At 50.4% G+C, this 141,106-nt stretch overlaps 5 protein-coding genes across 8 annotated transcripts; 3 read left to right on the top strand and 2 right to left on the bottom strand.

The window, feature by feature from the left end:
• The first annotated feature begins 17,977 nt into the window (after positions 1-17,977).
• Positions 17,978-23,032, top strand: PNMA8A (PNMA family member 8A). Of its 4 annotated transcripts, none has more exons than XM_071087213.1 (3): positions 17,978-18,206; positions 18,429-19,806; positions 20,898-23,032. In XM_071087213.1, the coding sequence occupies exons 2-3, from the start codon at positions 18,510-18,512 to the stop codon at positions 20,912-20,914; spliced, it is 1,314 nt and encodes a 437-aa protein (XP_070943314.1). In that variant the 5' UTR covers positions 17,978-18,206; positions 18,429-18,509; the 3' UTR covers positions 20,915-23,032. The 4 variants fall into 4 exon arrangements, with proteins under 4 accessions (XP_070943314.1, XP_011734338.2, XP_011734337.2 ...); XM_011736036.3 differs by having other exon boundaries at positions 18,429-19,879; XM_011736035.3 differs by having other exon boundaries at positions 17,996-18,285; positions 18,429-19,879.
• Positions 23,033-59,409: 36,377 nt separating this feature from the next.
• LOC139360365 (PNMA family member 8C) lies at positions 59,410-64,932 on the top strand. Its single transcript, XM_071087212.1, has one exon. The coding sequence runs from the start codon at positions 60,054-60,056 to the stop codon at positions 60,666-60,668; it is 615 nt and encodes a 204-aa protein (XP_070943313.1). The 5' UTR covers positions 59,410-60,053; the 3' UTR covers positions 60,669-64,932.
• Positions 64,933-81,701: 16,769 nt separating this feature from the next.
• LOC105478579 (coiled-coil domain containing 8) lies at positions 81,702-84,841 on the top strand. Its single transcript, XM_011736034.3, has one exon. The coding sequence runs from the start codon at positions 82,625-82,627 to the stop codon at positions 84,230-84,232; it is 1,608 nt and encodes a 535-aa protein (XP_011734336.2). The 5' UTR covers positions 81,702-82,624; the 3' UTR covers positions 84,233-84,841.
• A 7,473-nt stretch (positions 84,842-92,314) lies between these two features.
• LOC105478577 (large ribosomal subunit protein eL20-like) lies at positions 92,315-93,188 on the bottom strand. The gene is made up of 2 exons (XM_071087210.1): positions 93,007-93,188; positions 92,315-92,710 (listed from the first exon to the last, which is right to left on the bottom strand). Exons 1-2 carry the CDS (start codon positions 93,172-93,174, stop codon positions 92,348-92,350), a joined length of 531 nt encoding a protein of 176 aa, XP_070943311.1. The 5' UTR covers positions 93,175-93,188; the 3' UTR covers positions 92,315-92,347.
• Positions 93,189-97,806: 4,618 nt separating this feature from the next.
• LOC105478578 (protein phosphatase 5 catalytic subunit) lies at positions 97,807-136,913 on the bottom strand. The gene is made up of 13 exons (XM_011736033.2): positions 136,733-136,913; positions 130,049-130,290; positions 110,673-110,820; positions 109,848-109,969; positions 105,366-105,431; positions 104,949-105,047; positions 103,964-104,069; positions 101,642-101,784; positions 101,422-101,509; positions 100,455-100,495; positions 100,173-100,351; positions 98,536-98,617; positions 97,807-98,375 (listed from the first exon to the last, which is right to left on the bottom strand). Exons 1-13 carry the CDS (start codon positions 136,851-136,853, stop codon positions 98,313-98,315), a joined length of 1,500 nt encoding a protein of 499 aa, XP_011734335.1. The 5' UTR covers positions 136,854-136,913; the 3' UTR covers positions 97,807-98,312.
• Between the last annotated feature and the right edge of the window lie 4,193 nt (positions 136,914-141,106).

The following is a 141,106-nucleotide window of genomic DNA, read 5'->3' as shown; positions in this document are numbered from 1 at the left end:
CGCGAAGCATCCTGGGGTCAAGATCATTTCCTCTAGAGGCAGAAAGTGTCTTGGCCCCTCCGCCTGCTTAAGCGGGAGATGAGCGATCCCCAGACTCCTGGGAATGTGGCCACGTCCTAGAACTGCCAGGAGGGAAGAGGGGCCGCAGACGATGACCCTTCCCGTTGCCCCCACAACCTAGACTCCAGAGCGGGAGAAGAATCCGCGCGAGTTGCGGTGCCCGCTGATTCCACCAGGGGGCACCCCAGTTCCGCCGTTTGAAATCGTGCGGGCCATGGCGCTTCCCCAGTGCTCTGGGCACTGGCACAGCGCCTTAAAGGGACAGGCCTCCCTGGTCTTTGAACGCCAGGCTGGGGAAAGCGGACTTTCCTGCAGGACGGCGGATCTCAAAGTCAGGTCCTGGTCCAGCTGCGTCAACGTCTCCTGAGAACTAGATACACATTCTCGGGCCCACCCTAGACCTACAGAACCCCTTTGGGGGTGGGGCCCAGCAAGCTGCATTTTCAAAGGACCCCTAGGTGCCTGCGATGCGGGACCAGTTTGAGAACCACGGCTGTGGGGTTTGATGGTCTCTAGGACCCCTAGGGTCGCGGTTGTCAGCCCCGGCTGCCCATTGCTTGGAATCACCCGGGAAGCTTTAGGGACTGTTGCTGCCCCAGCCGTGCCCTGCACCATTCAGAGATTCCGAGACCGGCTCCCGTGTGCAGGCTGGACATGGGCTCTGGGTCTTTCCAGGGGCAGCCGGGGTGGGGACCGCTGCCCTGGGGTCCCTGTCAGGGCTGAGGTGTGCCGTGAAGAGCTGGCCGCGGCTGATAGGTAGCAGAAATAAGACGAGATGACCTCACAAACACATCACACCCTCTTCAGTCCCCTGGGCAGTGCTGGGAGGAAAGTTCTGCTATGATCCCCATTTCCCATGAGGATGTGGAGGCACTGAGAGGTCAAGTAATCAGCCCAAAGTCACACAGCTTGCAAGGGGAAGTGCTGGGGGAGTCAGGCAGCGGGGCTCCAAACCCGTCCTCCCATCTCTAACACATTTCCTCTTCTCTTGTCACACCCTGTGAGCCTGGGAGGAAGAGCCAGAAAGCACCCCCATCCCTATCTCAGGGTAGCATCTCTCCCCTTCATGTCTGTGTTCTGGAATCACCTGTGGCCTCTCATTTTTCTCTTTAGTGACAGTGAGGGGTGGCTGGACTGGTCCAGATGAAGGCTGACCTGGAGTCAAGTCTCTGGTTTTCCGGGGCATTTGAAACCATACCCCAGAGGCATCAACTGGCTACGTCGGGGGAACTGGCCCTGCAGACTCCATTTGAAACCCCCTTGATTTGAAAATATTGGCGCCTCTGTTACCATCTCACCTCAAGTTACCCAAGAGCTCCTTGCACCCCTGGGGCCTTGCTGGATGTCACACTGAAGATGCTGGGAATGGAGTGCAGAAAATGTTATGTCCACTCAAGGGGGAAACAGAGGCTCTAGTGGGAGACAGATTTGGCCAAAGTGTCGGGGATGCTCAGAGGGGGTGAGAGGATCAAAACCTTGTGTGTGATTGACACACGTGTCTCTGAGAGTATGTGTGTGTGTACACTTAGGGGTGTGTGTGGGAATCCATGTCTGAGAGTCCCAGTGTGCACACAGTTGTGTGCTTGCCCCTCGGCCATTAGGGTGTGTATGGGTGTCTGTGTCTGTGTGAGTGAATGTGTGTGTGCATGAGTGGGTGTATATGTCTGCACACAGCGTGGGTGTCTGTATTGATCTGTGTTTGTACATAGGCTTGCACGCATGTGTGCATCTAGACTGATGAGTCTTGGAGCACGGTGTTTAAAATTGTGGGTTTAGGAGTTTGTGGACACTTTTTTTGAGACAGAATTTTGCTCTTGTCGCCCAGGTTGGAGTGCAATGGTGCAATCTCAGCTCACTGCAACCTCTGCCTCCCAGGTTCAAGCAATTCTCCTACCTCAGCCTCCTGAGTGGCTGGGATTACAAGCGCCCACCACCACTCCTGGCTAAGTTTTGTATTTGTAGTAGAGACAGAGTTTTGCCATGTTGGCTAGACTGGTCTCGAACTCCCGACCTCAGGTGATCCACCTGCCTCGGCCTCCCAAAGTGCTGGTATTGCAGGCATGAGCCTTGGTGCCTGGCCTGTGAAAACTTTTCTGCGTGCTGCTGTGTGTCTGTGTATCTGCGACTCTGTGAATGTGCGTGTCTGCGGCATGCCAGCATGTGTATGTTTGCAATTGATGGGGAGGGGTCTCTGGCCATAATGTGTGTGCATGTCTGTGTCTGTATGTGCATCTGTGAGCCCTTGTACGGGCCATGGCTTGTGCGTGTGTGTGTGTGTCACTGAGGGAGAGAGAACAGTCCTCTCACGGGGTGGGCAGATATGAATTAAATCCACATCCCTCACTTTGAATCTGATTTGGTTCCGTCATTCAGGGCCCAGCCCTACCCCCACTGTCTTCCTGCCTACCCAAGTCACCCTGGTTCCAGGACCAAGAGACAGAGAGATACATTCAGCTGGTTTCGGGCAGGATTTATTGGAAAAGGCCATAGCATGCCTCCTAACTGAGCCCTTGAGACAGGGCTCCCCTGTCCCAGCTGTCTGAACCTCTCCTAATGTCTCTCACCATCTCCGCTTCTCCCATATCCTCCCACCTTGCAGATATCTCCCCAGCAAGATGAGGCCTCCTTGGTCTATGGGAAGCAGTCCTCCCACACTCAGCCTGGCACCCAGAGCCTCCCCCCCAAGACGGCTCCAGAGATGTTCCCTGCTGTATTAGTCCATTCTCGCACTGCTGTAAAGAACTACCTGAGATTGGGTCATTTATAAAGAAGAGAGGTTTAATTGGCTCATGGTTCTGCAAGGCTGCATGGGAAGCATGCTGGGGAGGCCTCAGGAAACTTACAATCGCGGAGGAAGGCAAGGGGAAGCAGGCACGTCCTATATGGGCTTAACAGGGGGAGGGGAGGGAGGTGCTACACACTTTTTAATAACCAGATTCATGAGAACTCACTCGTTATCAGGAGAACAGCAAGGGGGAAATCCTCCCCCATGATCTCATCACCTCCCACCAGGCTCCTCTTCTAACACTGGAGATTACAATTTGACATGAGATCTGGGTGGGAACACAAATGCAAGCCGTATCACCTGTGCAGTCAAGGCTTCACTCAGAAGATCTGGGACCAGGCGCGGCGGCTCACGCCTGTAATCCCAGCACTTTGGGAGGCCGAAGCGGGCAGATCATGAGGTCAGGAGATAGAGACCACCCTGGCTAACACGGTGAAACCCCATCTCTGCTTAAAAAAAAAAAATACAAAAAATTAGCCGGGCGTGGTGGCACAAGTCTGTAGTCCCAGCTACTTGGGAGGCTGAGGGTGGAGAATTGCTTGAATCTGGGAGGCAGAGGTTGCAGTGAGCCAAGATTGCACCACTGCACTCTCCAACCGGAGCAACAGAGCTAGACTCCATCTCAAAAAAAAAAAAAAAAAAAAAAAAAAAGGGCTTGGACTGATCAAATCCTGCACAGTCCAAAAAAAAAAAAGTGGGGGTGGAGGGATACTAACCCTTTGCCCAGATCCAGGATATTCTAACCTCTAGAATATCCTGCCTGATAAGAATATCTTTACCTGGGACCTTGGGCCACACCAGGTAGTTTGGGCTAATGTTACTTATTTATTTATTTATTTAGAGACGGAGTCTCGCTTTGTTGCCCAGGATGGAGTGCAATGGCGTGATCTCAGTTCACTGCAAACTTCACCTGCCGGGTTCAAGCGATTCTCCTGCCTCAGCCTCCCAAGTAGCTGGGATTACAGGCACCCACCACCATGCCCGGCTAGGTTTTGTATTTTTAGTAGAGACAGGGTTTTGCCATGTTAGTCAGGCTGGTCCCGAACTCTTGACCTCAGATGATCCTGCCTTGTCCTCCCCAATTGCTGGGATTACAGATGTGAACCACCACACCTGTCCGAATGATTTTATTTATGCTGAATGCCTGTTTTTGTTTGCCTGGGTGCCTTGGGCCATGTGATGTCAGTGTGACCTCCAGAGGGGCTGGAGACTGCATACCTAAGGTCAGCCCCCAGGTATTCCATGCCTATGTGATCTACCCCCAATAAAAGCCAAGGCTTGGGTGAGCCTCCCTGACTGGCAATAGCCCAAGTGTGTTGTTACACGTCATTGCTGGGAGACGTAAGCACTGTCCACACAACTCCACTGAAAAAAGACAACTGGAAGCTCGCGCCGGATCTCTCCTGGATCCTGCCCTATGCGTCTCTTCCCTTCTCTACTCTTCCCTGTAATAGACTGTAACCGTGAGCACAGCTGCTTTTCTGAGTTCTGTGAATCTTGGGTGGTCTTGGGGGAGCTCCCAACACCATCTGCCCAAACTCATGCCTGGTAGTGGGCACAGCTGGAATTCAAGCCTGTGTCTCTTTAATGCCTTGTTGGTTCTAAGAGGAAAACACAGGTAGGATTTCAGATCTGGGCAGAGGAAGGGGGTGAAGAAGGGGAAGAAACCCTTATTCAGTCTTTGTTCCCTCGGTTCCATGACCACAAAGAGGTGCTGCCTGAAACCCTTCCATCTTACAGTTTTCACAGAGAACATTTTCCCTTGTGGGCTCGTAGCCTTCTCTCCGTACAAAGGATCCCTGTTCCCTGAGATAATTCACAATCACGTCTGCTTTTTTTTTTTTTTTTTGAGACAGAATCTCGCTCTGTCACCCAGGCTGGAGGGCACTGGAGCGATCTCAGCTCACTGCAAGCTCCATCTCCCAGGTTCACGCCATTTTCCTGCCTCCCAAGTAGCTGGGACTACAGGCACCCGCCACCTCGCCCGGCTAATTTTTTGTATTTTTTTTTCAGTAGAGATGGGGGTTTCACCGTGTGAGCCAGGATGGTCTTGATCTCCTGACCTTGTGATCCGCCCGCCTCGGCCTCCCAAAGTGCTGGGATTACAGGCGTGAGCTCCCGCGCCTGGCCCAGTCTGCTTTTTAGAAAAGTCTCCTGGTTCATTAAAAAATGAAGATGTGTCAAAGCATTTCAGTGACACCACTGAACGGTGGTATAATTTAATCAGTGCCATTTAGCAAATGATGGCTTTAATACACACAAAATGTAAAGCGACATAACCACCGTGGTGCACGAGATGATTGGGTTGTTAAAGAGCGAGGATTTCGGCTGGGTGTGGTGACCCTTTCCCCCTTTATTTGATAAAAAATAAAATACTCCCAACAACCTATGTAAGTGTCTGCATAGGTGTCTGTATTAGGACTTATTATTATCTTTTGAGACAGAGCCTCACTCTGTTACCCAGGCTGCAGTGCAGTAGCACAATCTCAGCTCACTGCAACCTCCGCCTCCCAGGTTCAAGCAATTCTCCGACCTCAGCCTCCTGAGTAGCTGGGACTACAGACTTGTGCCACCATGCCCGGCTAATTTATTGTATTTTTAGTAGAGACGGAGTTTCACCATGTTGGCCAGACTGGCCTCAAACTCCTGACCTCAGGTGATTCGCCCGTCTCAGCCTCCCAAAGTGCTGGGATTACAGGTGTGACCCACCGCACCTGGTTGTACCTTTTCTCAGTCATTGGATCTACAGCCCAACCCAATGCAGCATGATCTCATCTTCACCGAGGTTCTGAGTGGACATAAACTTTGAGAGACACAATTCAACGCAATTCAACACAGCACAGCCCTGTTCTAGAAGCTGGGGGCACACCAGGGAGCAGAACAGATCGAAAGTCCCCACCCACAGAGCTGATGGTCTATTGAGAAGACACGGACAATAAACGGGGTAAAGAAATAAGCTATCTATTGTGTCAACCTGAGAAAAAGACATCAGAGAAAAATATCTTCTGATAGCAGGAATGTATTCGGGAGCAAGCACAAAGGATTGTAATCCAGGATGCAGGACTATGGCAAGCCACAGATGCGTCTGAGGAGGGGGGACAAAGGGACGTTTTTTTTGGGCAAAAAGAGAAGCTCACATAAGCTGCTTGAAAGCAGAGTTTATTGATTTCAGAGGCTCAAAACCAGAGTTGGTGTGATTGGTGGAGATGCTGTTACCGGGTAGGTGTTGTTTCTTTTCTTTTTTTTTTTTGAGATGGAGTCTCGCTCTGACATCCAGGCTGGAGTGCAGTGGTGCGATCTTGGCTCACTGCAACCTCCACCTCCCAGGTCCAAGCGATTTTCCTGCCTCAGCCTCCTGAAGAACTAGGATTACCGGCATCCACCACCACGTCCGGCTGATTTTTTTGTGTGTATTTTTGTTTTTGTTTTTGTTTTGTTTTGTTGAGACGGAGTCTCGCCCTGTCCCCCAGGCAGGAATGCAATGGTGTAATCTTGGCTCACTGCAACCTCCACCTCCTGGGTTCTATCGATTCTCCTGCCTCAGCCTCCCACGTAGTTGGGATTACAGGCACATGCCACCATGCCTGGCTAATTTTTGTATTTTTAGTAGAGATGGTGTTTCACCATGTTGGTCAGGCTGGTCTTGAACTCCTTACCTCAAGTGATCCACCCACCTCGGCCTCCCAAAGTGCTGGGATTATAGGCGTGAGCCACCGCGCCTGGTCCTTTTGTGTGTATTTTTAGTAGAGATCGGGTTTCGCCATGTTGGCCAGGCTGGTCTTGAACTCCTGACCTCAAGTGATCTGCCTGCCTCGGCCTCCTTTGCAAAGTGCTGGGAATACAGGTGTGAGCCACTGCACCCCGCTACTTCCAGGTATTTTTGATGCATGTAAAGTATATATGAATATATGCATTTTTTCCTTTCTACACAAATAGTAGCATCCTATACGTAATGATCCTTACGTTGCTTTTTTCACTTAACATTGTAGTTTGGACATCTTTATCAGCACATTGAGACCTTCCTCATGCCTTTTTTTTTTTTTTTTAATTACAATTGTGTAGTATTACACTGTATGAATCAACCATATTTGAAATCAGTCCCGTTATTGGACATTCAGGTTCTTCTCTATCTTTTCTCTTGTTTTTTGTTTTGTTTTGTTTTGTTTTGAGATGGAGTCTTGCTCTGTCACCAGGCTAGGGTGCAGTGGTGTGACCTTGGCTCACTGCAACCTCTGCCTCCCAGGTTCTAGCCATTATCCTGCCTCAGCGTCCTGAGTAGCTGGAATTAATAGGCGCGTGCCACCATGCCCAGCTAAGTTTTGTATTTTTAGTAGAGATGGTGTTTCATCATGTTGGCCAGGCTGGTCTCGAACTCCTGACCTCAAGTGATCCTCCTGCCTCAGCCTCCCAAAGTGCTGGGATTACAGGCATGAGCCACCATGTCCGGCCTGAGTTGCTGTGTTTAAAAGAAAGCAAGGAGGCCAATGGGGCTGGCAGCTCATCATGGTTTTAATCATATCTCTGGTGATGAATGATGTTGAGCATCTTTTTATGTGCTTTGAATGAACAGACATATTTTTAGTATCTAGCCTTAGTTTAAGTTTGTAACGATATGAAATGCTTGCATCCCCCAATTAAAACATTTTCCTTAATTTTATTTTATTTATTTATTTATTTATTTTTTTTGAGACAGAGTCTCGCTCTGCCGCCCGTGCTGGAGTGCAGTGGCCGGATCTCAGCTCACTGCAAGCTCCGCCTCCCGGGTTCCCGCCATTCTCCTGCCTCAGCCTCCCGAGTAGCTGGGACTACAGGCGCTGCCACCTCGCCCGGCTAGTTTTTTTTTTTTTTTTTTTTTTGTATTTTTTTTAATAGAGACGGGGTTTCACCGTGTTAGCCAGGATAGTCTCGATCTCCTGACCTCGTGATCCGCCCGTCTCGGCCTCCCAAAGTGCTGGGATTACAGGCTTGAGCCACCGCGCCCGGCTCCTTAATTTTAATAGTGAATCTTTACAGAGAGCCAACGAGGTGTCCCATTTTATAGGAGGCTGTTCCAAACACTTTATATGAATGAACTCATTTCATCCTTACAGCATCCTCACATGGATGATAATTATATCATTTATTGGGTACTTGTGATGCGCTGTTCTAAGACCTTTACTCTAATTAACTCCTTTAATCCTCACCGCCTTATGAGTTTGGTGCTAGTCTAACAATGACCATTTTATAGACGAGGAAACTGAGGCACAGAGAAGTTAATTACTTGTCCAAAGCCACACCACCAGGAAGTGTTGACACCCAGGGAGTCTGACTGCTGGTGTGACATTCTTTTTTGTGTGTGTGCGAGTCAGTGTCTTACTCTGTCATGCAGGCTGGAGTGCAGTGTGCAATCATGGCTCACTGTACCCTCGAACTCCAATATTCTAACTTTAATAAGCAAAACGTTCTACAGTGAAATGGTAATGATGTATGTGCAGCAAAATGATGGGTGATTTCCCCCCGTATTTATCAAGTTCTTCTACAGTAATCATACATCATTTTTGTGGTCAGATAAAGAATGCCTATGGCTGGGCTCAGTGGCTCACACCTGTAATCCCACCACTCTGGGAGGCTGAGGCAGGCGGATCACCTGACGTCAGGAGTTCAAGACCAGCCTGGCTGACATGGTGAAACCAAGTCTCTACTGAAAATACAAAAATTAGCCAGGTGTAGTGGCACGTGCCTGTAACCCCAGCTACTCAGGAGGCTGAGGCAGGAGAATTATTTGAACCTGGGAGGCGGAGGTTGCAGTGAGCCGAGATCATGCCATTGCACTCCAGCCTAGGTGACAAAGTGAGAGTGAGGCTCTGTCTCAAAAAAAAAAAAAAAAAAAAAAAGAATATCTATATAAATGGTGCTAGGGGAAAAAAAACAAAAAAGCAAGTAGACGAAGTAGGGTGGGATGGACGTCGAGCATTTTAATGGAAATATCAGCTCTAGCCAAGGGGAGGGAAAAAGAGAAACAATGTCCAAATGATTCATTTTTCTCTTCAAACTCTAAGCTAAAAACCTTTCCCCAGGGTGAGTGGGTGGGCCTGAAAGATGGCCTCATTCCTGCAGAAATCTTGTTTCAGTTGGAAAGAAATCTCTCTATTCTTGGATCATACGTTTCTGTTCCTAATTAGGGTGACCCCTCGGTCCTAATGTCCTACCTGACCTATTTCCTTGCATTTAGGGTTTAAATTTATGTGATTCTTTTCTTGTTTTGTTTTGTTTTGTTTTTGTTTCTTTGAGACAGAGTCTCACTGTGTCTCTCAGGCTGGAGTGCAGTGGTGCAATCTCGGCTAGCTGCAACCTCCGCCTTCTGGGTTCAAGCGTTTCTCCTGCCTCAGCCTCCCAAGTAGCTGGGATTACAAGGGCCTGCCACCATGCCCGGCTAATTTTGTATTTTCAGTAGAGACGGGGTTTCATCATGTTGGTCAGGCCTGTCGGTAAATGTATGTGATTCTTATTTCCTTTGTGTGACATCCTTCAAGCCCACAAGACAATATGATTCCCCCATAACAAGAGAATATGATCTCCTCCCATATAACGCAATGTAAACTCTTCATTACGTTTATTAAATTTGGTTTGCCAGCTGTTTTTCTCCTGTGTTATCTCTTTAAGTAGATATTTATCACTTTTGTCAAACACAAATGTACATTTAGAATTCGAGAAATATGATACAAACCTTCTTTTTTAAAAAAATAAAGAGACTCATTCGTTTTCTTTCTTTTCTTTGGTCAAGGATTTCAGACAAAAATCAGGAATCGTCACCAGCCAAGACTGTGTTCTGACCATGTGACGTCTTCCAGGCACCAGGAAGAAATACGACCAACCTCCGTAACAAATGAGAGAAGCTTCACCTGACTGTGTTCTGTGCATTTGGTTTATTAGTCTTTTTAAAAACGTGTACTTGTACTGCTGGGTTCAGCTTTTCAGCCATAGAATATTCTAGAAAAAACAGTGATAACATTTATTTCACCCTGAATGTGCTCTAACCCTGAATGTGCAGCTGTGTTTTTTCAAAAAACATTTTTTACAATTTTAGAATACGTAACATGCATCCAGAAATGTGCCCTAAACACAAACATATGATTTGGCAAATAATTACATAGCAAATCCCACGTTACTGTCATCTCATCTAGAAATCATTGTCCTCCCAGAAGCCCCTCACGTGCTCTGGCCATCCCAAATCCCTCCCTGCCCCAGGGATAAATAATATTCCGTTTTGTTTATTAACCAACTATGAATTTCTCAACACAGTAGATTTGATTATGTTTGAATATGAATGCAATCCTATTGGTGGATTGCTCTAGGTGTGTGTGTGTGTGTGTGTGTGTGTGTGTGTGTGTGTGTGTGTGTTTTAGAAAAAATACATTAAAAAAAGAAAAAGGACATGGGGCCTCTCGGTTTCCTGGCCACAATTCCTCACTTGGAATGCTGTTCCCTCACTGCGGAGAGTGGAGACAGCTGCCAGTGTTTTTTCTGTCAGAAAGAAATTCAGGGCCTGCAGCTGTGGCTGTAACCCGACACCCCCTCCGCCCCCCCCCCCCAGCTCAGATGAGAACACATCTCCCCTCCTGTGGCATAATCCTAAGGTTTTACTGGTTATTTCCAGAGAGAGAGAGAACAAACTCAGAATGGCCCAGGATAGAGTTGCCAGGATTGTGGTATAAAAGCACTGGCCTTTATTTGTTTGTTTGTTTTTGGAGACAGAATCTCACTCTGTTGCCCAGGCTGGAGTGCAGTGGCGCGATCTCGGCTCATTGCAACCTCTACCTCCTGGGTTCAAGCGGTTCTCCTTCCTCAGCCTCCTGAGTAGCTGGGACTACAGGCGCCCGCCACCACGCCCAGCTAATTTTTGTATTTTTAGTAGAGACTGGGTTTCACAATGTTGGCCAGGATGGTCTTGATCTCTTGACCTCGTGATCCACCTACCTCAGCCCCCCAAAGTGCTGGGATCACAGGCATAAGCCACTGCACCCGGCCGTTCTTAATTTTTTATCTTACAAATAGACACAGGGTTGGTGGGAGGGCGGGTGTCTCCCTATGTTGCCCAGCCTTGAACTCCTGGGCTCAAGCAATCCTCCCGTCTCGGGCTTATTTTATTTTATTTCATTTCATTTCATTTCATTTCATTTTTTATTTTATTTTATTTTTATTTTTTGAGACAGAGTCTTGCTCTGTCGCCCAGGCTGGACTACCGTGGTGTGATCTCGGCTCACTGCAAACTCCACCTCCTGGGTTCCAGCGATTCTCCTGCCTGAGTCTCCCGAGTAGCTGGGACTACAGGCGTGGCTAATTTTTGTATTTTTAGTAGAGTAGGGGTTTCACCGTGTTAGCCAGGATGGTCTCGATCTCCTGACCTTGTGATCCGCCCACCTCGGCCTCCCAAAGTGCTGGGATTCCAGGGGTGAGCCCCCGCGCCTGGCTGTATTTTCAAACAAATTAACAAGTCACACCTGAATCCAAGCAACATAGCTGCCTTATAGGGCATCAGCCACCAGCCCTTTTCAGCTTTTCATTTGAAATACCAGAAAATAGAAAACAACCAGCATAGCCATCCATAGGGGACTAGGTAATTAACCTATGGCAGTGGCTGTCATGCATGTCTGATCATGATCCATGACAAGAAATACATTTTGCTGTGACCTAGGAGACACACACACACGTATATATAATAGAAAATAAAGCCAGGTGTGGTAGTTCACACCTGGAATCCCAGCACTTTGGGAGGCCGAGGCGGGTGGATCACCTGAGGTCAGGAGTTCGAGACCAGCCTGGTCAACATAGTGAAACCCCCGTCTCTGCTAAAAATACAAAAATTAGCTGGGCGTGGTGGCATGCACCTGTAATCCCAGCCGAGATCGCACCACTGCACTCCAGCCTGAGTGACAGAGCAAGATTCTGCCTCAATTAAAAAGAAAAGAAAAGAAAAAAATAATTTAAAAAAGGAAACTCTGGAGCAAGAAGGGGCTCTCACAGAACCAATGGGACAGAGCCAGCCAGGGTAGGTCACAGAACCACCATGGTGGGTTGTTACAACTGACTCAGGAGGAAACATCTAGAGCCCCCTGGACTTTCTTTGGATTCAGTGTTTATGGAAACTCTGTGGGCTCTCATTGAAAATACACAGCAGGGCAAAACAAAAACCCAAAGGTGAAACACAGCGGAAGAGGATGGAAGGAGAACCCTAAACTGGAAGTGAAGAGATGGAGCGGAGGGTTGGGGCTGCAGGGATGCTCTGTCATGGAAACCACAGTGCCACCTGTTGCCTTGGAAACCACAGCACCTCATGTTGTCATGGAAACCACTGTAATGATTCCTCTTAAGAGTGCTTCAACTATTTTTAAATCAGCTAGCAATCATGGTGGCTCTTTAACGGGAAAGCAGGCAGGCAGCTGACTCCACTTCTCTCACACACACTCATATACACACATAATTGTACCTTTATAATATTTAGGCTAATGCAAAATTAATTGCAGTTTTTGCCATTGAAAGTAATGACAAAAACATGGCCAGGTGCAATGGCTCATGCCTGTCATCCCAGCACTTTGGGAGGCCGAGGCAGGAGGATCACTTGAGCTCAGAAGTTTGAGACCAGCCTGGCCAACATGGAGAAACCCCGTCTCTACTAAAAATACAAAAATTAGTCAAGTGTGGTGGTGCACGCCTGCAGTCCCAGCTACTTGAGAGGCTGAGGCAAGAGAATTGCTTGAACCTGGGAGGCAGTGTGCCACTGCACTCCAGCCTGGGAGACAGAGCAAGACTCTGTCTCAAAAAAAAAAAAAAAAAAAAAAGAAGCCAGGTGTAATGGCTCATACCTGAAATCCCAGCACTTTGGGAGGCCAAGGTGGGCGGATCACCTGAGGTCGGGAGTTCGAGACCAGCCTGACCAACATGGAGAAACCCCGTCTCTACTAAAAATACAAAATTAGCTGGGCGTGGTGGCACATGCTTGTAGTCCCAGCTACTTGGAAGACTGAGTTCAGAGGATCGCTTGAGCCCAAGAGATGAAGGCTGCAGTGAGCTATGATTGAGCCACTGCACTCCAGCCTCATAAAATAAAAAACCGCATCTCATAAAATAAAATAAAATAAAATAAAATAAAAATTGTGGAATATTCCAAACTCAAAGTCAAGAATAGAGAATTGACTGGCCACAGTGGCTCATGCCTGTAATTCCAGAACTTTGGGAGGCTGAGACAGGAGGATCACTTGAGCCAGGAGTTGGAGACCATCTTACTGAACATAGTGAGACCCTGTCCCTATGAAAAAATTTTTAAAATTAGCTGGGCATGATGGTACATGCCTGTGGTCCCAACTACTCAGGAGGCTGAGGCAGGAGGCTCGCTTGTGCCCAGGAGGTTGAGGCTGCAGTGAGCCGTGATCCTGCCACTGCACTGTAGCCTGGGAGGCAGAGCAAGATCCTGTCTCAAGAAGAAAAAAAGCCGGGCGCGGTGGCTCATGCCTGTAATTCCAACACTTTGGGAGGCTGAGGCGGGCGGATCACGAGGTCAGGAGATCAAGACCATCCTGGCTAACACAGTGAAACCCCGTCTCTACTAAAAATACAAAAAATTAGCCGGGCGTGGTGGCGGGCGCCTGTAGTCCCAGTTACTTGGGAGGCTGAGGCAGAAGAATGGCGTGGACCCCGGAGGTAGAACCTACAGTGAGCCGAGATCGTGCCCCTGCACGCCAGCCTGAGCGACAGAGCGAGACTCTGTCTCAAAAAAAAAAAAAAAAAAAAGTACAAAAATTAACCAGGCATGGTGACAGGTCCCTGTAATCCCAGCTACTCGAGAAGTTGAGGCAGGAGAATTGCTTAAACCTGGGAGGCAGAGGCTACCCACGCCACTGTACTCTAGCCTGGGTGACAGAGTGAGACTCACAGTCTCAAAAAAAAAAAAAAAAAGATATTTATATAACTAACCCTCATGCATCCCCTGCCATTCTTTATCAAATCTTAATACTATAATACTATGCTAAATTTATTTACACTTTTTTTTTTTTTAGCATTTTTTTTTTTTTTTTGAGATGGAGTCTCGCTCTGTCGGCCAGGCTGGAGTGCAGTGGCCGGATCTCAGCTCACTGCAAGCTCCGCCTCCCGGGTTTGCGCCATTCTCCTGCCTCAGCCTCCCGAGTAGCTGGGACTACAGGCGCCCGCCACCTCGCCCGGCTAGTTTTTTGTATTTTTTTAGTAGAGACGGGGTTTCACCGTGTTAGCCAGGATGGTCTCGATCTCCTGACCTCGTGATCTGCCCGTCTCGGCCTCCCAAAGTGCTGGGATTACAGGCTTGAGCCACCGCGCCCGGCCTTTTTAGCATTATTGGCTGGGCTCAGTGGCTCATGTCTGCAATCCCAGCACTTTGGGAGGCTGAGGCAGGTGGATCACTTGAGGTCAAGAGTTTGAGACCAACCTGGGCAACATGGGGAAACCCCGTCTCTACTAAAAATACAAAAATTAGCTTGGTGTGGTGGTGTGTGCCTATAATCCCAGCTACTCAGGAGGCTAAGGGAGGAGAATCTCTTGAACCCGGAAGGTGGAGGCTGAGTGCACCACTGCACTCCAGCCTGGGGGACAGAGTGAGACTCTGTCTCAGAAAAAAAAAAAAAAAAGAGATTTATGTAATTAACCCTATGTATCCCTTGCCATTCTTTATCAAATCTTAATACTATGCTAAATTTATTTACACATCTTTAAACCAAATTATTGTTTAAAGAGGCTGTGTCCCACCTCCCATATGATTTGCCCTCTTCGTCTCCCCAGAGGTAGTCACTTTGAGTATCACTGCATTTAAAAATCCAATATTTATCAAACCTCAGTGTCTATCATTCCCCTGCATGCCAAAATAAATAACTGAAAAAGAGATAAGAAAAAACGGAGAGTGTCTAATTTCCCTGTACCTGAGGGTCACATTCCTCCTCCAACACCCCACTGTGTGACTCAGTTTCCACTGCAGCAACTTTGTCTGCAGCCTGCATCACAAACAAGCACCCGCATTTGTAAAACTACTTGGCAAACATAGCAAAAGCCTCTGAGATTCAGCAAACATCCATTCCATCTCATTTTAGTTATGATGTTTTACAATCCACTGCTAGTACAAATTTACTTTTTATCCCATCCAGATTGATGATTTTCTTCTTCTTTTATTGGTTCGTTTATTTATTTATTTATTTATTTATTTATTTATTTATTTATTTATTTATTTTTTGGTCTGACAACTTAGCAGAATTTTCAAACACACTGAGATATCTTCTTTTCTCCTCGAAGAGAAAGTTCCAGAACTTTGATTCTGTGTGCACACACTGGGGTTGAGTGGCATTCCTCAAGGGGCAGCCAGGACTGTTAGGCGTATTGGTTCTGCAGGAAGCTGACACCTGGCTTTTGAGGCAAAGCTGAAGGCGTTTCTCTCCCTACCTTGCCCCCATCTCTCCATTCTGTAACGCATTATTTGTTCACTTTTGTAGTAAATTATATGTAACATAAAATTCACTATTTTAACCTATATTTATTTATTTTTTTTAAATAATGTACTTATTTTTTGTTTGTTTGTGAGACGGAGTTTCACTCTTGTCGCCTAGGCTGGAGTGCAATGGCACAGTCTCGGCTCACCGCAACCTCCACCTCCTGGGTTCCAGTGATTCTCCTGCCTCAGCCTCACAAGTAGCTGGGATTACAAGCATGCGCCACCATGCCCGGCTAATTTTTGTATTTGTAGTAGAGACGGGGTTTCTCCATGTTGGCCAGGCTGGTCTTGAACCCCTGATCTCAGGTGAGCTGCCTGCCTCCCACAGTGCTGGGATTACAGGTGTGAGCCACCATGCCTGGCCTGTCTTCGTTTTCCTACCTTCACTCCTACTAGCATTCCTGGACCCAGATGTCCTGGATGCAGAGGTTCCTCTTCCCATTCCCATGGGGATCCCAACTACTTCTCTAGAATAATTCTTTTTTTTTTTTTTTTTTTTGAGACTGAGTCTCACTCTGTCGCCCAGACTGGAGTGCAGTGGCGCCATCTCAGCTCACCGCAAGCTCCGCCTCCCGGTTCACGCCATTCTCCTACCTCAGCCTCCCGAGTGGCTGCGGCTACAGGCGCCCGCCACCACACCCGGCTAATTGTTTTTGTATTTTTAGTAGAGATGGGGGTTTCACCGTGTTAGCCAGGATGGTCTCGATCTCCTGACCTCGTGACCGCCCGCCTCGGCCTCCCAAAGTGCTGAGATTACAGGCGTGAGCACCGCGCCCAGCCCTCTATGGTAACTCTTATTCAAGTCACCGATGGTCTACATCTTTCCAAAGTGAATAGTACATCTTTGACTTCATTTTGCTCTTTCTCTTGGTAGCATTTAACATGGCTGACCCCTCTATCCCTCTGGACAAACTTTCTCCAGCCACACTGTCCTGGGTCACCTCCCAACTCCTTGTTCACTCCTTCCTATTCTCCTTCGCTGCCTCCTTCTCTTCTTCAGCACAGAGTTCCCAGGGCACTGTCTGTGACCTCCTTCTCTAAGCCTTTCCCTAGGTAGCTACATGGAGTCCCACCGCTTTGAATACTCACTGCTCATACGCTGAAGCTCTCAAATAAATATCTGCACTAATTTTTTGCGTTTTTGGTAGAGACGGGCTTTTGCCATGCTGCCCAGGCTGGTCTCAAACTCCCAAGCTCAAGTGATCCGCCCTCCTCAGCCTCCCAAAGTGTTGGGATTACATGTGTGAGCCACAGCGCCCGGCTTTAATATACTATTAACCAAGTTCTTGCTCATGGGCAGCAAGGTTGAGGTAGGAGGCCCAGGGGACACCACTGAGGACCACACTGAAGACTGACCAAAACCTTGAAAAGGCACCGAAAGCCCTTCTCCATAATACATGCCCGCCAGCACCATGACAGTTTACCATTGCCATGGCAACACCCATAAGTTACTGCCAATTTGCTAGCTAATTCTGAAAACCCACCCCTTAATTAGCACGTCATTAAAAGTGGGTATACATGTGACTGCAGCCTTGCCCCTGAGCTGCTATTCTCAGCACACTGCCTAGAGGGTAGCCTTCCTCGTTAGATTTTGGAGGGAAGGTGAGGGTTAAAGAAAGACACAGACAGAAGGCGGCTCAACAGCAACCCAGGTATACTGCAGACACCTGTGGGAGTTGGGAACGAGCCTAGTGCCAGAGCCCACCCCTGCTTATAGGCTGGGGGTACTTATAGTTATGGGTTGGAGGGGTCTGGGCAGTATGGCTTGCTGCCCAGCAGGATATTGATAAGGTGGTTCCATGTTGAGGAGATTCTGGCCCTTGTTCTGGTGGAATGTGGTGTTCTTTGCACTTTCTCCCGGCAGAATATGATCGGGATGTTTATTTAGTTGGGCCTTTGTCCACCTTGTGGTCAGGTGGTTAGGCAGGATGTTTCTCACAGCCGGCACCCTCGTGGAATATTTCACTTTGACAAAGACCTGCAAAATAGTGGGGGGCTTACAAAATGGTTGCAGTTTGGACTAACACTTATCTGTAGGCGCAGTCACTAAGTTGTAACATTGTCCCCTGCCTGGAGGACGCCAAGAACCTGCCCTGCATCACGCTGAGGAAACAAGAAAAAGAGAGGCATTATCCTCATGCTAGAAGGGGTCGGGGACGAGAGTGAAATTTCTAGAAGTTTCTGGAAATTCCTAGAAGAACTCAGGAGCTTGTATCAGAGAAGGCTACAAGCCCAACAGGAGCTGTGGCTTTTTTTTTAGAGGAACCCAAGAAGATTAAAGCCTCGTTTTCCTCCTTCCTTGATTTCTAGTGTCTTCCAAGAGTTGCGTTGGGTGAATCCAACAGTGGAGCAGAGGATAATACAGTCAGTGGGTGCACCCATAGATGTTAGCGCTTCTCAGCGACCTAATCCCCGTTCTCGAGGGCCAGTTGGGTGGAAAGAGTGGGCCTCCGTGGAGGCGCCACCGGGATGTATCCAGACCCCCTTGCTCTGCAACCTGAAAAGGCCACTCTTGCACCCGGCTCCCCAGGCCCAGTTGCAGCGGCGGCACACAGGCCTGGCTGAGGGCTAGCAACCCACGCCCGGTTGCCATGGAGACGTCGGCACCTGCGCAGCCCAAGACCCCCGAGCGGCGGTGCGGGAGCCAGTGCGCAGGCGCGCGCTGCGACGCCAGCCTTGGCTCAGCGCAGCTAACAGGATCGAGGCTGGACGCCGCGTGACCCGCCCGGGCCGGAGTCGGGGCGGACGGCGCCTTCTTGGTCCTTTCTGCCTCTAACAGCGGTGCTGGGGTAGCCGGAGCCAGCGACTGGGAAACAGCTGCATTCCGGCTGCCCCTCCTTGGCCTGGCTGGGCGGTCAGAGGCTGGGCTGCCAAGTAAGTCCCGGCCGGGCAGGCGGAGCGTCAGGCCCGGGGGAGGAACCGAGAGCCTTTTGCTGCAGATTCTGGGACACGTGTGAGCACCGGGGTCTGGGTTGGGGAGGAGGGTGTTGGGAAAGCGCGAGGCCTCCTGCAGGCCAGCCGCGGAGGGGGCAGCTAGGATCTGTGAGCTTGGCCATCTTTCTGGAAACCTGACCTTGCTCCCTTTTCACCTTGCAGGATTACTGTTTTTGGGGACCGCTGCAGCCCACGCCCACCTAATAGACTCTTTACTACACGTAGTAGGGTCAAAGCCGCTAAATGTCCAAGACCATGGCGATGAACCTTCTGGAGGATTGGTGCAGGGGAATGGAAGTGGACATCCACAGGTCCTTGTTGGTCACAGGCATCCCAGAGGACTGTGGCCAAGCAGAAATTGAGGAGACCTTGAATGGGGTCCTCTCCCCACTGGGCCCGTACCGCGTGCTCAACAAGATTTTTGTGAGGGAAGAGAATGTTAAAGCTGCCCTCATTGAGGTTGGTGAAGGTGTGAATCTGAGCACCATCCCCCGTGAATTCCCAGGAAGGGGTGGTGTCTGGAGAGTGGTCTGTAGAGACCCTACCCAGGATGCTGAGTTTTTAAAAAATCTGAATGAATTCCTGGATGCCGAGGGACGCACCTGGGAGGATGTGGTCCGCCTGCTCCAGCTCAACCACCCCACACTGTCCCAGAACCAGCATCAGCCGCCAGAGAATTGGGCAGAAGCTTTGGGGGTGCTTCTGGGAGCGGTGGTACAGATCATCTTCTGCATGGATGCTGAGATCCGCAGCCGGGAGGAAGCCAGGGCCCACGAGGCTGCTGAGTTTGAGGAGATGACAGCCTGGGCTTTAGCAGCAGGGAAGAAGGTCAAGAAAGAACCGGGGCTTGCAGCAGAGGTGGGTTCTGCCTTAAAGACGGAGAACCCCAACAACTGGAATGCCACGGAAGACCAGCATGACCCTCCCAAACCTTTGGTTCGCAAGGCTGGAGCTAAGACTCGCTCCAGGAGAAAGAAGCAGAAGAAGAACCCCAAGCAGGAAGCAGTGCCCTGGAAAAAACCCAAAGGCATCAATTCCAACAGCACAGCCAACTTGGAGGATCCTGAGGTGGGTGATGCTGAAAGCATGGCAATCTCAGAGCCGATCAAGGGCAGCAGAAAGCCCTGTGTGAAGCAGGAGGAGTTGGCTTTGAAGAAGCCCATGGCGAAATGTGCCTGGAAGGGTCCCAGAGAGCCATCTCAGGATGCTCGGGCAGAAGCCGAGAGCCCAGGAGGCGCCTCTGAGTCAGACCAAGATGGTGGCCATGAAAGCCCACCAAAGAAGAAGGCCATGGCCTGGGTCTCCGCCAAGAACCCCATGAGGAAGAAGAAGAAGGTGAGCTTGGGCCCTGTCTCTTACGTCTTGGTCGACTCAGAAGACGGCAGGAAGAAGCCGGTGATGCCAAAGAAAGGGCCGGGCTCAAGAAGGGAGGCATCAGTTCAGAAGGCCCCTCGAGGCCAGCAGTCTGCCGAGGCAACAGCCTCAACTTCTAGGGATCTGAAGGCCAAGCCAGAAGGCTCTCCTCGGCGTGCCACCAATGGTGAGAATGACAGCAGAAGTGACTGGGCTGTCATCCAGCAAGTGGATGAGGCAGGACTAGCTAGGAGTGACAGGTGGGGGCAGAGGAACCTGAGGAGGTGGTGGGTCAAGCGGGTGATGAGGAGGACCCTGGTGCATGGCGGGAGGTGGATGACACACCAGTTGAGGAGGGTAAGAGCCCAGACTGCCCTCCCAGGAGCCCCTGAAGGCTGATGCTGGGAACATCTGGTGGGCAGGAGATGACAGAGCAAACCCACCAACCGGTTGTTTATCAATGAGTGTCACTGTGGTCATTTGCCACTACCTCTGACCCATCTTCCTTGATGAGAATTTAATGGTTTGGGCCCAGGCTTGGTGGCTCACACCTGTAATCCCAGCACTTTGGGAAGCCAAGGTGGGCAGATCGCCTGAGGTCAGGAGTTCAAGAGCAGCCTGGCCAACATGGTGAAACCCCATCTCTACTAAAAATACAAAAAATTAGTTGGGCGTGGTGGCATACGCCTGTAATCCCAGCTACTGGGGAGGCTGAGGCAGGAGCATCTCTAGAACCCGGGAGGCGGAGGTTGCAGTGAGCGTAGATTGTGCCACTGCCCTCTAGTCTGGGTGACAGAGTGAGACTCTGTCTCCAAAAAAGAAAAAAAAAGAATTTAATGATTTGGGAGGCTAACGTGGGCAGATCATCTGTTGTCAGGAGTTCGAGACTAGCCTGGCCAACATGGTGAAACCCCATCTCTACTAAAAATACAAACATTAGCTGGGCATGGTGGTGGGCACCTGTAATTCCAGCTGCTGGGGAGGCCGAGGCATGAGAATTGCTCGAACCTAGGAAGTGGAGGTTGCAGGGAGCCAAGATCACACCACTGCACCCCAGCCTGGGTGATAGAGTGAGACCCTGTCCCAAAAAAAAAAAAAAAAAAAAAATCCTTTGGAGTTATGGTGTTTGCAGGGTATGTGGCTTTAAGGGTGGAATTTTCTAGAGGCCTGGATGGGGAATAGAAATGTTCAGGGACCCAGAAGTTTCTTGGAAGTAATGTATTTCCTAATGACACCTCTCTGCTTCCCTTCTTGAGCTGTTCTCTCATTTATTTGCAGAATCCAGAAAGGTTTGATCTGGGGGACCACCCGTACTGAGGAGTTGAAAGAACAAGGAAGAAGTTCCAAGTCAACCAAGTTTTCTCTTGTCACTGAATAAAATAAGACTTTGGACTCTCTTAGGGACCCTGTTGATAGAGATCTGGCTCTGAGGTAAACGATAGGTGAGGTCTTGGGTGGGAGGGAGTTGGGGAAGGGTGGTAGACCTCTATGCCCTTTTCTCTACCAGGCCTGCCATTTCACCACCTCCTCTACTCACCTTCCCTTCGGAGTCAGGAGAGTTGGTAAGAAGATTGGGAAAATTCTAGAACATTCATTCCCCTTTATGCATGAGCAGGGTCACTGTTACACTCATCCATGTTCAGCCTTTCTCCTCCATGCCTTGCTCCCTACTCGGAATGGTCAGCAACCTCTGCAGGCCCTGGCGTTTGGAGGAGCTGGGTGGCCCCGCTGTATTCTTCCTCCCGCCTTTCTCTCGTGTAACCAGCGGGGTAAGTTAAGCCAGGACCTTCACTGCAAACCTGGCTTCATTGCCCCTTCAGTCTCCAGCTTCCATCCTCCAGTTATCTAGCCAGGAGGTCCCAAGAGTTAGTTTTAGAGAAAAAGAATGTCTGCCTAGACCTTGAAGTCTTTGAGTTTTAGAGTCTGTTAGTAAAAATGGCACTTTGATTCCCATTTGGGATGAGCCCTCTCAGGAATCCTGTGGGGAAGCGGGGTGATTGTAGGAAAGGATGCAGGTATTCCTAGGTCCCCAGCTGTAATTCCATCCATCTACCAAACTGTCACCATCTTTGCACCAAACTGTCACCATCTTTGTAGCAGAAGGTCACTACTCACGTTATATATAAGTAAGAGGGGAAAGAATATTTTAAAACTTGGCTGTTGGCTGGGCGTGGTGGCTCACGCCTGTAATCCCAGCACTTCGGGAGGCCGAGGTGGGTGGATCACAAGGTCAGGAGTTTGAGACCAGCCTGACCAACATGGTGAAACCCCACGTCTACTAAAAATACAAAAAGTAGCCAGGCGTGGTGGCGCGCGCCTGTAATCTCAGCTACTCAGGAGGCTGAGGCAGAAGAATTTTTTGAATCCGGGAGGCGGAGGTTGCAGTGAGCCGAGATTGCGCCACAGCACTCCAGCCTGGCGACAGAGTGAGACTCTGTCTCAAACAAACAAACAAAACCAGGTCAAGAGATCAGAGATCGAGGCTGTTAATGTCTGCCCTCTGAATTTAGACACACTATATTAGACCAGACCACCACGTGTCATTATTTGTGTGTGTGTGTGTGTGTGTGTGTGTGGTTGCGTGCCCATGTGTAGGGGAGAGGGCAGGGTTCCTGAGGTAATGGTTTCCAGACTGTATCCTAGATGTCCACAAAGATGTAATCTGAATTTATTTTTTTCACGTGTTTAAAAAACTCAAAAGTGACTACTCAGATATGTTGGAAAGCAAACCAGTCACATTGAAGACTATCAGAATATTACCTTGTGTTTATAGGTTAACTTGTTTTTGTACACATCTTGAGTTAGTTATTTCTGGCATCTCTTTGCTTAAAATTGAGTTTCTTGTAAATGCGACTGATAAGCGAGGTTAGAAGTGGAAGAAATTCAGTCCTGTGCATGTCCTATAATCTGACGCCCTGAAAGCAAGTTTCCTTTCGTCATTCACATGCTCTTGTCCTGCCGTGATGCTTCAGTTGTATGGTAGCAAGTAAACGTGTTAACATGGTGAACAGTAGTAATATTCTATCATAGAGTATTAGCCCTTGCAAGTTTTCAGGGCATCTTTTCCGACTTCAGTTTTTGTGCTAAAGAATGTGAACAGTTGTTAGATGTTCTCAGTGATTCAGCTTTAAAACACATTTCTCGTGGTGATTCATTTCAAAATCCTGAATGAGTCTGACTGAAAAATACAAGAGAAAAGAGAGCAGCTACGCAGCTGTGTGCATCGAGGTGCTCCTGGGGTGTGTGCCAAACGAAACCCAGGGGTGAACTGCACTCTTGAAGAGACCAAAGCCTGCAACTGTCCAACTTCTAATTTCAAAACGGGTCCATTACGGCTTCATTGTGTTAACAGGCTGACACCATGACTAGTAAATGTAAACGTGTATGTATAAAATAAAGTTTAGCAAATTGTGTCCTGTTAAGTTTTCTCTTTTGTAGGTGGGGATTGCATGGACTATTAAATTTGAGGAAAGGGTTCCCCCTTCAAACAGTGCCCTCAGCCAGACATGACTGGTTATCAGATACGGGTTCAAGCTTTGAGAACTGTTAATGATCCACGAGAGGAGAAACTGTTTGTCCTCTTTGCGAATGGCTTTCCACCGATGTGGAAGGACGTCCCACAGATCTTGGGGTTTCTAGAAGAGGTATTGGGTGATGCAAATTACCTCAAAGTGCCAGTTTATATTTTTATAAACAGCTGGAAGATGAAAACCTTTCGCTCCCCTCCTATTCCCTCACACAGAAGCCAAGAGGTCAGTGGCACGATCTCAGCTCACTGCAGCCTCTACCTCCTGGGCTCAAGTGATCTGCCCGCCTCGGCCTCCCAAACTGTTGGAATTACAGGCATGAGCCACCGCGCCAGGCCAGAAGCTGAGGTCTTTTCGCTAAAAATTTAGTTTTCTTCTGGCTCTCCCTGCCCCTCTCCAAGAACTCCTGAACCAGGGTGGCCACTACGTCAGTTGCTTGGAATCTGTTCAAGGTACCATTTCGTGTTCCCACCTGCTGACTCAGGATCTCTTGGGGGTTGTACCTGGGAATCTCCATCTTAAACAGTTTCTCCTGAGAATTTGGTTTTTTTTAATTGAGATGGAGTCTAGCTCTCGCCAGGCTGGAGTATAATGGCATGATCTCGGCTCGCTGCAACCTCTGCCTCCCAGGTTCAAGCGATTCTCCTGCCTCAGCCTCCCGAGTAGCTGGGACTACAGGTGTGTGCCACCACACCCAGCTAATATTTTTGTATTTTTTTTAGTAGAGATGGGGTTTCACCATGTTGGCCAGGATGGTCTCGGTCTCTTAACCTTGTGATCCGCCTGCCTCAGCCTCCCAAAGTGCTGGGATTACAGGCATGAGCCACCGCGCCCAGCCAAGAATTCTATGAATAGTACCGGTTGGAGAGCTTCAGGTGGAATAATTCAGGCTTAGGGAAAGGGAAGTGTCCTTCGGGGTCCAGGTTGAGGTTTTGTGAAAGTGAATGGAGATTATGAGGAAAGATGCGAAAGAGATCAAAAGGGAAGCTGGGATTTGAGGACAGGTTGCTCGTTAGGAACTGCCGTGTACTCAGAAGCATCTGGATGAAGGTTTTTTTATTGGGTGCCCCACACCCCACAATGGGAAAAGCCCTGTTTGGCCAAGATATGTAAGTACCTCCCACAATAATAGTCACTCTGGTTACACCCAGGCTGTCAGTAAAGTATGACAGGCCTACGTGCCCTAAAAATGGGGGGAATCCAAGGTTGGGGCACGTGAAAGCTGTCTTCAAGGAAACCTCATCGCCCCGGATGGAGGTGTTCTGTTCAGGGGTGTGTCTGGGGAGAGGCTGGCCCGGAGTGTTTGCAGGGAGATGGAGAGCTGTGGATGCAACCAGCAGGGCTGGAGAGCAAAGTGTCCTGGTCGCCCATGCTGTCATTCAAGCCAGGTTCATTGAGAATCTGCTGTACGACAGCCAGGAGCAAGACCAAGTCCTGGTCTGGAACCTAACGTTCAAGTGAGGACAGACCTTATGTAGATACAGGCGGAGGGGCCGGAGAGCTCTGCCATGAAAAATAAAGCAGGAAGAGAGGCAGGCAAGGTGAGTGTGCAGGAGCAGCTGGCTGCCGCCTACAGCGGTTGGGGGAGCCTCTCTGGGATCTCCATGTCTGAATAGACCTGAAGTGGGTGAGGGGTGAAACAAGCAGTTGGCCAAGGACAGCCTCCTGGGCAGAGGGAGCAGTCATCATGGAGGGAGGCTCTGATCTGTTTGAGAAAATGAGTAAGGCCAGGCATGGTGGCTCATGCCTGTAATCCCAGCACTTTGGGAGGCCGAGGCGTGCAGATCACCTGAGGTCAGGAGTTCACGACCAGCCTGGCCAACATGGTAAAACCCCATCTCTACTAAAAATACAAAATAATTATCCAGGTGTGATGGTGCGTGCCTGTGGTCCCAGCTACTTGGGAGGCTGAGGCCGGAGAATCGCTTGAACCCGAGAGGTTGAGACTGCAGTGAGCTGAGATTGTGCCACTGCACTCCAGCCTGGGCAACAGAGCAAGACTCCATCTCCAAAAAAAATAAATAAAAGAAGAAAGCAAGGAGGAGGTGAGGAGCAGAGGCCGGGGGCTTTGCAGGCTGGTGTGCAAGGCCCCACAGGTGCAGCCAGGACGTATTCTGGCTTTAATTTGAGAGATGGCAGCTGTGGGGGGGTGTTGAGCACAGCGTCACGATCCTACGTAGGTTGGTTCCAGTCTCCCTCTGAAAGCCTGGTCGGGAACAGACTGCAGAGGGTGAGGTGGCAGCTGGGAACCTAGTGGGGAGGTGACTGTGGCTGGACCCAGGAAGCCCTGGAGGCCCAAGAAAAAGCCGCCCATTTGGGGTGAGCAGAGATGCCAAGGAGAAAGACCTGGATTGTTTTGATTTACTTATTCATTTATTCCTTTTTTTTACATTTTCATTTTTTAGGTAAAATAAAACATTTACATACAGTGAAATGGACAGATCTTAAGTGAACAGTCTGATGAGTTTGGACATAGACAGGTACCTGTGTAACCCACGCCTGCAACAAGATACAGAACAATATCATCATCGTAGAAAGCCTCCCTGTGCCCCTTCCCAGTCGGTCCCCGCCCCAGCTGTCAGAGGTAAGCCCTGTAATGATTTTTCCAGCCAAAGCTCAGTGTGTCTGTCCCAGGACTGCATATAAGTAGAGTCATATAGCATATGGTTTTTTTGGTGTCTGACTTCTTTTCCTCAGCATAGTGGTTTTTGTTTGTTTGTTTGCTTTGTTTTTGTTTTTTAGGGAGTTTTGTTGTTTTTGCCCAGGCTGTAGTGCAATGGCCCGATCTCAGCTCACTGCAACCTCTGCCTCCCGGGTTCAGGTGATTCTCCTGCCTCAGCCTCCCAAGTAGCTGGGACTACAGGCACCTGCCACCATGCCTGGCTAATTTTTTTTTTTTTTTTTTTTGTATTTTTGGTAGAGACGGGGTTTCACTGTGTTAGCCAGGATGGTCTCGATCTCCTGACCTCGTGATCTGCCTTGCCTAGGCCTCCCAAAGTGCTGGGATTATAGGCCTGAGCCACTGTACCCGGCCAATGTACTTTTTAATATTTTCTCACATTAAAAAATAAAACATCGCAGACTTTTTTTTTTTTTTTTTTTTTTTTTTTTATGAGACAGGATCTCTTCGCTCTGTCACCCAGGCTGAAGTGCAGTGGCGCAATCTTGGTTCACGGCAGCCTTGACTTTCCAGGCTCAAGCCATCCTCTCATATCAGCCACTCTGCATGTAGCTGGGACTACAGTTGCAAACCGCCATGCCCAGCTCTTTTTTTTTTTTTTTTTTTTTTTTGAGACAGAGTCTTGCTCTGTTGCCCAGGCTGGACTGCAGTGGCCAGATCTCAGCTCACTGCAAGCTCCGCCTCCCGGGTTTACGCCATTCTCCTGCCTCAGCCTCCCGAGCAGCTGGGACTACAGGCGCCCGCCACCTCGCCCGGCTAGATTTTTGTATTTTTTTTAGTAGAGACGGGGTTTCACCGTGTTAGCCAGGATGGTCTCGATCTCCTGACCTCGTGATCCGCCCGTCTCGGCCTCCCAAAGTGCTGGGATTACAGGCTTGAGCCATCGCGCCCGGCCGCCCAGCTCATTTTTGTATTTTTTGGTAGGAACAGGGTTTTGCCATGTTGCCCAGGCTGACTGCAGACTTTTAAAAGCACCCAAATGCATTATTCAAGCAACATTAGCCACTGTGGTCAGATTAACGATAATGCAATAATTTTTTCAGTTCATCTCTGTTTTTAGATTTGCACTTTTTGTGATGGTATGAACAATTAAGAGGATTAGGGGACTGTGCTGAAGTTCATCACAGGCAGGGCATGTCTGCACCTTTAAAATTGCTCCCAGGTGTCCTGGTTCTAAAGAGCACATCTGTTCCACTTAATTAAACTCAGGCGTGACTCTTGCAAACCCCTTGGGTCCTGGCTCTTGTTCAGGCCTGATGGCCACATAATAGCAAGAGAATGCGTGGCAGGTCTCAGCTTGGCAACATGACATGAGGCATCATCTGAGTGCTCAGGGTAAGATTTAGTGTTTCTCTCCCAGCACTTTGGGAGGCCAAGGCGGGCGGATCACGAGGTCAGGAGATCGAGACCATCCTGGCCAACACAGTGAAACCCCGTCTCTACTAAAAAAAAAATACAAAAAATTAGCTGGTCGTTGTGGTGGGCTCCTGTAATCCCAGCTACTTCAGAGGCTGAGGCTGGAGAATCACTGGAACCTCGGAGATGGAGGTTGTGGTGAGCCGCGATCACGCCACTGCACTTGAGCCTGGGTGACAAAGTGAGACTCTGTCTCAAAAAAACAAAAAAGTTAGATATATACCCTTATCATATGACCCAGCCATTCCACTCCTAAGTATTTGCCTAATATAAATGAAAATATATATCCACCAAAGATGTGTACACAAATGTTCATAATAGCATACTTATTCATAATAGCCTAAATATGGAAGCAGTCCAAATGTTGTACCACATTTTATATATCCATTCATTGGTTGACGCACGTTTGGGTTGCCTCCACTTTTTGACTATTTTGAATAATACCACCATGAACATGGGTGTACCAGTTTTTGTGTGGGCATAGATTTCTCTTGTATATAACTAGGAGTGGTACTGTGGTAGGAGGTGGGGCTTGTCTCTAGAGGCAGGGCTTAGACACGGGACCAAATTGTCTAAGCTAAAACAGGTCTGGGGTGGAAGCAGCTTTCTAGAAGACACGGCCACCACTGTACCATGCCAGTTTACCGTTGCCATGGTAACACCTGTACGTTATGCCCCTTTCCATGGCAATGCTCTTGACAACCCTGAAGTTGCCACCTTTTTCCTGGAAATTTCTGCAGAAATCACCCCTTAATTTGCATATAATTAAAAGTATGTATAAATATGACAGCAGCACTGCCTCTGAGCTGCTCCTCTGGGCACACTGTCTATGGGGTAGCCCAGCTTTGCAAGGGGCAGTCCCTCTGCTGTGGGTGTGCACCGCGGCCTCAAGAAAAGTTGCTACCACCACCAGCTTGCCCTTGAATTATTTCAAGGGTGAAGCCAAGAACCCTCCTGGACTAAGCCTCAATTTGGGGGCTTGCCCATCCTGCATCAGTGCAATCCTTCAGTGGACCCTTACCCAACAATAAACAGGAATGCAGTACTGATACAATATTGATGTGGCTGGGCGCCGTGGCTCACGCCTGTAATCCCAACACTCCGGGAGGTCGAGGTGGGTGGATCATCTGAGGTCAGGAGTTTGAGACCAGCCTGACCAACATGGTGAAACCCCCTCTCTACAAAAAATACAAAAATGATCCGGGCATGATGGCGGGTGCCTGTAATCCCAGCTACTGGGGAGGCTGAGGGAGGAGAATCGTTTGAACCCAGGAGGCGGAGGTTGCAGTGAGCCAGGATCACACCATTGCACTCTAGCCTGGGTGATAGAGTGAGACTCCATCTCAAAAAAAAAAAGTAGGCAGTAAAAGAAAGAGTTCCAGACTAACAGAGTCCAGTCCAAATATACAACTCTAGATTCCTTACATAATCTCCAGGCAGAAGCTAATTATCTGGTTTTAGCAGTGCTCACCACCACATCATTCTAGATGTACTAACCATACAACAAGGAGGCCTCTGTGTGCAATTAACACCTCTTGTTTTCTATGTAAGTTTACCGAGCCAAATAGGACAGAACCTACACTATATAAAGGCACAATTCAGAGACCACACGAAACAGCCACCACTGAATCTGTGTACTAATATAAATGATATACAGACATTATTGATCATTGGGATTGGGAATATATGCCACAAATTAAGCTCCAAAACCAAAACAAACAAACAAAAAAACCCACCAATATTGATGGATCTCAAAGGCTTTATGCTAAGGGGAAGAAGCCAGGAGCAAAAGATGCCCACATACTGTATGATTTCATTTCTAAGAAGTTCTAGAATAGGAAAAACTAATTCATGATGGCAAAAATTAGAACAGCGGTTGTCTCAGTAAGGAGAAGGACTTTGAGAAGGAACTTTTTGGAGTGGTGGAAGGTTCTGTGTCTGGGTTGGTGGTTGCACAGGTGTCAAAATGAATTTCTGTCAAAAATCATCAAATTGTACATACACTTTAAATACGTGCATTTCGCCACATGCAAATTATACTTGAATGGAAACTTTTTTTTTTTTTTTTTTTTTTTGAGACGGAGTCTCGCTCTGTCCCCCAGGCTGGAGTGCAGTGGCGCGATCTCGGCTCACTGCAAGCTCCGCCTCCCGGGTTCACGCCATTCTCCTGCCTCAGCCTCCCGAGTAGCTGGGACTACAGGCGCCCACAACCGCGCCCGGCTAATTTTTTTTTTGTATTTTTAGTAGAGACGGGGTTTCACCGTGGTCTCGATCTCCTGACCTTGTGATCCGCCCGCCTCGGCCTCCCAAAGTGCTGGGATTACAGGCGTGAGCCACCGCGCCCGGCCGAATGGAAACTATTTTTAAAAAGTAACTGGGGGCCAGGCACGGTGGCTAAAGCCCATAATCCCAGCACTTTGGGAGGCCAAGACGGGCGGATCACGAGGTCAGGAGATCGAGACCATCCTGGCTAACATGGTGAAAACCCGTCTCTATTAAAAAATACAAAAAACTAGCCGGGCGAGGTGGTGGGCGCCTGTAGTCCCAGCTACTCGGGAGGCTGAGGCAGGAGAATGGCGTAAACTCGGGAGGCGGAGCTTACAGTGAGCTAAGATCCAGCCACTGCACTCCAGCCTGGGCGACACAGCGAGACTCCATCTCAAAAAAAAAAAAAAAAAGTAACTGGGCCGGGTATAGTGGTTCATGCCTGTAATCCCAGCACTTATGGAGGCCGAGGTGGGAGGATCGCTTGAGCCCAGGAGTTCAGGATCAGCCTGGTCAACATAGCGAGACCCCCATCTCTCTTAAAAAAAATAAAAATAAAAAAATGGCCGGGCATGGTGGCTCACGTCTGTAATCCCAGCACTTTGGGAGGCCAAGGCGGGCAGATCACCTGAGGTCAGGAGTTCAAGACCAGCCTGGCCAACACGGTGAAACCCCGTCTCTACTAAAAATAGAAAAATTAGCTAGGCATGGTGGCACGCACCTGTAATGCTAGCTAGTCGGGAGGCTGAGGCAGGAAAATGGTTTAAACCCGGGAGGCAGAGGTTGCAGTGAGCTGAGATGGCACCATTGCACTCTATCCTGGGGGACAAGAATAAAACTCTGTCTCGAATTAATTAATTAAAAAAATAATAAAATAAAAAGCAATGGGGTGGCTATTTTATTTTCATCTTTACAATCCTGTGCACTGAGCCAAAGCTATAGCAATGCTGCACACCAAAGCCAGTCACCGATGGGCCCAGTTTAACACTTCTTGTGTGTGATTATGGATCTTGTAATAAATGTGCTCCTGCCCTCCCTGTGTGTCTCATTTACACTTCTGATCAGCACGCTGTGGCGTAAGACGGTTTGCAGCCTAGCCTGGCTCTGTGTTTAAAATTCAAGCCCCACACATTCGTTCTCATAAAATTGAGCCTTTAATTCACGGCTCTAGCATGAATCTAAACATTACACTGAGCTCAAGGTCTGGGACTGACTTTTAGGGGCCGCGTGGTCCAGAGGGAGGGTGCAACAAGCCAGCCCAGAAGAGTCATTGGAGCAGGTTTTCCTGTTGCATCCCGTGACCCTGACATTTATGAGGGAAAGTGTTCAGCTCTTAGGGAATATTGGTGACGCCAGGTGACCCAAGTTTTTCATCCTTGACTTACAAGCATCTGGGTTGGTTTCACCAAACCACATCCTGACATTATAAAGCAAATTACTGCATTCAAAATCATGGTGGCACACGCCTGTAATCCCAGCTACTAGGGAGTCTAAGGCGGGAGGCTCGCTTGAGCCCAGGAGTTCAAGGTTACAGTCAGCTATGATCCTGCCACTGCACTCTAGCCTAGGCGGCAGAATGAGACCCTGTCTCAAACAAACAAACAAAATAAAAAATACAAATCGACTACCCTCTGTTAATGGCCAGAATATTCCAGAAAATGAAAATTCATGTCGGCAGATTAGCCCCACTGATAGATCAAGGAATGGATTGTGAGGATGCGATGTCACTGTAGTTTACTTGTGTTAAGGAACTAGGCCAACAAAACGGTGGGACAGAATCATGAATCCAGAAATAGAGCTTCATACATCTGAGAACTTAGACTATGACCAGCCATGGTGCTATTTATTCTAAATCAGCAGGAGAGAAAAGAGATTTTCTAAACTTAGCTAATGCTCTGAAAACTGGCTAGCCATTTGGACAGAACAAAAAGAATAAAGTTGGTTTCCCTAGATCCTTCTTTGAGTCCTCAGATACCTTCCAGATGAATCAAAGATGTAAATGTGAAAAATGAAATCAATAATCATTTAAAGAAAAATAGGAACGAGTTTACTTATAATTTTGGAAGCAGAAGAATTTTTGTATTTTGGAGACAGGGTCTTGCTGTATTGCCCAGGCTGGAGTGCAGTGGCATGATCATGGCTCACTGCAGCCTCGACCTCCTGGACTCAAGTGATCTTCCTACCTCAGCCTCCCTAGTAGCTGGGAGTACAGGCACACACAACCATCCTGAGTTAACTTCTTTTTCTTGAGATGGAGTTTCACTCTTGTTGCCCAGGCTGCAGGGCAATGACCCAATCTCAGTTCATCACAACCTCTGTCTCCCGGGTTCAAGCTATTCTCCTACCTCAGCCTCCCAAGTAGCTGGGATTACAGGCATATACCACCATGCCCGGCTAAGTTTTGTATTTTTAATAGAGACAGGGTTTCTCCATGTTGGTCAGGCTGGTCTCAAACTCCCAACCTCAGTGATCCGCCCGCCTCGGCCTCCCAAAGTGCTGGGATGACAGGCGTGAGCCACCGCGCCCGGCCTCCAACCAAATCTCTTTTTATCGTCTCTAGAGAGTTTCATCTTCCTATGGTTGTAGCACAGTCTGTTTAACCAGCTCCATACTGATGGAGGCTCCAAACCCTTAGATGGTTTTCATTTTTCACTCTTACAAACACTCACTGTCAATGTTTCTCAAACATGCACCACGGCATACATCTGAGAGCATATCGTTAGAGAAAACTGCTAGTAGCAGGATGCCAGGGATCAAAATCAAAAGTCGTTTAAAATATTTCACAGCTGGCCGGGCGCGGTGGCCCACACCTGTAATCCCAGCACTTTGGGAGGCCGAGGTGGGTGGATCACGAGGTCAGGAGATCGAGACCATCCTGACCAACATGGCGAAACCCTGTCTGTGCTAAAAATATAAAAAATTAGCCAGACGTGATGGTGGGTGCCTGTAGTCCCAGCTACTTGGGAGGCTGAGGCAGGAGAATGGCATGAACCTGGGAGGTGGAGCTTGCAGTGAGCCAAGATCATGCCAGTGCATTCCAACCGGGTGACAGAGCAAGACTCTGTCTCAAAAAAAAAAAAAAAAAAAAAAAAAAAAAAAAAAAATTCACCGCTACTGCCAAATTGCCCATAAACCAGTTCACATTCCCAGTAATAGTGTGTGAGATTGTTTCACCACACCCTCATCAGAACAGTTTTTTTTGTTGTTTTTGTTGTTTCTGAGACGGAGTCTTGCTCTGTCGCCCAGGCTGGAGTGCAGTGGCGCGATCTTGGCTCACTGCAAGCTCCGCCTCCTGGGTTCATGCCATTGTCCTGCCTCAGCCTCCAGAGTAGCTGGGATTACAGGCATGTGCCACCAAGCCCGGCTAATTTTTGTATTTTTTAGTAGAGATGGGGTTTCACTATGTCGGCCAGGCTGGTGTCAAACTCTTGACCTCATGATCCGCCCACCTCCGGCTCCCAAAGCGCTGGGATTACAGGCCTAAGCCACTGCACCCGGCCTGGAACAGGGTTTTATACAAAGCTTAGAACTTTTGCCAGCAATGTGGAAAATGGTATCACATGATTGTTTTCTAGACTATCAACTCCATTGCACTCATCTATATGCCCATCCTTATTTCATGCTTGGTGGGGTGTTTGGTTAGGTTTTTTTTTTTTGTTTTAGAGACAGGGTCTCGCTCTGTCACCCACACCTGTAATCCCAGCTCTTTGGGATGCTGAGGCAGGTGGATCACTTGAGCCCAGGAGCTCAAAACCAGCCTGAGCAACATAGTGAGATCCTGTCTCTACAAAAAATAAAAATTAGCTGGGTGTGGTGGTGCACACCTGTAGTCCTAGCTACTCAGGAGGCAGAGGTGGGAGGATTGCTTGAGCCCAGGGAGGTTGAGGCTGTAGTGAGCCATGTTCATGCCACTGCCTGGGCGACAGGGTAAGACTCTGTCAGAAAGAAAGAAAGAGAGAAAGAAAGAGAGAGAGAGAGAGAGAGAGAGTGAAAGGAAGGAAGGAAAGGAAAGGAAAGGAAGGAAGGAAGGAAGGAAGGAAGGAAGGAAGGAAGGAAGGAAGGAAGGAAGGAGGGAGGGAGGGAGGGAGGGAGGGAGGGAGGGAGGCGGGGAGGAAGGGAAGGGAGGATAAAGAGAGGGAAGAATAAAAGAAGAGAGAAAGAAAGAAAGAGAGGGAAGGGAGGGCAGGAGAGGGGAGGGGAAGGGGAAGGGAGATTTAGGCCGAGCACATGCTTGTATTTCCAGCTACTTAGGGGGCTAAAATGGGAGAATTGCTTTAGCCCAGGAGTTTGAAGCTGCAGTAAGATATGATCACACCACTGCACTCCAGACAGAGCAACAGACGGAGACCCTGTCGAGGGAGAGAGGGAGGGAGGGAGAGAGGGAGGGGGAGATAGAGAGAGAGAGAGAGAGACAGAGAGCGCGTGAGAGAGAGAGAGAGAGAGAGAAGGAAATATTTTATTATTTTATGAAGTGAAAAGTACCAAGGTGCATTGGGGCACATATGATCATCCTTTTATCAATGAAAAATATTGTATTATTATATATGGTAGTATATGTATCAATCTTTTTCCTTTTTATAGAAGGAAAAACAACAAATGGAAAACAGGTTGCTTCTGAGGTGGGGAACTGAGGGGAATGCAGGGAAGGACTGTATTATGTCCCCATCTGTAACCCTCACACTTGGTAACACATTCTATTTTAGAATGCTGATGTGGACAGGAGACATAGTAGGTCATTCTTTAGTTTCTTTATACTTCTTTACATTAAAGCAACAACATTATACTTAAACACAAAATTTAAAAAGTTACGTTACCCCAAACTACATTCACCTATATTGCTAAATTAACCAGATTTTTCTGCAGTTCTTGGAAGCGTTTCTTGCCATTTCTGGACAAATATTTGTGCGTTATACAAAGCGTCCTTGTTTTGGAAGGTAGATTGCTGCCTGTGCTGGTTTGTTTGAAATTTTTTCTGGCATGGGCACGTCTGCGACTGAAAAACTCTACCATTGATTTTTGCAAAGTGCATGCCTTGTCACGCTCAGGTCCAATGACAAGTAAACTTCAGGCATGGCTGCTTTGGAAAAGCTCCAATCCCTGCATAATAGTTCTAGAAAAACAAGTGAATGTGGCAGGCACAGTGGCTCACGCCTATAATCCCAGCACTTTCGGAGACTGAGGTGGGTGGATCACCTTAGGTCAGGAGTTGGAGACCAGCCTGGCCAACATGGTGAAACCCCCGTCTCTACAAAAAATACAAAAATTAGCTGGGCATGATGGCATGTGCCTGTAATGCCAGCTACTTGGGAGGCTGAGGCAGGAGAATCACGTGAACCCGGGAGGCGGAGGTTGCAGTGACCAGAGACACGCCACTGCACTCCAGCCTGGGCGACAGAACGAGACTCAGTCTCAAAACAAAACAAAAAACCGCACACAACAAAAAATAAGCAAATGTGTAAAAAGTAAGGCTGTGGTCTTGTGCTATGGCGGATGAGTGCTGGGTGAATGTGAACAATTATTGATTATTTTATTTTATTTATTATTTTTTGAGATGGAGTCTTGCTCTGTCGCCCAGGCTGGCGTGCAGAGGCATGATCTCGGCTCACTGCAGCCTCCACCCCTGGGTTCAAGTGATTCTCGTGCCTCAGCCTCCCAAGTAGCTGGGATTACAGGCATGTGCCACCGCGCCCAGCCAATTTTTTTGTATTTTTAGTGGAGACAGGGTTTCTGTGTTGCCCAGGTTGGTCTCGAACTCCTGACCTCAGGTGATCTACTCTCCTCGGCCTCCCAAAGTGCTGGGATTACAGGTGTGAACCATCGTGCCTAGCCCAGTCATTTAACTGTAAAAGTAAAACATCCCACCTCCTCTTTGTCCAGCTTCTGGAGTTTGACATATAAACGCAAGATGAGGGGCTAAAAAAGTGTTACCATATGAAAGTAACCCAGAAACTTTGAAATGCACAGTGGGGCAGGAATATGCCCTATCAGGCACTAAAATGCATTAAGAATCTATAATATTTCTGACAGTTTGGCGTCCCTAAATATGAGATTTTCAGTGTTGATGAAGGCAGCATTACAGGCCAGCAGATGAGACAAGGATCAAGTGGCCAAACATTTCTTTGGAGTGTGTTGGACTATTCCAATGTTCCTTTCATTGAGATAAATTCCAGATGGATGAAAGATGTAAGTGCAAAGCATGAAGACATCAAGGGCCTCCCCTGTATATGGTGACTGAATCTATGTTCTTAGAAGCAGGGAGAGTATTTTTCTTTTTTTTTTTCTAGACAGAGTCTCGCTCTCTCTCCCAGTCTGGAGTGCAGTGGTGCGATCTTGGCTCACTGCAAGCTCCGCCTCCCGGGTTCATGCCATTCTCCTGCCTCAGCCTCCTGAGTAGCTGGGACTACAGGTGCCTGCCAATACACCTGGCTAATTTTTTATATTTTTTAGTGGAGACGGGGTTTCACCGTGTTAGCCAGGATGGTCTCTATCTCCTGACCTCATGATCCACCCGCCTCAGCCTGCCAAAGTGCTGGGATTACAGGCGTGAGCCACCACACCCGGCCAGAGAGTATTTCTCTACGCAGAAAAATATATCTCAGAAGCTATGAAGGACAAGTGTCATTCATTTGAAGTTTGTTTGTTTGTTTAATTGAGACAGTCTGGCTCTGTTGCCCAGGCTGGAGTGCAGGGGCGTGATCTCAGCTCACTGCAACCTTCACCTCCTGGATTCAAGCGATTCTCCTGCCTCAGCCTCCTGAGTAGCTGGGAGTACAGACACTGGCCATCATGTCCAGCTAATTTTTGTATTTTTAGTAGAGACGGGCTTTGTCATGTTGCTCAGGCTGGTCTTGAACTTCTGACCTCAGGTGATCCACCTACTTCGGCCTCCCCAAGTGCTGGGATTACAGGTGCAAGCCACTGTGCCCAGCCATGCATTTAAAGTTTAAAGTTTGTATGTGACCAAAAATAAATGTTAAAAAAGAAAACACAAAAAACCATGAATGTGTGTATTTGAACTAATTCCATTCATATGGTTTTATCCATTTTCAAAAATTTTAAATTATTGTTTTTTTGTTTGTTTTGTTTTTGAGACAAGGTCTCACATTGTAACCCAGGTTGGAGTGCTGTGGCATGATCTCAGCTCACTGCAACCTCCGCCTCCCAGGCTCAAGCAATCCTCCCACCTCAGCCTCCCAAGTAGCTGGGACCACAAGTGCGCCACCACGCCCAGCCAATTTTTTTTTTTTTTTCAGTAGAGACGGTGGTCTCACCATTTTACCCATCCTGGTCTCAAACTCCTGAGCTCAGGCAATCCACCCAACTCAGCCTCCCAAAATGTTAGGATTACAGGCGTGAGCTACTTCGCCCAGCCTTACTTACTATATTTCTTTTTTGGATTTGGTAGGTTGTTCAATGAGTTAGTCTCCCTTTCTTTCCAGTGGTGTCATAGCTCAAGAGACCTAGTAATGGCATTTAGACAGCTGCCTGTTCTAATCCTGGTCACACAGATCTAGAAGGATTCAAAGTGGCCTGGTGGAGGATTTTTTAAATATTTCTGAGTGGAATTGCACAACTCTTATTTCTTATCACAAATAAGAAAACCACACGGGAAATACCCTGAACGCAGCACTGTGAAGCCACCTAGAACAGCAAACCCTTGTGTTCAAACTCATTAGACAATCACTTGTTGTTATAAAGCTCTCAGGTCACCACTGCTGGATGAACCCTTGGCAGATGCTCCTGTCATTTCTTGAAGCCTGAGGAATGGGAACCGTGGCAGCTGCCGGCTTGGACAATCTGACATGCTAGGACGTGCCCAGGCCTGGATCGGCAGATAGGGCTATGAATGGCTTATTCAGCGAGAGACTGGCAAGAGTAAATCAGGTTAAATGCAAGCTTTATACCAGACCCAGAGAAAAAAAAAAAGAATGACTGTGGCTGTAACCTATAACATAGTCTTGGCTTCTAACAAATTTTATTTTTAGGTGGCAGTGGTTTTGTTTTTATTGAATAAAGAGCCATATAAAGATGAAAACAAGGCAGGGCGCGGTGGCTCACGCCTATAATGCCAGTACTTTGGGAGGCCGAGGCGGATGGATCACGAGGTCAGGAGATCAAGACCATCCTGGCCAACACTGTGACACCCCATCTCTACTAAAAAAATACAAAAAGTTAGCCGGGTATGGTGGCGGGCGACTGTAGTCCCAGTTACTCAGGAGGCTGAGGCAGGAGAATGGCATGAACCTGGGAAGCAGAGCTTGCAGTGAGCCGAGATCGTGTCACCACTGCACTCCTGGGCGACAGAGCGAGACTCTGTCTAAAAAAAAAAAAAAGATGAAAACAAGAAATGACGTACTGTCCCGCTGCCAAAATAGCCCACATAGACATTTTAAAATAAGATATGCAGAGTGTTAGACATTCCAGCTGTACTAAATTAGAAACGGAAAGTGCCCCGTCGGCTTCTCCCCAACCTCCCACAAAAGCCAAAGAAGGTTCTCATTTTCCTTCAAAAGAGAAACAATGTTATTGTATATTCCAGCATAGATCTCTCCATACGGACATATACATGCATGTATATATGCATATCTGTGTCTATGGGTATGTGCATGAATTTGCATGTATGTCTATAATTCTGTGTCTAAGTGTATAATGTGTTTGTGTATATATGTGTGTAAATTTATGTATATGTTTGCTTTTATGTCTATGTAAATATATGTATGTACATATGTATATGTGTATATATCTGTGCATTTATGTATATATGCATGGATATATACATATGTACATAAGTATGTGTGTTGTATTTGTGTATGTGTGTATATATAAATGTATATATGTTTGTGTATATATGTATGAGTGTGTGTATACACATATATATAAGTTTAAACAAAAGCAATTACAACTATTAAGACTTTGGGCCAGGCACGGTTGCTCACGCCTGTAATCCCAGCACTCTGGGAGACCAAGGCAGGTGGATCACTTGAGGTCAGGAGTTTGAGACCAGCCTGGTCAACATGGTGAAACCTCGTCTCTACTAAAAATACAAAAAATTAGCCAGGTGTGGTGGCAGGTACCTGTAATCTCAGTTACTTGGGAGGCTGAAGCAGGAGAATCGCTTGAACTGGGAGGCGGAGGTTGCAGTGAGCCAAGATCGTGCCACTGTACATTGGCCTGGGCAACAGAGTGAGACTCCGTTTAAAAAAAAAAAAAATGGCCGGGCGCGGTGGCTCACCCCTGTAATCCCAGCACTTTGGGAAGCTGAGGTAGGGCGGATCACGAGGTCAGGAGATCAAGACCACGGTGAAACCCCGTCTCTACTAAAAATACAAAAAATTAGCCAGGTGCGGTGGTGGGCGCCTGTAGTCCCAGCTACTCAGGAGGCTGAGGCAGGAGAAGGGCGTGAACCCGGGAGGCGGAGCTTGCAGTGAGCCGAGATCGCGCCACTGCACTCCAGCCTGGCCGACAGAGCGAGACTCTGTCTCTAAATAAATAAATTAAATTAAAAGAAAAGACTTTGATGTGCTTCACATTTGCTTTTCTTGGGGAGAAGAAAGTCTTTTAAGACGAGTACCAAAACTAGAACAGAAAAGGAAATATAGCTACATATGACTTCATAAGAATACCTTTTGTATGGCAAAAAATAACCACAAAAAACTAAAGGATGGCCGGGCGCGGTGGCTCACGCCTGTAATCCCAGCACTTTGGGAGGCCGAGACGGGCGGATCACGAGGTCAGGAGATCGAGACCATCCTGGCTAACACGGTGAAACCCCGTCTCTACTAAAAAATACAAAAAAAAAACTAGCCGGGCGAGGTGGCGGGCGCCTATAGTCCCAGCTACTCGGGAGGCTGAGGCAGGAGAATGGCGTGAACCCGGGAGGCGGAGCTTGCAGTGAGCTGAGATCCGGCCACCGCACTCCAGCCTGGGTGACAGAGCGAGACTCCGTCTCAAAAAAAAAAACAAAAAAACAAAAAAAAAAAACTAAAGGACACATTTCAATTGGGGAAAATATTTTTTTTAACACTTATATCAAAGGGCCATGTTATCTCATTAATAAAATGAATATGCAAATGACTAAGAAAAAGTAATAATTCAATGGAAAAATGGGCTGAGGACTGGAAAGTCAGTTCCTTGAAAAAGATATACTAGCATTCAATAAACCTATGAAGAGATTCTCTGTTTTACTAATGTTCGGTAATACAAATTGAAATTTTTTTTTTCTTTTTTTTTTGAGACAAGATTTCACTCTGTTGCCCAGGTTGGACTGCAGTGGTGTGATCTCGGCTCATTGCAGTCCTGACTTCCAGGGTTCAAGTGGTCCTCCCACCTCAGCCTCCCAAATAGCTGGGACCACAGGTGTGCACCACCATGTCCAGCTATTTTTTTTAAATACATTTTTTGTAGAGACAGGGTATCACTTTGTTCCCCAGGCTGATCTTGAACTCCTAGGCTCAAGTAATGTCTCCCACCTTGGCCTCCCAAAGTGTTGGGATTACAGGTGTGAACCACTGCACCTGACCAAAAGCCAAGTCTTAGCTGTGACCCACAATACTCCATACAATTTGTGCCTCCTACATCTGTCACCTCTCCGACCTCACTTCCTCCCACTTCTCATCCCTCCAGCCACATTGACCGCTTTACTTTTTTCTTGAAAATTCCAGGTTCACTCCTGCCTCAGGACCTTTGCACTTGGTGAACCTTCTGCCTGAAAGGCGCTCCCTCGACATTCATAGGACTGGTTCCCCTGCCTCCTTCAGGCCTCTGCTGAAATATCATCCTTTCTCCGCAAGGCCTCCCTGACTCAGTCAACCAGTCCTATGATTCCCTGTTCTTTTTTTTTTTTTTTTTTTTGAGACGGAGTCTCATTCCGTCGCCCAGGCTGGAGTGCAGAGGTGCAATCTCAGCTCACTGCAACCTCCACCTCCCAGGTTCAAGCAATTCTCCTGCCTAAGCCTCCTAAGTAGCTGGGATTACAGGCATGTGCCACCACGCCCGGCTAATATTTGTATCTTTAGCAGAGACAGGATTTCACCATGTTGGCCAGGCTGGTCTGGAATTCCTGACCTCAAGTGACCCGTCTGCCTTGGCCTCCCAAAGTGCTGGCATTACAGGCATGGGCCACCGAGCCTGGCCCAGTTCCCCTTTCTTGATATGTTTGCTTTTTAGCACTTACCAACATCTGACTTCCTGCCTTTTTTTTTTTTTTTTTTTTTCTTCTGAGACGGAGTCTTACTCTGTCACCCAGGCTGGAGTGCAGTGGCACAATCTCGGCTCACTGCAACCTCTGCCTCCCAGGTTCAAGCAATTCTCCTGCCTCAGCCTCCTGAGTAGCTAGGATTACAGGTGCATGCTGCCATGACCAGCTAATTCTTTGTATTTTCGTAGAGATGGGGTTTCACCATGTTGCCCAGGCTGGTTTGGAACTCCTGCGCTCAGGCGATCCGCCCACCTCAGCCTCCCAAAGTGCTGGGATTACAGGTGTGAGTCACTGTGCCCAGTGATTTCTTTTGTTTATTGTCTTTCTCCCTCTCTAGATTGAAAGTTCCCTGAGGACCGAGGACCCCAGTGTTTACCTGTCTTTTTCATGCTGAATCTCCAGCAGTAACAGTGCCTGGAACATAATAGATGCTCAATAAATATTTGTTGGACAAACGAATACTTTGCCTACACTTTTGAAACTGACCCAATAGTCCCATAGATAGTTTTTTGGATAAACAGAGAAATAGACCCTTCTGGTCTTTAAGCTTGAGACTTAATTTGTTTTATCTGAGTTCCTTTCACTTTCAGGCCTCTCAAAAACAAAAAGTATCAAAGTCACCAGATCCTCACATCCGGACAAGGAGATAATGGACCTCTCATTCATGATGATTGCTTCCCTGCCGCTCCCTAGTTCCTGTTTTCTTACACATTGTTACATTTCTTCTCTGCTATATAAACTCCTGATTTTAGCTGGTCAAAGAGATGGATTTGAGATTGAACCATCTCCTCGCTGGCAGCACCCAATTAAAGCCTTCTGCCTTTTTTTTTTTTTTTTTTTTTTTGAGACGGAGTCTCACTCTGTCGCTCGGGCTGGAGTACAGTGGCCGGATCTCAGCTCACTGCAAGCTCCGCCTCCCGGGTTTACGTCATTCTCCTGCCTCAGCCTCCCGAGTAGCTGGGACTATAGGCGCCCGCCACCTCGCCCGGCTAGTTTTTTGTATTTTTTTAGTAGAGACGGGGTTTCACTGTGTTAGCCAGGATGGTCTCGATCTCCTGGCCTCGTGATCCGCCCGTCTTGGCCTCCCAAAGTGCTGGGATTACAGGCTTGAGCCACCGCGCCCGGCCAGCCTTCTGCCTTTATTGGCTTTCTCTGCTGTAAGCAACATGACCTAGACCAAACCCCTGGTGTTTGGGTAACACTTTGAAGATAATGATAGCTAATACTGGTCAAGCACTTGCTGGGTGCCAGCCACCATCCTAAACACTTGGTGTATCCATGTGGAATATCCTCAGTAAAACGCTGCAGGAATTCAGTTATCACTGATTCACAGATTTAGAAACAGAGGTCCCAGGAGATAAAGAAACTTATGGTATGGGGCCAGGCACAGTGGCTCACGCCTGTAATTCCAGCACTTTGGGAGGCTGAGGCGGGCAGATCACCTGAGGTCGGGAGTTTGAGACCAGCCTGATCAACATGGTGAAACCCCGTCTCTACTAAAATACAAAAAATTAGCCAGGCATGGTGGTGGGTGCCTGTAGTCGCAGCTACTTGGGAGGCTGAGGCAGGAGAATCGCTTGAACCCGGGAGGCAGAGGTTACAGTCAACCAACATCGCCCCATTGCTCTCCAGCCTGGCAACAGAGTGACACTCTGTCTCAAAAAAAAAAGAAAAAGAAAAAAAAAAAAAGAAATTTGCTGTCTCAAGCTTCTGTCACTGTAACAAATTACCATAAATGGATTGACTTAAGGCAACACAAAGTTTATTGTTTGCCAGTTCTGGAGGTTACAAGTCTGAATGGATCAGCAGGACCATGTTCCTTTGGAGGCTCCAGGGAAGAGTCCGTGTCCTCACGTTTTCCAGCGTACAGGGGCCGCGTGCGTTCTTGGCTTGAGGCCGTTTCTTGCATCACTCCAAACCCAAACGTGCTTCCATTGGCACGTTTCCTTCTCCGATTCTGACCCTCTCGTCTCCCTCTTTTCTTTTAATATTTTATTTATTTATTTGTGTATTTATTTATTTAGACAGAGTCTTGCTGTGTTGCCCAGGGCAATCTTGGCTCACTGCAATCTCCACCTCCCAAGTTCAGGCGATTCTCCTGCCTCAGCCTCCTGAGTAGCTGGTACTGTAGGCACCTGCCACCACGCCTCGCTAATTTTTGTATTTTTAGTAGAGATGGGGTTCCGCCATGTTGCCCAGGCTGGTCTTGAACTCCTGAGCTCAGGCAATCCACCCACCTCAGCCTCCCCAAAGTGCTGAGATTATAGGCGTGAGCCACGGCAACCGGCCCTTTTTTATTTTTTGAGGCAGGGTCTTGCTCTGTTGCCCAGGCTGGAGTGCAGTGGCATGATCTTGGCTCACTGCAACCTCGACCTCCCGGGTTCACCCAGTCTTCTCACCTCAGCTCCGGAGTAGCTGGGACTGACTATAGGCATGCACCATCACGCCTGGTTAATTTCTTAAAAAAATTTTTTTGGCCGGGCGAGGTGGCTCAAGCCTGTAATCCCAGCACTTTGGGAGGCCGAGACGGGCGGATCACGAGGTCAGGAGATCGAGACCATCCTGGCTAACACGGTGAAACCCCGTCTCTACTAAAAAATACAAAAAACTAGCCGGGCGAGGTGGCGGGCGCCTGTAGTCCCAGCTACTCGGGAGGCTGAGGCAGGAGAATGGCGTAAACCCGGGAGGCGGAGCTTGCAGTGAGCCGAGATCGCGCCACTGCACTCCAGCCTGGGTGACAGAGCCAGACTCCGTCTCAAAAAAAAAAAAAAAAAAAAAAAAAAAAAATTTTTTTTAGGCCAGGTGCGGTGGCTCGCGCCTGTAATCCCAGCACTTTTAGAGGCCGAGGTGGGCGGATCACGAGGTCAGGAGATTGAGACCATCTTGGCTAACACGGTGAAACCCTGTGTCTACTAAAAATACAAGAATTAGCTGGGCATGGTGGCGGGCACCTGTAGTCCCAGCTACTCGGGAGGCTGAGGCAGGAGAATGGCATAAACTGGGAAATGGAGCTTGCAGTGAGCCGAGATTACGCCACTGCACGCCAGCCTGGGCGACAGAGCAAGACTCTGTCTCAAAAAAAAAAAAAAAAAAAGAAAAATTTGTAAAGATGGGGGTTTCACTATGTTGACCAGGATGGTCTTGAACTCCTGAGCTCAAGCAATCCTCCTGCCTTGGCCTCCTAAAATGTCATTATAGGTGTGAGCCACGGAGCTTGGCCTTCTTTATAAAGACCTTTGTAATGAATTGGGCCCACCCAGATAATTCAGGATCATCTTCCAAGTCCCTTTTGCCACATGAGGTCACCTATTTACAGGTTCCAGGGCTTAGGAGGTGGTCGTCTTTGAGGACCATTATTCAGCCCCCAAATCATGGGGTGGAGACGGTGCCCATGACAGGCCCTGTGGGCTCTGGTGCCCAAAGCCAAATTCCAGCCCAGCTTCAGAGGCCCTGCGAGTTCTGGACATTGCTTTCCCTCCAGGCCGCCAGCTCCCCACCCTTGCCTCTGGGCTCCAGTTCCTGGAAGGTAACTCGTTTCCTTTGGCCATGGCCTGGGAACAGGCTTCCAGGCCCTTCCCTCCCCCGCAGCCTGGCCTGGCCATGCTGGGTTCCCGGAGTTCAGCTTACAGGGACCAGGTGGCCAGTTGGAAGGGCAGACAGGCCACCTAGCACCAGATTCCAGGACCCCGAGAGAACCGGGGAACCAGAGTGCCTGGGGATTTGCAGACGGACTGTGAACTGGGCTGCACTTACCTTTCCCCCTCCCAGGCAAAAGCCATTTCCTCCCACGAAGCAGGAAGAATCTCAGCCAGCCTCTGGGATTTCACTGAAAACCCAGCACCACAAACCTCAAATATGGAGCCCTCCTGTTTTTCTAATAAATTTTTTTATCCAAGACGGCAGCTTCTGACTCTCCTCTCTCTTCAAGACTCCCAGTGCCCCCAACCAGCCTGAAGCCTCAACCGCTGATCTTCCATCTAAAAATAAAACACATCTGCACAATAAAATGTCATTTATCAAGAAAAGAGCACAAAGGACTGGGTGCTGTGGCTCGCGCCTGTAATCCCAGCACTTTGGGAGGCTGAGGCTGGAGGATCTCTTGAGGCCAAGAGTTTGAGACCAGCCTGGGCAACATGGTAAAAGCCCATCTCTACTAAAACTACAAAAAAATTAGCCAGGCATGGTAGTGCAAGCCTGTGATCCCGGCTACTTAGGACGCTGGGGCAGGAGGATCGCTTGAGCCCAGGAGGATCACTTGAGCCCAGGAGGTCAAGCACAGAGAAGTGTTATGGAGTAGTGTTCAAGAGTGTGAGTTCTGCTGCCCGATTGCCCACCTTTAAGCAGCCCTGCCTCTTACCAGCTGTGTGACTTTGCAGAAGGTGATTGCCCATTGCCCTCTGTGTCTGCTTCCTTATTTGTAAGATGGGGATGAGAATATAACAGCAGCTACCTCAAAGGCTTTTCATGCAAATGAAGTATTTGCAAAGTGCTTGGAACAGGGTCAGGCACATAGTAAGCATCAGATACATTTTTGTTAAATAATAAAATAAAATTTGTTTCCTTAGCTTCTTACCAGGAAATCTGCATTTGCTGTGTGTGCACTTGTCCTTCTCTCCTGCCCCTTGGAGGAAGTTTCTGTGCTTCCTATTGAAAGCCAGTGCTGTGGCCGGGCACGGTGGCTGACGCCTGTGATCCCAGTACTTTGGGAGGCCGAGGTGGGTGGATCACTTGAGGCTGGGAGTTCGAGACCAGCCTGGCCAACGTGGTGAAAACCTGTCTCTACTAAAAATACAAAAAACTAACGGGGCGTGGTGGCGGGCGCTTGTAATTCCAGCTACTTGGGAGGCTGAGGCAAGAGAATCGCTTGAACCAGGGAGGCCGAGGTTGTGGTGAGCCAAGATCGGGACATTGCACTCCACCCTGGGCAACAAGAGTGAAACTCCGTCTCAAAAACAAAAAAGAAAATAAAACAAAAAAAAAAAATTACAAGTTTTTTTTTTTTTTAAAGCTCATCAGCTATTGTTAGTGTTAGTGTATTTTATGTGTGTCCCAAGACGATTCTTCTTCCAATGTGACCCAGGGAAGCCAAAAGATTGGACACCTCTGGCCTAAAGGATCTTACCCAGCTCTATGGCTTAAGATATTTCCCATGTGCCAATGGCTTCTAAATTTCTCTCTCCACTCCATCTCTGAACTCCAGGCTCACATATCTAACTCGGCTTGGAAGCCTACAAGGCATATCAAATTTACCACATTCAAAATGGAAATCCCCACTCCCAAGTTCATTTGCCCCAGAGCTTCCTCATCTCAGTGAATGGACCCGCCATCATTCTAATAGTTCAAGCCCAAAGCTGAGTCAATTAAAAAACAAAACAAAACAACAACAAACAAACAAAAAACAAGAAGAAACAACCGAGTGCGATTAGCTCATGTCTGTAATCCCAGTCCTTTGGGAGGCCGAGACAGGCGGATCACCTGGGGTTGGGAGTTCAAGACCAGCCTGGCCAACATGGCGAAACCCCGTCGTGGTGGCTCACGCCTATAATCCCAGCTACCCAGGAGTCTGAGGCAGGAGAATCGCTTGAACCTGGGGTGGCGGAGGTTGCGGTGAGCTGAGATTGCGCCATTGCACCCTAGCCTGGGCAACAAGAGGGAAACTCCATCTGAAAAAAAAATTTTTTTATTGAGGCGAAGTTCACATAATATAAAATGAACCATTTAGAAGTGTACACAACTGGGCAAGGTGGTTCACACCACCAGCACTTTGTAATTCCAGCACTTTGGAAAACCAAGGCAGGAGGATCACTTGAGCCCAGGAGTTCAAGACCAGCCGGAGCAACATGGTGGGACCCTGTCTCTACAAAAACTTTAAAACTTAGCCAGCTGTGGTGACGTGAGCCTGTAGTCCCAGCTACTCAGGAGGCTGAAGTGGGAGGATCGCTTGAGCCTGGGAAGTGGAGGCTGCAGTGAGCCATGAGTGCGCCACTGTACTCCAGCCTGGGTAACAGTGAGACCTTCCTTCAAAAAAAAAAAAAAAAAGTGGTTTTCAGTACATTCACAGTGTTGTATAAGCATTGCTTCTACTTAGTTCCAAGACATTTTCACCCTCCATCTCTCTCTCAGTCCCTGGCACCACTAATTTACTACACGTTTTTTGTTGTTGTTGTTGTTATTGTTGTTGTTGTTTTCTTTTTGAGATGAAGTCTCACTCTATCGCCCAGGCTGGAGTGCAGTGGTGCAATCTCAGCTCACTGCAAGCTCCTCCTCCCAGGTTCACGCCATTCTCCTGCCTCAGCCTCCCGAGTAGCTGGGACTACAGGCGCATGCCACCACGCCCAGCTAATTTTTTGTATTTTTAGTAGAGACAGGGTTTTAATGTGTTGGCCAGGCTGGTCTCGAACTCCTGGCCTCAAGTGATCTGCCTGCCTCGGCCTCCCAAAGTGCTGGGATTACAGGTGTGAGTCACCACGCCTGGCCTAGTGCTGCCTTAGGACCCACGAGTCCAACCCCCAGTCAGAGGCCACATGCTCTGATCCCCTGTGTGGGTGAAGAGTCCATGGGGTTGGGAACACGTGCTTCCTTGGAGCCCCCACCTCCCCTTCTGGGCCATGCTCTGGTACCAGGGCCCAGAATTCCCTGCTGAAGTGACCTGAACCACTTCCGGGGCATGTGCAGGCATCTTCCTTGGCTGGACAGCACCATTGCTGTGCATATCTCCAGGCTCAGCGGATGGCCCGGGACCCGGCATTGGAGTTGAGCGGGAATGGAGCATGGAGGTGCCTGCCGGGACATCTATCACATGCACACCAAGACCCTCACTGGGTGCAACAGGGCCAGGTGGTGTAGACATTTCTTGTGGCTGCTATAACAAATTTCTACAATCTTAGTGGCTTCAAAGAACATATTTTTTAAAAATTATTTTTATAGTTATGGAGGTCAGAAATCCAAAAATAAGTTTTATGGGACTGTATTAGGGTTCTCCAGAGGGACAGAACTAATAGGATATTAGTCGATATAAAGGGAGTTTACTTTATTTTTGTTTAAATTTATTTATATTTGTTTATTTATTTTTTATTTTTTAATTTTTTCTGAGACAGAATCTCACTCTGTCACCCTGGCTGGAGTGCAGTGGCACAATCTCAGCTCACTGCAACCTCCACCTCCCAGGTTCAAGCAATTCTCCTGCCTCAGCCTCCCGAGTAGCTGGGACTACAGGCACATGCCACCACACCCGGTTAATTTTTGTATTTTTAGTAGAGACGTGGTTTCACCATGTTGGCCAGGATGGTCTCGATCTCTTGACCTCATGATCCACCCACTTCGGCCTCCCATATAGCTTTCCATAGCTATCTAACAAACCACTACAAAACTTAGCGGCTTAACAATGGCATTATTTTGCTCAAAAATATGCAATCTGAGCAGGGCTTACTGGGGATAGCTCATCCCAGCTCCACTCAGCATGAGGTGGGGGGACTTGGCTGCGGGCTGAAACCATTGGAAGGCTCACTCACTCATCACATGTCTGGTGATTGATGCTGGCTGGCAGCTGGGACCTCAGCTGGGACGGGGCATAGAACCTCTGCACATGGCCTCTCCATGTGGCTTGGGCTTCCTGAGAGCATGGTGGCTGGGTAGCATGGGTACTTATCCCTAGCGTGACCTAACTGTGGAAATCACACAGTGTCACTTCTGCCACATTCTGTTTGTTACAAGTGGGTTGGTAAGGTTGGCCTATTCTGAAGGTGTGGGAAATTAATTAGTCTCTGCCTTTTGATGAGAGAAATGTCAAAGAATTTTCAGACATTTAAAAAACCACCAAAGGGCTGAGTGTGCTGGTTCATGCCTGTAATCCCAACACTTTGGGAAGCCGAGGCAGGAAGATCGCTTGAGCCCAGGAGTTTGAGATCAGCCTGGGCAACATGGCAAAACCCTGTCTCTACTAAAAATACACACACAAAAAAATTAGCTGGGCGAGGTGGTGCTTCTCTGCAGTCCCAGCCACTCACAAGGCTGAGGTGGCCACGAGAATCACCCAGGCCAGGAGGTCGAGGCTGCAGTGAGCCATGATCATGCCAGGCCTGGGCGACAGGAGTGAGACCCTGTCTCTAAATAAATACATAAACCACCAAAGGTTTGAACATGGCTGCATAGTCTGGGTAACCTACCCTTACCTGAATTTTCCCAAAAGGCTGATTTAATTGTAACATGCTATTGACCTGTAAGGCACGGTGGCTCACACTTGTAATCCCAGCATTTTGGGAGGCCAAAGTGGGCAGATTACTTGAGGTCAGGAGTTCGAGATCAGCCTGACCAACATGGTGAAACCCCGTGTCTACTACAAATATAAAAATTAGCCAGGCATGGTGGCGCACACCTGCAATCCCACCTACCAGGGAGGCTGAGGCGGGAGAATTGCTTGAACTTGAGAGGCAGAGGTTGCAGTGAGCCGAGATCACGCCACTGCACTCCAGCCTGTGCAACAGAGCGAGACTCTGTCTCAAAAACAAAACCCAGGCGGGGGCACAGTGGTTCACGCCTGTAATCCCAGCACTTTAAGAGGCTGAGGCGGGTGGATCACAAGGTCAGGAGATCGAGACCATCCTGGCTAACACAGTGAAACTCCGTCTCTACTAAAAATACAAAAAATTAGCCAGGTGTGGTGGTGGGCGCCTATAGTCCCGGCTACTTGGGAGGTTGAGGCAGGAGAATGGCGTGAACCCGGAAGGCAGAGCTTGCAGTGAGCCAAGATCGCGCCACTGCACTCCATCTTGGGCAACGGAGCGAGACTCTGTCTCAAACAATAACAACAACAACAACAAACAAAAAACAAATATGCTATTGAGCAGAAGATAAGGCTCTTCAGAATGCATGTCAATGCCTATAATATGATTGTTGTTTTTACGTTTATTGGAATGAGGACTAGAACAGTCGGAGAAGCTTCCTGTCGAAAGCTTAGCTCCCAAGATGCCTCCAAGCCTGAGAAAAAGTCATGGTATAGCACCTTTGGGTATAATTGTTTTGGAGCGGAGAATGATAGGCAAAGAATTTCAAGGATGGACAGAGGCCCCAGGCCCTATGCCAGGAAGCAAAAACCTTGAGTGATGGGCTCAGATTCAAGGAACATGACTCATGTAATTATACAGGAAAAAGGAAGAAGAGTATGAACCTTAGAAAGAAGGAATTGTGTCTATTCTGCAGAGCTGATGTTGTTACTGATAGAGAGTCTTGACTGCAAGTTGTCTAGGTTATTGGTGTTTTGAACAAAGAATTGGACAAAACGCACAGCAAAGCAAGGAAAGCAGAGATTTATCAAAAGTGAAAGTACACACCACAGTGTGGGAGCAGGCCCCAGCAGCTGCTCAGGGGCCCCAGATACAGAATCTTCTGAGGTCCAAATACCTCCTAGAGGTTTCCCATTGGCCACTTATTTTTATTTATTTATTTATTTTCAGATGGAGTCTCACTCTTGTCTTCCAGGCTGGAGTGCAATGGTGCGATCTTGGCTCACTGCAACCTCCGCCTCCCGGGTTCAAGCGATTCTCCTGCCTCAGCCTCCCAAGTAGCTGGGATTACAGGTGTCTGCTACCACACCTGGCTTACTTTTGTTTATTTTTTAGCAGAGCCGGGGTTTCACCATGTTGGCCAGACTGGTCTTGAACTCCTGACCTCAGGTGATCCGCCGGCCTAGGCCTCCTAAAGTGCTGGGATTACAGGCGTGAGCCACTGCACCTGGCCCTCCCATTGGCCACTTGGTGTTCACCCCATGTAAATGAAGTGGTAGTCCGCAGTCAGTCTGATTGGTTAAACAACCAATGAGAGGCTAAAATGAAGTTACAAAGTTGCACTTCTATGCCAACAAAGACCTGGCCCGCAATCAGTCTGATTGGTTGTGGACAGCAACCAATCAGAGGCTGAAGTGAAGTTAGGAAGTTACACTCCTATGCTTTCTGCAACCAATCAGAGGTACCTTCAATTTCTCATCGGCCCCGCAGAAAAGGTTGGGGTTTGCAGGAGTTTCCTCTGGTCCTTTTGTTACTTAAGCGTGGAAGATTGAGGTTTTTCTTTCGATGTAGTTCTAGAAGTCAGGGTGAATCAGCCTTAGGTTCCCTGCCTCCAGGCCCTATTCTCCTGCCTCAATGTGATTGTATACTTTGAAAGAGAATCAACCCATAAACTATTGGAAGAAATGAGAATTGAGCAAGGGGACTCTGAGATTGCAAAATTAATATCCTCAGCCTAAACAAGTGCCAGTATACAGAAAACTGGCTTAGAAAACAAGCAGAAGAACATTGCATTTACTCAAGCAAGAATTAAAAGATAATAAAAATATCTTGGAATGAGCTTATCAAAAGTGGCACAGGATCTAGTTCAATAAGTTTGAAACTGCTGCTAGGGCTGAGCATACAAGATTTGAATATTTGGGAAGATCCAGTATTAAAGAGTTGAACCTCGTTTCCCCCCAGATCTATGAATTTAATCTAGCCCTATTTAAAACACTGAAAGGCTCTTTTAAAGTTAGCCAGGTTGATTCTGAGGTTCAAAAGAAAAAAAATGTGAACAGATCCAGAGCATTTCTGAAAAAGTAAGAGGCAACCAGCCCTTTTGCATTTGAAAACTGATAATAAAAGTATAGCTTTCAAACAGTCTGGGGCTGGCCCATAAATGGACAGACAACTGGTTAAAAGGGACAGATTAGAGGGGCCAGAAACACATATGGGAATTTACATCTTTTTTTTTTTTTTTTTCCTGAGATGGAGTCCGGCTCTGTTGCCCAGGCTGGAGTGCAGTGGTACGATCTCGGCTCACTGCAAGCTCTGCCTCCCGAGTTCAAGCTATTCTCCTGCCTCAGCCTCCCAAGTAGCCAGGATTACAGGCGTGCGCCACCATGCCTGGCTAATTTTATGTATTTTTAGTAGAGACGAGGTTTCACTGTGTTAGCCAGGATGGTCTCGATGTCCTGACCTTGTGATCCGCCTACCTCAGCCTCCCAAAGTGCTGGGATTACAGGCATGAGCCACCACGCCTGGCTGGTAATTTACATCTTAACAGTGGAATTTCATATCATTGAAAACGAGATGGACTTTTCTCCATAAAACTAAGACACCCAATAGGCATCTGGAAAGGTATAAAGTTAGAGGTAGATTGGAGATTTATTATTTATTTATTTATTTATTTTTGGGGAGAGTCTCACTCTGTTGCTCAGGCTGGAGTGCAGTGGCATCATCTTGGCTCACTGCAACCTCCACCTCCTGGGTTCAAGCGATTCTCCTGCCTCACCCTCCCAAGTAGCTGGGATTACCGGCGTGCGCCACCATCTCCAGCCTAGATTGCAGATTTAAATGTCAAAAACGACACTTTAGGCAGGGCATGGTGGTTCATGCCTGTAATCCCAGCACTTAGAGAGGCTGAGGCAAATGTATCACCTGAGGTCAGGAGTTCCGTGACCAGCCTGGGCAACATGTTGAGACCCGATCTCTACTAAAAATACAAAAATTAGCTGGGTGTGGTGGTGTGCTCCTGTAATTCCAGCTACTTGGGAGACTGAGGCAGGAGAATTGCTTGAACCCAGGAGGCAGAGGTTGCAGTGAGCTGAGATCATGCCACTGCACTCCAGCCTGGGTGACAGAGTGAAACTCAGTCTCAAAAAAAAAAAAAAAAAAAAAAGTTCATAACTCATGTAAGTTATGAGTGGCTAAATTCCTGGCATTACATTTTATTTGTATTAATATATATTGGGCTCACTGTTAATACAAGGTTTGGAACAGAGCCAGAGTTAAATGTATAAATATATGTATTTGCTGTGTGAAGGATTAATTGTTCCTTTTCAACTCTCGGAAACCTACATCCTCCTACTCCAACATCGTTCGTGACTGGCCAACTCCTATAACGCCCTGGCCCTCAGTTACCTCATCAAACCTCCCCACCTTGGGTGTTCCATCTCACCCAGAGAAAAGTCCCAAGTCCCCACCAGGAACTCTGAGGTCTTGTAAGATCTGGCTGTCACCTCCTCTCTCGCGTGGCCTGCTTTTTCTTGGACTTTCTTCTCAATACTCCCTTGCTCCCTCTGCTGCCAGGCACCACTGGTTTCTGCTGTTCTTCAAATACACCAGGCAGGCTCCAGCCTCAGGGCCTTTGCACTGACTGTTCTTTTCTTTTCTTTCTTTTTTTTTTTTTTTTGAGACGGAGTCTTGCTCTGTCGCCTAGGATGGAGTGCAGTGGCGCGATCTCGGCTCACTGCAAGCTCTGCCTCCCAGGTTCACACCACTCTCCTGCCTCAGTCTCCTGAGTAGCTGGGGCTACAGGTGCCCACCACCACGCCCGGCTAATTTTTTATATTTTTAGTAGAGATGGGATTTCACCATGTTAGCCAGGATGGTCTCGATCTCCTAACCTCATGATCTGCCTGCCTCAGCCTCCCAAAGTGTTGGGATTACAGGCATTAGCCACCATGCCTGGCCCTCTCTCTCTCTTTTTAATTTAATTTAATTTTTTCTTTTGAGATAGGATCTCACTCTGTCTCCCAGGCTGGAGTGCAGTGGTATAATCGTAGCTCACTGCAGACTTGAACTCCCAGGCTCCAGGGACCCTTCCACCTCAGCTTCCCGAGTACCTGGGACCACAGATGTGTGCCACCACACCCGGCTATTTTATTTATTTACTTATTTTTTATTTTTTAAGAGATGGGGGTCTCACTTTGTTGCCCACACTGATCTCAAACTCCTGGGCTCAAGCAATCCCCCTTGGCCTCCTAAAGTGTTGGGATCACAGGTGTGAGTCCTGGCATCTGGCCCTTCTCTGTCTTTGCTGCTTTATTTTTCCCTGTAACCACTCCTGATCACCACATGACATATTATATATCTTATTTATTTGTCCCTGCTGTGTCGGCCCAATAAGAGTGTCAGCTTTTGGAAATCAGGGGATTTTGTCCATCTCATTCATTGCTCTATCCCCAGAGCCTAGACTCCAACTAACAAGTAACTTAGCCAAGGCTGGGCACAGTGGATCACACCTGCAATCCAGTACTTTGGGAGGCTGAGGCGAGTGGATCACTTGAGGTCAGGAGTTCAAGACCAGCCTGGCCAACATGGTGAAACCTCCTCTCTACCAAAAATACAAAAATTAGCCAGGCATAGTGGCAGGGACCTGTAATTCCAGCTACTCGGGAGGCTGAGGCAGGAGAATCGCTTGAACCTGGGAGGTGGAGGTTGCAGTGAGCTTAGATCATGCTATTGCACTCCAGCCTGGGTGACAGAGCGAGGCTCCATCTCAAAAAAAAAAAAAAAAAAAAATCTCATTTGGCCAGGCACAGTGGCTCATACCTGTAATCCCAGAACTTTGGGAGACTGAGCCAGGAGGATTGCTTGAGCTCAGGAGTTTGAGACCAGCCTGGGCTACAGAGCGAGACTCTGTCTCTACAAAAAAAAAAAAAAACTTAAGTTAGCTAGGTGTAGTGGCATGCTGCTATAGTCCCGGTTACTCAGGAGACTGAGGTGGGAAGATTGCTTGAGCCTGGGAGGTTGAGGCTGCAGTGAGCTATGATTGTGCCACTGCATTCCAGCCTGGGCAACAGAGTCCCTGGGCAACAAGACCCTATCTCAAAAAAAAAAAAAAAAAATCTTACTAGCTGTGTGGCCCCAGGTAAGTGATTTAACCTCTCTGGTCCTCAGTTTTCCTGACTATAAGATATAGGAACTATTCAATAAATACTTGTTGAATGAATAAATGATTGAATCAATAAAACATCTATATCATGAACTGTTGTAAAAATTAGAAGACTTAGTACACATAGAAGGCTTAGAATATTGTAGTATGCCCTATGCAAAAGTTAGCAGTTATTACTTTTTAAACTAGTATTATTTTGTGGTTACTATACGCATTCATCAAGATTTCTCTCAAATGTCACTTCCTGCGGGAAGCCTTCCCGGATGAGACCAGACAGATGAATTCCTTTATGGAGAATTAATCAGAGACATTGAAGGATAAATTAATAAAAAGATTACTGACACAGTAATGATGTCAGTCAGGCATCTCAGGGCCTCCAAAGGACTTTATAGAGTTCTCTCTTTAAACTCTAGCAAAACATGTTCCAGGAAAACTAAGCCCACTTGATATATTCTGTATTCTACACCCCACACCAGGATCAGAACACGTCTTCGTGGTAATTACAGGGCTTGTCTCCCTGCCTGTAAACAGACTGAGCTAGCCTGTCGTAACCGCTGGACTGAGCTCCTCAAAGCAGAGCCTGTCTCTCACTCAAGTATGCCCAGCATGTTACCCAAGCCTAGAACAAGGACACTTCTCAGTAAATCTTGGTGGATCAAATAAATGAACCATTCTCTTCCCTTGCTTCTCAATTTGGAACATGCATAAGCCCAGGGATATGCAGTGGAGTGTCAAGGATTCATAAACTCGTGGCAAATATTTTGGATCGCCAATTTTACTTCATCTTTGGAAGGAAAACTCATCTTTGTATTAAAATGGTCATGCCACGGAGTCGAACGTGAATTTTTTTTTTTTTTTTTTTTTTTTTTTTTTTTTTTTTAACAGAGTCTTACTCTGTCGCCCAGGCTGGAATGCAGTGGCGTGATCTCAGCTCACTGCAACCTCCACCTGCCAGGTTCAAGTGATTCTCCTGCCTCAGCCTCCCAAGTAGCTGGGATTACTGGTGCGTGCCACCACACCTGGCTAATTTTTGTATCTTTACCGGAGATGGGATGTCGTCCTGTTGGCCAGGTTGGTCTCGAACTCCTGACTTCAGGCAATCCGCCTGCCTCGGCCTCCCAAAGTGCTGGGATTACAGGTGTAAGCCACCATGACTGGTTCGAATGCAAATTTTTTTTTTTTTTTTTAGACGGAGTCTCACTCTGTAGCCAGGCTAGAGTGCAGTGGTGTGATCCCAGCTCACTGCAACCTTCCCCTCCCAGGTTCAAGCAATTCTCTTGCCTCAGCCTCCGCAGTAGCTGGGACTACAGGCATGGGCCACCATGCCCAGCTAATTTTTGTGTTTTTTGTAGAGACGGGGTTTCACCATGTTAGCCAGGATGGTCTTGATCTCTTGACCTTGTGATCCACCTGCCCCGGCCTCCCAAAGTACTGGGATTACAGGTGTGAGCCACTGTGCCGGGCTCAAATGCAGATTTTTTTAATGAGAAAATTAGACGTAAAAGAAATCTCTGTGGAAGAGCTGGTTCCTAATACCCCTAAATGAGAGGGCACATTTCCCTTGTTTTCTCTCTACTGGGAAATCTGAAAAGTAATATGTTAGTTCCACTGATGTTTGTAAAGAAAGAGTCGTGATTGTTGAGGATCAGTCAGTGTTAAACAGAAGGTCTGCTATGAGCCACGTAGGATAAGAAACATTATGTGATTGGATCTTAGACAATTGTGGATGAATCTGGGGAGGTGAGGACCCAGAGAGGGATGGTGGTCAAAACTAAAATGAGATAAAGTATCATCTCACCCCAGTTAAAATAGCTTATATCCGGCCAGACGCAGTGGCTCACGCCTGTCATCTCAGCACTTTGGGAGGCCGAGGCGAGCGGATCACCTGAGGTCGGGAGTTCGTGACCAGCCTGACCAACATGGAGAAACACCATCTCTACCAAAAATACAAAACAATTAGCCGGGCATGGTGGCACATGCCTGTAATGCCAGCTACTCGGGAGGCTGAGGCAGGAGAATCGCTTGAACCTGGGAGGCAGAGGTTGCAGTGAGCCAAGATTGTGCCATTGCACTCTAGCCTGGGCAACAAGAGTGAAACTCCTTCTCAAAAAAAAAAAAAAAGCTTACTTCCAAAAGACAGGAAAGAACAAATGCTGGTGGAGAAAAGGGAACCCTCATACTCTGTTGGTGGGAATGTAAATTAGTGAAACCACTATAGAGAATAATTTGGAGGTTCTTCAAAACTAAAAATTAAGCTAAAAATTGATCCTGACATCCCACTGCTGGGTATATACCCAAAAGAAAGGAAATCAGTAGATTAAGGAGATCTCTGCATTCCCATGTTCGTTGCAGCACTGTCCACGACCACCAAGATTTGGAAACAACCTGAGTGTCCATCAACAGAAGAATGGATACAGAAAATGTGGTGCTTATACACAATGGAGTACTATTCAGCCATTAAAAAGAATGAGATCCTGCCATTTGCAAAAACATGGATGGAACTGGAGGTCATTGTGTTAAGTGAAATAAGCCAGGCACAGAAAGACAAACGGCATGTTCTCATGTATTTGTGGCAATTAAAATAATCAAAATCATTGAATGAGAATGAACATGGTGGCTCACGCCTGTAATCCCAGCACTCTGGGAGGCCGAGAAGGGCGGATCACTTGAGGTCAGGAGTTCCAGACCAGCCTGGCTGACATGGTGAAACCCCGTCTCTACTAAAAATACAAAAATTAGCCAGGCATGGTGGCGCATGCCTGTAATCCCAGCTGCTAGGGAAGTTGAGGCAGGAGAATCACTTGAACCTGGGAGGCAGAGGTTGTGGTGAGCCGAGATCGCGCCATTACACTCCAGCCTGGGTGACACAGTGAGACTCCATCTCAAAACAAAACAAAACAAAACAAACAGCTGAACATATAGAGAGAAGGTTACCAGAGGCTGGGAAGGGTTGTGAGGGGGATGGATGGGGGAGGTGGGGATGGTTAATGGGTACAACACACAACACAAATAGAAAGAATGAATAAGACATACTATTTGATAGCACAACAGGATGACTATTGTTAATAATAATAGTACATTTCAAAATACCTAAATGAATGTAATTGGATTGTTTATAACACAAAAGATAAGTGCTTAAGGAGATGGCAACCTCATTCTCCACAATGTGATTATTTCTTGTTGCATGCCTGTATCAAATATCTTGTATACCACATACATATATACAGCTACTATGTACCCACACAATTAAAAATTAAACATTAAAAAATAAACTACATTCGTGATGGCAAAATAATAATAATAATATAGGGATGGCTGGATCATGTTTAAAAGTTACTGAGGCTAGGCGTGGTGGCTCGTGCCTGTAATCCCTACTCTTTGGGAGGCCCAGGTGGGAGAATTGCTTGAACTCAGGAGTTCTATACCAGCCTAGGCAACATAGAGAGACCCTTATTTACCCCCCCAAAAAAGTTACTATCCAGGGAATGCTAGGGTTGCTGGAGGAGGGGTGTATCAGAGTAATCCTATTACTTTGGGAGGCAGAGGTGAGAGGATTGCTTGAGCCTAGGATTTATAACCAGCCTGGGCAACATGGTAAGACCCCATCTCTACAAAAAAAAAATTTTTTTAAGTTAGCTGGGCGTGGTGACATATGCCTGTAGTTCCAGCTGCTCAAGAGGCTGAGCTGGGAGGATCGCTTGATCCCAGGAGTTTGAGGCTGGGCCTCTGCACTGCAGCCTAGGTGACAGAGTGAGACCCCGTCTCAAAAAAAAAAAAAAAAAAAAAAAAAAACTACAATTCAATAAGAAAGAGATAACAATCCAATAGAAAAACAAGTGAAAGACTTTAGCAGACTCTTCACAAAACAGAATATCCAAATGACCAATAAATATCTGAAAATAAATTCTCAATTTCACTGGTTATCAGGAATATTCAAATGTAAAACACAAGACTTTACTCAGGAGATTACTCCGATGAGATACATACCAGAATATCCAAAGTGAAAAAGCCTGATAATATCTAGTATTGGCTAGGCATGGTGGCTCACGCCTGTAATCCCATCAGGATAATCGCTTGAACCTGGGAGGCGGAGGTTGCAATGAGCCGTGATGCGGCCACTGCACTCCAGCCTGGGCAACAGAGGGAGACTTCATCTCAAAAAAATAAAAGAATGTTTTCTCCCCTGAAGCATTTTGAGTGTAAATTGTCATATCGCTCTGAATATTATAGTGTGTGTGTCCTACAAGCAAGAACATTCCACTGTAAAGATACATTTGTTCCCTTTGATGAGTGTAATGTGGGCAGGTACTTTGAGACAATGTGATAGTTCACATTCTTCACCAAACTTTTCATTCATGTACTTACATCTACATCAACTCATAGATTCTAATTTTATTCAAGGGGTTATAATCTGTTACTTTCTTTTTTTTTTTTTTTTTTTTTTTTTTTTTTTTTTTTGAGGCAGAGTCTGGCTCTGTCGCCCAGGCTGGAGTGCAGTAGCCGGATCTCAGCTCACTGCAAGCTCCGCCTCCCGGGTTTACGCCATTCTCCTGCCTCAGCCTCCCGAGTAGCTGGGACTACAGGCGCCCGCCGCCACGTCCGGCTAGTTTTTTGTATTTTTTAGTAGAGACGGGGTTTCACCATATTAGCCAGGATGGTCTCGATTTCCTGACCTTGTGATCCGCCCGTCTCGGCCTCCCAAAGTGCTGAGATTACAGGCTTGAGCCACCGCGCCCGGCCTACTTTGATTTTTAACGTTGATGCTGAAATTGTCCCAGGGTTGGCCATGGGAGCCTTGCAGGCTGGTTCCTGTGTCTTTCCAGGTGTTCTCATCTTTTTTTTCTTTTTTTTTTTTAAGCACTTCCTTACTTTCTGACCTCAAAGTATGCCCGGGTGCCTCTTGTACATTCGCTGTCCCCTCGCCTCTGGAATCAGCTATTATTCAAAGGAGAATCGCGGGCGCTTCTGATGCCTGGTGGCCGACCCCTCACCTCCGAATGACCCCCTCAGACTCTTGATTTCAATGCGGCCAGTCGGCCAATGGCAGAGGCGATGCTCCAGCGGTTGCCATGGAGACCGCCAGGCCGCAGAGCGGAAGGAGGCGGTGACGTCACTGCGGGAGCAAGTGCAGCGGCCACATCCTCGTCCTAGTCGGGCCACAGGGCACTGAGGGCAACCTCTGGGCCAGCGGTGAGGAACGAGCCTCCCTGCCTGCAGGGTCCCCCAACTGCACGACACTCCGTTGGCAGTTGCCCCAGGGAGATCAGCAGTCCCAGATCCGGAGAGACTGTTAGGGCCTGCGAGACCTTCGGAGGCCACGCCAAGAAAGGGGAAGCATCATCTTGAGACCCTCCTTGGTGCAGCCTTGCCCAGGACCCGGGAGCCGCGAGTCAGGTGGCAAACACCGCCTTCTGCTTCTCCAGCAGGCGTAAGTCCCTGGGAATCTTGGAGCCCACTCAGAGGCAGCCACAGAAGCCCCGACGTTGCACAGCCCTGCAGGCAGGGGCTGGGAGCATCCTTCACTGAGCTGGACGAAGGGGTCCTGGGGAGCGACTTCCGGCCCCTGAGGCCTCACTCTCTCCTAGCCTTTGGGAAGGAATCGCGGCATCCTGGATAATTTCGCGGATTCCCGAGGCAGCTCAGGTGTCCACCAGCGGGCATACTGCTGCCTCAAAGAGTTGGGCAAGATGCTGTTCGGCGTGAAGGACATTGCACTGTTGGAGCACGGGTGCAAGGCCCTGGAAGTGGACAGTTACAAGTCCCTGATGATCCTGGGGATCCCAGAGGACTGCAACCACGAGGAATTCGAAGAGATTATTCGGCTGCCCCTCAAACCTCTAGGCAAGTTCGAAGTGGCTGGTAAGGCCTATCTGGAAGAGGATAAATCCAAGGCGGCCATCATTCAGCTGACCGAGGACATCAATTACGCCGTGGTCCCCAGGGAGATCAAGGGCAAGGGCGGTGTGTGGAGAGTGGTCTACATGCCCCGGAAGCAGGACATCGAATTCCTGACCAAGCTGAACCTCTTTCTGCAGAGCGAGGGCAGGACGGTGGAGGATATGGCCCGGGTCCTGAGGCAGGAACTGTGTCCCCCAGCAACGGGCCCCAGAGAGCTGCCTGCAAGAAAGTGCTGTGTGCCTGGGCTGGGGGAGAAGCCGGAGGCTGGGGCCACCGTCCGGATGGACGCGGTGCCACCTCTGAACTCCTCCGAGAAGGAGAGCAAAGCTGGAGATGGCAAGAGGGGCAAAAGGAAGAACAAGAAAAACCGCCGGCGACATCACGCCTCAGACAAGAAGCTGTGAGGTGGTGGCATCGGGTGGGCATGGGGGGTATCTGAGGGGGTGATGACTGTGGGAGGGTAGATACCACCTGAGTAGGTTTAAGGAGTGCGAGTGAGTGTGGGTAATGCAAGGGAGGGTGAGAATGACTCTAGTGAGTAGGTAACTTTTGAGTAAGAATGGGTATCATTTGGATAGCACAGGTAACATCTGACTAGTGCGAAAGAGGTGGCTATTTTTTTTTTTTTTTTTTTTTTTTTGAGGCGGAGTCTTCACTCTGTCGCCCAGGCTGGAGTGCAATGGCACCATCTCGGCTCACTGCAAGCTGAGGTGGCTATTTTTATCTGAGTTAACTAACTTGTGGGTTACATCTGAGTGGGTGTGGCTAACATCTGGGTACCCGTGGCTCATTTATTCATCCTACAGATATTTATTGCCTACCTACTAGGTCCCAGGTACTGTTCTAGGAGTTGAGGATACGGAAGGGAGTAAACTCAATAAAAAATCCCTGCCTTCATGGCACTCAGAGTAAGTGGGTAATATTTGAATTACTTGGAGACATCGGAGTGAGCGTAGGTAGCATTTGAGTACATGTGGATAACAGCTGAATGATCATAAAATCTGGTTAAGTGTGAATTGCTCATTCATCCGTGTATCCATGCAACCCAACAAAATTTCCTGAGGACCTACAGTGTGCCAGGCACTGGGAATGCAGAAGGGGAATAAACAGACCAAAACCTTGCCCGTAACTCTCATAGTAGCTATTTGAATAGGTGCGGGTAACATTTGGGTTACTTGAATACACATTAGTGAGTGTGGATAGCATTAGAGTGTGTGGGTAGCATCGGCGTATAATTGAAAGTAGTTGTGGGTAATATTTGAGAGTGTGCGGGTAACACCTGAGTATGTGTATGGGTATCATTTGAGTAGATGAGAGTAATTTCTAAGTGAGGAAGGGTCTCAAAGACCCACAAACATCTTCCGCCACCCGGGAGACCCCGCGGGAGCAGCCGCGCAGGCGCAGTCAGAGCCAGAGCCTAGCAGCGCGTCCGATCGTTGCTATCATGTTTGCCAGGAGACCACAGGCTGCCCCCAAGGCGCCTGCGCCCTTTGCAGAAAATGGAGGAGGGGGAAACGGTCCCGGATTCCAAGGTTTTGCAGATCTCTTACTGCAGTTGAAGAAAACCCACGCAGATCCAGGAGGAACGTGTCAGGGAGATCCCTGCTCGGGAGAAGACCGCCATCCTCTTTCGGCTGTCACCCGTGGCCTGATTCTGGGGACAGCCTCTCTTGCTGGGGGGAGGCGGGCGGCACAGACCCCTCTAGCTTTGCGCCCTCCTGGAAATCCTGTTATAGCAAAGTCTAGAGCCGTTTTCTGTGTTTCAAAAGCATGTACCTTGAATGTACCTCTGGCACAAACTGGTCCGGAGTGGGCCACCCTGTCAAGCAGAAACCATGGCTGAGAGTGAGTTGCCTGCTCCCCACCTCTGAGGAACTCACTGATCTGTAAGTGGCTGTTGAAAAGCTGTCGCCTTTCTCTACACGCTGAGTCTCTCTTACAGAAGTGGTCAGAAGCGGGACCCTTCCGCCCCGATTGGCTCCTGGGGTGAGGGAGTCTCCCCAAGTTAAATTCCAGAAGCTCTGGCTTGATGGGGAGGAGTGAACTCCACTCTCTACAGAAGAGGCAAGGCTCCTGGGCAATGGTCCAAAAGGAGGTAAATAATTAAGAGGCCATTTTCAAGAGTTACCAATGAACAACGTTAACACTGAGGTGAAGAAGAATTTTAAAATTCAGGTAAAATCCAAATACATGTGAGTAGGCAGATCTTTTGCTCAGAGACAAGGGACCTGTCAATTTGCAAACTTCTGTTAGTCCAAGGATCTGCAAAGGTTTAACGGAATCTCTTTTCAAAAATGTAACTTATACACAAAGACAGCCTACCAAATTGTAATACCGGAGACTCCCAATGTCTTATTTATTATAATAATAATAATTATTATTATTGAGACAGTCTCGCTCTGTCACCAGGCTGGAGTGCAGAGGTGCGATCTCAGCTCACTGCAACCTCTGACTCCCTGGTTCAAGCGATTCCCCTGCCTCAGTCTCCCTAGTAGCTGGGATTACAGGCACATACCACCACGTCCAACTAATTTTGTATTTTTAGTAGAGATGGGGTTTCACCATGTTTGCCAGGATGGTCTCAATCTCCTGACCTCATGATCCGCCCGCCTCAGCCTCCCAAAGTGCTGGGATTACAGGCATGTGCCACCGTGCCCGACCAAGACTCCTAATGTCTTATTGTGGTGGACGTTAGTCATGTCTGCGACTTCCAGCATTTAACATTCTTTTTTTTGTTTTTCTTTTTCTTTTTCTCTTTTTCTTGAGACAGTCTCGCTCTGTCACCCAGGCTGGAGTGCACTGGTGTAATCTCGGCTCACTGCAACCTCCGCCTCCCAGCTTTGAGCGATTCTGCTTCGTCAGCCTCCTGAGTAGCTGGAATTACAGTTGCCTGCCACCACACCCGGCTAATTTTTGTATATTTTTTTAGAGATGGGGTTTCGCCATGTTGGTCAGGCTGGTCTCGAACTCCCGAACTCAAGTGATTTGCCTGCCTTGGCCTCCCAAAGTGCTGAGATTACAGGCATAAACCACTGTGGCTGGCCTCAACCCCCTTTCTTATTTCTGGGAAGCCACCCCTATTTCGCCCCCTTATCAAAGCCAAAAAATGGATGTTCTGTCTCTACACCCCTACCCTGGCGCCCAGGGTGCAGGTAAGAGACCCCCTCCCAAGCAGGCAGAAACTCCTATTAGATTCTTGCATTCCCAGAAAGTGCCAAGAAACAGAAGGAAATTTTAGAATTCACTTGATTGACATAACCTAAAACCTCGAAGACTGATTTTTGCCCCTTTCCCAAGCTGGCTGTCTAGCCTCAGATCACCATCCTTTTCTCTTGTGCAGTGGTTGGGATACACCTTTTCCTGCCATCTCCACACACATATGTGAACTTCTTGCAAATCCATAGTCAAGAAGTGTAGCTCTCTGTTGACTGTTTTTTTTTTTTTTGGAAACGTCTTGCTTGGTTGCGCAGGTTGAAGTGCAGTGCCACAGTCTCGGCTCACTGCAACCTCCGCCTCCCTGGTTCAAGTGATTCTCCTGCCTCAACCCCCTGAGTGGCTGTGATTACAGACATTTGCCACCACACCCAGCTAATTTTTGTATTTTTAGTAGAGATGGAGTTTCACCATGTTGTCCAGGCTGGTCTTGAACTCCTGACCTCAAGTGATCCACCCACCTCGGCTTCCCAAAGTGCTGGGATTACAGTTGTGAATCACTGTGCCCGGCTTCTCTGATGATTCTTTTTTTTTCTTTTCCTTTTTTTTTTTTTTTTTTTGAGACGGAGTCTCCCTCTGTAGCCCAGGCTGGAGTGTAGTGGTGTGATCTCGGCTCACTGCAACCTCCGCTTCCCGGGTTCAAGTGATTCTCCTGCCTCAGCCTCCTGAGTAACTGGGACCACAGGCGCCTGCCACCATGCTCGGCTAATTTTTGTATTTTTAGTAGAGACGGGGTTTCACCATGTTAGCCAGGATGGTCTCGATCTCCTGACCTCATGATTTGCCCACCTTGGCCTCCCAAAGTGCTGCGATTACAGGCATGAGCCACCGTACCTGGCCTGATCTTTCTATTCCTTGTAAATGCCCGGCCTGGGTATACCCACTCGCAGAATATCGTACTACTGTGTTTGTTGTTGCATCCCAGAGTCTCAGCTTGAATAAATGCTACGAAAGCCTCCAGCATGTTTGCTGAATGCTGCTCTCCCATCAAGTCATATTCGTTGTATAATAAGGGATGGTGTGACATTTCTTACCATATTGCAGTACGAAGACTGTATTTTGTGCTTGTTGTGGATTTCAGGGGTATAACATTTATATTTGTAATATACAATGTGTGTGGTTGTTCAATGTGGCCCATGAAATCAAAATCCTACCACTTCTCTTTCAAGGTTTTCTGGACCAGTCAAAGTGTATCCTGGGACTCCAGTACAAGTTGTCATGTAAAACTGTCACCATTTGAAGCTACTTGGCTGAGTCAATATATCACTGGTAGGGCAAATCCCAAGCAAAAATTCACAGGTAAATTGAATGTGCCAGCTGTTGGAGGGCTGCATCTGGCTTCTGTAAACCCCTGATTTCAAAAAGGGGTTCAGCTAAAACTCTTCATTGTTCTTTGTGATTGAGATGCTCTTTTGTACAAATATGAACTCATAAAATAAATGTATGCTAATGAAATCACAGTCTGCCCCTTGATTTATGGGGGGGAAATTCATGTAAAATTTAAGTTGGAAAAATGATGTGGCTGCTAAAACAAGTACTGAAAACTGCTTCCATGGCCTGAAGTCTTCCAGGACTGCATTTATTTTTCTTTTTATTTATTTATTTATTTTTGAGACAGTCTCTCTCTGTTGTCCATGCTGGAGTGCAGTGGTGTGATCTTGGCTCACTGCAACCTCCGCCTCCCGGGTTCAAGTGATTATCCTGCCTCAGCCTCCTGAGTAGCTGGGACTACAAGCGCCCACTACCATGCCCGGCTGATGTTTTTGTTTTTAGTAGAGATGGGGTTTCGCCATGTGGACCAGACTGGTCTCGAACTACTGACCTCAAGTGATCCACCTGCCTTGGCCTCCCAATATGCTGGGATTACAGGAGTGAGCCACCGTGCCTGGCCCTGCATTATTTTGAGAAGGGCTGTTATTGATATTAATGGCCAAACAGGCACAAGACACAGCTTTCTTTTTTTTTTTTTTGAGACAAAGTCTTGCTCTGTCGCCCAGGCTGGAGTGCAGTGGCACGATCTTGGCTCACTACAAGCTCAGCCTCCCGGGTTCACACCATTCTCCTACCTCAGCCTCTCGAGTAGCTGGGACTACAGGTGCCCGCCACCACGCCCAGCTAATTTTTTTTGGTATTTTTTAGGAGAGACAGGGTTTCACTGCGTTAGCCAGGATGGTCTCAATCTCCTGACCTCGTGATCTGCCCACCTTGGCTTCCCAAAGTGCTGGGATTACAGGCGTGAGCCACCGCATCCGGCCAAAACACGGTTTTGTTTTATCCTACGAGCTTCTCAGATGTCAGGCCGTTTTCCAGTGGTTGGTGTGAAAGATGAAACAATTTAACCGAAATAAAAACAGTAACGGCTATCTTGTGTTCCAGGCACTATGCCACATTCCTTCATATCATTAGCCCATCATACCCTGCCAACCCTGTGAGGTATGGCCCTATAGGTCCACAATCTCTTATAAAAACCCTCAGCCAGATGTGGTTTCAGGGGTATATGTGGTTCCGAATTCAGAGTTTTGGATTTTAGAAAAATGATACCTTATGTTGTAGAATTTAGTATCAATATAGAGGGATGCGGGAAGCCCTTATAATCCCATCAATACTTCTGTAGTGGGCTGGGTGCAGTGGTTCACACCTGTGATCCCAGTACTTTGGGAGGCCAAGGTGGGAGAATTGCTTGAGGCTAGGAGTTCAAAACCAGCCTGGGCAACACAGCAAGACCCCCATCTCTACAAAAACTAAAACAAAACAAAACAAATTAGGCATGGTGGCATGCACCTGTAGTCCCAGCTACACTGGAGGTTGAGGTGGAGGGATCACTTGAGGCCAGGAGGTCAAGGCTGCAGTGAACTGTGATTGCACCACTGCACTCCAGCCTGGACAACAGAGTGAGACCCCCCCTACATCTCAGAAAAACAACAACAACAACAACAACAGATAAGAGATTAGATGATCAACCTGTACTATTATTAAGATCATCATTTCATTCTATGGATGAAGAAAGTAAAGCTCAGAGAGGCTAGGTAACTTGTCTAAGGCTACAGAGCAAAGCACAACAGGAATTGAAAATAGGCCTCTGACCACATTCTGCGCTCCTAACACTGATCGGGGTCTCTCTCGGGCTGGGAGGCCCCATCTGATATCGGAGTCATAGAGCATGGTGTCTCTGGTAATGGCTGGGCGGAGATTCTTCAGAATACCTTGGGAAATGAGCCAGAGGTGGGTGGCACTCTGAGGGCCCGTTTGAAACTGCAGTGAACGCTCTGGTTTTAAGTGGGGGCTTAGAGCAGAGAATAATCTTCACGCTTATTGAATACTTCATATGTACCAGGCACTATTCTAAGCATTTTACACAAACAATAAATTTAATAATCTCAAGACTCAACACCATGAGACTGATACAATCTCATTCTCCAGATTTGGAAAATGAGGCACAGAGCTACACAATTTAAATAGAGCCAGGATGTGAACTGGGCTTGAGTCTACAAACAGCTAGACCACACTGCCTTTTTCTCTTCCTTTCCTTTCCTTTCTTTTTTCCTTTCCTTTCCTTTCCTCTTTCCTTTCTTCTTTCCTTTCCTTTCCTTTACCTTCCCTTCCTTTCCCCTCCCATCCCCTCCTCTCCCCTGCCCTCCCCTCCCCTCCCCTCCCCTCCCCTCCCCTCCCCTCCCCTCCTCTGCCCTGCCCTCCCCTCCCCTCCCCTCCCCTCCCCTCCCCTCCCCTCCCCTCCCCTCCCCTCCCCTCCCCTCCCCTTCCTTTCCTTTCCTTTCAGATGGAGACTTGCTCTGTGGCCCAGGCTGTAGTGCCATGGCGTGATCTTGGCTCACTGCAACCTCCACTTCCCAGGTTCAAGTGATTCTCCTGCCTCAGCCTCCCAAGTAGCTGGGACTACAGGCGCGTGCCACCATGCCCGGCTAAGTTTTCATATTTTTTTTTTTTTTCAGTAGAGATGGGGTTTCACCTTGTTAGCCAGAATGGTCTCCATCTCCTGACCTCGTGATCCGCCCACCTTGGCCTCCCAAAGTGCTGGGATTACAGGCGTGAGCCACCACACCCGGCCCACACTGCCTTTTCTAATTTCTTTTTTTTTTTTTTTTTTTTTTTTTTTTTTTGAGACAGAGTCTTGCTGTGTCTCCCAGGCTGGAGTGCAGTGGCGTGATCTCGGCTCACTGCAAGCTCTGCCTCCCGGGTTCACGCCATTCTCCCGCCTCAGCCTCCCAAGTGGCTGAGACTACAGGCGCCCGCCACCACGCCCGGCTAGTTTTTTGTATTTTTAGTAGAGACGGGGTTTCACCATGTTAGCCAGGATAGTCTCGATCTCCTGACCTCGTGATCCACCCGCCTCGGCCTCCCAAAGTGCTGGGATTACAGGCTTGAGCCACCGCGCCCGGCCAACCTTTTCTAATTTCTTGAGCATTTACCATCCCCGGGCTCTGTGCTAATACCTCTCATGGTCTCATGAACTGCTCACAACCTCTCCATGGGGTTAAGTCTCATTACAACTGCCATTTGCCAGAGAAGGAAACCAAGGCTCAGAGAGGTGAAGAAACTCACCCAAAGTCACACAACCACAGAGTGATAGAACCAGAATTTGAACCCAGGCAGCCTAGCTCCAGAGCCCACATACTCCACCACATGGAGGGCTAGCAGGGCACACAGATGAATGGGGTCTTGGTGAATCCAGGGAGACAGCACCCTGGCGCCTCCTCCCAGCAGTCCTTGGTGAGAAACAGGGATTCCGAAGGCAGGCTCTGAGTCTCTGAGTGACCAACACATAACATGTGATTCCGGCCGGGAACGGTGACTCACGCCTGTAATCCCAGCACTTTTGGAGGCTAAGGCAGGTGGATCACTTGAGCCTAGGAGTTTGAGACCAGCCTGGCCAACATGGTGAAACCCCGTCTCAACTAAAAATAAAAAAATCAGCCAGGTGTGGTTGTGCGCACCTGTAATCCCAGTTACTTGGGAGGCTGAGGCAGGAGAATCGCCACTGCACTCCAGCCTGGGCGACAGAGCAAGACTCCATCTTAATAATAATAATAATAATATGTAATTCCCATGAAGCCTGGGGCTGGTGATTCTCCACGTGTCTCCAAGATTCTTTCTCTGCACTTCCCCAGCCTGCTCTGTGCGCTTGGGGTGGGAGGGCTGACTCTGTGGACTGCATTACCCAAGTTCCTTTGCACTATGATTTCCGGCTGGTATCATCTCTCGGGGGCCAGGACATCAGGGGATGGAAGGAGAAAGAGGTTGAATTACTTCTTCCTTGCTCCCCGCCTCCTGGGCTCCCAGCCCTTGAGGTTGCATCCATATCACAGCTCTCTCTCTTGGGTCCTCCTGCCTGGAGGTGCTCCCACACCTCCCTCAGTATGTCCCCTCCTTCCAGTCTTTTGAAAATCCCAGCTGGGGCTGGGTGCAGTGGCTCATGCCTGTAATCCCAGCATTTTGGGAGGCTAAGACGGACAGATCACCTGAGGTCAGGAGTTCAAGGCCAGCCTGGCCAACATGGTGAAACCACATCTTTACTAAAAATACAAAAATTAGTGGGGCGTGGTGGTGCACACCTGTAATCCCAGCTACTCAGGAGGCTGAGGTGGGAGAATAGCTTGAACCTGGGAGGCAGAGGTTCCAGTGAGCCAAGATCACGCTACTGTACTCCAGCCTGGGCAACAGAGTGAGACTCTGTCTCAAAAAGGAAAAAAAAAAAAAAAATCCCAGATGCATGTGCCCTCTGGTGCTTACGGGGCAGGAAGTTGGGAGGGCAGGTAAGGGGCGGGCATATGTGCCTAGGTGGGCACAGAGCACACGACTCTGCACCTGCTGTTCCGTCTGGCTTTCAGTCGCCCTTCAGGCTTTCCACCCCCTCCCTCCAGGAAACCTTCCTGGACCCCTCAGACTGGATTAGGTGTCCCCATTTTTTTTTTTTTTTTTTTTTTTTTTTTTTTTTTTTGAGACAGAGTTTTGCTCTTGTTGCCCAAGCTAGAGTTCAATGGCGTGATCTTAGCTCACGGCAACCTCTGCCTCCAAGGTTCAAGCAATTCTTCTGCTTCGGCCTCCAGAGTAGCTGGGATTACAGGCATGCACCACCATGCCCAGCTAATTTTGTATTTCTACTAGAGACAGGGTTTTACCATGTTGGTAAAATAGGCTTGTCTAGGTGCCCCTATTTTATCCTCTCATAGCTCCCTGTATTTTTCCAGCTTGGTAAACCTCTCAATGCTGATTAATCTTATTTGCATAAATCTTTGATGCCACTCTTCCCTGCAAGACTGTGAGCTCCCAGAGGGCAGAACTGGGTCTGTCTCCTTATCCCCAGGGCCCAGCACTGTGCCTGGCACATCGCAGGTGCTCAAGAAATATGTGGGATTGTTTTAATATAGGTTTCATTATGATTTAGGTATGGTAAGGCCAAGAGGTCAGATGACTACTGTTGAAAACATGTTTGTAACTCACAGATCCCAAGAGGAAGAGGCCATACTATGACGTGTTACCGGAAACGGGTCCTGATCCAGACCCCAAGAGAGGGTTCTTGAATCTCGTGCAAGAAACAATTCAGGACAAGTTTATAGAGTAAAGTGAAAGCAAGTTTATTAAGAAAGTAGGCCGGGCATGGTGGCTCATGCCTTTAATCCCAGCACTTTGGGAGGCCAAGGTGGGCAGATCACCAGAGGTCAAGAGTTCGAGACCAGCCTGGCCAACATGGAGAAACCACGTCTCTACTAAAAATACAAAAATTAGCCGGGTGTGGTGTCAGGCACCTGTAATCCCAGCTACTGGGGAGGCTGAGACAGGAGAATCGCTTGAACCCGGGAGGCAGAGGTTGCAGTGAGCCGAGATCGTGCCATTGCACTCCAACCTGGGCAACAAGAGCGAAGCTATGTCTCAGAAAAAAAAAACAAAAAAGAAAGAAAGTAGAGGAAAAAAAGAATGGCTGCTCCACAGACAGAGTAGCCCCGAGGGCTGCTGTTTACCCATTTTTACGGTTATTTCTTGATGATATTCTAAACAAGGGGTGGATTATTCATGCCTCCATTTTTTAGACCATATAGGGTAACTTCCTGATGTTGCCATGGCATTTGCAAACTGTCATGGAGCTAGCTGGTGGGAGTGTAGCAATGAGGACGACCAGAGGTCACTCTCATCGCCATCTTGGTTTTGGTGGGATTTAGCCAGCTTCTTTACTGCAATCCTTTTCATCAGCAAGGTCTTTTTGACCTGTATCTTGTGCTGACCTCCTCTCTCATCCAGTGACTTAGAATGTCTTCACCTTCTGAGAATGCAGTCCGGTAGGTTTCAGTCTCATTTTACCCAGACCCTATTCAAGATGGTGTTGCTCTGGTTTAAATGCCTCTGACAGATGGAGGAGGCTCACAGGGAAGCCCTGGGCTTGGAGGCAGAGGGAGGGGGGAACCAAAGGAGGGTCTTTTTTTTTTTTTTTTTTTGAGTCAGTTTCACCCTTGTTGTCCAGGCTGGAGTGCAATGGCTCGATCTCGACTCACCGCAACCTCCACAACCTCTGCCTCCCGGGTTCAAGCGATTCTCCTGCCTCAGCCTCCCAATTAGCTGGGATTACAGGCATGCGCTATCATGCCCAGCAAATTTTGTTTGTTTTGTTTTTGTTTTTGTTTTGAGACAGAGTTTCGCTCTTGTCGCCCAGACTGGAGTGCAATGGCATGATCTCAGCTCACTGCAACCTCTGTCTCCCAGGCTCAAGCGATTCTCCTGCCTCAGCCTCCCAAGTAGTTGGGATTACAGGCACCCGCCACCACGCCTGGCTAATTTTGTTTTTGTTTTTTTTTTGTATTTTTAGTAGAAATGGGGTTTCACCATGTTGGCTAGGCTGGTCTTGAACTCCTGACTTCAGGTGATCCACCTGCCTCAGCCTCCCAAAGTGCTGGGATTACAGGTGTGAGCCACTGTGCCCGGCCCAAATTTTGTATTTTTAGTAGAGACAGGGTTTCTCCATGTTGGTCAGGCTGGTCTCGAACTCCCGACCTCAGGTGATCCACCCACCTTGGTCTCCCAAAGTGCTGGGATTACAGGCATGAGCCACCGCACCTGGCCTCAAATGAGAGTCTTAAGTGGTTTTTGCAGGAAGGAGGGGTGAGGCAAAGTAAGCAGGGTTAGCACTTTCAGTGGGATGTGGGCCATAGGGGCTGTCTCTTGTTGTCTAGAACCTGTCCCTGGGGCGACTGGGGCAGGTGAATGGTGACCCAGAATGTGAAAGCCCAATAAAGGAGGCAGTTGGGGGCGTGGGCTCTGGATTGGTGGTTTTGCTTTTGAAGAGCTTGTTCAAGGACAAGTTGTTTACTAAGTCTAGGAATTGGCTGGCCCTGGGAGGAGCAGTCCCTCTGGGGTCGTCATGGCCCCAGATGTTAAAACGTCAGGTGCAGAAAATACAAGACATGGTCATACAGTGATAAATACAGCCTGTGGATAAATATCTAGGGAGCCAACAGTGGAATTGCACATGAAATTCCTCTCATCAGCTTGCTCACTAGGCAACCTGCTAATTAAGGCAACAGATGCCTCTGTCTTGTGTGTGAAGGTTTGGAGGCAAAGAGTCGTGTGGGACATGTGGCCTGGGTTCAAGTCCTAACTCTTTTTGTTTGTTTGTTTTTTGAGACAGAGTCTCCCTCTGTTGCCTAGGCTGGAGTGCAATGGTGCCATCTCGGCTCACTGCAACCTCCACCTCCTCCCAGGTTCAAGTGATTCTCCTGCCTCAGCCTCCCAAGTAGCTGGGATTACAGGTGCCTGCCACCATGCCTGGCTAATTTTTGTATTTTTAGTAGAGGCGGGTTTCACCATATTGGCCAGGCTGGTCTCGAACCCCCGACCTCAAATGATCCACCCACCTTGGCCTCCCAAAGTGCTGGGATTACAGGCGTGGGCCACTGCGCCCGACCCAAGTCCTAACTCTTTCACTTCCTGGGGCATGAGCCTAGGCAAACCACTTCATGTTTTTATACCTCAGGTATCTTATCTCTAAAATGGAGATAGCAGTAACCTATTTCACAAAATCTGAGGGAGAAGTAAATATATACAAGCAACTTAGCAAAGAGGAAGGAAGCTGTTAAATGTTGGTCCCTGCAATCCTGGGTCCAGTGATAATTTGTTTTGTGTTGACATAGAACATGTTAGCCTGTTTTTTGTTTTTAATTTTTTTAGCTTTGCAGTGAGCTAGCCTGGTTTTATAAAGACGTGCCCAGCTTCCTCAAGAGAGGGGTCCGTTGTCCATGTGCTAATAAAAAGTTGTTTTGGAGTCTCAGACACCAAAGGCAAACTGGTGACTACTCCAAGGTACTGCCCCTCAGGAGACAGAACCCGACTGTGTCCCAGCATCAACAGGGGACGTGACAGAGAAGACATCAAAAGCTTTGGAGTTGCACAGGCAGACCTGGGTTCAAATCTTGGCTCTGTTACTAACTAGCTGTGTGACTTCAGGGAGGTGACTTTACCTCTCTGGGCCTCAGTTTCTTCATATGCAAGGTGGAGCCAATACTACCCCTGCCATAGGAATCTTTGCAGCAGAGAGTGTCCATCTTGCATTGAAAACATTGGCTTGGCTAGGCACGGTAGCTCAGGCCTGGAATTCCAGCACTTTGGGAGGCTGAGGTGGGTGGATCACTTGAGGTTAGTAATTCGAGATGAGTCTGGGCAACGTGGTGAAACCACATCTCTATTTAAAGTATACAAAAATTAGCCGGGCATGGTGGCGCACGTCTGTAGTCCCAGCTATTTGGGAGGCTGAGGCAGAAGGATTGCTTGAACCTGGGAGGCAGAGGCTGCCATGCCACTGGGAGGCAGATCATGCCACTGCTCTGCAGCCTGGGCGACGGAGCAACACTCCATCTCAGAAAACAAAAATAAAAACTCAGGGTTGGCAGACGTGGTGGCTCATACCTGGAGTCCCAGCACTTTGGAAAGGTGAGGTGGGAGGATCACTTGAACCCAAGAGTTCAAGACCAGCCTGGGCCACATAGTGAGATCTTGTCTTTATAAAAAATCAAAAAATGAGGCGGGAGGCTCGGTTGAGTTCAGGAGGTCAAAGCTGCAATGAGCCACGATCGTGCCACTGCACTCCTGCCTGGTGACAGAGTGAGAGCCCGCCTCACAGTAAAAATGAGAAAAAAAAGAAAAAAAGAAAAAATAACATAGGCTCTGGGATATTTATAGCAGCTTTATTTCTAAGAACCAAAAACTAGAAACAACTCGATGGCTGATGACAGGTGAATGAATAAGCAAACTGCAGTGTGTTCATGCAATAGAATAAGACACAGCAACAAAAAGGAATGCACTGGGCAGGCGCAGTCACCCTCCCAGCACTTTGGGAGGCTGGGGAGGGTAGATCATGAGGTCAAGAGATCGAGACCATCCTGGCCAACATGGTGAAACCCCATCTCTATTAAAAATACAAAAACTAGCTGGGGGTGGTGGTGTGCACCTGTAGTCCCAGCTACTCGGGAAGCTGAGGCAGGAGAATCGCTTGAACCCAGGAGGCAGAGGTTGCAGTGAGCCGAGATCGTGCCACTGCACTCCAGCTTGGTGACAAAGTAAGACTCTGTCTCAAAAAAAAAAAAAAAAAAAAAAAAAAAAAAAAGGAATGAACCTCAGATGCACACAGCAACATCAGTGAACCTCAGAACCGTTATGTGGAGTAAAAGAAGTCAGACCAAAAAGGAGACACACTATACACTTCCTTTTATATAAAACTAAAACACAAACAAACAAAAAACACTATAGGGACAGAAATCAGAGCAGTGGCCGGGTGCAGTGGCTCACGCCTGTAACCCCAGCACTTTGGGAGGCTGAGGTGGGTGGATCACTTGAGGTCAGGGATTCGAAACCAGCCCGGACAACACGGTGCAAGTTTGTCTCTACTAAAAATACAAAAATTAGCTGGGCATGATAGTGCATGCCTGTAATCTCAGCTACTCCAGAGGCTGAGGCAGAATTACTTGAACCCCGGAGGTGGAGGTTGCAGTGAGCCGAGATGGAGCCACTGCACCCTAGCCCGGGTGACAGAGCAAGACTCGGTCTCAAAATCAATCAATCAATCAATAAAATAAAAACACCACTTCCAAGGTGCCCGTCACCCATATGTAATTCCCGGGGCGCAGGACACTGTACAAGAATTCTTTCGCTTCAGGGATAATTATTCCTGAGAGACAAGGTCACAGAATAAAATTAGCATGTTTTAATTTGGAATTGCCTTCATTGGAGTCACGGGAATTGTGGCCACACAGTTAGCTCTGTATTCATTTTCTGTGGCTGCTGTGACACAGTACCATATATTAGATGGCTTAAAACATCAGAAATGTATTCCCTCATGGTTCTGGAGGGCAGAAATCCAAAATCAAGGTGTTGGCAAGGCTGAGCTCCTTGCAGAGGCTCCAGGAGAGGAAACTGCTTGCGTCTTCAAGCTTCTGGTGGTTCCAGGAGTTCCTCGGCTGTTGACTGCATCTCTCCAGCCTCTGCCAACAGGGTCATATCCACATCACCTCCTCCACTCTGAATGGCTTTGCCTCTGTGTTATCTTCCTTGACCTCCTTTTTCTTTCTTTCTTTTTTTTTTTTTTCTTTTTCTTTTTTTTTTTTTTTTTTTTTTTTTTTTTTTTTTTGAGACGGAGTCTCACTCTGTCACCCAGGCTGGAGTGCAGTGGCGCGATCTCGGCTCACTGCAACCTCCACCTCCCGAGTTCACGCCATTCTCCTGCCTCAGCCTCCCGAGTAGCTGGGACTACAGGCGCCTGCCACCACGCCCGGCTAATTTTTTGTATTTTTAGTAGAGATGGGTTTTCACCATGTTAGCCAGGATGGTCTCGCTCTCCTGACCTCGTGATCCGCCTGCCTCGGCCTCCCAAAGTGCTGGGATTACAGGTGTGAGCCACGGCGCCCGGCCCTTGGCCTCCTTTTTCTAAACTTTTTTGGGATAGGGTCTCATTCTGCCACCCAGGCTGCGGTGTAGTGGTGCGATCATGGCTCACTGCAGCCTGGACATCCTATGCTCAGATGTTCCTCCCACCTCAGCCTCCTGAGTAGTTGGTACTACAGGCGAGCACCACCACATCCAGCTAATTTTTTGTATTATTTTTGTAGAGATGGGGTTTTGCTGTGTTGCCCAGGCTGGTCTTGAACTCCTGGGCTCAAGCGATGATGCACCTCACCGAGTGTGGAGATTGGGGCCAGGCACGGTGGCTTCCATCTGTAATGCCAGCACTTTGGGAGGCTGAGGCAGGAGGATCGCTTGAGCCCAGGAGTTTGAGATCAGCCTGGAAAACATGGCGAAACTCCATCTTTACAAAAAAATTAGCTGGGTGTGGTGACATGTGCCTGTAGTCCCAGCTACTTGGGAGGCTGAGATGGAGGTTAGCTTGAGCCCAGGAGGTTGAGACTGAAGTGAGCAGAAATCGTATCACTGCACTCCAGCCTGGGTAACAGAGCAAGACCCTGTCTCAAAACAAACAAATAAACAAACAAACAAAAAGTGTGTGGAGACTGGAATCTAATAAACCTGAGTGATTCAAAGCTTGGCTCTGCCACTATCTAACTGCGTGACTTTCTTTGGACTCAGTTTTTTTTTTTTTTAATCTGAAAAATGAGAGTAACACTTGCTTAGGGAAGGGTTCTAAGGACCAAATGAGAAAGTGCACAGGGCCAAGGATAAAGTAGGTGCTCTGTAAAAATGAATTATTATCAGTATCACATTCCTGGCTTGAAGGAATAAAGATGGAAGCTGTCGTAACAAAAGAAAACAGACTGGCAAACACTGACACAGGACATTAAGCAAAAACACATTTTTATAGTCATAGATCTAGTGCAATTCCCAGCATTCATTCAGTTAATAAATATTTGTAGCTCCTACTTGAAGTGTTCTAGATCTGAGACTTCAGCAGTGAACAAACCAGACTCATATCCCAGACCTAATGAGATAGTATTCTAATAGGGTGAAACAATAAATAAGAACATACAAATAGACCCAGCGTGGTGCCTGTTGCCTGTAATCCCAGCACTTTGAGACCCAGAGGCAGGAGCATCTGTTGAGGCCAGGAGTTCAAGACCAGACTGGGCAACATAATGAGAATACCTCTCTATAATTTTTTTTTTTTAAATAGCCAGGCATGGTGGCACACACCTGTAGCCCCAGACACTCAGAAGGCGGAGGTGGGAGGATTGCTTGAGCCCAGGAGTTCGAGGTTACAGTGAGCCATGATCATGCCACTGTACTCCAGCCTGGGTGACAGAGTGAGACCCTGTCTCAAAGAAAAAAAAAAAACAAAGTGGTAAGTGCTGTGACGAAAACAATTTAGGATGATGGGGAAAATAAATCTCTGTGAGGTAAATTCTAAAATTAACATAAAAACAAACAAAAAGCAGGGTGCAGTGGCTCACACCTGTAATCCCAACACTTTGGGAGGCCAAGGCAGGTGGATCACCTGAGGTTGGGAGTTCGAGACCACCCTGACCAACATGGAGAAATCCTGTCTCTACTAAAAATACAAAATTAGCTAGGTGGGGTGGCCTCTAATCCCAGCTGCTCTGGAGGCTGAGGCAGGAGAATCACTTGAACCTGGGAGGCGGAGGTTGTGGTGAGCCGGAGATCACGCCATTGCACTCCAGCCTAGGCAACAAGAGTGAAACTCCATCTCAAAAAAATAAATTAACACATACACTAATGCAAGCATTTTTTTCTCTGGAAAAATACAGAGATGTTTAACCGGTTACTTTTTGGGGTGAGGCTGGAAGGTGGGGGGTGGGGAGAAGAATTCACTTTTGAAAAAAATTTACCTTTCTGTAACTTTTGCTTTTTCTGACCGTGTATCTCCCCCTTTTTTTTTTTTTTTTTTTTTTGGAGACAGGGTCTTACTCTGTTGCCCAAGCTGGAGTACAGTGGCACTATCTCAGCTCACCGCAACCTGTGCCTCCCTGGTTCAAGCGATTCTCCTGCGTCAGCCTCCCTAGTAGCTGACATTAGGGGCGCCCGCCATCGTGCCCAGCTAATTTTTGTACATTTAGTAGAGATGGCGGGTTTCATCATGTTGGCCAGGCTTGTCTCGAATTCCTGACTTCAGGCGATTGCCTGCCTAGGTCTCCCAAAGTGCTTGGATTACAAGCTTGAGCCACCGCCCCGGCCTGTGTGTCTCTCTTTTTTTTTTTAATGGCAACAAAATGTAGCTGGGTAGAGGGATTTCAGCCATGTTTTCTCTTCCCCATTTTTTTCCAATTTTCCATTTCTTTTAAATAAATGCAAAAGTGAGGCTACAATTCTCGTTTTTATTCTTTTATTCTGTGATGACTGGAGAAGGGTCTCACCTGCCAGAGATCTGTGCAATTAAAAAAACCCACAGCTGAACCGCTCAGGGTCTGGCAATTTTTTTTTTTTTTTGAAAGGGAGTCTCGCTCTGTTGCCCAGGCTGGCCTGCAGATGGGCGATCTCCGCTCCCTGCAGCCCTGACCTCCCCGGCTCAAGTGACAGGCCCACCTCAGTCTCCCGAGTAGCTCGGACCACAGGCGCACAACATCATATCCGGCTATTTTTTTTTTCTTTTCTTTTTGAGATGGAGTCTTGCTCGTCGCCTAGGCTGGAGTGCAGTGGCGCGATCTCAGCTCACTGCAAGCTCCGCCTCCTAGGTTCATGCCATTCTCCTGTCTCAGCCTCCGGAGTAGCTGGGACTACAGGCATATCCGGCTAATTTTTAAATTTTTTGTAGAGATCGGAGTCTCGCTATGTTGGCCAGGCTGGTCTCCAATTCCTGGGCTCAAGCGATCCTCCTGCCTTGGCCTCCCAAAGTGCTGGGATTACAGGTGTGAGTCACCGCCCCCGGCAGGGGGTTGACAATTTTTACAAAAATGTGGAACATTTGGGATTTTCATGTCTAAGATTATCCTCCTTGCGTCTCTCTCTGCTCCCCCACCAAATAAAAAAAAAAAAAAAAGAAAAACAAACAAAACGAAAGCCCTTTTATGACTACAAAACCCAAACGTCTCATCTGAGAGGTCACCACTTGGAAGGCACTGTCATGAGCTCTCAGACTTGCGATTCTTTAACCAGCATTCCTGAAACCTAGGTGTCCTTAGGATTTTTCATTTTTTGGTTTCTACAAACAGCTTTTCAGGGAAGCTGGCTTTGGGGACGAGGCCTAAGGGAGGCACCAGAGGCAGAAAAGAGGGGCTCCTGCCGTCCTCCGTGGGGTCCCCACCCCCACTATCTCCCTGCAGCCTCCGCCTCCGCTTCCATCCCACCCGCTTAGCTTTGACCCGCTCGGAGGAGCGCGTCCCATGGTTGCCATGGAGACCGCCGGACTGCGGAGGCCACAAACTGCAAGAGGGAGGGGAGGGGCGGGGCCGTGGGAGGCCCGGGGGCTGAGCGCGGCGGCTGGGACCCAGCCAGGGAGAAAGAGGAGAAAAATCTAGCGAAGCCCAACGACCTGGCTCTGCAAGAGAAAAACAACCTGAATAAGCCAGTAATTCTGAACAGGCCGCTCGCTGAGACCTTAACTTCCCCTAAGCCCCACGTATCTTTTCTTACCCTCTCGCCCGTCTCTTTTTCCTCCGTTCCCTCTTTAAAAATTTGCCTGGCTCCTTTACGAGTTAAATAAGATAACGTTTATTTATTTATTTATTATTTATGTATTTACTTATTTGAGACGGAGTCTTGCTCTGTCTCAAGCTTGGAGTGCAGTGGCGCGATCTTGTCTCACTGCAACCTCCGCCTACTGGGTTCAACCAATTCTCGTTCCTCAGCCTCCCCAGCTGGGATTACAGGCAGGTGCCACCACGCCCGGCTAATTTTTGTATTTTGTTTGTTTCGTTTTGTTTTGTTTTTTGTTTGGTTTTTGAGACGGAGTTTCTCTCTTGTTGCCCAGGCTTGAGTGCAATGGCACAGTGTCAGCTCACTACAACCTCTGCCTCCCAGGTTCAAGCGATTCTCCTGCCTGAGCCTCCCGAGTAGCTGGGATTACAGGCATGCGCCACCATGCCAGGCTAATTTTGTATTGTTAGTAGAGGCGGGGTTTAACCATGTTGGCCAGGCTGGTCTCGAACTCCTGACCTCACGTGATCCACCCGCCTCAGCTTCCCAAAATGCTGGGATTACAGGCGTGAGCCACCGTGCCCGGCATTTTTAATTTTTTTTAGTAGAGATGGAGTTTTGCCATGTTGGCCAGGCTGGTCTCAAACTCCTGACCTCAGGTGATCCACCGGCCTCAGCCTCCCAAACTGCTGGGATTAAAGGCGTGAGCCATGGCGCCCAGCCTGAGATGGAGAATTTTCAAAAGAGTAGAGACAGATGGGACCTAAGTTTTTAAAAGATGCCCCCAGCTTCTGGGTGGGGCCTGGATTGCAAGCAGTGATGGGGAGGCAGGGAGCCCAGTGAGGGGGATTTGTACACATCCAGGCAAGACAGCCTGCAAGTATTATGGCTGTTAAGGGGTTAAATGGTTCAACGCATTTAGGAGAATGAGATTAGCTGTGTCTTTAGCGTCTGCTACTGTTCATGCTAGTGCCCAAGATCTGGTTCTAATATTAGATCCACCACTCGGAGCTGTGCAACTTCAGACCGGCCTCAGTTTCCCCATCTGTAAAAAGATGATTGATGGCACTGGCCTTATTACCATGTACCTCTCAGAATTCCTAACAAGGAGGCCTATTCAGCATATCTCTTGATGCCTGGTTCCAAAGATGTGGACCAATGCTAGTCGCAAGTACTGTAGCAGGAGGAGCTTCCGACAAAACCCCTCAAACACCGGGTTAAGGAAGGATTTGGCTTTATTCGGACGGGAGCTTCAGCAGACTCGTCTCTCCACTGCCGGGAGCTTCGGTAGACTCGCGTCTCAAGAACCGAGCTTACTAGCATTGGTCCACATCTTGACTGTGTGTGTTTTTTTGTTTGTTTGTTTGTTTTTTACGTGGAGTCTCGCTCTGTTGCCCAGGCTGGAGTGCAGTAGTGTGATCTCGGCTCACTGCAACCTCGGCCTCCCGGGTTCAAGAGATTCTCCTGCCTCAGCTTCCAGAGTAGCTGGGACTACAGGCACATACCACCACACCTGGCTAATTTTTTTGTATTTTTAGTAGAGACGGGGTTTCACCACGTTAGCCAGGATGGTCTTGATCTCCCGACCTCGGAATCCGCCTGCCTTGGCCTCCCAAAGTGCTGGGATTACAGGCGTGAGCCACCATGCCCGGCCATCTTGACTCTTTGGTGGGCACAAAAGGCAGACTATTCTGGATTCAAATCCAAACTCAACCACTCCCCCTGGCTGTGACCTTGAAAGAGTGGTTTTATGTCCTTGGGCATCAGTTTCTTCAGCTGTCTAATGGGAGTTGTACTCATGCTACCAGTCTCCTGCTGTAGCAAGGATTTCCTGAGTTCATTCATAGAAAGCACTGGGAATGGTGCCTACTACACAGGAAGCGCCTCATAAACCGTGCCTATCCTTAGCCATCTCATTCTTTTTTCAAAGTTGCAAAATATTTCACTGTAAGATACTACCATAAAATAGAGGCAGTATCTACTCATGAACTTTTAGGCTTTTTTGTTGTTGTTTATTTGTGGGGTTTTTTTGGTTTTGTTTTTTGGCTTTTTTTTTTTTTTTTTTTTTTGTTTTGTTTTTTTGAGACAGAGTCTCCCTCTGTTGCCCAGGCTGGAGTGCAGTGGCGCCATCTCTGCAACCTCCACCTCCCGGGTTCATGCCATTCTCCTGCCTCAGCCTCCCGTGTAGCTGGGACTACACACGCACACCACCACACCCGGCTAATTTTTGTATTTTTTGTAGAGACGAGGGTTTCACCATGTTGGCCAGGCTGGTCTCGAACTCCTGGCCTCCAAGTGTTCCACCCGCCTAGGCCTCCCAAAGTGCTGGGATTACAGGCATGAGCCACCGCGCCTGGCTATGAACATTCAGGTTTATTCATCCACTCAAAAATATGTAGAGCCCTGACCTACTGCCAAGCGTCACAGGGGGAGTGTTGCAATAAGATCCCGGTACCCATTTCTCTACCCACGCGTCTGGGTGTACGGGTACGGATAGTCGCGTGAATTTAAAATGCTAATCTATGGTGCCAGTGGCTCTCAAAAGGTAGAATCCACTGGCACACCCACCTCCAGGACTTGGCTGGAAACTTGTACATTTCGGATGGCAGGTTTGGGAACCGCTGCCTTTCAGCAAAGGTGCTGACGTGGGCCACCGCCGCTTCGCTGGGAAGCAATGGGCCCAGCTAGGCCCCAGGCGCGGCCACACCCCTGTGGGGGAGGGGAAGGAGGCTGCCCCGAAGGGAGTGGACAGCCCCCCTGTCAGTCTTCCAGAGTCTGGGAGTGTAAGATGAGACGGGGGAAGGTGGGCCTCATTCTGGCGGAGGGCAAGGAGGAACTTCCTGCTGGTGCGCTCCACAGTGCAGAGCCCTAAGCGCGCGGGCTGGCAGGCTGCGGCGCGTCAAGGTCAGCCTGGAGCTGGGTGGTGGCCTGCCTGGGGGCGGGGGACCCTACTGGGGGGCCGGGCTGAGGCCTCTCAGCGCCTCCGCCATATTGAATAGCCTCGACTGGACCGTCTTTGTCTGCGAAGTCCTCTCCCAAGTTCCAACCGCGTCCCAGGGGCCTGGGGCAGGAAGAATCGCTGGCAGCCCGCGCGCCCCAACTTGGAGCTGGGACACCACGTTTCCAGCTTGGAGTGGGCCTTGAACCTTGGGACTGACCTCGCCCCCGGCTCACGTAGGCATCCTGGAAATTGATTCTCCCAAGTCCTTGGTGGAGGAGTCGGACTTGGTCAAGACTGGACTTGTTGCAGGAGAAGAGATTGGAGGCGTTGACTCGTCCCTGGCTGGGGAGGTGAGACTCTGCGGTCAGCGTTGCTGGGACTCCCCCCATCCAGTCCCTCCCTCAAGACTAAGGGATACAGTAGTTTGTTGGGGCTCTTTGCTCCCTCACCCCAGATATCACCCTGGAGATCTTAAAGACTCTCGAGAAAAGCCACGTGGGGGGCTGGTTCCCCTGGGGCTTCCTCCCGTCCCCCGACTGCCTCATTCTTTGGAGCGTCCCCGATGTCTGCAAAGATGTGGATTTGGACGTCCTCGTGGAAGCCCTAAAACCCGTGGGAACATTTAAGAAGATCGGCAAGGTGTTCCGCAAGGAGGAGGACTCCACGGTGGGGATGCTGCAGATCGGGGAGGACGTCGACTATTTGCTCATCCCCCGGGAGGTCAGGCTGGCCGGGGGCGTCTGGAGAGTCATCTCTAAGCCTGCCACCAAGGAAGCAGAATTTCGGGAGCGGCTGACCCAGTTCCTGGAAGAACAGGGCCGCACCCTGGAGGACGTGGCCCGCATCATCGAGAAGAGCACCCCGCACCCGCCCCAGCCCCCCAAAAAGCCCAAGGATCCCCGAGTGAGGAGGAGAGTGCAGCAGATGGTGACTCCTACGCCCCGGCTGGTCGTGGGCACGTATGACAGCAGCAACGCCAGCGACAGCGAGTTCAGCGACTTCGAGACCTCCAGAGACAAGAGCCGCCAGGGCCCGCGGCGGGGCAAGAAGGTGCGCAAAATGCCCGTCAGCTACCTGGGCAGCAAGTTCCTGGGAAGCGACGTGGAGAGCGAGGATGATGAGGAACTGGTGGAGGCATTTCTCCGGCGACAGGAGAAGCAGCCCCCCGCGCCGCCTGCCCGCCGCCGCGTCAACCTGCCAGTGCCCATGTTTGAGGACAACCTGGGGCCTCAGCTGTCCAAGGCGGACAGGTGGCGGGAGTATGTCAGCCAGGTGTCCTGGGGGAAGCTGAAGCGGAGGGTGAAGGGTTGGGCGCCGAGGGCGGGCCCCGGGGTGGGCGAGGCCCGGCTGGCCTCCATCCCAGTGGAGAGCGCAGGGGTATCCTCCGGCACCGATCCCGGGGATCCTGTGGAAAATGTGGGAGATGTCTGTGCCCCGCAGGCCTCCCCTAGGCGATGGAGGCCCAAGATCAACTGGGCCTCGTTTAGGCGCCGCAGGAAGGAGCAGACAGCGCCCACAGGTCAGGGGGCAGACATCGAGGCTGATCAGGGGGAAGAGGCTGCAGATAATCAGAGGGAAGAGGCCATAGCTGACCAGGAGGAAGAGGCTGCAGGTAATCAGAGGGCAGGGGCCCCAGCTGACCAGGGGGCAGAGGATGCAGATAACCATAGGGAAGAGGCTGCAGATAATCAGAGGGAAGAGGCCATAGCTGACCAGAGGGAGGAGGCTGCAGGTAATCAGAGGGCAGGGGCCCCAGCTGACCAGGGGGCAGAGGCTGCAGATAATCAGAGGGCAGAGGCCCCAGCTGACCATAGGCCACAGGGTGCAGATAACCTGAGGGAAGAGGCTCTAGCTGACCAGGGGTCAGAGGCTACAGATCCTCGAAGGGAAGAGGCCATACATGACCAGAGGGAAAGGGCCCCAGCTGTCCAGGGTGCAGGTAATCAGAGGGCACAGGCCCGGGCTGGCCAAAGGGCAGAGGCTGCACATAATCAGACGGCAGGGGCCCCAGGTATCCAGGAAGCTGAAGCCTCAGCTGCCCAAGGGGCCACAGGAACAGCTTCAGGAGCCAGGGCCCGGAAACAGGTCAAGACAGTGAGGTTCCAGACCCCTGGACGCTTTTCGTGGTTTCGCAAGCCCCGGAGAGCCTTCTGGCACACTCCCCGGTTGCCAACCCTGCCCAAGAGAGTCCCCAGGGCAGGCGAGGCCAGGAGCCTCAGGGTGCTGAGGGCCGAGGCCAGAGCAGAAGCTGAACAGGGAGAGCGAGAAGACCAGCTGTGAGGTGAGGGCTAGAGACAGCCCACGGGCCCTCCCTACAAGCGTGGGAGAGAAAGTTGCTCTTTCTGCCTCTGAACTTGAAAGTGGAGTTGGAGTGCTGCCCACATCTCCACCTTACAACCCTCTTTATTCTCTTGTTAAAGTTTTGTCTCATGCGTTGATTTTTAAAAAATTTTTTAGAGACAGGGTCTCACTCTGTTGCCCAGGCTGGAGTGCAGTGGCATGATCACTGCAGCCTCAAACTTCTGGCCTCAAGTGATCCTCCTGCCTCGGCCTCCCAAAGTGCTGGGATGACAGGTGTGAGCCACCACACGTACCACCTGATAAAATATATATATATATATATACACACACACATATATATACTGATTCCTTGTAGCAACCCAAAAAATGTAAAGAAAGAATTCGATACAAGGGGGTTCTGTCACCTATAGTTTTAATTTCCTCAAATGCAACTCAAGGTGCTCAGCTTGATAAAAGGAGAGCGGGAGGGCAGGGGAGAAATTGCCTGCTTTTCCTGTCCCTTTTTTGCCTGCACACTTAACGTGGACTGCCTCCTTGGACTTAAAAAGAGGACTTGAGCCAACATGCAAATAAAAAAACATTTATGAACTGGTTTCTTAGCTTTGGACTTGGCAACTGACGAATGCTCTGGGGGTGACCCGGCCCTTCCTGTCCGTTCTACTCCCATCCTTGAAGATGGAGACACCTGTGTTTATGTTGTCACTTCACTTGCCATCCTCATGCCCCTGGACTCTGCTGCTTTGGAGGGGACAGGGCCCTTGGTTTGCATACCTCTCCCGATCTTGGTTGTAAGGTACAGTAAAAGCATCTGAAAAATGCGTTCAAAACACAGATTCTGGGGCCCTCAGCATCAGAGATGTGGATTTGCTAGCGGTGCCTGTGTGGCTCTGAATTCTGTTTGCATCAAGCTTCCAAACATCTGGGCAATTCGGCCATTGGACACATTGAAAACTCATTGCAATAAGAAAAGGCCTAAAAGAGGGGCTGTGGTTGGCCGGACGTGGTGGCTCACACCTGTAATCCCAGCACTTAGGGAGGCCGAGGCGGGTGGATACAAGGTCAAGAGATCAAGACCATCCTGGCCAACATGGTGAAACCACCACACGTACCACCTGATAAAATATATATATATATATATACACACACACATATATATACTGATTCCTTGTAGCAACCCAAAAAATGTAAAGAAAGAATTCGATACAAGGGGGTTCTGTCACCTATAGTTTTAATTTCCTCAAATGCAACTCAAGGTGCTCAGCTTGATAAAAGGAGAGCGGGAGGGCAGGGGAGAAATTGCCTGCTTTTCCTGTATGGTGGCGCGATCTCGGTTCACTGCAACCTCCGCCTCCCGGGTTCAAGTGATTCTCCTCCCTCAGCCTCCCGAGTAGCCGGGACTACAGGCGTGTGCCACCACACCTGGTTAATTTTTGTATTTTTAGTAGAGATGGGGTTTCACCATGTTGGCCAAGCCTGTCTTGAACTCCTAACCTCAACTGATCCGCCCACTTCGGCTTCCCAAAGTGCTGGGATTACAGGCATGAGCCACTGCGCCCAGCCAACTGCTTCCTATGATTGGGAAGAAATTGGGTTGCTAAGGCCCTGTGGAGGTTGGGAGGAAGCTGGGGGCCTCTCTCTGTATTGCCTTGTGTCCCCACAACCCCCAGCAGTGAAAAACAGCAAATGACCAGACTCGAGCCTTGCTGAGGGCAGGAGAAATGGGAGTTCATGGAGGTCCAGGGGCCAGTCTGTCGTCCTAACTGGTTGCAGGCCTGGCCTAAGTTTCTTACTTTTTTTCTCTGGAAAGTAAAGAATTGTATCCCACCACCCTCCTTTTGTCTTTCTCTCTTCCACGCTCCTCCCTCCCTCCCTTCCTTCCCCTCCTTCCCCTCCTTCCCCTCCGCTCCCCTCCCCTCCCTCCCTCCCTCCCTTCCTTCGTCTTTCTCTTTCTTTTTCTTTCTCCCTACCTCCCTTCCTCCCTTTCTTCCTCCCTTCATTCCAATTTTCCTTCCTTCCTTCCTTCCTTCCTTCCTTCCTTCCTTCCTTCCTTCCTTCCTTCCTTCCTTCCTTCCTTCCTTCCTTCCTCCTTCCTTCCCTCCCTCCCTCTCTCCCTCTCTCTTTTCTTTCTGTCTCTCTCTCTTTCTCTCCTTTCTCTTTCTCTCTCTCTCTTTTCTTTCTTTCAAGGCAGTGTCTGGCTCTGTCACCCAGGCTGGAGTGCGGTATTGCAATCACGGCTCACTTGCACTCTTGGGATCAAGCGATCCTCTGGCCTCGGCTTCCGAGAGCACTGGGATGATGGGAGTGAGCCACCGCGCCCCACCCCAGCTCTTTTCTGAGTGGAGTGGTTACTGCTGGTGCTGCTTGCTGCCTGGCGTGCTGCATGGCCTTGCTAGAGCCCTTTTGTGCATGGTGGTGGATACTTGGCCGTGTAGTCCACGGCTCACAGCCTCAAGAATGAGGCTCTGGGGAAAATACAAGCTGTGGACCTCACCTGGAGGGGAGGCTTTGTAGGTGCAGGGAGGCGGAGAGGCTGAGTGGGAAGGTTCTGGTTGGTGGTGGAGAGGGAGGCTGTCCTTTGCTGCGGCCCACCTCAGAGGGCAGAGGTACGTGACCACAGGGACCTGGCCTGCCTAAGGAGCTAGAAGGTAAAAGAACAGCAGAGACATGCTCGGAGGGATTTGGAGACCGGAGGAGCAAACAGCAGAACGCAGGAAATGAAGACTCAGAGTGAGTTTCTCTGCTCCTCCTCCCTGCAGCGCCCAGAGCTGTGGGCTGTCTCCGGGGAACAGCGGGGGGCCTATGAGAAGGAAAGCGGTGTGGACCCCAAACAAGTGGCAAGATGGATTTAACATGGAGTTGTGTGGATTTCACAGACATCAAGCAACACTGGGCCAGTCCCTCTCACTGCCATACACGTGTGTACACACATACACATGCACAGTCGGACCCAGGCACGCAGGCACAGCACATACCACAGACACATGTACACACACAGGCACCACTGGCAGACCACATTCACCAACAGACATTATGATGAACCTGCCCATACATAGACACAGACACGGACACACACGTGTAGCACACACACGTACTCACAGAGGCACACAGATCCACTGCTCCGGGAAGGCAACCCCCACACACCCACAGACCCATTCACGCAAACACTGCCGTACTTGCAAATGCCAACGTGTTCACTCACTCAGGACACGTCACACACTGCTAGATGCCATTGGACATTTTGATCCCCTCAGCCACATGGGCACACTCACATGTTACCACACAGAAACTCAAACGCCAGTCAGTCACAGACAGATGCTTGCAGAAACAGTCTCACACCCGGGCGCGGGGGCTCACACCTGTAATCCCAGCATTTTGGGAGGCCGAGGTGGGTGGATCACCTGAAGTCGGGAGTTCGAGACCAGCCTGGCCAACATGGTGAAACCCTGTCCGTTCTAAAAATACAAAAAATTAGCTGGGCGTGATGGTGCATGCCTGTAATCCCGGCTACTCAGGGCTGAGGTAGGAGGAGAATCGCCTGAACCCGGGAGGCGGAGGTCGTGGTGAGCTGAGATTGCGCTATTGCACTCCAACCTGGGCAACAAGAGTGAAACCCTGACTCAAAAAACAAAACAAAACAAAAACAAACAAACAAAAAAACAGTTTCACACCGTCTCCCTAGGTTGGTTTGTTTTAGAGTCTCCATCACCCGGGCTGGAGTGCAGTGGCACGATCTCAGTTCACTGTATCCTCTGCCTCCTGGTTCAAGCGATTCTCACGCCTCCTGAGTCTTATTTGTATACCCGGCCATCCCTGGGTCTTATTTGCATAGCCTTTCTGGGTGGCCTTGAGGCTTTGGGCAAGTCTGTCCCCCACTGAGTCAAAATTTGTTCCCCCTCGAATGAACACAACGTTTTCTGAACTGTTCCCAGCATCCCCACTGCGAGCATTCGGGGAGGCCCCAGAGGTGGGGGGAGCCCTCTAGTAACTGAGACAGAACAGGGTGTTCAGTATTAGATTTCATCCCAGGCGCCTTGAAACAGCGTCTGCAGGGCCAGTCAGTCCCTTGATGCCTCCGGGGTGTGGTTTCAAATGCACAAAGGTTTCCAAGAGGAAGCCCAAAAAACCAGAGGTTGGGTTCTGAATCCACCTTCATCTGGACCAGTCCAGCTGCTCCTCATTGTCACCAAAGAGGAAAATAAGAGGCCACAGGTGATTCCAGAACACAGACATGGAGGGGAGGGATGCCACTCTAAGACATGGGGGTGGAGGGGCTGGGTACAGTGGCTCACTCCTGTAATCCCAGCACTTTGAGGGGTCGAGATGGGCAGATCACTTGAGGTCAGGAGTTTGAGACCAGCCTGGCCAACATGGCGAAAACCCGTCTGTACTAAAAATACACAAATTAGCTGGGCGTGGTGGCAGGTGCTTGTAATCCCAGCTACCTGGGAGGCTGAGGCATGAGAATTGCTTGAACCCAGGAGGCGGAGGTTGCAGTGAGCCGAGATTGCACCATTGCACTCCAGCCTAGGCGACAGAGTGAGATTCTGTCAAACAAACAAACAAAAGACACGGGGGTGGAAGGATTTCTGATTTCTGATTTCTGAGTCCCCCTCCCAGGCCCACAGGGTGTGACAGGAGAAGAGGGAATGGTTGGGTACTGGGTGAAGAGAAATTTGGAGCTCGGCTGCCTGGCTGCCTCAGCACCACCCCTTGCAAGCTGTGTGACCTTGGGCTGGTTACTTGACCTCTCTGTGCCTCCATGTCCTCATGGGAAAGGGGGATCATAGCAGAGCTTTCCTTCCAGCATTGCTCAGGGTACTGAAAAGGGTGTGATGTGTTTGTGCTCAAATCAACCCTAGGAGACATCATCTCGTCTTATTCCTGCTACATATCAGCGGCGGCCAGTTATTCACTGCACATGCTGGCCTTGACAGAGACCCTAGGGTAGCAGTCCCCGCCCGGGCTGTGCCTGGAATGGCCCAGAGCCCTTGTCCAGCATGCACACAGGAGCCACTCTTGGAATCTCGGGATGGTGCAGAGCACCGCTGGGGCAGCAACAGTCCCTAAAGCTTCCCAGGTGATTCCCAGCAATGGGCAGCCGGGGCTGACAACCGCGACCCTAGGGATCCTAGAGACCATCAGACCCCACAGCTGGGGTCACAGACTGTGATTCCGGAGCGTTTCTCAAGCTGGTCCCGTATCGCAGGTGCCTGGGGGGTCCTTTGAAAACTCAGCTTTCTGGGCTCCCGGCCCAAAGGGGTTCTGTAGGTCTCAGGTGGGCCGGATAATGTGTATCTAGTTCCCAGGAGACGTTGACGCATCTGGTCCAGGACCTGACTTTGAGAACCGCTGTCCTGCTGCTTTCTGCAGTCTAGCATTGAAAGGCCAGGGAAAACTTCGGCGCTTCCAGTGCTCGGGAAAAACCATCGCCAACACGATTTAATATTTATTTGTTTATTTTATTTATTTATTTGTATTTATTGTTGTATAGACGAGAGGCGGGGAGCGGGGGTTGAGAGTGGGTCACTATTTTGCTCAGGCCGGTCTTGAACTCCTGGCCTCCAGCCATCTCTTCCCGCACGATTTTTACCAGCGGCCCTGGAGCGCCTCTTGGTGGTTAAATGGGGCGCTGCAGCTCCTGTGCGTTGACATGCTCTCTGCATATCTAGATGTAGGAGATGTGGCCTCCTATGCAAGGGGCGGAGACAGCGCTGGGGAGGGCGGGGCCTCGGTGGAAACCGGGTCTGGGGAACCGGATGGGGGTAGAGAGTGTCGTTTTCTGTCCCCGGAACCCAGGCGTCTCCCTCCCTCCAGCAGCTGGTCATATCCCTAGGAGTTTTAGGGCGCCCCTGTCTCTGAGCTGGCTGCGAGATCGGCGGGGTTCAGGATCCAGATCCCCCCCCGGGCCAGCTCTCTGAAAGTCTACACGGCGGAACCTCCCCCAGGTCCCCCAGCGAACTCTGCAAGCTCATTTCCAGGCTGCCTCACTTTTAAACTCCAGGCACGTGGGAATCCAACCCAACAGCGACCACCATGAAGGCAGGTGGCCTTCTTTGGCGCCACTGCCTCCCCTACGCCAGCACCAAGCCTGGCACGGGAGGGGCAGTAGTCACACATTAATAACCCCCTATTATCACACCCACTTGAGGCTTTTAACCTGGCTCTTCCTGCATCTCCCGTCATGCGCTTCCCCCAGGCATCTGCTGGCCCCTCACCTCCTTCTGGTCTTTGCTTACTTGGCACCTTCTCAGTGAGGGTTTTCCAGGCCGCCCCGTTTCCGATGACTGCAAACCCTCTCCTGCCCCGACCCTCCTCGGGCCCTGCCTGCCAGACTTTTGTCCCCAGCAGGCCTCACTCCCTAATGCATGGATTTCGTCTTCATCTAGGAGGCATACCCACTGCCTCCCCACCGCATGCTCGCTCTAGGAGGTTCCTGTTTCTTGCACCTACAACAGGGCCTGGGAAACCCCAGGACCCTTCCTTGCGAGACCTCAGGGCCTTTACGCGGCCACTCCTTCGATCTCAAACGCTCCTCCCCACTCCCTGGGCGCACTCCCTCCAGGGGGCGTATCTTTCCAGCACATTCCCCAGTAGGCGCATCTGGGGTCAGCCTTCCCCAGTCCAGGTGATTTCTATCGACCGTCAGTATTCAACAAATAACTGAGCAGTTGCTGGGGCCGGGAACACCTCGGGGACAGGTCAGAGCTGACCTTGAGGGACTCTACTGCCTCTCCCCGCCACGCCCACCTGCCCCCTGCGGGGTAGGACCCCGCAACCACAACTCCAGAGTCCTCTGCAGGGACTGCTGTTGCTATGGGAGAGGAAGCCAGAGGAAGGGGACGCCATCTAGGGGATACTTGGGCCGTGGTGGCAGCAGCAGCAGTGACGGCCACCGCTGCGAACCAGGGGCTCCTGCCTGGCCAGCGCAGCCACCTGGGCTCTGGGCAGCAGCATTTTCCACGTGGCTCCTCCAATCCTCACGAGCGAGCAGCTCCCTGCATTGCTAGTCGTGAGCCCACCTGACTTCCTACTCTCAGCACTTCCTGATTGCAACGCCCGTGTCACCAATTTCCTCTATTAACCTCCCTGACAAGTCGGCGTGCTATTGAGAAACAAATGAGCGCACCAGGGGCAATCAGAGCTCTGAAAAATAAAGCGAGCAAGCGCAGAAAAGGTTACTTTTTTTTTTTTTCTTTTTGAGACGGCGTCTTCCTCTATCACCCAGGCTGGAGTGCAGAGGCACGATCTCGGCTCACTGCCCCTCTGCCTCCCGGGTTCAAGCAATTCTCGTGCCTTAGCCTCCCGAGTAGCTGGGATTACAGGTAGGCGCCACCACGCGTGGCTAATTTTTGTATTTTTAATAGAGATGGGGTTTCTCCATGTTGGCCAGGCTGGTGTCGAAATCCTGGCCTTAAGTGATCCACCCGCCTCGGCCTCCCGCAGTGGATTACAGGCGTGAGCCACCGCTCCCGGCCCATGTGATTTTATTTTAACACAGATAACTGTCTTTGAGTTAGAGACAGGACTTTGGGGCCCAGAAGAGGTGGGAACTCCAAGGGGTTGAGAGAGGAGAGCCTGGGTCCACAGAGGAGGTCTGGAGGGGAGTGTCCACCACGTTATTTGAGGATCCAGCAGGCAGGGCCTTAAGAGCAGCTCCACGCCCCAACAAGAGAGAAACTGCCCCAAATGGGTCGTCAGGACAGCTCTGGGAAACGGGCCCAAGAAAACGCCTTTAAACATCCCTGTTTCACTGACAGGAAGACTTCGGCCCAGAGTGGACGGGAAACAGAGAAGCGTAAGCCTCAAATAGTTAGAATGGTAGCTGAGACCAAATTTTGAGAATTGGAAATGTTTGCATACCATACAAATGAAAATCAGAAAAATATATGGGGATTGGCAAAAGGGCATCCTCTTTCCCCAACACTTTGCCGCCATCTGCTGGACGAGTGTTGTAATGACTATAAAACACCGTGGTGCTGCAGCGCCCCCTAGCGCCATGCAGTTGACAGGCACAGAACAGTTCAAGAGAATTGTTTTTTCCCACCGGGACGTTTCTGAGTTTATTTGGGGCACACCCGGGCGAAGGCCCTGCACCTAGAAGAAGGTGTTGGGCCTCTTGGTGGTGAAGCGTGGCTTGTGCTGACGGCGCAGGACCCGGTGGGGCAGCGGGAACTTGATCTTGGAGTCGTGGAACTGCTTGACAGCTGGCCGACGGCACTTGCTGGCTGCAATCTCCTCCACCTTCATGATCTGAATAGAGTGGGCCCGGGCGCGGTGGCGAGCGCCCGTGTCTCGGTAGCACTGGGTGACAGCACCCGCAGTGGTCAGCTTCCGGTACTCCCGGTACATGTTGTGGGTGCCGCTCCGGGAGTCACAGCGCAGCCAGATGCCGAAGTTCTTCACCGGCAGGGGGCGCGTCTCAAACACCTGCCCACAGTAGACAGTCTCCCCTGAAGACTTCTTCATCTTCTTTTTTTTTTTTTTTTTTTTGAGACGGAGTCTGGCTCTGTCGCCCAGGCTGGAGTGCAGTGGCGCGATCTCGGCTCACTGCAAGCTCCGCCTCCCGGGTTCACGCCATTCTCCTGCCTCAGCCTCCCGAGTAGCTGGGACTACAGGCGCCCACAACCGCGCCCGGCTAATTTTTTGTATTTTTAGTAGAGACGGGGTTTCACCGTGGTCTCGATCTCCTGACCTTGTGATCCGCCCACCTCGGCCTCCCAAAGTGCTGGGATTACAGGCGTGAGCCACCGCGCCCGGCCCATCTTCTTTAACTGAGATACAAAGTACCAGAAGCGGGACTTGGCGACGACATGATTAGGCGCAAAGATTTGCATGCGGTAGAGGGGCTGTGTGTGGCATTTGGGGGTGCGCAGGCAGCGACCCACCACCTTGTACTCTCGTAGGGTGCCCGAAGCCTTCATGGCGTCCTCTCCGCGCTCGCCGCCACCCGCAAAAGCGAGAATTTTCTTTTTTTGAGACGGAGTCTCGCTCTGTAGCCCAGGCTGGAATACAGTGGAGCGATCTCGGCTCACTGCAACCTCCGCCTCCTGGGTCCGGGTTCAAGCAATTCTGCCTCAGCCTCCTGAGTAGCTGGGATTACAGGCACCTGCCACCACGCCCAGCTAATGTTCTTGTATTTTTAGTAGAGACGGGGTTTCACCAGGTTGGCCAGGCTGGTGTTAAACTCCTGACCTCTGATCCGCCCGCCTTGGTCTCCCAAAGTGCTGGGATTACAGGCGTGATCCACCCAAAAATAGTAAAAGACCGCTAACAAAAATGCTTTGAGGCCGGGCGTGGTGACTCACACCTGTAATCCCAGCACTTTGGGCAGTCGAGGCGGGCAGATCACGTGAGGTCCGGAGTTCGAGACCAGCCTGACCAACATGGTGAAACCCCGTCTCTACTAAAAATACAAAAATTAGCTGGGCGTGGTGGCACACGCCTGTAATCCCAGCTACTCAGGAGGCTTGAACCTGGGAGGCAGAGGCTTCAGTGAGCCGAGATCGCGCCACTGCACTCCAGTCTGGGCTACAGAGCGAGACTCCATCTCAGGGGGAAAAAAAATGCTTTGAGAGCTGCACAGCTCTGGGGGAAGTCGTGAGTTTTCTATTCAGGGGTAAGGTTAGGGACCATCCATGTACTAAAAAGGGAAAAATCAGATTAACCAGGCAGGATAAATTCTTGCCATCATAAAATTTTTGTTTGCTAAAAGGGGTCAAAAGCTTTTCCCCAGATATTATTTTAGCATTTGGCATCAAAGGGCTGTTGCGAAGACCCTAAGTGCCTGCAAACCGCCTGACACGTAAAGCGCTCAATGCTACTGCAAACTGGTTCAGGGCACAGACTGCAGCCAGTCAGCTGGTGCTCAAGTCCCGTTCTGCCACTTGCTGGCTGTGTGACTCTGAGTATGTAACTTAACCTCTCTGTACTTCAACTTGCTTATCTGCAAAATGGGCATCTGAAAAGTGTCTGACTGAGCTGGAATGCAATGTTAATGCGTGTGAACTCTTAGAACAGAGCCAAGGGGCCAGGCGTGGAAAACGCCTGCTGTTCCTCGACTTATCCTGAGATGGGTGCCCACCCTGCCCCTCCTGGTCCCTTCAGGTTTTAACTGCTTCCACACGTTTTCCAGTGTCCAAATTCCTCACCCTGGCTCCCCACATCTGCTGGACCACGGAGATGAGAGCCACAGGAGGGTGTGGGCAGAGGCAACCATGGGCCCAGTTTCTCCATCTGCCAGGTGTGGTGCTGGCAAGGAGGGGTGGGGTGGTGGCCTGTCCCTCTGGCTGCCAAGCAAATGACATCCCCCATAGGTGGGAGGCAGCCCCCGCCCCCCTCCACTGGTGCTATGGAGGTTAGGTCATCTCTCTGCCTGCCCTGGTGGCCAGAGCTTGGGTCTGTGACCTAATCATGGCCATTGACAGATGGGGGCCGGGGAAGACAGCGTGAAAGGGACCAAGAGAACGACAGGGAGACAGAACTCAGGTCCTTCCTGCCTTGGAGTCTCTGCTCCACCCAGCTGGGTGGATGCCTGGGTCCATCCTGGTCGATAGGGTGGGGAGCATCTAAGGCCTCCCCCTCCCCCGGGTTCTCTGGTCTTTACTTCACAGCTTCCTTAGTCGGTGGTGAGGCTTCTAGGACCCCTAATTCATGTCCACCACTCCTGGGAGTTCACATCTGCTCCTGCCAGACCCTGAGACTCCCCAGCAGCCTCCGACACCATTGCTTAGTGTCCACACCTGCCCCCAACATCTCCCCCACCTCCGTGTACCTGGCACGTCCCCAGCTTGATGACCCTGATCCAAACCGTAAGCTGTCCCCTACTTCAGCAGACTCCTGTGCTCAAGCGATCCACATGCCTCTGCCTTCCCAAGTGCTGGGATCACAGGCGTGAGCCCCCGTGCCCGGCCAGCCCTGGATGTTCATCACCTGCCTCTACGGGCGTCTCTTGGTCACACTCCCTTTTGGAAGCTACTGTTTCTTTTTTGTTCAATTCATTGCCTCTAACTTCAGAGCCCTACTCACGTGTATTTATCCCCCTTGATTCCCCAAAACTTATCGGCTTACCCAGACCTTCCCCCGTTAAATGCTTTCGCTCCCTCCCATATCCCTTCCGTTTCCCTGAGCCCAGCTCTGTGGCATTGATCCGCTCAAAGTTCTGGTCCTTCTGGTGGGTGTGCCTGAGTCTCTTTGTTCTGACTTTACCGAGACATCGGTCGCCGTAAAGACCCCATCTCTTGCAGCATCTTCTGAATTTCTCTTCTCGTTTAAAAACTTCCTCCAATAGCCACTTGGAAAAAGATAAAATGAGACCCATTCCTCACATCACATACAAGAAGGAACTCCAAATAGACTGGAGATCTTGACATGAAGAAGAAACCCAAGGGAACTTCCCTGAAACCCGGGTGTGGGGAGAAGCACCGACTCCCACGCCAGCACAATTAAAGAAATACTCATACATTTGGCTTCATAAAAATAAACCTGCACCGTGGCAACAAACCACAAGTGAAGTCTAAAGATAAAAGACAGTCTGGGATATAGACTTTCAAGCGGTTAAGGTGGTACAGTTTATGTGATGTGCTTTTCACCACCATTTAACAAAAAAGGACAGAATGGGGGAAAATGATCCGCAACATACATCACAAGCATGGGGCCTCTGCTGTGTCCCCTCCGAGGTGCTCCCACTGGACAGCCCGGCCACACCCGATGGGGAGGAGACGGCGGCCAGACAGGGAGCACTCTTCAGTCTCGGGGAGGGGGAGGAGCGTGATCGTCACAAACGTCCATGTCAAAGACAAAGAGGGGCTGAGGAAACGTTGCAGATTGAAGGAAATGAAAGAGACAATTGAATGTGAGGCAGGACATTGCTGAGGCAAGTGCTACAGCTGGAATGCAGTTGGTTGATTTAAATATAAACATTGAATGCTCCCTTGAGGGACCCAGCTGCCACGGGGAGAGCAGCTCAGGCCACATGGAGGCCACACGCAGGCGCCCCAGTGCCGGCCCAGCTAACGGCCCACAGCAACTGCAGTCACGGGAGTCAGCCCCCATGGAGTCCAGCCGGGCGAGTCTTCAGATGCCTCCAGCCCTCAGGTGCGCCCCGCACAGCCAAGCCCAGCCAATCACAGAACTGAGGCAGACAGCAAGGCGTTCACTGTGTAAGCCGGTGAGGGTTAGGGGGTTTGCTGTGCAGCTGTGCAGCACGGGAGTAGCCTTGACCAAAGAAAAGGCTGGCTCCTGGAGGTCACCTGGGAGCCCGTGGCGTGTCCTCCCTGATAGGAACGTCTCTTTTATCTGGGGCCCTGGGCCACAGTGGACAGTCTATGCTAAGGACGTGATTTAGGGTGGGGGCCGTGGGTCTCTCTGGAGGCTACGGTCAACCATGTGGGGTGAGCAGTCCCCATGACCAACCCCTGAAGAAAACCCTGGATGCAGAGGCCCGGGTGAGCTTCCCTAGGTGACCACACTCCAGTACGCTGTTGCATCCACACGCGGAAAATGAGCGCCGTCCACACGACTCCGCAGGAGAGGGCAGCAGGACACTCACACCCCTCTTCCCTCCGCTCATTCTCACCCCCGTCTTTTCACTGTAATGGACCCTAACTGTGAGGATAATGGCTGCTCTGGGTCCCGGGAGGCCTCCTGAACTGCAGCGGCAGGAAACCCCGACACCCAGTGAGTCCGAGCGCCTCACAGCTGCCCGCCTGGCTGGCTCCCGTCAGGTCTGAAGCGCCCTCCCGACAGCCATGGTGGCTGCTTTGGTCTTTCCCAGGGAAATGAATGGCACTGGCAACCTGGGCCTCGGGCCTGTTTTCCTGAAGCCATGTGTACTTGGCTTCCGGCCCCCGGCGCACCTGCCCCCAGAGGGCAGTGCACTCACTGCCGGGCTGATGGGCCTTAGAGTACGCCTCCCCAGCACCTACGCGCAATCAGGACCGCAGATGCCTCATGTCTGCCTGGGAGGCCTCCAAAGGGCCCAACACTCCTGGACGCGGCCCTGCAGGAGTTATTTGCTCCAGACCATCCCCCAGTGCCACTTATCACCGGAGAAAGCTGAGTCCAGAGGAGCTCAAACTTGGAAACACAATCTCTCTGGAGGACCAAGGCCTAGCGGGGCAGCCTGAATGGGATCCAACGTTAACCGTGACTAAGAGCCACCTGGGAGTGAGACAGGGGTCCTCTTGGTCTCCCTTGATGACTGGAGACGCCTGCCTCATCGTGTGGCGTGAAGAACCACTGCTGGGCCTACCCTGAGCAGGGAGCAGGGAGCGGCGCATCGCGCTTGGTGCTGGAGCCGGCAAAGGGTGAGGAGCTTCTTCAGCTTCCGCTCTGCTCCACTCAGTGCTGGCCTCATCGGCCCCACCCAGGTGACAGAACTCTCCCCGGGAGCCCACGGCGCTGGGCGGAGGCAGCGGCCACTTGGGCTGTCAGCCCAAAGCTGGGTGGGCCTGGCCAGTGGGACTTCGTGGCCTCCCCACCCTCCGGATCTCCTCAGCAGGCAGGCAGTGACCCAACCCCGGCAGCTCCTGCGGCTCCACCATCCAGAGACAAGCTGACTTCCGATAATGACTTTATTTTAACATATTTAATTACAGACATAAAATAGCTGGGGAGGGGGGTGAGCCCCAGCCTAGCCCCACCATGGGGCTACAGGAGGGGAGGCGCAGGCGAGGCCCCCCTGCTGACCCTCTCTCTGGGGGTCTTCCTATGGCAGGGCCCTATTGCTTGAGTGGGGGAGGAGCCATGCAAACGAGGGGGGCAGGGCAGCCACTCAGCCCCACCCCACCCCGAGGACGGCCTCCCCACAGAATGCCCGGGCTGTGCCCCCAGCCCCAGCTGCTCCACCTCCTTCCTCTCTGTCCAGGGAGCAGACCCTCTGGCCAGCCCCTGACTCTGCCCCTACCCCCTCTGCAAACCTAAAGGGGAATAAATACAAACTTTACAAAGTAAAAGGGGGTCCAACGTTGCCCTGGGGCGGGGCCTGCTCTGCCCCTGGCCCAGGGCCGGGGTCCGGTGGGAGTGGAGGGGCCCTGGGGTGCAGGCCGCCCCGCCTGTCGCCTCACATCATTCCTAGCTGCAGCAGCGTGTTGGCGTAGGCCATGGGCTTGACGTTGGGATGAGGCTGTGGGGCCGGGACAGGTGGGATGGACAGAAGTCACAACAGAGCCCCTGAGCACCCAGAGTACCCACCGGCGAAACCTATCCCTGTCCCTTACCAAGGTCTCAGCCTCTTTGTCCCCAAGCCAGGATGGGAGGGGCGGGGGCCCTGAGGGGTGACTCACCACTGCTGTGAACTGGTGGAACTGAGGCCGTAGGTCGGAGCCCTGGAGGTGGATGTAGGAGGCTTTGTTCCCCATCTGGTCGCTGCAGGGACAAGAGCAGAGTGCACAAGGTGGTCAGGGCTGGGCAGGGCTGGAGGGTTAAGGGAAGGAAGGGCTGGGCAAGAAGGGACAGAGAGAGGGAGAGGGAGGGACAGAGCCACGACAGACACAGATGAATGGAGAGACAGGGACGGGAAAGACAGGAATCCAAGGGGAAAGAATGGGAAGGGCAGGAGGATGAGGATGGGGAAAAGAGGGTGGGAGTGAGGGAAGCAGGAGCAGGGAGGGGCAGGGCGTAGCTCACAGAGGTGGATGCTTGCCAGACCCCACTAGGAATCTGACCACGCCTCCAGCTTTGCCCACACGGAGACACAGGGAACAGAGGAACGTGTCACACGGCACCACGGGGATGCAGTCAGCCTAGTCCAGGACACAGGTGACTCTACAGCAGGCCTATTCTTGTTGAAGAGGAATTTGTTGAAGAAGCCTATTCTTCAACAAATAAATGATGGGGGTGGGGAGAGACAGGGAACTCATAGGCAGAGAGACAGAAAATGTGGGCCTTGTTTGGGTCCTGTCTGGAAGAAGTCAGCTGGAAAAGACACTTAGGAGAGACCAGCAGAAAGAGAACTTGGCAGGATTCGGGTGAGGGCAAGGGATCAGCACTCCTTTGTGGGTGTGTGTGTTATGTTTTGAGATGGAGTCTTACTCCTGCCCAGGCTGGAGTACAGTGGCGTGATCTCAGCTCACTGCAACCTCCACCTCCCGGGTTCAAGCAATTCTCCTGCCTCAGCCTCCCGAGTAGCTGGGATTACAGGTGTGCACCACCACGCCTGGCTACTTTTTGTATTTTTAGTAGAGATGGGGTTTCACCATGTTGGCCAGGCTGGTCTCGAACTCCTGACCTCAGGTGATCTGCCCGCTTTGGCCTTCCAAAGTGCTGGGATTATAGGCATGAGCCACCGTGACCAGCCAGCACTCCTTTTGTGAACATGATATTGTGGTTAAGAAAAAGACCCTGGCCGGGCGCGGTGGCTCACACCTGTAATCCCAGCACTTTGGGAGGCCGAGACTAGGCGGATCACGAGGTCAGGAGATGGAGACCATCCTGGCTAACACGGTGAAACTCCATCTCTACTAAAAATACAAAAAATTAGCCGGGTGTGGTGGCGGGCGCCTGTAGTCCCAGCTACGTGGGAGGCTGAGGCAGGAGAATGGCGTGAACCCGGGAGGCAGAGCTTGCAGCGAGTAGAGATTGCGCCACTGCACTCCAGCCTGGGCAACTAAGCAAGACTCTGTCTCAAAAAAAAAAAAAAAAGAAAAAGAAAAAGACTCCTTTCCTTCTGAACCGTGCTGGGCAATCAATGGGAGGAAGGTAAAGTGCCCGGGGCTTGCTGTAACCCGGGGCAGCTGGTCAGTGCCCACAGGCTGGTCCCACTGGTGCTGCAGAGGTGGCTGATGCGCACGGGGGTGTTCGTCATGCTCTTTCATCTGCTTGTGCCCGTCTTTGACACGTTCCATCATAAAAAGGCAAAACAAAAACCAAGACAAATCTCATGGCTTGGCAGAGGCCCTGGGCAGGAAAGGCAAAGACATACCAGTAGTTGGGGGCAGAGAAGACGGTGACACAGCGGCCTCCGTGAGCCACCTCATAGCCCTCGGCCTTGACCTCGTGGCTGCGGATGATGTAGTCCAGGTTGTTCTCTTCCAAGAAGGCCTTGGTGACGTCAGGCCCAAACTGACAGCTCACGCCCCGCTTGCTGACCGAGCGCCCGTTCTGACGGTGGGCAGATGGGAGAGACGGGGTTCAGGGTGACTGTCTGCCTCTACCTGCTGCCCACAGCCCACACCCGCCGGCCCTGCACCCCACCCAGACTCACCTGCGGCTGTGGATCTGACCAGAGCAGGTCACACATGGGACCTGGTGGGGAGTGAGGGAAACATTAGGAACCCGTCCACCTCCCCGGGGGTGGTCACTCATAGGCCACCTCCTGGCCCGGCCAGGTGCCCACCCCACAGCACAGCCTGGGTGGGGACTGGGCAGGGGACATCCAGCACGGACATGGACATTCAGGACAGGTGACTGATTCTGAGCCACCCCTACTCGCTATGCTGATCTGCCCTCCACACCCCACTCAACCCCCATGGCCCCGAAGCCGGACAGAGCTTTCAATGCCACTATTCAGATCAGGCCCTCTCCCTGCTCAAAGCCTTTGGTGGCTCCGCACTGCCCTAGGAACAAAGTCCTCACTGAGGCCTGTAAGGCGCCACAGGATTTGGGCCCAGTGAATCCCATGTCCAACGTCAGCCCGCAAAGCACAGCCCTGCCTGCTCGCCAACTTCTCCCTGCCTTGGGACCCCTCCTTGAGCCTGGAATATGCTCGCCAGATGCCTCTGCTTCTTGAAGTGTCAGCTCAAACCTCGCCTCCCTGGAGAGGCCTTCCCGACCACACGGAACTGGCGCACCCAATCCACGTCCTCTGCAGCACTTACAGTGTGCACGGGCGTGTGCACCAGTGCGTGAACTCTCTGAGGTGTGTCCGCCACCAGCACAGGAGCCCCAAGACCTCCCCTCCCTCCAGGGGTCCGCAGCTGAACTCACAAGGACAGGCGTGCTCAGGGGTCACCGTGCCCTCACCCCGCACCACGGTCATGACCGTGCTCGCCATCACAACCCCATGAAGGAGGTGCATTGGCCCAAGTCACAGGTGAGGAAACTGAGGCTCAGACCCGCTGTTCCTTGCCAAGGGCACAAAGCCCATCCTCTGAGGCAGGGCCGGGTTGCCAGAGAGATCTGAGCCCAGGCTGCCCCTTTCTGCTGCAGACACCCGGCCCCACCCTGCTCACCTGAATCTGGGGGTTGTCGATTTCGCTCGATTTTCCGGATGTCATCCAGGGTGACGCCATCTTCACTGAACAGGCCTCCGTGCATGATCTGGGGAGTTGGGGGATGCCGCTGTGAGGGAAGGTGCCAGCCACCCACAGGCCCCGACTTCCTTCACCAGCACACATCTGCCCAGGTGTGGCTGGGCGGGGAACCCACACTCAGGGCTCACGCCATCCTCACCAGCACTTTGCCGTTGATGCACTGGGCCAACGGGAGCCACTCGAACACCTCGCTAAAGAGCTCGTACATCTGGGCTGTGTACTTGGCCTTCACCTCACCCTCGAAACCGTAGATCTGGTTCATGTTGTCTGTCTCGTGGTTGCCTGGAAAACACGGGGACAGGAGAGAAAGCTCAGCCTCCAGGTACATCAGTGTCCTCCAGCCAGGCACCCTCAAGGCCCAGAACTGTGCGTGTGTCTCCTGCCCCCGTGGGCTTCATGCCTCCCATTGTGGTGCCTTCCAGATTGGAGGTACCAAGGGTGGAATCTTGACAAAAAGTAGGTCCATGGCTAGGCACCGTGGCTCATGCCTGTAACTCCAGCACTTTGGGAGGCCAAGGCAGAAGAACTGCTTGAGCCCAGCAATTTGAGACCAGCCTGGGCGATATACTGAAACCTCTCTACAAAACAATTTTAAAAATTAGCTGGGCATGGTGGTGCGTGCCTGTAGTGCCAGCTACTTGGGAGGCTGAGGCCAGAGGATCACCTGAGTCCATGAAGCAGAGGCTGCAGTGCGCTATGCTCATGCTACGGCACTCCAGCCTGGGCAACAGAGCAAGACCCTGTCTCAAAAACAAAAAGTAGGCCCATCCGCAGAGCATGTGCCCCAGCCCAGCCCACGCTGAGCTCCACCCTTCCGTCTCGGACAGAAGCACCTGGCCGCCTCCTTCCCTTCCAGCGCTTGAGGGCAAGGAGAAGGCTGCCCAGCCTCGCATCTGCTCAGACTCTGCTTGTCCAGTTCCTTGGCCTGAGTGCTTGTTGCCTCCTGCAACGAGGCCCACAGTAGGGGGCTTCCTGAGCTATGGCCCTGTGCTGGGCACTGCTGCATGAACCCTGTGAGCCCAGGGACACAGGCATGCAGGCTTCGCCCCAGCCTATCACTCCCCTCCCAACTCACCCCGACCCTGCCATGGGCAGGGCCTCCCTGTGTGGCCCTCACATCCTGGTGAACTCCTCTTGTCTAATCTCATCTGGACACCAAGAAACCTATATTTTCAACACCCCTCGGAACCTCACCCACACCCCATGTCTCCTGAGTCTCACAGCCACATCCAAAGGGGAGCTCCTCAGCTCCTGGCCACACCCTGCTCTACGTCTCCCCATCTTTGTCATTGGCAGCCACAGTCCTCCAGATGCTCTGGCCAAAACCCTAGAGGGCCCCTTTTGTTCCCTCTTTGTCTCACACCTGTGTCTGTTCCTCCAGCAAATACTCTGGGCTCTACTTCAAATTTCATTTTTTTTCCAAAGAGACAGGTTCTCGCTCTGTTCCCCACACTGGAGTGCAGTGGTGTGATCATGGCTCACTGCAGCCTCACACTCCTGGGCTCAAGCAATTCTCCCACTTTGGCCACCCAAGAAGCTGGGACTACAGGTGCACAGTGCCACCATGCCTGGCTTTTTTTTTTTTTTTAAGACTGAGTCTCACTCTATCGCCCAGGATGGAGTGCAGTGGCGCGATCTCAGCTCACTGCAACATGTGCCTCCCGGGTTCAAGTGATTCTCCTGCCTCAGCCTCCCAGGTAGCTGGGATTACAGGTGTGCGCCACCATGCCTGGCTAATTCTGTATTTTTAGTAGAGACAGGGTTTCACCACATTGGACAGGCTGGTCTTGAATTCCTGACCTCAGGTGATCCACTGCCTTGGCCTCCCAAAATGCTGGGATTACAGGCATGAGTCACCACACCCGGCCTTTTAAAAAAATGTTTATTAGAGACAAGGTCTCACTGTGTTGCCCAGGCTGGTCTCAAACTCCTGGGCTGAAGTGATCCTCCTACCTCGGCCTACCAAAGTTCTGGGATTACAGGTGTGAACCACCACACTCAGTTCCAGGCTCTACTTCAATCAAGAGAACCCGAATCTGACACCAAGCCTGAATCTGAGGGGGCACAGCTGCCTTGTCAACAGTCTCTTTACTCCCACCCTCGGGCCCTGGTCTGTTCACTCCGTCACTCAGCTTGACTTTAGTGCCAGATTTAGGGCAACCCAGAAGCCTGTTTCATGTCCTTGTGCGAATTAGAAAAAGGGGCCCATCCTCAGACCCTTGTTTGCCATCTGCTGAAAAATGGTCAGAGTAAACATCCATTTCTACACTATCTATGATATAAATGCGTCCTTTGGTGTGATGTTATTGTGCAGTGCACAACATACTCAACCTTAAAAGGCCGCCCTGTGAATGATCTCTGAGTCCACAAAATAAATACAGCTGCAACTATTATCCTTGCAGAGTAAGTGCCCTACCCAGGACCCCACAATGAACCCAAACCTTGTCGCTTCCCAGCTCACCTCGAAGTAGGTGAAAGTGATCTGGGTACAGGAGCTTGAAGCCGAAAAGGGTGAGGATCACTTCTACAGAGAAGGAGCCTCGGTCCACAAAGTCACCATTAAATATCTGTCCTGCTAAGGAAAACATGGCAAGCGTGGAGGGGAAGGGGTGGGGTGGGGGGTGGTGGCAGAAGATGGGCCAGATGGGTTGCTCCTGCCTGGTCTCAAGGCTCCTGTCAGCACCTCCCAATCAGTGAGGACTTGGCAGGGTGCAAGGGGTCTGGGTTTCTAACCCTTTCCTCACTGTGGCTCCAGCCAGAGCTTGGTCGCTGAGCCTCAGTAGTATGGCACTGAGGACCCTGCCTCCTGTCTCCCAGGAAAGCCAGTGGTGGGGAGGTGCGGGGACCAGTCAGTCCACCTGCTTCAGCTCTCCTCAGACAGGCCTGAGCCACAGGGGAGATGGGACACAGACCCTCCCACCACTCACCAAGCAAATACCATAATATGTGGAGATACTTACACAGCATCGAGCGTGGGCCAGGCCCTGTTCTTAGCCTGTCCTCTCAGGAACTGCTGAGTAACAGGGTTGCACATATTATTATCCCCCTTTGCAAGTGGGGATACTGTGACACCAAGCAGTGAAGTAACCTGCTTCGCTCACACAGCTGGGAAGTGGCAAAGCCAGGATGGAACCCAGGTGTGGCCAGTGCCAGGTGCCATTCAAATGCGATCCTGAGGCAGACGAAGACAAGCCAGGGCCCAGAGAGACTGAGCTACCAGCTCAGGTCCTACAGCCGCTGGGTGCTGGCCCAGGCCTGTCCGAGCCTGGAGCCTGGGGTGCGTGGCCAGCCTGCAGCTCCACCCACATCTTGGTGCCCCAGCATGGCCAGGCCTCTCCTTTCCAAGGTCACGTCTTTTCCCTGGCAGGGGCTCCTCCCCCTCTGCAGATCTGAGGCTGGGGCTGGGGGTGGAGGTGGGGAGAGGGTGGCTCTGCCGAGAAGGATACATAGGGGTTGGTCTCCGAGGGTAAACCGTTGAGCTCGAATATGTTAAGGAGGTCATAGAACTGGCCATGGGTGTCCCCGCATACTGTAATCTTCTCTGTCTGAAAGAAAAGAGGCCACCGGAGAGGGAGGGGCCCAGAGAGAGATGTGGGGAGGGGGCAGAGGTGAGGGGAAGGGTAAGAGTTCACAGTAGACCGAGAAGAATCATGCAAGAGACACAAGCAGGGGACACAAACGAAGAGGGTGGGACAGAGACCAAGAGGCCAGCAGAGAAATGGGATATTCAGGAGGAAAGGCACAGGGGTGGGGGTGTGAGGGAGACAGGGAGGTGGCTCCGTGAGTTCCTGAGCTCTGTGGCCCCTCCCCAGCCAGAGAGCCCACCCCCGCTGGCCCTCCCCCGACTGCCCCACAACGCGCACCTCTTTGAGTGTGGTTTCCACGAGCGTGCTCAGCTTGGAGAGGACCTCTTTGACCTGTACCAGAATCTGGAAGGCAGGGCAGACTCAGTGGGACCGGCTGCAGGGGCTGCTACCCAACCCAGCCCCGAGAGCCTGGACTGCCCAGGAGACGCTGCTGGGCTGAGGGCGAGGGAGAAGCAGGGAGAGAAGAAAAAGGGCAGGGGAGGCCTGGGGGAGCAGGGGCAGGTGGGGCCAGAGGCAGCCGCAGGCTTCTGTGGACTGTGCAGTGCTGAAGCATTGCGATTGTTTCATGTGAAAATCTGGTTCTTGAATTATCTGAAAACACTCAGCATCATGTGGAAATACATACATGAATCCAGATCGTAGAACATTTTATAAAAGAACTGGCCTGGACACAGCTCAATGTCACTGTCATAAAAGTCTCCCAAAAAAGAAGTGAGACTTTCCAGTAAAAAGAGGTAAAAAGGCAGGTCATAGGCAACACTGGTGCTTTCAATGGACCCTGAATTTTTAAAAAGCAGCTACAAAGGATGTTTTAGGGAAAGCTGGGGAGAATTAAAATATTAACAGATGTCTAGAAATGCAGATGATTTATTTTTCACAGACTGGAGATGACCTTGACAATGACATGCATATCTGTCAATGTTTCCAGATTTTCCGGATGGCCCGTGGACCGTCTACCTTAGTATTATCGCATCAATGATGAATTTCTAAGGTAGGACAATTCAACTGTGGTCATACAAGAGGACGCCTTTGTTTTTGGGAGATCCAGGTTATTATGACTGCAACTTACTCTCAAATCGGTTAGGGGAAAAAAAAAAAAGGATACACATACAAATGCATATATAAGCAGACAGACACATTAAGTCAATGCATTAAAATGTTCACAAGTGGTGAATGTGGGTGAAGGGTGGATAGATGTTAACTGTACTGTTCTTTCAGCTCTCTGTAGGTTTGACAGTTTCCAAAATAAGCTGGGGAAAAGGTGTTAAGAAAATGCAGGAGGCACCCACTTCCAGTCAGAAGGCAGAAAAGCTACAAAAGACTGTCTCGCCCTAAAGATGAAAACAAGCCAAGCAAGCAACAAAATCAAATTTAAAGCCATCTGAGGGCTGGCAATGCAAAGGGACCTAAATTAATCAAAATGCAGACAGGACGAGCCTTTCCTTGGGGAAGGAGCCCACAGCTTTTATCCTGGTGCTTGGCAGGCGGGCGGGATGCCCTGGGGCTGGGCGTGAGGGGAAACGAGTGGAAGTTCATGACCATGTGGGGGCTGGCGTGACAGATGAGGACTCCAGGGAGCCCCAGCACAGCCCGCCTCTGCCCCCGCCAACTCCCTCACACGGGCTTCAGGGAAGGCTGGGTGCGAGGTAGTGAGGTGGAGAGAAACCCCCTGAGGTACAGAGCGGGGTGAGACTGGAGAGCAGCAAACACCCCAGCGGCCCCACAGCCCGACGGCAGGGCTGAATACCAGAGGTCTCCCACAGTTCCAAAAGCTGGCGACTTTAAAACATAAAGACATCCCTGGAATTCTGCCAGGGCTAAGATCCCAAGGTCTGCTGAAGGGAAACTCCTAATTCTACTCTGAACACATTTAAAGCCAGTGGTAAAGAAATTCCAACAAAAGTTGCCCCTAAACTACAGATGAGGTTCACACAGCCCCTCCCTCTTGTGGCTCAACAGAAGAAATGTGTGCCGTTTTCTTGTTTGTTTGTTTTAAGACAGGGTCTCACTCTGTCACCCAGGCTGGAGTGCAGTAGCTCGATCACAGTTCACTGCAGCCTCAACCTCCCAAGCTCAGATGATCCTCCCCCCTCAGCCTCCCAAGTAGCCAGGACTAGAGGTGCCAACCACCATGCCTGGCTAGTTTTTGTATTTTTTTTTTTTTGTAGAGATGGGGTTTCTCCAAGTTGCCCAGGCTGGTCTTGAACTCCTGGGCTCAAGCGATCTGCATGCCTTGGCCTCCCAAAGTGCTATGATTACAGGCCTGAGCCACGGTGCCCAGCCTAGGTGTGCCATTTTCTGAGGAAAATCTTTATTTACCTCAGTCTCTAATGTTCTTTTATACAAAATGCCTGGCATACAATAAAATTATAAGACACATGATGAACTGGTAACAGAGCCAAGATCTTGCCATTGCACTGCAACCTGGGCAACAACAGCAAAATTCCATCTCAAAAAAAAAAAAAGACTGTCCAACTGGATAAAAAGGCAAGACCCAAGTATATGCTGTTTATAAGAAAAACATTTTAAACATAAAGATACCAATGGCTTAAATACAAAAGGGTAGAAAAGTTATAGCATGCAAATATTAAGTGTAAAAATCTGGTTTCACTATATTAATAGAAAACATGGATTTCAATCCAAAAAGTACCAAAGGCACTTCATTATAATGAGTCAATTCATCAAGAAAGCATAACGATCCCAATTGTGTACCTAATAAAAATTTCAAAATACAGGAAGCAAAAACCTGAGAATTATAGAGAGAAATAGGCAAATCCACAAGTGCAGTCAGAGCTTTTAACAGCCCCCTCCCAATAAATGATTGAGCAATTAGAAAAAAATAGGCTATAAAAGATTTTTAACAGCAGTCTCAACCATCTTGAACTAATTGACATTTATAGAGCCCTATGACTAATGACTGCAAAATACACACTATTTTCCAGTACATACTGCAAGCGTGCCAAGACAGACCTAAAAATAGCCGCAATGGAATCATCCAGAGTGTGTTGTCTGACCAAATTAGAAATCAGTAACAGTAACATCTAGAAGTCCCCAAATATTTGGGAGTTAAACAATACCCTTCTCAATAACCTATGGATAAAATAAGAAACTATAAAGACAATTAGAAAAAAATTCTAACTCAATGATAACGAAAACATGACACATCAAAATTCATGGGATGCCGCTAACGCACTGCCTGGAAGGAAATTTAGTTTTAAGTGCTTTGCTTAGAAGAAAACAGGTAAAATTAACAGCATTAAAGTTCATCTTCAGAAGCCAGAAGAAAGCAAATTAAGCCTCAAGCATGCATGGAGAATAATGAATGAAAAAATCAATGAAACAAACAAAAAAAATCAATAGAGAAATTCAACATGAACAATGAAAACATGTTCACAAAAAGACTTGTCCAAGAAAGTCCATAGCGGCTTATACTTATAAAAGCTACAAATAGAAATAACCCAATTGTCTCTCAAAAGACTACATGAACAAACCATGGGCTGTTCAGACAATGGAGGACTTGAGCTACTGATACACACAACATCCATGTATGATTCCCACACACCGTGCCACATAAAAGAAGAGACACTAACTGTTCTAAGTCCATTTGACATTGACATGAAATTCAAAACCAGGCAGAATTAATTTACAGTGGTGAAAAATCAGATCAGTGGTTGTCCCTGGGACGGGAGTGAGGGCTGACCAGAAAGTGGTCAAAGTTTTCTGGCTGACGGAAATGTTCTGTAACTTGTTTGGGCAGTGGGCACATAAAACTATAAAAACTCATCTAACTGGACACTTAAGATTTGTGTATTTTATTGTGCATGAATTATACTTGAATTAAAAACAACCACGAATGGGGACATTCCTCCTCCTCTCTTACCTTTAACAACGCGATCATCAACAGCTAACCCATACAGAGCACTAACCATGTGCTAGGCACTATTTGAAGCAATGATGTGGATTACACACAGTTACTCCTTACCACAGCCCTTGGTGGAGACGATATGATTATCTCCACTGTACAGGGGAGGAAATCAAGTACAGAGAAGTGAAGCCATCTGCCTACAGGCACACAGCTAGTATGTGGGAAGGCAGAGATTTGAACCCAGGCTGCCTGGCTCTCTAGGACCTATCAAGTGGCAGCTTCCCACATGGCCTGCACACTCCTGTAAGGGTCACCTGCCTGTCAACCTGACTCACAAGAAGTCCCGCATCCTCACAACCAACCCAGGAGGTGGTGGATCTTGGCAGATCCCCAAAATTATGGTAAAGTCCCTGATAGGTCAGGGCAGGGGGCCTTGTCCAGATAGGATACCAGAGCCCGAGTCTCACTCAACCAGTTAACACCCTGTGGCCAGTTGCCCTCCTGGTTCGGAGGAGGGGATGGTCTCAGGACTAGGAGCCACCATCAGGTCCCAAACAGCCTGCAACAACCAGCAGCCACAGCTGCCCAAGAGCCTGGGATGAGAACTCCAAGCAACAGACTCCGCTGCTTCTTCACCTTTCACCCTGACCTCTCTGGCCCTTTGTCCCTGCATCTGTCAAACGGCACTGCCCGCCACCACCCCAAGCTGCTGTGGGATGGATGAGATGAGACTCTGTGGGAAGCCCTTGGCACGGTGTCTGGCACACGACTCCTGCTCAGTGTTGGCTGTCGTGGCCGCCCTCCTCCTGTCGTTTTGCTCAGTGCCCATGGCTGGCAGCACTGTGATGCCACCCCAGGGTTCCCGGGTGCCCGGTACCTGACAGGTGCATTACCTGGTAGGCGCATTTCCGGTGCAGTTTTTTCTGGTCCTTGTACCACTGCATGAGCTCCTTCATGAAAGTGATTGTCACTTTGCCATCCTCAAGCTTGGGTCCGCTGTACTCATCCTCAATGGCTGGGGTGTGAACGAGGGGGGACACGAGAGTCAGTGACCACAGCCACTGTGAGTGGGGAAGAGGTCTCGCTCCTAGGGATGGGGCAAACCTGGCTCTGGACACACAGGTTGAGAGAGGGACGGAGCAAGTGAAGAGTCCCCTCCTGGGTCAGGTCTGGCCCAGAGGCCTCTTCCTGACCTCCCTCTCTACCTTCACCCACATCCTTTTACCCTATTCAGTTTTATGGCACTTAGCACTATTCATTTCGTGACTTGTTCATCATCTTATCTCCCTCCTAGAATATCAGCTCCATGAGGACAGGGAGGGCTTTGTTCATAGCTGTACCCCCAGTGCCTAGGACAGTGCCTGGCACATAGGAGATGCTCAATAATCATCTGTGGGGTGATCCAGAACAATCACTTGGATCCTCTCAGCACCTAGAGGTGAATCAGACACAGCCTGTGGGGCCTGTGCTACTACCCAGAGGGAGGGCCCGTGAACTGGCAGTGGGTCCACGGCTCCCCAGTCTTGCTCACTGGGAAACGTGAGGCCCTGCTTTGGGCTGTGGATGGAGTGCCCTGGAACACAGGCAGAGGAGTGACAGACAGTAGGCTGGGGACAGAACAAGGGGCCACCCCTGAGCGCCCCCCCACCCCCAGGGAATGAAGAGGGCCCGCGTGGAATGTTCTGGGCTGAAGCATGGCGCGCCCGGGCCCGACTCACTCATGCTCTCGATGTCCAGTGAGTCCACCACGGAGCGCTTGTGCTCGTCGCCCGCGATGGCCCGCTCAAAGGCCTTCTGCTTCACGATCTTGTTGCACTCCTGGTATTTCATTTTGGCGTCCTTGTCGTGGGGCTTCACCTTGACAACCTGGTGGGGAGGGAAGGAGTGTGCACGCTGAGGCTGAGGTGGGGGTACAGCGGCTGCCCCCAGGCTGCTCAGCCCTGGGTTCCATGAACACGGAAGTCAGACCGCCTGGGCGCCAGGTGCTGACGGTGCAACCCTGGACATGTTTAACCTCTGAGCCTTGGTTTCTGCACCCCAAAACTGGGTACAGCAAAGCTGCCCGCACGGGTGCACTTCATCAATCTTAGCCAAGAGTGCGCTAAAATCAAACAACTGCCTGTCTGAGGGTTATGGGCTCAGGGTGCCCTGTAAGAATCCCTGTGGGGCGAGCGGCGTCCCAAGCACATGTCCTGATGCTACTATCGTGACTACCAAGGCGGCAGGAGGATGAGAGGAAGGGCCCGCAAAGGGCCAATGACTTGCTGGACGACATGGGCTCCCCAAGCCCAGGTTACCTCATCTCTAACAGGGAGGTGACACAGGGCTCCCCTGCCAGGGCTGTGGGAAGAAATAAGTAACACACAAGGCCTGGCACGCAGCAGGGGCAGGCGGGCAGCAACACTGAGTGCTGTCACTTCCCTTGCTCACCCTCTGGGGAGGCCTGGGACAAAGGATTTCCCTGTTTTGTCCACTGAAGAGAGGAACTGAGGGTCACAGATCCCGGACACTGGGTTCAAATCCCAGCTCTGTAGGTCATGAGTTGGGTGACCTCAGGCAGGTGAGTCTGCTTCTGTGGCTCAGTTTCCCTCTGAGGTGGGACTGAGAACCGTATCTCCCTCAGAAGGCCACGGTGAGAGCTGCACGGGTGAATGCTTGTGAACTCTGCACAGTGGTGCCAGGTGAAAGGAAACTCCACGTGGGCGCCCACTACTCTTCACGGTCCCCGCTCTGGGGCTGCTGCGCTGATGACCAGATCAGACGATAGGCGTGGGGCGCTCGGCTTTGGGACAGAGCAAGTTCCCAGTGAAGGGAGCCCTATCCTCTCCCCTCTCCCCATCTTATTTACTCCAATTCCTGCAAACTCGGATCTTCTAACCTGAAAAGCAGACTGGATTTGGGAGCTGGATTCGGATCCTGGCTCTGCTACTTACTTGCCGTGTGACTTTGGGCAAGTGACTTCACCTCTCTGAGTCTCAGTTTAGTCATGTAGACCCTGTCTGACCTGCCCACCAGCCTTAGCCTCCCCAGGAGCGGACCCCCACAGCTCCTGTGCCAGAGGACAGACTGGGAGGCCCCAGGGCCGTCCCTCAAGGAGCAGGGGTGGCCTCTGGTGGAAAGCCTGGCAGTGTGAGTCAGAAACCTCCAGAGACACCCACTGACCCCTGCAGGCTGGTGTGACAGAGGTGAGGGGTGAGGCTCATCCACGCTGGGAACAGGTGTGTGTGTCAAGCGGGGTGAGAAGAGCCCATGCCTAGCAGGCCACGGCTTCCTCCCTGTCTGGGCAGGCCCAGGGCACCCTGCCAGGCAGCTCCACCTGGGCTGTGGGTGGGTGTAAGGCAGGGGAGGAAGACAGCACCAGGCAGCCCCTGGCATCCTTCCCAATGGGGAGCGGTTATGTGCGCACACCCGGCTGGTGTCCAAATCAGCATGTGTCCTGGCCCATGCGGCTCCTCCCACCCCTCTATACCTCCCAGCCAGACCACTCATGTCCCCAGCGTGCTGGCTCCGGGCCTTTGTGCAGGCTGCCCCTGCCCAGAGCACCTCATTCGCACCTCCACCTCCTCCTCCAGGTCTCAGCCCCACTGTCCCCTCCTCTAGGAAGCCCCAGAGGCTGGGTCAGGCAACCTCTCTGGGCTCCCAAAGGCCCCTGGGCTCCCTTGTTCCAGCCATGAGCCCTGCTGGGAACCGGTCTGTCCACTGCACTGGAAGGGGGCCCTGTGAGGGCAGGGCTGAGGCTCAGCCATAGCTGTGCTTGCAGCAGTGAATGAATTTCCCTTCCCCCCTTTCTCCAAACAAATGAATGAGTGACTGAGCATTTCCTCCCCGCCAGTCTCCTATTCTCCTATTCTCCGGGGGCGGGCGGGCTAGGAAGGAAGATGAAGGCAAACAATGACAATGCAGGCAGGAGAAAGGGAGTGGGAATAGCAACAGGGGCAGCGGAAGCAGTAATAATACACAGCTCACTTCTGGAGCACTGACTATGCGCCTAATACCGTGTGAGCAATTCACTTGCTCATTTATCCTCCCTGCACCTCTACATGGCAGTGTTTTCACAATCCTCATCTGACAGACAGAAAACCAAGGCCCGGGGAGGTGAAGTTGCCCACCCAGAAGCCAGGATTCCCTTCTCTTCCAGGCTAACCTGCGCCAAAGTCCAGGCTCCTGATTTCCGCCATGCACGCTGGGAGGGGCTCCCCTTCTGCCACCTCCCCTGCTTAGGCCTCAGGGCACACTGCACGCCCTCCAGGGAGGCAGCGTGGGGCAGTGGTTATGAGCGCGGGCTCTGGGACTATGCCTCCTGGGTCTGAATCCAGGCCTGCCAGGGCAGGTGGCCTCACGTCTCAAGCCTCCCTCAGTTTCTAGAAAGTAGGGGTGGTGCCCGCACCCCTTGGAGGGCTGTCGTGAGAACTTAATGCCAGGTGGCAGCAGGCAAGTGCTCATCCCAAGGCCCGCTGCTACTGCAGCTGCTGCGACGTGCGAGGTCTAGCTGGGACAGTGAAGATGCCCTGCTGGGCTCCTGCTCCTAGGGAAGGTCATTCACTCCGGACCAGAGGGGACTCAGCTCCTGAAGGCCCACTGAGTCAGAACTTCACATGGAACTTTTCTTTTTTAAAGAAGTGGCATTTGGATTGTATCAAGGTCAGTATTCTGACTGTGATATTTATGTAGTTATGCCAGATACACCTTTAGGGAAAACTGGGATTTCTGCATTACTTCTTACAACTGCATGTGAATCCACAGTGCTAAGTAAACAAGTTGTTTCTAAAAGCATTACCTTCAGTGGGGAGTACTCATGGGTAAAGATGTCTGGAGCTGGTGAAATGGTAACACAGGTTCACAATCCCGGAAGAAGCCCTGGGGGCTGCATGTATTTGGGGATTGGGAATTTTTTTGGATTTTAGTAAAGTGATTTGGTGGATGGTTGGGTGCGGTGGCTCATGCCTATAATCCCAGCACTGTGGGAGGCTGAGATGGGAGGTCACTTGAGCTCAGGAGTTCAAGACCAGCCTGGACAACATAGTGAGTCCTGTCTCTAGAAAAAAAAAAAGTTAGCCAGGTGTGGTGGTGCATGCCTGTAGTCCCAGCTACTTTGGGGGGCAGAGGCGGAAAGATTGCTTGAGCCCAGGTAAGGCCGCAGTGAGTCATGATGGTGCCATCACACTCCAGCCTGGGTAACACAGTGAGATTCTGTCTCCAAAAATCCCAAAACAAAACAAAACAAAAAAACCCCCACGATTTGGTGTACATGCTCTATCACAGGACACCCCCAGCAGGTCCACGGCAGTACCTAGCAATCACACGCACACACATGGCCATTTCTGCAGCAAAACCCCCAGACATGCCACTGGAGAGTAACCAAGACCACCAGCAGCTTCTTCGTAGTTCAGGTCAGGTTTTGCCACTGAATGAGTTGCCCAAACTTAGCAGAACTGTTCTTCAGAACTGCTTGGGTTTTAAAACTGAGGGTGAGGGATGATAGAGCAGCATCAAATCCCACGTGGAGCGGACCCACAGTACAAGGTGTAACAGGGCATTCTGACTATCTCCAACATGCAGACAATGAGCTGCAGCCCAGATGGGAGCCGTGCCCGCCTGAGGCATGCAGGCAGCTGGGGGAAGTCAGGTTTCCAGGGCAGGAAATGCTGCTGCCCAGGGACAGCCTGAAGCCTGACATGATGGTTTTCACCCTAGGGGGTTAGTTTCTGGTGAATGAGTCTGGCAAGTTACACCCAGCATTCTCTGGATAGTAAGTCAGAGGAGAGAGCACCAGGGTGCACTGCCTGAGCTAAGGGTGAGTGCTGTGCCAAGAAACTCGGACCCGCTGCGCATGCCCTGCTTACGGCCTGACTCTGGGACACAGCTGCCAGCTCCTGGCTGTGCAACCTCAGTGGAGGGAACTACCCTCTGGGCCTTGGTTTCCTCACCTATAAACCAGGGATAAAGAAAGTCTCCATTGTGCAGGATAGCTGTGAAGATGAAATGAGTTATTACTGCATGAAGGTCACAACCTGGGCCATGGCGAGTGCTGGATTAAACAGCGGTTGTGACGATTCCTGTTACTTTCACAGATCCATGCTGCAGGTGTACAGGCACCAGTATCCGCTTGCAAGGCACCATGCATTTCTAACTGACTGTGCTGGACTCTGCTGTAAGGAACCCAAAGCCACAGAACAAAAACCAGGAGATCCCAGGAAGGGTTAGGGAGCGCAGAAGGAGTCCCCAGATCTGGCCTAGGTCTGCACCCAAGTTCCAAGCATAGACAGGAAAGAAGAACACAGGTGTGTCTTCTGGAAAAGGACCCAATGAGGGGCAGATCCATCATGCGAGTCAGGGTTCTTCAGAGAGACAGAACCAGTAAGAGAGAGACACACACACGGGCCAGGCGCGGTGACTCACGCCTGTAATCCCGGCACTTTGGGAGGCCGAGGCCGGTGGATCATGAGGTCAGGAGATCGAGATCATCCTGGTTAACTTGGTGAAACCCCATCTCTACTAAAAAAACACAAAAAAATTAGCCGGGTGTGGTGGCGGGCACCTGTAGTCCCCACTACTAGGGAGGCTCAGCAGGAGAATGGCGTGAACCCAGGAGGTGGAGCTTGCAGTGAGCTGAGATCGCGCCACTGCACTCCAGTCTGGGCGACAGAGCAAGAGACACATATACAGTCATGAGCTGTATAATGACGTTTCAGTCAACAATGGCCCGCATATACGAGTGTGGTCCCAGAAGATAAACATGCTGAAATAGTCCTACTGCCTAGTGACAGCGCAGCCATAGGAGTGTCTTAGCGCAACGCCATGACTCACACAAATCCATGATGAAAACAGAAGCCAAGCAAACCACCATGGACATTTTTCTGAAAACACCACCACCTTCTCAAGGGCCTCACGCAGGTCCTTCAGGGCTATCCAGAAGGCACTGTCACCCTAGATGACAGCTCCATGCGTATGACAGCCCCAGAGGACCTTCCAGTGGGACGGGGTGTGGAGGCGGGAGACAGTGATATTGATCTCCTGACCCTGTGTAGGCTGTGTAGGCTAATGTCTGTGTTCGTGTCTTCGTTTTTAACAAAAAAGTTTAAAAAGCAGAAGAAATTTTTTTTCAACAGAAAAAAGCTTACAGAAAAAGGATATAAAGAAAGTATTTTTGTACAGCTGTACATCTGTGTTTTAAGTGTTATTACAACAAAGTGAGAAAGTTTTAAAAAATTAAAAAGTTTATAAAGTAAGTTACAGTAAACTAGGTTATTATTGAAGAACCAAAACTTTTAAAAAATAAATTTTAGTAGAATCTAGTGTACAGTGTTTATGAAGCCTACAGACATATACAGTACTGTCCTAACCTTACATTCACTCGCCACTCACGCACTGACTCACCCAGAGAAATTTCCAGTCCTAGAAGCTCTATTCATGGTAAGCGCCCTCAACACGTGTACTAGATTTTATCTTTTTCTTTCTTTTTTTTCTTTTTTTTTTTTTGAGACGGAATCTTGCTCTGTTGCCAGGCTGGAGTGCAACGGCTTGATCTTGGCTCACTGCAACCTCCGCCTCCCAAGTTCAAGCAATTCTCCCGACTCAGCCTCCCAAGTAGCTGGGATTACAGGCGCCCGCCACCACGCCTGGTTAATTTTTGTATTTTTAGTAGAGATGGGATTTCACCATGTTGGCCAGGCCGGTCCTGAACTCCTGAACTTGTGATCTGCCTGCCTCAGACTCCCAAAGTGCTGGGATTATAGGCATGAGCCACCGTGTCCGGCCTATTTTATCTTTTTTTTTTTTTTTTTTTGAGACAGAGTCTCGCTGTGTTGCCCAGGCTGGACTGCAGGGGTGTGATCTTAGCTCACTGCAAGCTCTGCCTCCCAGGTTCATGCCATTCTCCTGCCTCAGCCTCCAGAGTAGCTGGGACTACAAGTGCTCGCCACCACGACTGGCTAATTTTTTGTATTTTTAGTAGAGACGGGGTTTCACCGTGTTAGCCAGGATGGTCTTGATCTCCTGACCTTGTGATCCACCCACCTTGGCCTCCCAAAGTGCTGGGATTACAGGCATGAGCCACCGCGCCCGGCCCTATTTTATCCCCTTTCTACGTTCAGATGCACAAATACTTACCGTTGTGCTACAGCTGCCGCAGCACTCAGCACAGTAACATGCTGTACAGGCGTGTAGCCTAGGAGCACTCGGCCATGCCACCTAACCTAGGTGCGTACATAGTAAGCTGTAACATCCAGGTTTGTGTAAGCACACTCTATGGTGCTCACACAATGAAATCACCTAACAACACATTTCTCAAAAAGTACCCGTTGTTAAGCAATGCATGACTGTACCTATGCATGTGGATATACACGAGAGGATGTTTATTAGAACTGCCTCACTCCACACTGTCTTACCAGTAAGTACAGAGTAGCTGCTTCATGCTCACTAGGTCCAATTAGTAAAATGCCATCAGTGTCGTGGACCAGTGTGATAGCTTGCAGAACGGAAGGGTGATCAATGTCTCCATGAAGGAATACTACCCTACCAAAAACAAGAGCAAAATAATGTCTTTTGTAGACTTGGATGGAGTTGGAGGCCGTTATTCTACGTGAAATAACTCACTAATGGAAAATCAAACACCGTATGTTCTCACTTGTAAGTGGGAGCTAAGCTATGGGTATGCAAGGCATACAGAGTGGTATAATGGAAACTGGAGACTTAGAAGGGGCAGGGTGAGAGGGGGTGAGGGGTAAAAATCTATGTTCTGGGTGCAGTGTACAGTAGTTGGGTGATGGGTGCGCTAAAATCTCAGACTTTGCCACTACACAATTCATCCATGTCACTAAAACCACATGTACCCCAAAAGCTATTAAAACAAAAAGATAACAAATTAGTAACAATTTTCATTGACAATGTTTTAAAAAGCAAAGATCCCTGTGAGGGAAACTGTGACCCAGGGCTGAAGGACGGATATGTCCCTGAGGCAGGCAACGAGGGTGTGGCGCTGGCCTTGCCAACTGAAAGCAAACTGCTTCTGGTGGGTCTCACAGACAGGGATGGAGAAAGGACACCTGCCACATCAGAAGCTGCACGGCAGGTCCAGGAGATGCATTCGCCCGCTCAAGCAATGAAACCTCACGGTACGGCAGCTGCAACTGAGGTCACCACCTGGTGAGCTCACGATAATCCCCTGCCATTCTCCAGGATGCAGCCGTCTTCTGCACAGGGCCGAACAGGAGAGCGGAGTGGGGATGTGGTAAAGATCTCCGCCCCTGCATCTTTCAAGTCTTTGATGGTGGCACTAATCTCTACAATCTCCAGGGATGTGCTGCTGTTTTTGATTTACAATTTTCCTAGGCAGAGGCAGCTCTATGGCTTCCATTTAGCCTTTCCCACCATAACGGCCCTTACTCCACAGCTTAGGGAACCCACGTGGGGATTTTCCGCCAGCTGCTGAGTACACTTATTCCAATTGTGCAGCTGGAATGGGGGAAATAACCACAGGAGGGGTCCAGGGACCCACTCAACCCACTCAGAGTCAGACCTGAGCTAAAACTCCATTCATCACCAGGCCCCCTATAGGCCCTTACTCCGACTGGGGCGCAACAGTCAGATTATTCTAATGGTGGATTTGCTTCTGTGTTCCTGACAGACATCTTGCCTTCAGCAGCTGAGTGCTGACACTTGGCCCCTGCCTCTCCCGGATCTAATTGTTCCCACTGCATGTAAGTTTTACAACTGAGTGACCGTGGTTCCCACCGTAAGGTCCAGCCTGCAGAGAGGAGCAACCAGGGATGCCGGGGCCCCCTCACAAATCTGCTTCTCAAAGTATTGGTAAAAGGTGTGTTCTCTGGACCCTCCAGTGTGGGTGAGTGGGTTTTAAGTGACAAATCCACTCAAGTATTCCAATTTCCCTAAGCCTTTGAATCCCATCCCAAGAGAGACCGGGCATCTCCAGCTCACTCCTGGTGGGCCGCCTTCTGATCCCTGTTTCAGTCAAACCGTCAGCATCTTCTCAAACTCCCCGAGCTGCACCGTTCCATGCAGAATCTGGGGAAGAGGGTTGGGGAAGATGTCGGTGTGACTCTGCAGTTCTAGCCAAGGCAGAAATACGCTGGTACAGTAATTACAAATTTTATTTCTCTCTTTCTTTCCCCTACCTGATGTAGTGGTCCTAGCACCAAGGGTATATACCTACAGTGCTGGAAGCAGGGGTAATTCCTAAGAAACCGTAACTATGTTTTTAAACCTTCTGTCAGAATTCCCAAGGGCCGGATGGGAGTGGGTTGTGCTTTCACACCATCTGGCGAAACTGGGGCTAACAGTGAATGCGGTTATATAGCCTGGTGGTAAAAATAGCCCACTAGTCCCGCACCTATGTAACTGCACCCTATCCGAATGGAAGTGATCTGAGGGGAGGCATGTGCTAGATTAGTGTGCTGCCTACGACCCAGACCCAGCACAGTGGCCAATTCCAATGTCCTTTCCAAAAGGGTGGGTATGAGAAAGAAAAATTATCTGGTGAGCCCCTTTAAATGATCAGACCCAGAGAGGCACTGGAATAAGACAGCAGTCTCATCCCACTCCTCACTTAAGAGAAGTACTCATCCCCTGAAGCCACGTGCTATGTGGACTCTAGACGGCCACGAACCAAGGACACCGTAACTCACACCCTCTAGTTCCACAATGGATGGGCAATTATTAATCAATGTTATTTTTATAAACCAATGATATTTCCTGAAAAACATCTTTTATAATCATCCTTCTTCTCATTTGTCCTTTTTTTGCTTTAAAAGCTCAAGCAGGCCAGGCATGGTGCCTCACACCTGTAATCCTAGCACTTTGGGAGGCTGAGGCAGAAGTTCAGCAGTTTGAGATCAGCCTGCGGAACACAGCAAGACCCCATCTCTACAATAAAGAAAAAAATTAGCCAGGCATGGTGGCATGCACCTGCAGTCCCAGCTACTTGGGACGCTGAGGTGGGAGGATCACTTGAGCCCAGGAATTTGAGGCTGCAGTGAGCAATGATGGTGCCACTGCACTCTAGCCTGGGTGACAGAGTGAGATTCTGTCTCTAAAAATAAACCAAAAACCCTCAAGCCTCTCCCTTGTTCTCCAGTGCTCTTCCCAAGGTAACCTGAAGTGTTTCCAGGGCTGCAATTCTCTCAACCTTGGCCCTAATAAACTCTATGTTAATTCTGCCTCAGTTTCCTCAGTTATGTCAATGTTTCCCGGCCCTGTGAGCAGGATTCAGAGGTACCCCCTCAGACACTGGGTGCCCCTGGACTCGATGCTCAGTACCAGAACAAACCCACTGTGTTCCTCCAACTCCACAGGTCTCACTGGGGGCAAAAGGGTGAGTGCTCCTGAATCTGGACCCCCTCTCTTGTCAGGTGAGGTCTAGACTTTATTTGAGTGGTTTTTTCTACCTCTCTTTTTCTAGAAGGAAGGTTTCCATCTTTGTCTACAAGCAAGGGACTGGGGTTTCAGGGGGAACAAAGGAAACTGCCTTTTCCACCGTTGCTTCACAGCAGGAGGCCCGGGTCATGGCACTGGCATTCTGGTACCGGTGGCTGCACTTCTGGGCTGAAATTACACAGCATGCTTTTTATTTTTTTATTTTTATTTTTTTTGAGACGGAGTCTTGCTCTGTCACCCAGGCTGGAGTGCAGTGGCCGGATCTCAGCTCACTGCAAGCTCCTCCTCTCGGGTTCACGCCATTCTCCTGCCTCAGCCTCCCGAGTAGCTGGGACTACAGGCGCCGGCCACCTCGCCCGGCTAGTTTTTTTTTGTATTTTTTAGTAGAGATGGGGTTTCACCGTGCTAGCCAGGATGGTCTCGATCTCCTGACCTTGTGATCCGCCCGTCTCGGCCTCCCAAAGTGCTGGGATTACAGGCTTGAGCCACCACGCCCGGCCAACAGCATGCTTTTTAAATTGCAGCTGCTTCCAACTAAGCTGCATGAGGGTAAGTCTTCTTGCCCCAAAGAGAAGAGAAAATAGACCCCTCTGACCCACTGGATTCTTTTTTTTTTTTTTTTTTTTGAGACGGAGTCTCGCTATGTCGCCCAGGGTGGAGTGCAGTGGCCGGATCTCAGCTCACTGCAAGCTCCGCCTCCCGGGTTTTTACGCCATTCTCCTGCCTCAGCCTCCCGAGTAGCCGGGACTACAGGCGCCCACCACCTCGCCCGGCTAGTTTTTTGTATTTTTTAGTAGAGACGGGGTTTCACTGTGTTAGCCAGGATGGTCTCGAACTCCTGACCTCGTGATCCGCCCGTCTCGGCCTCCCAAAGTGCTGGGATTACAGGCTTGAGCCACCGTGCCCGGCCAATTCTTTAGGCAACCAGAGACTTTGCAGAGGTATGGGGACGTTTTTCCATGCATGACGTGTTGGAGTCTTAAAGGGCCTCCCATTAGGAGAAGACCAGTAAGGACTCTAGCTCAGCCGGGAAGGTATGAATAAGGGACTGGTCACTCTGATACCTAAAGCACTCTGCTGTCACAAGGGGATAAGAGATTCCAAGACACATAAGAACACGATTCACAGGCCAGGCGCAGTGGCTCACGCCTGTAATCCCAGCACTCTGGAAGGCCGAGGATGGGCAGATCACAAGGTCAGGAGATCAAGACCATCCTGGCCAACATGGTGAAACCCCATCTCTACTAAAAATACAAAAATTAGCCGGGCGTGGTAGCATGCGCCTGTAGTCCCAGCTACTCGGGAGGCTAAGTCAGGAGAATTGTTTGAACCCGAGAGGCAGAGATTGCAGTGAGCTGAGATTGTGCCACTGTACTCCAGCCTAGGCGACAGAGCAGACTCCATCTCAAAAAAAAAAAAAATTATTTTACAATCAGCTACTGTCAAAAATTTGCTGCTTCTTCAAGGAAATTCACAGAAAAGACCATGACAAGTATTCTTGAATACTGGTTTCTGATAACTTTGGGGATTATACCATTGAACTAGGTAAAAACTTTCAGAACTCTAACAAAAAAATGATGGTTCATGAATACAGTATCAAGTAGAACAAGAATTAATTACTTGTTCACAGGCCTGAACTGATGGAGGACTGAAATGGTTTTTACGGCTTTTTGTTTGAAACAGTGCTGATTCCTCTTTTTTTTTTAATTTTTTGAGACAGGGTTTCACTGTTGCCCAGGCCGGAGTGCAGCGTCACAATCTTGGCTCACTGCAACCTCCGCCTCCCAGGTTCAAGCAATTCTCCTCATGCCTCAGCCTCCTGAGTAGCTGAGATTACAGGCATGCACCACCAAGTCCAGTTATATTTCTTTTTTATTTTATTTTAAAACATAATAATAACTTTCTTTTAACAGAGGCAGGGTTTCACTGTGTTGCCCAGGCTGGTCTTGAATGCCTGGACTTGAGTGATTCTCCTGCCTTGGCTTTCCAAAGGGCTGGGATTACAGGCGTGAGCCACCACAACTGGCTGGGTAAAGTATATTTTGGTGAGCAAAATTGAAACATGTACCTTTCTCTCTATCTGATTTCTCTAGAATTCACAAACTATTCATGAATATATTTTATGGCAATATAGTTATTTGCATAACAAAACAATAAGAATCTGTTTCCTTTTGTAACAGGACACACTGAAAACACTGGTTATTTTACCAAGGCTTTTTGACTGGAATAGCATATTTTCAGATATTACCTGACTGCTTTCAAAGATTGGGGTTGACTTTATAAACCCAATGACCTGGAAAAAGAGTGGCCTGGTTTGTTACCTACACAGTTCCCTTACAAGGTCCCTGACATTTCAGTAAGTAAAGAATGTTATGGACCAGGCACGGTGGCTCATGCCTGTAATTCCAGCATTTTGGGAGGTCAAGGCAGGTGGATCACAAGGTCAGGAGTTCGAGACCAGCCTGGCCAATATGGTGAAACCCCATCTCTACTAAAAATACAAAAAAAAATTAGCCGGGCGTGTTGGTGCATAACTGTAATCCCAGCTGAGGGAGGCTGAGACGGGAGAACTGCTTGAACCTGGGAGTGGAGGCTGCAGTGAGCCAAGATTGCACCACTGCACTCCAGCCTGGGTGATAGAGTGATAGAGACAGAGGGAGATTCCGAGACTCCATCTCAAAAAAAAGAACGTTACTTTGTTATTTTGCTGGTGGCTCAAGCCTGTAATCCCAGCACTTTGGGAGGCTGAGGCAGGCAGACTGCTTGAACCCAGGAGTTCGAGACCAGCCTGGGTAACATGGTGAAACCCTATTTCTACAAAAAAATAAAAAAATTAGCTGAGCTTCATGGCACATGACTGTAGTTCCAGCAACTAGGGAGGCTGAGGTAAGAGTATCGCTTGGGCCTGGAGAGTCGAGGCTGCAAGTGAGCCATGATTGTGCAACTGCACTCCAGCCTGGGTGACAGAGCAAGAACCTGTCTCAAAAAAAAAAGTCATTTTCTGACAGGCCTAGGAACCTCAAGATATTCTGGGATGTCGGGAAGGAATTCACCTAATTTGTAAGGTACAGGCAGAGTCTGATGGTGAATATTTGACTTGGCTTTACAGCTTCAAAAGGCTTTTAAAAGTCTAATCTAGGTCAGAAGCGGTGGCTCATGCCTGTAATCCCAGCACTTTGGGAGGCCGAGGTGGGTGGATCATGTGAGGTCATGAGTTCAAGACCAGCCTGGCCAACATAGTGAAACCCTGTCTCTACTAAAAATACAAAAATTAGCTGGACGTGGTAGCACATGCCTATAATTCCAGCTACTCAGGAGGTGAGGCAGGAAAACTGCTTGAACCCAGGAGGTGGAGGCTGCAGTAAGCCAAGATTGCACCACTGCACTCCAGCCTGGCGACAGAGCGAGACTGTTAAAAAACAAACAAAAAGGCCGGACACAGTAGCTCATGCCTGTAATCCCAGCACTCTGTGAGGCCGAGGCGGGTGGATCACCTGAGGTCAGGAGTTCAAGACCAGCCTGGCCAACGTGGTGAAACCCCGTCTCTAGTGAAAACACAAAAATTAGCCAGGTGAGTGGCTGCGCGCGGTGACTCACGCCTGTAATCCCAGCACTTTGGGAGGCTGAGGTGGGTGGATCACGAGATCAGAAGATCGAGACCATCCTGGCTATCACGGTGAAACCCTGTCTCTACTAAAAATACAAAAAATTAGCCGGGTGTGGTGGCAGGCGTCAGTAGTCCCAGCTACTCAGGAGGCTGAGGCAGGAGAATAGCATGAACCCGGGAGGCGGAGCTTGCAGTGAGCCGAGATCACACCACTGCACTCTAGCCTGGGCGACAGAGCGAGACTCCGTCTGAAAAAAAAAAAAAATTAGCCGGGTGTGTGGCAGGTGCCTGTAATCCCAGCTACTCAGGATGCTGAAGCAGGAGAATCGCTTGAACCCAGGAGGCGGAAGTTGCAGTGAGCCGAGATTGCGCCATTGCACTCCTGCCTGGGCGACAAGAGGAAAACTACATCTCGGGGGGGGGGAGTCTAATCTGAAATTCCTCATTTTCCAGAAAAGCCAACTTAAAAGGAGTCTATATGGTCAGTCACTAATCCTGCTGTACTTTATGCAAATAAAGTATAACACTTATTTTGAGAATAAATTGGTCCTGCTATTATTAGTGTCTTTGGTAAAACTGGGGGACTGGAGAGAGAAAAACGATGCTTCAGTAGCACATCTGTGTTGAGATTCTAGCCCTGACCATTGTTTTTGGGTTTTTATTATTTGCCTGCAGTTTGTACTGAATCTTGAATTCTATCTTGGCTACAGTAAGTCCCCAAAGCAGAAGCTGGGTTTCATTTCCCTCATGATGGGTTCAGTTGGCTCCCTAACTGGAAAAGGCTCTTTTTTTCATTCTGGCGTATACATTCTTGTTTTCATTATAATCCTTATGTGCATTATATTTCTACTATTTAAATTACTAATCTTGTTGCTTTACTTCCAAGAAAATGAAAATCCTGGTATCCTAAAGACTAGAGATGATTCAACACACAAGACGCAGCTGTATAAATCAGTGACTTGATTCAGGTCTTCTTTTTGCCACTCTGTGAGGCCATCCTACTTCAGTTTCTGGACACTCTGAAAATTCCTCACTGAGCCATCTCCTTCCCCCTCCCCCACATGGAACAGGCCTGCCCTAAAGTTAGCCTTCCTAGTGACGAGGGACACTCTGACACTCAGACTTTGATCAATGCTTTCGAGAAGAAAGATTCTGACTAAATGGGAAAAATGAGAAAGAAAATAAACTCTTCCTTGAGTAATGCAAACCCCCTTTAAATGATCGAGCCTAGAGAGGAACTGGAATGAGGGAGCAGTCATGTCCCACTCCCCACCTTGAGAAAAACTCATCCCCCGAAGCCACTGACTCTGTGGACTTGAGAGTAAGACTCCATAAACAGCTACACATCAACCTCACAATGCCATACACGGACACCATCACTTACACCCTGTAATTTAACAAGGTAGAGCCAATTACTCATCAATGTTATTTTTTGAACTAATGAGAGTTCCTGAAAAACACCCTTTGTAATCACTCCTCTCCTGATGTATCCTTTTGTCTTTAAAAGCTTGAGCTTATGTGTTCTCTAGAGCACTTCCCAAAATAACCTGAGGCTCCCAGGCTGGTCCTCAACCTTGGTCCAAATAAAATCTCTACTTATATTAATTTTGCCTCAGTTTCTTCCTTCAGGACAACAGGTATAAATGAAGAGATGGAGGAACATTTATGAGGGTAAAGGAATGAATAAATGAGTTATGAATTAAGAAAACTCCAGTATTACATCAACACTTTGAAAGAGGCTCAGAGTCAGAGGTGACATTGTCTCTAATCTCAATTATACCTAATGCCTGAAAGGGGGAAGCTATATATTTGCTGAGATCACGCCTGCTTTTGGAAACTGACAAGACTGAATAGAAACCTGCAAACCTGACTGGTCTCAGCCTGGGAGACATAATCATATAATGTGATGGACTAATTATTAATGACCTAATGGAGTTCTAGTAACAAACTGGCCAGTAGTACCTTTTGAGTTGTATATTCTTTGGATATAAGGGAACTGTGTTTGAAGACCACAGGTGGCCAGTGGTACTGGGAAATACAGGTTTGATATTCATCATGTCCTGTTTCCTGGCACACAACTCCTAAAATCTTTGGAATCTCCAAAGTGATGTGCCTTTTTGCATGCTCATGTGTTGACTAATGGCTAGCCACCTCTACGTAGCTTCAGGATGGGGGCTGGTCACTGGAATAATCAAAGTGGGACTGTAAGGTTGGAATGTTTCAGCGCCCCCTCCAACCTCTGGGAGGGGAGAAGGGCTGCAGGTGAAGTTGATCACCAATGGCCAATGGTATAATTAATCAAGCCTACATAATGAAACTTCCATAAAAACCCAAAAGGACTGGGTCCAGGGAGCTTCCGAATAGCTGAACACAAGGAGGTTCCTGAAGGGTGGTGCTCCAGGAGAGCGCGGGGAAGCTCTGCGCTCCATTCCACACGCCGCTCTGTGCATCTCCTCATCTGTATCCTTTGTAGCAGCCTTTATAATAAGCTGGTAAACGTGTTTCCCTGAATTCTATGAGGGAGTTCTCCTAGCAAATTAACTGAACCCAAGGAGTGGGTCACAGGAACGTTAATTAATACCCAGTCAGTCAGAATCACCGGCAAAATAAGGTCTTGTGATCAGCATCAGAACTGGGGGACAAGTGGGGACTAAGTCCTCAACCTGTGGAATCTAATGCAATCTCTTAGACAGATCCTGTCAGAATTGACTCGATTAGAGAACACCCAGCTGGTGTCCACTGCAGAATCGACTGCCTGGTTGCCGGGAGGGAGAAACCCCCACTCCCTTTCGTGACCAGTGGTCACAGAAACTTTCTGTGTTAATTGTTGACTGAGAGAAAAGAAAAAACACTTTGGGGCCGGGTACCGTGGCCCATGCTTGTAATCCCCGCCCTTTGGGAGGCTAAGGAGGGCAAATTACTTAAGCCTACGAGTTTGAGACCAGCCTAGACGACACAGTGAAACCCCATCTCCACAAAAATTACAAAAATTACCTGGGCATGATGGCGCACACCTGTAGCCCCAGCTACTTGGGAGGCTGAACTGGGAGGATCACTGAACCCAAGAGGCAGAGGTTGCAGTGAGCCAAGATTTGTGCCACTGCACTCCAGCCTGGGCGACAGAGCAAGACTGCCTCAAACAAAAAACAAAGAAAGAAAAAACTCTTTGGTTGTTATTTCTATATTCTCACCTCCTTTAACAGATGAGGACACTGAGGCTGGGAAAAAAGGCACTGGGAGCCATGCAGCTGCTACCCAATCTGAGCTGGCTGTGAACCTAGGCATCCTGAGCCCAGAGCCTGCCCCTCTAGCCCCTGCACTGGTGACCTCAGACCCTCTGCCTGCAGCCCACATGTAAAACAGGGATTTTTGTATCACACGCAACACTCATCTGTACTTGTGTAAATGAAAAGTAATTTCCATAAAACAATATTTATACACATTTGCTCCAAACAATGACCCATTTTCTTTTCTCTATTTGACGAGGACAAAAGTGCTGAAGCTATTCAACTGATTGTGGCCCAGAAACAGTTACAAGCATGGATTGGGGGTTCAAGTCTCAGCTCTGCCACTTCCCTGCTGGGTGACCCTGGAGGAGGGACATCCCCTCTCTAGGCTTCAGGCTGAATTCAGGTGCACAAAGGGCTCCCAGCAGTGCTGGGCCCAGAGTGAGCAGACAGTTGAGGAAACTCAGGCTAAGGGGAGCTTCCTTGCCCAAGGTCAAGGTCACGTGTTTGCTCTGCTTCCCTGGCGAGCTCCTGGTCCAGCAGGAAACTCTAGCATCTGGCAAGCAGGAGGTCTAGTCTTGGGAAGATGAACTGCCCCAGGGCACACGGAGCCTGAAGAATTGTGCAGAAGGGAGCAGGGCTGGAGGCCTGCAGGCATGTGGATGGCCTGATGACAGGTAAGCCCTCAGGCTCATGTGGGGGTCCCCAATGCTGCTGGGAGAGCCCCCATGGGGAAATGGGCCATGACAATTTAGGTGCTGGGTGTTCTGTAAAAGGCTCTGAATTCCCCACCCCCTCAACCCTCCCTGCCATCTGCCAGGCCTGGGACATAGCTCAGACGTGGCATACCCACAAGATGGCTGAAGCCAACCAGTCCAGCCTCAGGGAGTATGCGGGCTTGGGCCCTAGACTGGGCCAGAGCCTTGAAAAGAGCTCCTGCTCCTTACCCTGGGGAAAGACGCTCCTGTAGCCCCACATGCGATGAAGACCCTGCCCGAAACCTGTCCTTGGGGCTCCTCTCTTCTGCCCCACTGTCTCCCCAGGCCCCCTTCTCACCTGGAGCCCTGCCCCAACCCAACACCGACTGTCCTTCTTGGTTACTCATTACTGAGCCCTGCAGCTCGTGACCTTTACTCAACCACGTCATCACAGCCACTGCCACCCAGAGGTGGCCACTCCTCCCGTCACCATTTTCTAGATTAGGACACCAAGAGACAATGAGGGAGGGGCTTGGTCAAGAATGGCTTGAGAGCCCAAGTTGGGAAGGCCTCTGCTCTGCTGTCCCTGCTCCAACCCTTCTAGGTGTCACCCTAACCCCCCGCCACATCTCTGCCCCCATCCTAACACGTGTCCCCTGGCCCCATGTTTGGCTCAAGCCTTCACCTGGCTTGAAGTCCACCCTCCACCCCAGCGGCCAATAGCCGGTCCAGTCATCTGAGCTGGCTCCACCGACTGCAGACTCATGATTCTCAGCCCCACACCAACTGCAGACTCATGGCTCCCAGCTCCCTGGTTGCCCCTCCCTACATGACAGAAGCAGCTCCAAGTGTGATGGCTGCAACCGAAGGAGGGAGTGAAGTGTCTGTGTGTGGCGGCAGGATAACAATCCTCTCGACACACAAGACACACAGCCCCTGCTGCACCGTCCCCACGCACAGGACAAACACACGTCCCCATCTCAGGGAGCGAACTCTGAGGTGGGAGAGACAAGGCCCTGAGGGCCAGACCTCCTGGGTTCAAATCCCAGCTCTGCCGCTAACCAGATGGGCAGGTGACTTCACCCCTTAGGGACTCAGTTTCCTCATCCGTGCAAGGGGAGTAATCCCAGTTCCCACGTCCCAGGGTGCTGCGATGATTCAGCCAGCCTCCCTGAAGGAAGGTGCAGAGCATACCTGGTGGGAAGGTGTGCGCTCGCTCTGCAGGGCCTCACGCATCAGGATTTTCATCAGGTGGCTGAGGGCACTAGAGAATTCTCACTGTGCCCTAGGTCCCCTCCCTCATCAGCATATCACACACATCCCGCCTGCTGTCCCTGGCAGCGTTATCACCCTTCCTGTTTTTTCTTTTTTTTTTTTTTTTGAGACAGGGTCTCACTGTGTCCCCCAGGCTAGAGTGCAGTGGTGAGAGCACAGCTCACTGCAGCCTTGAGCTCCTGGGCTCAAGTGATCCTCTTGCCTCAGCCTCCTGAGTAGCTGGGACTAAAGGTGTGTGCCACCACGTTTGGTTTATTTTTGTATTTTTTGTAGAGATGAGGTCTCCTCCCCATGTGGCCCAGGCTTGTCTTAAACTCCTGGGCTCAAGCAATCCTCCCACTCTGGCCTCCCAAAGTGCTGGGATTACTGTCGTGAGCCACCGCGCCCGACTTCCCTTCCTCTTTCCTTCGAAGTGCAGATCCTCATCTGCAATTATTTTGCTAACCTATTCAGCGGTGGGTTTTCTGCCTGCCCCTGAGACAAGCTCTACCAGAAGAAGGGAGGCTGTGTGGCTCCTGTCCAGCACCGGCACTAACAATGACAGTCACCATCAGGTGAACCATCACAGGACGCGACCCTGCGCTGGGTACTGGTCTACTCATGTGAAAAGCAGAAGCTCACTTTTCCTCACAGCTGTCCTTCAGGCTGATCCTCTCGTTCTCCTCATTTCACAGATGCGGAAAGGAAGGTGCAGAGAGGCAGGGTAACTGGCCCAGGGTCACAAAGTGTGAGATGACTGAGCAGAGCTGTGGCCTGGGCCCAGGGCCCCACAGGCACTTGCTGGCTGGCTAAGTGGTGACTAGAGGCGTGAATGGCTCCTCACACCCATCCCCGCCAGCCTGGCCCTCGGTATCCGCCTGGCTCAGGTGCCAGGCCTGGCCCACTCCCCAGCTCACCGTCTCGTAGTCTCGCAGCGCGGCCCGGAACTTGCCCAGTGCCATGTTGCTGGCAGCCCGGCGGTAATAACCCTTGATGTATTTCTTGTCCAGCTCGATGGCCCGCGTGGCATCTCCCAGTGCGTAGCCATAGCACTCGGTGCGCAGGTAGGCCAGGCTGCGGTTGCCATAGTAGATGGCATTGCTGGGGTTCAGCTCGATGGCCTGGCTGTAGAACTTGATGGCGTTCTCATAGTCCTTGGCTGCGGAGATGCAGGAAGAGGCATGAGGCAGTGCTCCAACCCCGCGAGGACAGGCCCTGGGCTGGGTGACGCCCAGTCTCCCTGTTCACAGACGGGGAAGCTGAGGGCCACTCTGAGCCCAGAGACATCTCTTCAGCCTGCCCCTCCTGCCTGTCCCAACCAACCTAGCTCAGGGCTTGTCCTCTCAGCCACAATCTCCAGGACTGAAGAGATTCCACACACCCGCCCGCTCAACCCTCCAGCCCCAAGCCGGGCACTAGCAGCAGACCGAGGGAAGAGCACTCCAAGAGCAAGAAGAGCAGGTGCAGAGGCCCAGAGGTGGCTGAGCCTTGTCTGAGCACCAGTGAGAGCTGGGGCAGCTGGGCACAGTGGGCAGGGGGAGGACAGATGAGACAGGGAGGCTGGTGGGACAGATCCCTGGGCCCCGAGCAGCCACAGCGAGGTCTGGACATTGATGTTCTAAGTGTGGAGTGACAGGATGTGACATCTGGCCAAGCAGAGGTCGGATTTTTATTTGAGATGAACTACAGCTGTGCCCTGCATTTACATCGTGACCTGTGGAATCCTCATGTCTCCACGGGAGTAAGGACCATCTGGTGCTCACCTCACAGACAAGCCATGGAGGTCTTGCTCAAGGTCAAATGCCCTGTCTGTACCTGCAGAGCCAGGCTTGATCCCTCCCTCATGCCCATTTGACAGGCAGGAGAGCCAAGGCTTGCACAGCCTTAGAGGCTTGTCCCCACTGGGGGCCGTGATGTACCAGGGCCATGCAGGGCTTTAGTACACAGGTCCCTTCACTGAACTCTCACAAGCCCGGGGATATGGCATTACCCTGTCTCCAAATCTGGGGACTGAAGCTCAGGGAGGAAATGCCTGTGCTCAAGGTCACACAGCGGGTGACAAGCGGGCCTTCTGAGCCAGGCCAAGACCAAAAGGTTCCCACTTTCACGCCCCATGCCATGGTGACCTCTGGGCAGCAGCGTGGCACAGGGGCAGGCACAGAGGCAGGAGCAGGTGGCCTGGGCCCAGTCCCTAGCTCTGCCTTTTACTACCTGGGTATCCCTGGGCTACTGAGGAACCCCCTGTGGACTGGGGTTTCCTAGAGTCCTTCTACCAGCAGCCCTGAACAGAGTCCCCAGCCTCACTCCCATTTTAATGTTCTCAAGAGCACTCCGACAGTCCTTCGACCCACAGCCCTGCCCTCCCCAGACAGTGGTGCCCAGTGTTTAGGGTTGGGGCAGCTCAGAGGGGACACCAGGGCTGAGACCTGGAGGATGGGAGTCAGCTGGGTGAAGAGATGGAAGAAGAGAGTCCCAGGCTCCATGAGTGGCTCCAGAGGAAAAGGAAGGAGGGAGGCAGAGAGAGATGGGGACTGACATTACAGAAGGGAGAAGCAACAATCTAACAACAATCCTCTTTGCCAGGCTAACTCCTGGCAATCTTTCAAATGGCTCACGTGTCCCCTCCTCCGGGAAGCCCTCCTTTACCCCCAGGCTGAGTCAGGCCCCCGACTGGGCTGCCCCAGTCCCTGGGCTCTCCTGTGCCTGCCCTGTCCACTCTCATTGTCACTGTTAAGTAATGAGTGTGTCCCTCCATAGCTGTGAGCCCCAAGAGGGCAGGGCCCGGGACTTCCCAGAAACAAGCAAGGGCAGAACCAGGCAGCCCAGATCTGACCGACCCTCCCTGGAATGCCAGAGCCTTCGAGGACTCCTTCAGGCCTCCTGGCTGTGGTCCAGAGGCCGCCTGGCCAGCACTCCTGATGGGGCAGCTGTTACTCCAGTGGCACAGGGAGGGGAGCCTGGAGTCTCAGGGCCTGCCACCCGGCTCTGCAGATCTTTAACTCGAGGCCGCAGGCAAGCAGCCTCCTCTTTCTGAGCTCTGCCTCACTGGGTGGCTGTGAGGGTTTTATGAACTTGTGTAAGAAAACTGGCTGCGGCTGGGCGCGGTGGCTCAAGCCTGTAATCCCAGCACTTTGGGAGGCTGAGATGGGCGGATCACGAGGTCAGGAGATCGAGACCATCCTGGCTAACATGGTGAAACCCCGTCTCTACTAAAAAATACAAAAAACTAGCTGGGCGAGGTGGTGGGAGCCTGTAGTCCCAGCTACTCGGGAGGCTGAGGCAGGAGAAGGGCGTAAACCCGGGAGGCGGAGCTTGCAGTGAGCTGAGATCCGGCCACTGCACTCCAGCCTGGGTGACAGAGCGAGACTCCGTCTCAAAAAAAAAAAAGAAAAGAAAACTAGCTGCAGCAAAAGAAGCGGGCAAAAGAAGTGAATGCATGAGTGACTAAATGAAGGGAAGAAGTGAAGGGAAGAAGAGGAAATGGGAGGAGCCAGTACTCCACGGGTCGACCCACATGCCATATCCTGGCCCTGTTCTATGTGCTTTACAAACAGGATCATATTTAAGCCTCAAGACATTCCCCATTTTAGATGCAAGGAAACAGAGGCCCAGAGAGGTTAAATCATTTGTCCAGGTGTCATCAACCATGTAGAGAAAGACACAGGGTTTGAACCCAGGCAGCCTGAGCTCTCAACCGTGGCCTGCTCCCTCCCCACAAGCTCTTAGACCTGGAGCCTCTTTAGGGGTTAAGCATAAGCCCCCACCCCCGATTTTACAGAAGCAGGGCACGGAGGCCCAGAGAGAGGGGAAGACAGTTGAGACACTTCCCTTTGACTCAGACCTGAGACGGGGACCCGGCTCTGCCCCCAGGATTTCTGGAATAGGCCTGAACTTACAGAGCAATCAGCCACAGTTGAGGGGACAGTCCTCTGAGCCCCGGGACCTCTCTTCTCCCTGCTGGGGCCCCTCTTCTCCTCAACAGGGCCAGTATGGCTCTGGGAGGAAGCTGAACATGGGAGCCAAGCACGTGGCGAGGAAGGGGATATCCGGGCCCTGCTGCTCACACACTCTGACCTTGGGCAAGTGGTTTCACTTCTCTGAGCCTTGCTTCCTTTATAAAATAAACAGGGCCACTCCTAGCCATCTCCCAGCCTCCGGGCAGGATTAAACCCCACGGTGTAGTACCTGGCCACCACAAGGCTCAATTAAGGTGAACTGTAATTATTCTTTTTATTGCTATTCCCACAGCCCTGGAGCCTGGGGCGCTGTGCCTGCTACTGCCTGCCAGACAGCGAGGGGCCTGGGCCAGCAGGGCCGTTCTCCTCTGTAACAGCTCAGTGCCAGGCCCCTCTGGCTGCCTGCCCAGCCCCAGGACTCCTGAGAGCCTGGATCCCAGGTCCTGGGGGACAACGGGCTCCTCCCAATGGCAGCTGTGGCCCAGAATTCTGACACGGCCTGAGCAGCAACCCTCATGCAGGCTGCTCCCATCACAGGGAAGTCCAGCTTCCACCCCATCACCCAGCTGAGACTGAGCCTCATCCTGGACTCCTCCCGATCCCTCAGCTCCCAAAGCCTGGCAGTCACTTCGCTTCTTTTGCCAAGTCAGCCTCCTGAACATTTCTCAGATCCAGCCACTCCCTTCTAACCCTCCAGCCCCACCCAGCCCTGGCCTGGCCTCTCCTACCCAGGTTCCTGGCTCAGCCTCTACCTGGCCTCACAGTCTCTTCTCCTGCCCCACCAGAGGGGTGTTCCTAAAGCACAAACCTGACCGTGTCCTTTCCCTACTCAGAACCTCCCAGGGCTCCCCAGAGCCCCATCCCCCCACCACCCCACCCCAGAAAGCCCTGCCTCCTTCCCACAGCCCTGCGCAATCTGCTCCCCGCAGCTTCATCGTAACCTCCTCCAGCCTCCTACTCACGGCCTCCATGCCAGGTTCCGCTCACCTTTGGGCCTTTGCCACCTGTTTTTTTTTTTTTTTTTTTCTGCCTGGAGTACCGTCTACCCTCTCTCCAGGCAGCCACTCTCACTTCCTCTCTGAAACACTTCTTGAATCTATTTCTGTCCCTCCAGCCTGGTTGGCGATCACCACCCCTCACCTGTCCACTAATCTAGCCTCCTTCCTGTCTTACCCTGGAGTCCAGTCTCTGCATGGCAGCCAGGGATCTTTTCTGAATGGTAACTGAACCACGGCACCCCACTCTTGAAACATCCCATGGCATCGACCACCCTCAGGATGACACCCACATTCCCCAATCTGACTTCCAAGGTTCTACCTCTGGCCTCATCTCTCACTGGTCCTACCTCCCTCTCATGGCTCCCACCAGATCAAACTTCTCCATACTTTGCTTCTGCTCCTGCTGGAGGCCAACTCTTTTCCAGGGGTCCAGATCCTTTCCACCTCCACCTTCTCCAGGGTTTTGCTGCTGCAAGTCTCCCCTCTCACATGCAGAATCAATTCTCCATCTCTACTGGACTCTACTCTCTTCCATCCTTACAAAAAATCCATCTTCCCCTGACACTGCATGTTGTTGTTTTTTTTTTTTCTGTCTGTTGCCCAGTCTAGAATGCAGTGACGTGATCTTGGCTCACTGCAGCCTCTGCCTCCCAGGTTCAAGCGATTCTCCTGCCTCAGCCTCCCCAGTAGCTGGGACTACAGGTGTGTGCCACCACACCCGACTAATTTTTTAGTAGAGACGACGTTTCACCATGTTGGCCAGGCTGCTCTTGAACTCCTGCGCACGTTCACTTCTTACCACCCTCCCCCATTTCTCCACTCTTCTTCAGAACCAATACTCCTAACACTTAACATTTGCTCTCTCCACTCCCTCCCTTCCCATTCACTCTTCAGCGCCCTCTTGGCTGCACCAGCCCCGTCATTCCCCAACAACTGCTCCTGTCAACATCACCATCAGCATCCACGGAGCCAAAGCCAATGGCCAGTGCTCGCCTTGGCAGCATCGGACTCAGGGCACCAGCTCCTTGTTCTATAAGCGCTCTCTTCTCTCCGCCTTCCCGACACCTTTCCTGGTTTCCTTTCCACCTCACTAAGCGGTCCTCCTTAGCCTCCCCCTCTTCCACTCGGGATCTGTCCTAAGTCCCCTCTCTAGACCCTCTTACTAGATTATCTCATCCATTCCCAACCATAGTTTGATCACACCCAAATTCTTCTCCAGTCCAGACTGTCCCATTTACTTACTCAGTGTGTCCTCCTGTAGGGCCAGGAGTGGTGGCTCACGCCTGTAATCCCACCACTTTGAGAGGCTGAGGTGGGCGGATCACCTGTGGTCAGGGTTTCGAGACCAGCCTGGCCAACACAGCGAAACCCCGTCTCCACTAAAAATACAAAAATTAGGTGGGCATGGTGGTGTGCATGCGCATCTATAATCCCAGCCACTCGGGAGGCTGACGCAGGAGAATCACTTGAACCAGGGAGGCGGACGTTGCAGTGAGCTGAGATTGCGCCATTGCACTCTGGCCTGGGCAACACGAGTGAAACTCCGTCTCAAAAAAAAAAAAAAATTCCAAACTGCTCTTTGCAATGACTCGGGGAGACCCTGCATGATCTGCCCTCTGTCCTAATCTCATCTTGCTATTGGTCTCCCGCTAACTAGCAAAAGCCCCAGCCATGCCAGTGTCCTTTCATTCCCCACCCCAGGGCCTTTGCACAGGCTGCCTTAACTCCCTGGAACACTCCTCTCCAGTTCTTCCTCTGTGAGCTTCAGCTTAAATGCTTCCTGCTCAGTAAGGCCTTCCCCCACTACCCTATCTAAAGTAGCCTCCAACCCTTATTCTCTACTTCATCACGCTGCTGGTTTGCTTTCAAAGCACTCATCACAATTTAAGTATTTTACTTATTTACATGTTTTTTTTTTTTTCCACGTCTGGTTCACCTGCAAAATTACAAGCTAAGGACAGGACCACATCTCTCTCCTTCACTGCTATATCCCTAGAGTCAAGCACAGTCCTTGGCACATAACAGGTACTCAATAAATATTTGTTGAATTAATGAATGAATGGGTGCCCCACACTTGACTCTTTCTCAATATTCTAAGTGATACTATTCTTGGGGATCCCCACCCCTACTCCCAAGGCCCCCACCATCACATTCCTTTTCCTCGGTCAGCCCAAATCTCCTACTTCCTTGTTCCCCCCATCTAATGATCCATTCCCCACCCCCACGATTGCCGCCTCTATTGGGACTGTCCCTCCTCTACTCCCCACTTGGCGGCACCCACCCCAGGACTCCCCATTTGGTAGCGCCATCACTCACTCCCCCACCACATGTCACTGCCTGGTAGCGCCCTCTACAGGCCTCACGTTTGGTAGCGCCCTCATTCCAGTCCCCCTCTCGCCCCACAATTGGTGACGCCCTCCTCAGTCTCTCCACTGAGTAGCACCCGCTCCGCACGCCACTCCTAGGTATCACTCTCCGAAGCCCCCTATGTCGCCCCTTGGTAGCGCCATCCTGGGCCTCCCCACGCCCAGTCACTTGGTAGTGCCTGCCCCGCGCCCAGACTGCAGCTCCGCGTTGCCATGGTTCCGCGCGGGCCCGGCACCCTCGGCCTGAGCCGCTGTCCACCCTCCCTGCTAGGCGGGCGCACCTTTGAAGTAGTCATTGGCCTGAGTCTTGAGCTCCTCTGCCCGCTTCAGAGCGCCATCAGCCGGGTGCTCGTCCCGGGGGGCCTCAGCACACTCAGTCCGCTCGCCCTCCGCCATCGCCATGCCGCAAAGCGACCCCTACCCTGGCAACGGCCGCCAGCGGCACCCGGCCGAACCGTCGCGAAGGAGCGCCGGGTGGCCGCCGCCGCTGCCGCACAAGTGTCGTAAAGCGCGGGCCCTGAAGGGGCCCTTCACGCGCCTGCGCAGGTCCCTCTCGCCATAGAGCGCGCGGAGGACAAGGTGACCAGAGGGTCCCCGGACGGTACCCCTGGTAGAGAGAGCCAATAGGGAATGAGAGAAGGGGCGCGCGGGGAAACAGAGCTGGTGTGGCCTCTGCTCCCAAAGTTACCGTGTTCCAAGGCTGTAAAAAGTTTCTCGGTTCTTAAAGTGGGATTTCCCTGCTGTCCTCTAGGGTTGGGGGGTGGGTTGTGAATGTCGCTGGCGGGTGTGGCTGCTTTGCAAGGCAGCGCCATGCCCTACGCGGAGCCGGACCCGGGCGTCGAGCCCTATTGTCAGCTACCTGTGTGACCTTGAACAAATCTTCCCTTCCTCTCTAGGGCCTCAGTTACCCATCTCTGAAAAATGGGTGGCTTCTCAAGCCAAAAAAGGTCCAACCCTGAGGGTGTTTCTGAGTTTTTAAATGAAGGCACTCTGGATTTCAAGTCCTGAGCAAGGCTCAGAAGTGTGTTGCACCATCCCCTTTCTTCCTGTGTTCAGCTTCCCAAATCCTGAATCTTCAAATAAACTCTCCTGTTTGCCTTTTTACAGATTCTCTTGTCTGAGATCACAGGGTTGATTGCATGCACTCTGCCTCCCTCATTTACCCTTCACATGGCAGCTAGAGGTTTGGTTTTGTTTTATTTTGTTTTGTTTTGAGAGGGAGTCTCCCTCTGTCGACCAGGCTGGAGTGCAGTGGCGCAATCTAGGCGCACTGCAACCTCTGCCTCCCGGGGTTCAAGCGATTCTCCTGCCTCAGCCTCCCGAGTAGCTGGGATTACAGGTGCCTGCCACCACGCCCGGTTAATTTTTGTATTTTAATAGAAACGGGGTTTCACCACGTTGGCCAGCCTGGCCTCACTGCCGACTTCAAGCTATCTGCCCACCTCGGCCTCTCAAAGTGCTGGGATTACAAGAGTGAGCCACTGCACCTGGCCGAGGGATCTTTCTAAGACATAATAAAACCATGGCACACCCTCACTCCCAGCCTTCCATGGCCCCAGCACCCTTAGGAGAAAACCCAAACTCCTGATTAGGAGACCCTGAATAGTCTAACCTCAGGCTGAATAGTCTAATCTCCAGATTCCACCCCTTCCCCAACCCCCATCTGCCGTACACCCTTCCAGTCTGTCCTTTCTAAGCCCTCAGGTAGCACTAAGTCCTGTAAGGCTCTGGTTACCCTCCTGGAAGCACACTCCCAAACCTATCTATTCCACTCCCAAACCTCTTGTTAGTCCATCCCCATCTCTCCCACTGCCCCCAGCACAACCAACAATCACCCTAAAGGGCAGATATCAGTATCATCCCCATTTTACAGATAAAGACACAGACTTGCAGAGGTGTTTGACCAAGGTCACAACAACATAAGAAGGTGACAGAGCCAGGATCAGGAATCCTATCTACTTCCTGTGTCCTTCATTGCCACTCTACTGCCTCTGTAGGTGCCAGAGCCCATCTTGGTGGCTTAGTAAATGTTTCTTTTGTGTTCTTTGTTCGTATTGTTTGTTTGGGGGCTGGAGGAAAAGGAGGCTGCCATAATGGATTTGAATTTTGGGTTTGAGTCCAGCAGAATCCTTTCCTGACTCTGTGACCTTGGGCAAGTGATCACCCTCTTCTAAGCCTCAGTTTCAACCTCTGTAAAGCAGGGATAATAATTATCCCCATCACACAGGATTAGAGGAGAGTTTGATAACACGAGTACAGCATTTGGCAGGGAGCCTGACACAGAGTCGTGCTTTTATATTCACTCCATCACAAATACTCAAAGTAGGCTGGGTATGGTGGCTTATGCCTGTAATCGAAGCACTTCGGGAGGCCAAGGCAGGCAGATCACTTGAGGTCAGGCATTCAAGACCAGCCTGGCCAACATGGCAAAACCCCGTCTCTACCAAAAACACAAAAATTTAGCTGGGCATGATGGCGCACACCTATAGTCCCAGTTATTAGGGAGGTTGAGGCAGGAGAATTGCTTGAACCTGGGAGGCGGAGGTTGCAGTGAGCCGAGATTACACCACTGCACTCCAGTCTGGGCCACAGAGTGAGACTCTGTCTCAAAAAACAAACAAACAAACAAAACCAGACAATACTCAGAGTCGGGCAGAGTGCCTAGTGCTGTGATGGGAGGGGGCTTCCGAGGTGAGCTTTTAGGGGCACTTTACCCAATTGGAGCAGGCAGGGAAAGCTTCCTGGAGTAGCTGGTACCTAAACCAAGATGTGAAATATGAGTAGGAGATAACCAAGTGAGGGGAGGAGGGGAAGAGAGAGAGGCATTTCAGGCAAAAGGAACAGGAAGTGCAAAGGTTTGAGAGTGTTTTTCTTCCCTTGAAGAGATTCCTATGTGCAACCCTGTATGGGGGGTTATAAGAGTGACATACATGACAACAGAGGCACCCACCTGCACATGAGTCCACGGACACACACTCTTGCACACACATGCTCATTTAACTATGGGGAATCATGTCACACAGACACACATTGGCACCCAGAATTACAGCATCAAGCAGTCCCACACATGTACGCGGAATCACATCACACAGACATACGCAGGTTAAAAACAAAACAAAACAAAAAACAGCACCTTCCACACTGAGAAACACAGGAAACCCAAAGTAACCAGAAACACACATAAGGCAGAATCATTTCACCCAGACAGTAATATGCACTTGTAGAAGGAATCACAACTCCCCCACAACCCACAACACAGGTTCACAGAATGTCACAAAGACCCATACACATACACAGAATGACAATGTGCACACACTCATGCATGTACACACACACACACACACAGATACACAGAATCAGAAAGTGACATGGGGCTGGCACGGTGGCTCAAGCCTATAATCCTAGAACTTTGGGAGGCTGAGGCAGGAGGATCACTTGAGCCCAGGAGTTTGAGACCAGCCTGGGCAACATGGTAAGGCTCTGTCTCTACAAAAAAATGAAAATAATTAGCTGGGCCTGGTGTCATGCACCTGTAGTCCCAGCTACCGGGAAGGGTGAGATGGGGGGATTGCTTGAGCCCAGGAGGCTGCAGTGAGCTATGATCACACCACTGCGCTCCAGCCTGGGTGAGATAGTGAGACCCTGTCTCAAAAGAAAGAAAGGGCTGGGCATGGTGGCTCATGCCTGTAATCCCAGCACTTTGGGAGGCCGAGGCAGGCAGATCACCTGATCACCTGAATTCAGGTGTTCCAGACCAGCCTGACGAACGTGGTGAAACCCTGTCTCTACTAAAAATACAAAAGTTAGGTCCAGGCACAGTGGCTCATGCCTGTAATCCCAGCACTTTGGGAGGCCAAGGCTGGCGGATCACGAGGTCAGGAGATTGAGACCATGGTGAAACCCTGTCTCTACTAAAAATACAAAAAATTAGCTGGGTGCAGTGGTGGGTGCCTGTAGTCCCCGTTACTCGGGAGGCTCAGGCAGGAGAATGGTGTGCACCCAGAAGGCGGAGCTTGCAGTAAGCCAAGATCGCACCACTGCACTCCAGCCTGGGTGACAAAGCCAGACTCTATCTCAAAAAAAAAAAAAAAAAAAAAAAAAAAAAAAATTAGCTTGGTGTGGTGGTGCACGCCTGAAATCCCAGCTACTTGGGAGACTGAAGCAGGAGAATTGCTTGAACCTGGGTGGTGGAGGTTGCAGTGAGCAGAGAATGTGTCACTGTACTCCAGCCTGGGCAACAGAGTGAGACTCCAAGAGAAAAAAAAAAAGAAAAGAAAGAGAGAATGGAAGGAAGGAAGGAAGGAAAGAAGGAAGTAAAAAAAAAAAAAAGACACTCAGCCGCCAGTGCACCCACACTCCCAGAGGAGATCCAAAAGATGAGTCAACACACAGAGTTCTGGTGCCTACCAAGGTGAGGTTTTTATGGTGGTATAGAGATTGGTGAGTTTCAGAGCCAGTGTGTCCGGTCTAGTCCCTCCCCTTTCCCTAGCCCAGCACAATTCCCTCCATTGAGGATCCACATCACCTCCAGAGGGAGGAGGTAGGGGTCACACCCCCCCCATAGCACCAATCTGGATAGGCCACCCCCTGATGAAACAGAGCAAGCAGTGCCTTCCACAAAGGGGGTAAATGGGGCTAAGAAGGGGGAGGCCTTT

Source organism: Macaca nemestrina, chromosome 20 (genome assembly GCF_043159975.1).
Source record: "Macaca nemestrina isolate mMacNem1 chromosome 20, mMacNem.hap1, whole genome shotgun sequence".
Lineage (NCBI taxonomy): Eukaryota > Metazoa > Chordata > Mammalia > Primates > Cercopithecidae > Macaca > Macaca nemestrina.
This window is presented reverse-complemented; position numbering and strand designations above follow the sequence as displayed.

Bases quoted from the DNA above. Each gene is read 5' to 3' on its own strand.
- PNMA8A (XM_011736036.3), top strand. From the start codon at position 18,510: ATGTCCAAGACCATGGCGATGAACCTTCTGGAGGATTGGTGCAGGGGA. The intron at 19,880-20,897 runs GTGGGGGCAGAG...ATTTATTTGCAG, and splicing joins GGACTAGCTAGGAGTGACAG to AATCCAGAAAGGTTTGATCT.
- LOC139360365 (XM_071087212.1), top strand. From the start codon at position 60,054: ATGCTGTTCGGCGTGAAGGACATTGCACTGTTGGAGCACGGGTGCAAG.
- LOC105478579 (XM_011736034.3), top strand. From the start codon at position 82,625: ATGCTGCAGATCGGGGAGGACGTCGACTATTTGCTCATCCCCCGGGAG.
- LOC105478577 (XM_071087210.1), bottom strand. From the start codon at position 93,174: ATGAAGGCTTCGGGCACCCTACGAGAGTACAAGGTGGTGGGTCGCTGC. The intron at 92,711-93,006 runs GCGCGGTGGCTC...AAGATGAAGAAG, and splicing joins AGTTAAAGAAGATGGGCCGG to TCTTCAGGGGAGACTGTCTA.
- LOC105478578 (XM_011736033.2), bottom strand. From the start codon at position 136,853: ATGGCGATGGCGGAGGGCGAGCGGACTGAGTGTGCTGAGGCCCCCCGG. The intron at 101,785-103,963 runs GTGAGCTGGGAA...CGTGTTTTCCAG, and splicing joins TCACTTTCACCTACTTCGAG to GCAACCACGAGACAGACAAC. The intron at 101,510-101,641 runs GTGAGGATGGCG...CCAACTCCCCAG, and splicing joins GCATCAACGGCAAAGTGCTG to ATCATGCACGGAGGCCTGTT.